The sequence below is a fragment of the Myotis nattereri genome, assembly GCF_964212035.1.
Source record: "Myotis nattereri genome assembly, chromosome: 7".
NCBI classification, from domain to species: domain Eukaryota; kingdom Metazoa; phylum Chordata; class Mammalia; order Chiroptera; family Vespertilionidae; genus Myotis; species Myotis nattereri.
This window is the reverse complement of record NC_138082.1, coordinates 80096607-80240785: the sequence shown is the minus strand read 5'-3', so window position 1 is coordinate 80240785 and position 144179 is coordinate 80096607. Positions and strand designations below refer to the sequence as shown.

The following is a 144179-nucleotide window of genomic DNA, read 5'->3' as shown; positions in this document are numbered from 1 at the left end:
CAATTATATAAAAGAGAGAAAAAAGGGATGCGTGAAGTGTCCTTACTTATGCATAATATATTCCTGTAAAGGGACATGAAAATTAGTCATATCGGAGAGTGCTAAGAAGTGGAGGAGGGAATGAGACCTTTTACTGCATACCCGCTTACATCTTTGTAGTTTTGAATTACATAAGTATATCACTGATACAGACATTAAGTTTTAAAAGAAAGAAAATAAGTTCACCTAGAACTCGATCTGAAAGTAAACAAGCAAACATTTGGGTTTTCCTTGACTTTTTTCTAAACTCCTACCTGCTCCTGAACTTCACGTCATCTCTTCTGGAGCTTGAGAATAACTATCTCATAGAATGAGAAGTACTGACAAGCCCAGTGCAGTCCCACTTCCATAGGGAACGTCCTAAATTAGATTTTGGGGTTGATGTTGGGCTTGTAATAGATTCTCCTCTGGAGGAAGGAGAGAAAGACAGAGAGCAAAGGGTGCACCTAAAAGGAATTCCAGGAGATGTATCCGGGTCGGAAGCAGCAGGACACTTTTTTGAGAAGAGAACCAAAGCACATCAGCCCAAACGTAACAAGAGTTCAGAAAAGCCCAAGTGATTTCGTTGAAAGACGGGGTTCCAGTGCTTTTCCTATGCAGCCCATCAGAGCTGAGGGAGATGAGCCAGGAGACTGTAGGCACTCTTGTATGAGGTGCATCCTTAGAAAAGCCAGCCTGCAAGTTCAGCCAACCTGCTTGTCCAGCAGTCAGCCGATCGATCCAGACAAATTCTTTATCTCTTTCAGATCCCTGCTATCTCCTTTTCCACTGAGCCAAACCAGCTTCTTCCTGCTATCTCCTTTTAACACTTCACCAACTCTCTCAGGCCTGGGAGGAAGCAGAAAAAGAAAAATCAAAATCGTTCATCCCGGACTTTGGATTATCAGGGCTTTTCTTCCTTCCTCTGTCAGTAAAGTGATATTGTCTAGATCACAAGCTCTACCGTTTACCGAATTCTGTGGTCCGTTTCTTCATCAGTCAGGTTGTATTAGGTAATTGACAACCCCAAGATCTTAAAAGCTTGAAAAACAAGGGCTATGTCTCAGTCATGCGAGGTATCCTGCACCGGAGGGAGCTGTCTTTGGTGCTGCACCCGCGTCACTCTCTGCTTTCACCAGCACTGCAGGAGGCAGGGAGAGGTTCCTCAGCACCTCCACCCAGAACTGACCTGCACCGCTTCCACTCACATTTCATGGAAAGAAGGAAGGAAAGAAAGAAGGAAGGGAGGGGGAAGGGAGAGAGAGGGAGGGAGGGAGGGAGGGAGGGAGGGAGGGAGGGAGGGAGGAAGGGAGGGGGAAGGGAGAGAAAGAGAGAGGGAGGGAGGGAGGGAGGGAGGAGAAGGAGGGAGGGAGGGAGAGGGGGAGGGAGGGAAGGGGGGAGGGAGAGGGGGAGAAAAGGGGGAAAATTGCATGGAATGTCCACCTTCAGGGGCTGGGGAAGTACACTTTTACTGTTGCCTAAAGGAAGGAACGCAGCAGGTATTGGTGAACAGTCTTCCTCAGCTGCTCTGCTTCTAAAAATAAGAACCCCTGTTACTGTTTGGTTTTGACTTTGCTTTCTGAAAGCCCAGTGCGTGGCTCAGGGCTCTGTCCCAATGCTGGAGGTAAGAGTGCTTGAATACATTAACTTCTGAAGCACAGGTCTGGCCGCCCTTGTCCTGCCTCATCCTCGGTCATGAATTACTTTTGACAGGTGCACTCCCCACACGGGGGACCTGCAGGCTCTCCGGTGCACATTCCATAGGGTTCCATTTTAATGAGCCATTCTCACTCCTTCTGCGACTCTTCCTGGTAAATAATGTCGAGCATCTGAAAAATCAGTCTTTTGTGATTTTGTAGCCAAGCTTCAGAATGTCTAAATGATAAAGCCATGAGAAAACACTTCCATGTCAACCCCTGCACATTACAAAGGAGAAATGAGACCCAGAAATTAAGCCCCCCATGCTCAAAATCAGAAACCTAAGACATAGGTGTTGTTTTAAATCACTAACTATGTGTAATTTGTTATATGGTGATAGAAAACTAACACAAACGTATTATCTCAAGAGTAGTTGTATTTTAATGAGGCCCTAATTAAGACTTAGAGCACTGAGAGCAGTAAGAAGATCTTGACATCCCACATCACTACCATATGTAATTCAAAATAACATGTTAGTTTTTTAAATTACATATAGCTTACATATATGGTATAATTTTTATATGGTATCTATGATAACAAAAGCGTAATATGCTAATTAGACCGGACGTCCTTCCAGATGAAGCTGGGGCTGTGGGGGAAGCCCAGGTCCCGGGTGCCAGAGGGAAGCTGGTGCTGGCAGTCGGGGGAAGGAAGGCCTACTCTTGCACAAATTTCGTGCATCGGGCCTCTAGTAATTTTATAATTAAGTTTCATAGAGATTTTCTGATTTCAAATTTTGATCTTTCTACCAAAATAATTTATTTTCCTTTCTCTCTTCATACTAGATAATCCACCAATAGTTTTTAAGATGAGAAAACTTAAATTTATAAAGTAAGCATCTAATTGTGGAATTTCAGAAATCAGGATAGGAATGGGGCACTCGGATGTCATGGAGAGGGACCCTCTTGGGGTGCAGGCACATCTCCATCTCCATTATCCGGCCAGGCAGCAGCCTGACTCCCTGGGAGACCTGGTTCTGTGGCAGGTTAAATGGCCCTAGACACTGTTTACAAAAGGGTGTTTGGGGCCCAAGTCAGGGAGAGAAATAGAAGGAGCAGGTGCTCATACCTGGACTAGAGAGCAAATTTCGGGTCACCACAAGATAGAAATTCAGTTCTACACACCCTGGGCATGGGCAGAGCCAGTAGGCTGCCCGCAAAGCAGGTCGGTAGAGGTTAAGAGCGAGGCCTTGGCAGGTGCACTGCTCTGTGTGCTACCTGTGGCCCTGGAGCAAGTTACCTAACTTCTCTAAGCATCTGTTTCCTCATCTGTAAAATGGGGGTAAGAGGAACTCCATCATGTGTGTGTGGTGGTGGTGGAGGGGGGGCGTGGGATGGGCTGGCAGATGTTGAGGATTACACAAGTTAAAACATGAAGTGCTTGGTCTAGTGTGTGTCAGACAGGAAGTACTCAAAACTCTATTATGGAGGGACTCTTTCCAATATTGGTTAAACTTGCTGTCACACAGAGGAAAAGAACAACCATTCCCCCCTTCCTTCTCTCCCCCAGCAAGAGCCTTGGTCTTGGTTAACCATATCCACTTCCCTTGTTTACAGGATGGAGGCAGGCGCTGTAGTTAAAGTTCGCTCTGTGTTTGGAAGAAGCAGCCTTTGGTGTTGCACTAGTCCTGTATTTCAACTTCAACACCGGCCATCACCTCAGCCCCAGGAGCTGCCTCCAGAGCAGCAGGCAACTGATGGGGGCAATTGATTTTTTTTCTTAATATGTGTCCACAGGTAATGGCTTCTTCTAAGCAATAGAACCAAAGCTCTGATAGTTCTCAACAGGGAGGAGGTCTGACTCGGTGTGAAAAGAGGGTGTGTCTCTCTCCCCATCCAAGTTTCCGGTGAATGAATCTGCATGGATGTGTACCTGGTTGGCCAGTCCAGTCCAGGTGTGCAACCCGATGCACATCTGAGAGGAAACGCCAGATCCCGCCCGGCCCAAGGCAATTAGCAAGACCAGGCCACACCCTGAGCCACAACAAAAAGCAATGACTTGAGAAAGAAGCAACAGGGACAGCTGCACTGTGGCTTTAAGTTACGTGGTTGTTATTTGAAGAGGTGGCTAGTAAACTGCTTTGAACCAACATGGAGAGCATAGGAGGGTGGTGGAACCACAGTGCCAACCACCTTCCGAATCCATTTTGCAAAGCTGCATCGTACTGGAAAGAATTACTCGGAAGGACTTTAAACTCATAGTTCAAAAATGACATTCCCCCGGCCAACTCTCTAGCTTGTCCTTTGGAGGAAGTTTCTCTTCTGCTCAGGATAAAATGAAAATAGAAATAAGGATTTCCAGGGAACTATGACCCCCACAGGGCAGGTCCAAATGGCCCTAGCAAACTCCGTAATTTCAGAGTAAATGGTCTGTCGCTCAAAGTCGCAGGTGGAAAACTCACACTCCCTGAACCCCATGGATGAGACAAAGCAGTAGATACAGTCTCTGAGCAATGTTAAGTGGGGGAATTTTTTCCTGTTTCTTTTTCAATGTAGAATCATCATCTAATACAGTGGTTCTCAACCTTGGCTGCACATTGGAATCACCTGGGAATCTTTTTAAAATCCTGGTTTCTGGGCCTCACCCTCCGGAAATTCTGTTTCTTTGTTACTAATGTTGTGGCCCCACCCCATAACAAAGAAACAGAATTTCCGGAGGGTGAGGCCCAGAAATCAGGATTTTAAAAAGATTCCCAGGTGATTCCAATGTGCAGCCAAGGTTGAGAACCACTGATCTAATGATCTTAGGACCTGGAGAATCATTTATTCCAAAATATACTGATTCCATTTGTCCACGAAGTGGATAGTAATGTGTTCCTTCCCAAAGGGGCAACAGCAAGGACGGAAATGTAATTTATTTTTATTGCTGAGTTGGGCTTTTTTGAGTGATTTTTGCAGAAGGAACTTTAATAGATTTTCAGACATATTTTATTTGTTGAACAATTTCCATGTTCTTGCATAATTTCAATTATTCAATGGAAACCACAGTTGGGAATTGTTTCTAGCCACTTATCCGGTCCTTTGAAAGAGCCTGATTCACAGCTTGAATTGATTGCGTTGTCCCTTGGAGATTAGCCAGGATGAGCGGGATGTGGAGGGAGCGTGTTTCGGGTCCCTTTCCTCCCGCGGTCACGCAGGGGCCTCTGTTTCTCTGGGGCAGCCTGGGAGCCGCTCGGAGTCCGCCTTTCAGCTGCTGAGAGCCAGGGGAGAGCGGCAGGCGAGGGAGGGTGTCGCTGAGGATGCCTGCAGCTGCAAGCAGCGGAGGTTTGTTCACTCACAAAACAAGGAATCTAGAGATGGGCAGTCACTGTTCTTGGTTCAGGGCATCAGCGAGCCTCTGGCCAGCATTTCAAAATGTTTTTTGACCAAATCGAGCCATCGCATCCATGAAGAAGAGTGAAAGGGGAAGGACCGCCTCGGCATGCTCTGTCTGTTTTTTACAAGAAATCAAATCCTTTTCCAGAAGCCTCCAGCTGATGTCCACTTATTTTCACAGCCACCCTTGTCCAAGCACCTTCATGTCACCCCACTGCCTTCTAGTTTGCCCCCCACCTTCGTCCCCTGGCCCACATTCTGTCTTTTCTCAATATAGCAACCACAGTGGGCACATTAAAGCTGAAATCCGATCATGCCACTCCCCTACATCGAACTCCAACAGCTTCCCAACACACTCGAGAGAAAAACCCAAACCCCTCAGGGGGCTTAGCGCTGTGTGATCCGGACACCGGTCTGCCCTCACCCCGCTGCACAATCCCTGCCCACTCCACTCCAGCCACCTGCCTCTCGCTATTCTATTAAGGCCCGCTCTCTCCTGCTCAGGGCTTTCGCACTTTCTGTTCCCTCTGCCTCGCATGCTTTTCCCGTCTGTAACTACATGTTGGCTCCCTCGCCTCCTTCAGCCTTTACTCACATTTCAGCTTTGCAGTGAGACCTTCCCTGACCACCCTGCTCCTAATTCAGCTTCCCTTTCCTCATCCCCTTTCATGTTGTATTGGCCGTTTGCACAGCATTATCTAATAGATAGACCTAGTTCTATTCATAAGCTGTCTCCCCCCGTGCCAGAACAGTGCCTGGCACATATTAGATGGTCACATGCTACCTGCTGGATGATGTGTGGGAGCGTGAAAATATGCTGGGACAGACCTGGCCTGCATGGCCTCTCCTAGCAAGTATTTGGTCCTCTGACCTCGAGGGCAAGAGGCTTTGAGGAGAAAGGAGGCTAGAAATGACTGTGTGGTCGACAAATGGTGAATGATATGGACCTGCCCACCCTTCGCCATTAAGACCAATTCCCAGTCCTCAACTACTTGTGAATGATCATAGCAAAAGTGCTCAAATTAATTCTGGGCTTTCTTAAGTGGGGCTCCTGAAGGTTAGAGTAGTAGGTGTAGGGAAAAGAGAGAGAAAATTAAAACAGGTCGTAAGTCTTGATAGACACTTTATGTGTCATTTTATTCTTTAAATCCCCAAGACAGGCCTGGAAGAAAGCAGAGTCCAGGGCATTGAGTAATGTCTCCACAGACCCTCAGCTGGGATGTAATGCTAAGGGTTGTTGTTTTCCAATCCTCCCCTGAGGATATGTTTTTATGGATTTTAGAGAGAGGAAGGGAGAGGGAGAGAGAGAGAAAAACATTAATGTAGAGGAGAAACATCCATCTGGTGCGCCTGAACCGGGATGGAACTGAAACCCCCAACCACAACTCTTCGGTGGATGGGAGGAAGCTCCAACCAACCGAGCCACACTGGCCAGGACGAAATGCGAAGGGGTTTACTCCAGTGACGTTGTTTGTCCCCCCCCTCCCCCCCTCCCCCCCGTGTAGAGACCTGCACCACCCATACAATGGTCATCAGTCACGTGTCACTTGAAGTGTGGCTGGTCTAACTTGAAATGTGCTGAGGACAAAATCCACACCTGATTTTTATAACTTAATATCAAATATGTAAAATATATTTCTAATACTTTTTATCTTGATTACATAATGACATGAGACTCTTTTGGTCACAGGAGGTGAAATAACATACACAGTCAAAAGTAGTAACACCTGTTAATTTTATGTTTTGAACATGGCTATTAGAAAACTTTAAATTCCATCTGTGGCTCACAGCATATTTCTGCTGCACAGCACTGACAGGGACAACTCAGCACATCACATTGTCATTGCTTGTTTTCTCTCTACATATCCCACCAGACTGGGAGCTCAGGGCGGACAGGACGAGCATCTCCCAGTCCAGAGGAAGGCTTTATCTGTGGTGAGTGTTCCACAAAATGCTTGTCAAGTGAATGAAGCTATGACAAAAAAAAAATCCCACAACCATTCAATGATTCTGAAATAACTATTAGATCACTTGGAACTATATGCTATGAATTGCTATTGAATTGTCATTAATCCCTTTGGTGTTGAGACGACTTTCAGTACATATGGTTGGTATGTCCCTACATTCCCACGGGTGGAAATAAAATGAATATTCCGAAACTGCGCTGAACCTTATGCAACTCAAGCTTGCACACTCATCTGGTGGTGAGTCGGGCAGGCTATTAACTTACAAAATGTAGTGAGTGACTGCCCTGCCTCAGTCGGTTGTTCTATATCTGGTCTCGTTCCCTGTGGCTGACCCAAGGACCAGCCGCATAAGCACCACCTGGGAGCTTGTTAGAAGTGCAGCTCGGCCTGTTGCACCTGAAACTTCCAGAATCAGAACAAGATCCCCAGTTAATTGCAAGCCTTAAAATTTGGGAAGCCTGAGCTATGAATTTTTGTCTCTCAGCCCCAAGAATGAAGGCTACCTAGAAACTTGGCTATGATTTCTTTGCATTCTCTACAGATTTTTTGCTAAAAATGGTTGAGCATTCAGTTGTGTAAAAAGCTATCCTAGGCCCTGAGATAGGAGGTGGAACCAGACACATGGCTCAGTCACATGACACATGTGTCTCCCATAGCTGAACCCTCACCCTGTGTGGAGCAGCGGGACACACTGGTTGGTACTGGAGTCGCAGAGAACTCCACAGGAGGGGAGGACAGCAGTGAAGGGTCAGAAACTTCAACTGACCCACGTCTGGAGTGAGTCTATGGCAGCTGTTTCATGAATCGTACATTCTGAGGGTGTCCAGCGGAAAGGAAGCAACCCACACTGCCCTTTTCTCCAAGAAGGAAACTTACCCAGAATCTGCCCGTTTCCATGGAGACCCAAGGAGCTGCAAAGCCTCCAACAGCTTTCTCGTCCCCAGGCTCAGGTTCAATCCAGCATAATTCTCTTGAGGTCCCCAGGCTCAGATTCAAGACAACTTAATTCCCCTTTGTCTGAGTCTCTGGGGAGGAGTTTTCTTACTCAGGGGGATGGGGGGTTTTTGCATCGCCTGCATGTTCCTGGAGAGCAAAATCAACTCAAACGCCATCTCTGCAGCAGGCCTCGGTCTGCGGCTGGCGAATTGCAGGGAAAGCTCAATCTACTCTCACCAAAACTATCCAAAAATTCAGCCACCAGCATTCTTTTTCTCAATTCCTACAAATATAATTGTATTAATTTCGTTAGTCAAATTTCTTGAGTGTCTATGGTGTTTACTATAAAGTTTACCAAATAGCACATCCTAACAAGAGAAACTGGTGTCTAAACAAGTAAGAGCTTTAAACTCTCCCGCGGCTCTTATGACTTCAGACATGGAAATTATCCCACAAATGCTTGTCCTACCAGGCTCCAGGTTCCGTTCCTGACGGCCCCAGCTCATGCCACCCACCTCCTCCCTGTTCTGTCTCCAGCCGCACCGGCTGCTGCCTCCTCAAGGGCCTTTACCTGATACAGACTTTATTCTACCGGCTCTGGGAATCTGAAGTTTTTTGAGCAGGGAAAGATGAGATTAAAGTTTGGGGAAGATGAATTGGCAGCTGTGAGCAGAGTCTATTAAACAAAGGAAGAGATCGCCGGCACAGGAAAGAGACTAGAATGATTATCTTTTAAATGCCAGGCCTCAGGCAGTTTTTAAAATATTATCGTATTTGTGCTTCATCATACATCCATGGGGAAGGCGTTGGTGTCCCCATTTTTTAGCTGAAGAGGCTGAGACGGAGCAGGGTTTAATAACGTGCTCAGGGCCACACAGCTGCTGTGCCAGGCCTGCCTCTCTTATGTAAGAGGCTGCCTCTCGGGCTTCTAGGAGGAAAGCTCCTTTCAGGGAAGATGATGGAAAGGAAAGACGTGACCTGGCAGTCATTATCCGGGGGAATCAACAGAATGTGCTGGTGACTGTGTGTGGGGACTTCTTACCTGGCCACTTCCTTCTGGAAGCATTCCAGACACCGCTCCCTTGGGTTTCCTCCACCGCCGCACTTTTCATAGAGTTGTCCAATCCCTGGCCTATTTGCCTGGCTTCCCCACCGAGGTCGTGGCTGTGGGGTTCACTGCTGGCCTCCACGGTGAAGCAGGCAGCCTACAAGTGCCAGTGAGGATTTGCAACATGAACACAAGTCAATGAATGAACAAAGGACTGGGTGACTAGGAGAGTGAGGATGCCAATGACAGACTCACAGAGAGAAGAGCTCAGGGGAAAATGCCAAGAATCGGTCCGCCAGAGCATGTAGGGCAGCCAGAGCGTGTAGGGCAGCGTGTAGAGAGTATAAGACTTTCACCTGGAGTGTTTGCCTGGCTTAATCCCACTAAAGAACAGACTTTCCCATGCAAGTCAGGTGATTGGATGAGGCGGGCTTCGGCATCCAAGCTTAGAAGAGCCCAGCTTGGTGCATGCGAGGGTAGGTGCAAAGTCAATAGGGCCACAACTGCAAAGCTCAGAGAAGCCCCTTAGCGACTGATTGGATGGTGCTCTCCACTCTTGGACAACACTGGCACTTGAACAACAGCTAAGGCCCAGCTAGACAAACTTGAACAACAGGAGGGGTGGATTTCCCTTGAGGGTTTGCAGTGATGCCTTACGAAGAGAGAAGAGCCATAAGGCATCACTGTTGGCTCTTAAAATGGAATCTGCCTCAAACTTGCCCTGTTTCCCATCCGGGGGAGGGTCAACGAGCCCTGCAAGCCTGTGCTCACCACTCTGTTACCTCTGGAAGTTGCAGAAAGTCCTTCTCTCACTCTCGGGGAGTCTCTACATCTCCTCCGCATCTCTCCGCGCTGGCCCCAGTCCATGTCTCCATCACCTCCTGCACACACCATGGCAGTCGTCTCCTTCTAGTCTGCTTCCAGTATTTCTTCCCCCCTGGCTGTTAGCAGATAAGATTTTCTACACACGGTCAGACTAAGAGTGGAGAGCACAACTCCTCCCACGGGCATCCATGACCCTCCGTGCTTTGGCTGTCACCTCTCCCTCTGGACCGACCCTACACTGCGGCTCTCATCATGTTCACTGGCCAGTCAAGCAGGTCATTCCTGGCTCTTCCTAAAACCTGTCCTCTGTTTCCAACTACCCTGTTATACGCAGCTCATGATGCTTTCTCTCCAAAGGACCTGGTGTACTGGCCTTCCAGAATTTGCTCATGCGCCACTTCCTCTCGGAAATTGACCCAATTATCTCAGTGAGACCTAACACACACCCCCCCCTTTATATATTTACATGGGCCTTCCTTATTCTTGCTCTTAAATTTTTTCAAAAGATTTCAAACGATTTTCAAAAAAATAAGTTTTATAAAAATTTGTGGAAATAGCCCCATTGCATGATTGTATGTCAGTTAAGATCCACTGGTAAATAGCAATTCACCCATATTCGGCATATCAGTGGGTTGTTCTGGCCCCAATTAAAATGCTTAGCATATCAAAAAGTTTGTTTAAAAAACAACAATAATTAGCTTTAAAAATATTCACAAGTTGTTAACTTTGTCAAGCTCAATAAACACTGTTTTTTCCTGCTTATGAGTCATTCAGGAAAAACTTTGAAATCCTGAACCTTCCCCTCTAGTGAGTAAAAATAGTATGAGTAGTGATTATCAAACTTTTCTCCCTTTTCTTCCCTCTCCTCAAGTGAGAAAGAGAGCCTATACAGACTTTAAGGGTAGCCAACTCAAGAATTTATTATCAATTATTTCCTCTTTCTTGGATAATCTCTCAGCTTCCAAAAATATACCTGAAACTTCATATTTATTAACCTTCTCTTAACCTAGTTCCCCCTCCACAAATGGTACCAGCAAAACTTCTCAGAGTGAAGTGTTTCTATACTCCCTATCTCTACTTCCTCACTGGCTATTCTCTCTCTCTCTCTCTCTCTCTCTATCTATCTATCTATCTCTCTCTCTCTTCATTAAACATAAGAGCCAAAAATAGAAAATTCTTTATATAAAATATGGAGCAAAATTTTTATCACCTGAGATTTGACAAAAGATTCTTAGGTATGACACCAAAAGCTTAAGCAATAGCAACAACAAAAAAGATAAATTGGACTTGATCAAAACTAAAATTTTTTTTGTGCTTCAAAGGATATCATCAAGAAAGTGAAAAGACAACCCATAGAATGGGATGAAATATTTTCAAATCACATATCTGATAAGGGACTTATGTCTAGGCTATATAAGGAACTCTTACAATTCAATAATAAAAAGACAGATAACCCAACTTAAAAATGGGCAAAGGATCTGAATAAGCATTTCCCTAAAGAAGATATACAAGTGGCCAGTAAGAACCTGAAAAGGTGCTCAATATCATTAGTCATCAGAGAAATGCAAATCAAAACCACGGTGCAATATCTCTTCACACTCACCAGTATGGCTACAGGCAAAAGTCATACAACAACAAGGGTTGGTGAGGAGGGGGAGAAATTAGAACCTTCATACACAACTGGTGGGGATGTAAAATGGTGCAGTTGAAACTGGAACTGGCGAGGAGGAATTCTTTCAGGGGTCGTGTCTCACGGAATCGAATCCATGGACCAGAGGTGTTCAAACAATGCAGGAGTTTCTTGCAAGCAAACACAGACTCCCCGCTTGGGGAGAGGACCCAACTGGGTTGCTGCCAAAGCATTCTGCTCTTCCCCTTGTATCTGCTGAAGGCCCGCTCTTTGTCTATCTGTGCCGCTCTCTGATTGGTTCCTGGTCTTTTGCAACATTTTATTTTGTCCTTGCAAGGAAAACATCCTTGTCTCAAAACACCTTGTTGTTCTGCTCTCCTGTTTTTCTGCACAACATTGTGTGGCCTCAGCTAGCTCCATGATTCCTCCTTCTTCCACCCCTTACCCTGTCTGCCTAATTCTGCTTTAACTCCTTTCACAGTCACTTTGGAAAACAGTTTGATGATCCTCAATCAAATATAGAGCTACAATATGACTCACTGGTGCCATTCCTAGATATATATCCAAGAGACATTAAAACATACTACCAACACAAAAGCTTGTACATAAATGTTTGTAGCAGCATTGTATGCAAAGGTGGAAACAACCCAGAAGTCCATTAACTGGTGAATGGATAAACAAGTGTGGCACATCCATACTACGGAGTACTATTTAGTCATAAAAAAGAATGAAGTGCTGACACATGCCACATGGACAGAGCATAAAACATTATGCTCAGTGAAAGGACACAGTCACAAAAGACCACATATTTTATGATTCCATTCACATGAACTGTTCAGAGTAGGGAAATCTACAAAGACAAGGAGCGAATCTGTGGCTGTTTATGGTCTGTTTTGCTCACAAGTGCCATCAACCTGAAAGGGCCATATATCGTGCACACAGATGATGACATAATGCTTTAAGCCCAGAATAGACTGGCAGACTGCAATAGACTCCTCCTGTTGGGATCTCCCTTGACCATGTCTTCTGTGTGATCCTTAACCACCAAGAAGCCCCCATCCCGTGCATGTCCCTTTAGCCTTCTTGTCAGTCTTTTCATTCTTTTCCATAGGCTCCTTGCCTCAGCTCCAACTGCCACAACATAAAAACATATACGGGTGGCTCACACAGCATAAATTTAATTCTCACAGTTCTGGAGGCTAGAATCCAAGATCCAGTTCCTGGTGCGAGCTCTTTCTGGCTTGCAGACAGCACCTCTCTATGGCCTTTCCTTGGTGAATGGGGGGTAGAGGGGCAGAGATTTCTCTCTCTCTTCCTCTTCTGATAATGCCACTAACCCCATCATGAGGGCCCCATCCTCATGACCCACTCCGACACTATCTCCCAAAGGCCCCACCTTCAAATACCATCACTTTGGAGGCTAGGGTTTCAACATATGAATTTGGGGAATACAAACAGTCATTTCACAACATTCTCTTCTTCTGATTAAATGTAAATATTTTCTGAGGTCTGTCCTGATGCCCTAAACACCCTCCAACTTTTACACATCAATGGTTTCTACCCCATCTCTTTTAAGTCTAACATATGTTCCAGAGAGACCCAAACTCCAAATCCAGACCTAAATTTCTCCAAGTCTCACAAACTGTTCAAACACACATACCCTAAAGCAGTGGTTCTCAACCTTCCTAATGCCGCAAGTCTTTAATACAGTTCTTCATGTTGTGGTGCCCCCCAATTTTATTGTTACAAATTGAACATAATTAAAGCATAGTGATTCATCACAAAAACAATATGTAATTATATATGTGTTTTCCGATGGTCTTAGGCGACCCCTGTGAAAGGGTCATTGGACCCCCAAAGGGGTCGCGACCCACAGGTTGACAACCGCTGCCCTAAAGTGTTTACCCTTTTCCAGTGCTGCTCCTTCTATGGTGCTCACCACTGTGGGCGGTAGGGTGCGTGGCACAGCCATCACCCAGTCACCTGAGCCGGAAGACTGGGAGGCAGCTCAGGCTCCTCCCTTCATTCCCAGTGGCTTATGAGGATAAGTCAGGGTAATAGAAAGACAAAAAGATGCACCGTAAGATACTGGCCTGCAAAGATTTGAAAGCTCCTGTAATGCTGATGTGGTGATTTTCTAATAGTCGTGAGGAGACGCTGCAGCTCAAACCCATCTTTTCTTAGCAAATAAACTCCAAAATATGCCCGGGGAAGACAAATCCCGCGGCAACAACAGCTCCTCCACCTGGGCCCTGAGCAGAGGCTCTGACTCGTGACCTGCCAGGCAGCCATTGGCCTCTCCTGCCATTTTATGCTTCCTCTTCAATCAAGCCCCTGGGTGCTACCGTTCTTCGCACTTGCAGAGGTTTAAAAGGCACTTTGATTAATGGACTTGATCAGTGTCTGCTCTTGTTTAACCACGCGTTCTCCTCCACGTTTCACATTTCACACCCACGTAGCACCATTTCCCGTTTATGACAGGAGCCGGAGGATGTGATGGCTTGCCAGACAGCAAAGCAATTTATGAAAAATAAATTTTTTAAAAGAGTATTAAAGCTTGGGAAAAACTCAGAGCCTGTTGCTATTTTAAATTTAAATGGGCTATGCAAATAATTAAATGTCAGGTCATATTGACACTATCAAATTAGGAGAGGATAGCTGCTATCCAGCCCCAGGTTCCTGGGAAATATTAAACCAGATTCAGCTGGGCACTGCATCTTATTATCTTGCTTTTGACAAGAAACAACAGTATCAATTGGGTTAAAAATGACCCAATTTCCAAAAACTCTACCTGCTACAAATATTCCCATATATACCACAATTCTTTAAAAGAGATAAAAAGAAATATAGATGAATTTGTAAATGCATTCAAGTACTAAATCCCTCTTTGGCCTTTTATTTTTCTCAGGCCTCTGCTGCTTCACACTAGCCTATCTCAAATATTGACTCCCAGGAAAGGAGGGATGAGAAGAGCCAATATTCAGGGCGAGCGTAATGGATGCTGCTCACCCTACTTTAAGGCAGTTTAATTTGGATATTTACCTGAACTTTGCTCATGGCTTTGTACACTTGAGTCTCAATTAGTCACACCAACGTGCACTGTGTACTGTGCACTGAGTGGTGTGCTATGGTTCAGCTATTTCAGGTTAGCAGGAAAGTCAAAAATCCCTTTAAATGGACATTTTTTTAAAAGGTCAGTAAATAAATATTTTTGTGTAAAGAATTTTGTTTTATTGTAGAAGCGCTGCGGTCAATAAGGCAGTTATACTGTTGAGGAAAGAAGCGAACAGCAGAAAACTTGCCTTTTTCTGTTTAAATTCTTAATTGGTGATTAAGGGGAATTCCTATTTCCAGGGTACCAAATACTGGCCATCAGGAAATGCACCAGAATCAAGCTGAATGTCTAAAGTAAACCAGTTTTGCATCCAGAATTGATTGGGCAATAGCAACCAATCCTGTGATGAGAAAAGCGTGGCACTGACATCAGGACCTGTCCCTCATTGCCCATGGCAGACATCACAAACCAAGCACAGCATCCGGCTGTCAATTCCACAAATAGTTCTGAGTGTTTCCTGCATAGCAGCACTCCAGTAACACAGCGGACACTGCAGTAGACGAGGGAACACAGTCCCTGACCTCATGGAGTTTACATTCTAGTGGAAGAAGGCGATACACAAGATAGGTCGTTTCGGATAATGTGAGGGCCTAGGAAAAGAGAGAGAGTGTGCTCAGAGGCAGGAGGAGGGAAGGCCCTTAGCTAGGGTGGTCAACTCTCCTAAATTTGGTAGATGTCACATTTGGGAAGAAACTGGACCGAGGCCAGCCAGGGAAGACCCATGAGACTGACTCCTCCTCGACACAGCACTCCAGACAGCCACTAGCAGTTACTGCCGACGGCGGTGCGATAGAGGAGCCCTGTGCAAAGCATTCCGTGTAGCTGTGGGAACACATTTAATAACATCAAACAGCACAAGATTCTTACGGAGAGAGTAGAAGTAAGACTTGAAACACTGGGATTCGAGTCTTTCTTTTGCCCTTTTAGAATCTTGATTTCCTCATCCGTAAAACGAGACGGCTGGACCAAATGATCTATAAAATTTCTTTTGGAGCCTCTGGTCAACAATTCTAACTAAAAAGTGAAGTAGGGTTTTAGACAATTGGAGAGATTGCGTAGATGGCGTAGAGAAGGCTTTTTGTAAGTGGGATCATTTGGATGGTTGGGAAAGAGATAAGATGCAGCGAGGGCCTCTCAGAAGCTTCTTGGTGGTTTCAGAAAGAGCCACCGTCGGCCCCAGGTTTCGCAAGCAGCTTCAACCGCCGAAATCCAAAACACTTTCCACCTTGAATTCTGAATGAACACGAATTGGCATCATCTTCTCAACCATACACATGTTCAACATCACCAGCATCTGTATGTGACTGGGTCATCTTGGAACACGAAGGGCTACCCAAGACAAATCATTATGTTGTAGAATAAAGAGCAAAGAGTAATTAGAGATCCACCAAGAAGGGTCCACCTTTCACTGCTGCCTGGCCAGCAGGAGCGACGGGCCTCGCGAAGTGCCATCGGAGAGACTTACGGGCTTGCATGATAACGATGTGTCTGGATCAAGACTCGGGTATTTACTTCAAACATTCCTAATGTTGCTTCACAATAGCATGAAAAACAGTGCCCAGGTGCATGAAAACGCCTCTCTTTTCACAGGCAGCACTTCGTTCGGGTCTTCAGCCATAACACAAATACTTACTAGTTCATGTTACTGTGATAGTGTGAATTCAGATGATAAATGATTGAAATTCACTTTGTAAGTACAAAGTGCTTCATAAATACTTCAGATCCAGAGAGACTTCAGCTTAGAGCTTCTGCCTCCATTTGGATTTCTGTTTATCCAGGTCACACAGGTCCCTGTTCCATTTGTAAATATTTCATGTTCCGCACCCTCCGCTTTACAGCTTCCCCTGCTCTCAAGGATGCTGACTGGGACCTTGACATTGGGGGAGACTGAGAAACCAGGACAAGCCAGGAATGGTTTGGGGTAATTTATGATTTGCAAACAGCCCCACCAATTTACCGTTTCTCTGTTTTTTCATGCTCTGAAGCAAAGATGAAACTACCTCTGTGACTTAGCACAGACCACAGGGATGGAAGTTTCATGGGAGGAGGCTCTCCCCAGAGAAAAGCTCATGCTCTCCACCTAGCACTTTGGGCTCACCAACCATTCATCAGCCAAGATGCAGCCTCTCCTCTCAGCCCCACCCCCAAGACAGGAGCTAAACAGGAAGACAGCCAAAGGCTCGCATTCCCTGGGAACACACAGGCGGGGGCAGGGCAGATGCTGCCCCCTCTATCTCCTCCCCTAAAGCAACACCCTGAAGACACTTGCTCAACACAGCTTGGCCTGCACTGTAGAGCCTGTAGGGCCGGCCGCTGTCTTACTGGCCCGAGAATTAGTGTTTAGTATTGCAGCTCAGCAGCGATACTACTTCCTCCCCCTGGTCCTCACTCTTCTCCTTTGTCTGTCTCTCAAGGTTTTATAAATCATGGTAGCCTGTTTGGTGGGTAGGCCTGAGTTCAAATCCCATCTCTGGCGCTTACTGCTTGTGCTGCCTGGCCTCACTCGACCTGTCTGTGTAATAAAATAAAGACCTGTCTCACAAGGTAACTCTAAGAAACAGGGTAATTAAGCATGCGAGGGCAATTGTTAAACTGCAGTGAGCTGTTTGCCCAAACTCCCCTCCAGGTGCTGCTCTGAGCTCCAAGGCCAGCATCTGTGGACAGGGCGGGAGCACCGCTGTGGCCGGGTTGGGTGTGCTTCCCTTGGGTGGGGACACCTAAGAAGTAAGAAAACAAGCCACCCGCTCCCACAAGCAAACCCGATGGGATTAGGGACAAGGACACAATAAACACTTGCGTTTGGAAATGGACGCGCAGGAGCACACAGCAGGCCCGGACCCACGGTAATTCTAACGTCCCCCCAGGCGGATGTGAGCAGCAACTTCCCCAGGGTGAGGCACACCCTGTGGTCAGCCCCCACTGACTCAACCCCAGAGGAAACTCCCACCCACTGTGCTCCCTGGTCCTTGGCTCTGTGCACGGGGAGCTCCTTCTCTCATCACCTTCCTTAGCTACATCTCAAATGGAATCCGCTCTCCTTTGGGGGCTGAGCAGGGCCCTCAGCCTCCCTCCCACCTATGAAAGGTTGGGGGTGGGTGCAAAGGTCACTTTAAGTACCAAGTGGGCAGTCTTTTTCACTCCAGCCTGGCAGCTTCTTTGCCCATACGACTCTCTTAAAATGTTGGTTGGTTTCTTATATGTTTGATTCTACTCAGCCGCCTGAACCAACCAGGAAAGATAATAATAAAATGATTACTTTTGCTGTAAGCCCCTTAGTTTGGGGTTGGTTTGTTATGTGGCCATAAATTAGCAGAACAAGGCATAGTAAAATCATTGTAATTTTCTGAAATTTAAATTTTAACTGGACAAGCTGTATTTTATTTGGTCACCCCCCAGGGGGCTCTGCTCCACATCCTCACTCTGGACTCAGCTAATGGTGCATTCGCTGTCAGAATATTTTAGAAAGAAAGGAGATGTGGCCATTCGCACATACGTATATAAAACAAACCACTGATAATTTGGAATTCAAATTCCACTGGGGGTCCTGTATTTTTCTTTGTTATTCCTGGTACCCCTACCCTCAAGTGACCCATATGAAGCAGGGAGCATTAGGAAGAAATAAAGCTTTGTTATTTTAAGCCCTAGGCAGTGGTTCTCAACCTTCTGGCCCTTTAAATACAGTTCCTCATGTTGTGACCCAACCATAAAATTATTTTCGTTGCTACTTCATAACTGTAATGTTGCTACTGTTGTGAATCGTAATGTAAATATCTGATATGCAGGATGGTCTTAGGCGACCCCTGTGAAAGGGTCGTTCGACTGCCAAAAGGGTCGCGACCCACAGGTCGAGAACTGCTGCCCTAGAGAATTAAGACTGTTACAGACAAATAACTTAGCCTATACTGACTTAACTATTTCCCATCTTTCATGAGAAATCATTTTTTTAAATATATTTTATTGATATTTTACAGAGAGGAAGGGAGAGAGATAGAGAGTCAGAAACATCAATGAGAGAGAAACATCGATCAGCTGCCTCCTGAACATCTCCCACTGGGAATGTGCCCGAAACCAAGGTACATGCCCTTGACCGGAATCGAACCTGGGACCTTTCAGTCCGCAGGCCGACGCTCTATCCACTGAGCCAAACCGGTTTCGGCAAGAGAAATCATTTTGATGAGGCATAGGATAGCACTATTATTTGAAATGAAGTAGAACGCTTCTCTGCATGGTAAAAGAGATAACAGAACTCTGGGACGTAATTTGAGAAAGAGAAAAGGACTTGATGGGAAAGTAGGCTTGCCTGACGGAGGCATGGCCACGTCAGTAGGATTTAGACTACTGAAGAGCTGGGTGCAAGAATGCCCTGAGGGGAGTGGGCACGGCTCTGCACTGTCATGTCCAGCTCTGTTAGCACGCGTGGGCTCAGGCCTCTGGGCAGGGCTGGAGATGGAGCTGTGGGTGGCCAGCTGGGCTCAAGTTCACAGGACGGCTCTGACGCTGAGAGGTCGATTGCATTCCACTGCACAGATGGCTGTGACTGTTCTGGGTCTCTGGACCCAGAGGTGCAGTTCAGTCACTTTGGTGGAGAGTTGACATTTCAACACACAAATCCAAACATTTTTGCTAATTTTTGATGGAAACATCTGTGTTATAGGAAAGCTCCTTGATAGCAAGGGCCTGCCTGTCTCTATCTTCATGGACTCCAAGCTTAGTGCAAGGTGGGTGAAATGTATAGAGAATGTAATCCATGAGACCAGGCCCTAAGTATATACATTATGAGACCTCCATTAGCCGCTACAGCTACTGCTTTTGACCACCAGGGGGCAGCATGGCATCTTGAACTAAACTGAGTTCAGAATCAGGGTGGAGTCAGTGATTCTCAAAACCAGGATGCCAGTCTCAGCCTGACATTTTTCTAGGCCCTCAGCAAAGGGGCAAAGTAGTCATTTTTCCTCACAAACCTCTATTTATCCGATTTTAAGGAATATCCTTTATTCTGATTGTCTTTCCCTATGACGTTTTGTCACTAACACATCCTTTCTTTTGTGAAATGGCGGTGACTATATGTGGCTAGGGGTTTTGGTTGGTTTGTTTATTGTTAATGCTCTTTTTTAATCAAATAAATCATGGCAACCTTCTGGTGCTGCAGAATGTTTTTAGAAAATTACTTTTTAGGTTTGTGAAATCACACGTCAGATATCCATTAGTGGAGAATGTCAGAATCAGACAGGGCTCACGACAAAATAAAAAAGATGGGGGAGTAGCTACATGAACCTTTGAGGCCCTGGATCTTCTTTCTGCCACCCACTGCTCCTTCCTTCCCGCTCCCCACGCCCGCCCCTGCCCAGCTCCTCCCCTGGCTGAAACCTGCTCTCAGGAACGCATCTGCTATCAGCAGCTCAGACCAAGGTGAACATTTAAATGACTGCTTTCCCTCCCGGGAAAGCCTGCCTTCCACGGCTTATCTCTGATTCCAGAACCCAGGCGTGTGTGGCCAGTTCAAAGGATTTCAGACCTGAGCAGACAGAGGAAGATACGAGAGCGCAAAGCAGCCCCCAGTGGGGGCCCTGGGCGAGCCTCCCCGGTGCAGGCACCGGGTCCTGGGGCAGGGGGCCCAGCTGCCTCCCCTCCTTCACTCCCTGGAAGGTCACCGGTCACCCCATAAATGCTGAGGGTATTCTGGCCCTGACCACAGAGAGCCTTCTGTCCCCCTGGAAAACTCCGAAGGCATCAGGAGCTGGGCCTGGATCAGCAGCTGGGATTTTGACAGGAAACAGGAAAGGCAGGACCTGTGGGCAAGATGCAGCTTGATCTAGGGCCCAGGAGAAAGCTCGGGGCTGTGTTTAGGGTTCGGGGCCCAGTTCAGTGTGTGGCTGCATCAGGAACATCATAGGGAAAAGGCAATGATAGTACAGGCAGGAGGGCTAGGCCAGCGGGCGAGGGGGCTGGTCCCTGCCACACAGACCTCCCGCTGGCCTGACTCACTCCCTGGCCTGGCTCCCTGACCATCAACTGTGGACAATGGTCCTTAGGGTTCAGAGAATCAAAGAAGAGAATGGGTTTGTAATTGGTATTAAATTTCAACCAACAAACACAAACAGTAAAGAAGAAGAAGAAAAAAAAGAACACTTAAAGTGAATGTTTACTTTTTTCTTAGTGTCTGAGTTCGCCCCATTCTCCCTGACGTGGGGAGCACCCTCGCCTGTGTGCAGGACTCCACTCGGCTGCAGACGCCCAGGCTGAGGGCACCCAGCGCAGCGTCCTCTCTCCCGCCTGCTCCCCGGGCGGCCCCCACTGGCTGCTTCTGCATCACCCCTACTCCTGTCTGGGTTAGTTTGCTAGGGCTGCCGAGACAAAGCACCACGAACTGGGAGCCTTAAAGTCTTAGAAACACAACCCCTGGCAGGAACCAAGGTGTCAGCAGGGCCAGGCTCCCTCTGGAGGCTCTAGGGGAGACATCCTTGCCTCTTCCTGGCTCTGGGGGCTGCTGGCAATCCTTGGTGGCCTCGGTGTGTGGCTGCATCACTCCAGCCTCGCCTCCCTCTTCACATGGCCGTCTTCGCTCTGTGCGGGCAGCTCTGTGCGGGCAGCTCTGTGCGGGCAGCTCTGTGCGGGCAGCTCTGTGCGGGCAGCTCTGTGCGGGCAGCTCTGTGCGGGCAGCTCTGTGTCGGAACTGCCTCTGCTTATGAGGGCGCTGACCCATTGGCTCACGCCCCCTCATCCAGTGTGACCTCATCTTAACCTGATTGTGCAAAGACCCTATTTCCATATCGGGCCACACTCTGAGGTCCCAGGTGGACGTGAACTTGGAAGGGACACTGTCACTGGTCCGCTTTCAGAAGCTCCTTCCAGTCCCCGCTTCCCCACTCGTTCTGTGCTCCTGAAGCACCTCTCTCCCTCTGCTCCGGGGCGAGGGAACAGCCCTCTCCTCTCCGAGAGCTCCACACCCTGCCCAGGCTCTCCCAGCTAAGAGGGCTCAGGAGCCTCACCCGAGGTCCCACAGCCCACCCCTCCCCAGGAAGCTGGGCCGGGGGGGTATGAGGGCAGTGGCCTCCTGTGCACAGCCCCACCAGCGTCCTGTCTCTCACTCCCACCACTCCTCTCTCTCCCCAACCTGAGGAGGATGTACTGATCCACCACAGCTCCTGACTTCCCCGAGTCCACTGAGGAGGGCCTCAATTCTGAAATGCAAAAGCCCAAAAGACCCCCTTTTCTCCAGAGCTTTGCCTTTCCTGGCATGTGTCTCACTGGCTAAACGGGACAAGGGCATCTGGTAAGGAAACACCAGCAATAAAGTGATTCGTGATTGGACAGTATCATCCCCCTGCCCCAGCCCCAGGTCACTGGATGCATGTGAGGGTCTAGCAAAGGCCCAGCGGGTACCTTCCAGGCAGCCAGGGGCCAACCATGGAGGTTTGCTTTACTTTCAGTGTTAAAAGTAGCAAAGTCCCAGGCAAAACAGGACCCGATGGTCACCCAGTAAAGGTTAGATCCCTTCCCCAAGGATCTGCACAACCTGGGGAGACTGTGTCTTGGGCCTCAGAACCCAAATGCTAAACAAATGAGGAGGTCTCTCCACAGAGGCCTTCTTTTATTTATATATATATTTTATTAATTTTTTTACAGAGAGGAGGGGAGAGGGATAGAGAGCTAGAAACATCGATGAGAGAGAAACATCGATCAGCTGCCTCCTGCACACTCCCCACCGGGGATGTGCCCACAACCAAGGCACATGACCATGACCGGAATCGAACCCAGTACCTTCAGTCCGCAGGCCGACGCTCTATCCACCGAGCCAAACTGGTTAGGGCCACAAAGGCCTTCTTTACAGAGCAGCCTGCACTCATGTACGAGCTCCCAGCAGCCCTGTGCGGACGCAGAGGCACCTGGCACAGGTAACACACAGGCACCCCGAGGACTGTCAGCCAGGCCCCGGGGCTCACCTCACAGCCCTTCCCTTGCACAGCCTCCTCTGCGACTGTTCCTCACATCTGCCAGCGGCTCCCCCACCACAGAAAGGACAATGCGAGTTCTGTTCCATATTCTTGAAAATAAAAACACTGTAGCCCCCCCTGCCCCAATACTGTCCCCGCCCCAAGATCCGTTCTCATGGTCTTTCTTTTCCTTTCTCCATAGCCAGAGTGGGCATCTCACTCTTAGCTTGTCTGTGGGCCGGAAAACAATCTGGATTTCCACAACCTGAAACCTATTTCTGGTAGGAAGCTACCATCTGGTGGATGTTTGAGAAACTGCCCACGTCCCGTGTTTGGAATGAACATCTGAGGGCAGCTGTCCTAACAGAAGGCCAACAGAAATATTACTGCAAGACGGGATGAGGGCTCCGCATGCCAACATGGGCCCGCCCCCTGCACATCTGGCTCCACACACAGGCAGTTATTCTTCCTCTAATCAGACGCAGCTCGCACCTTCTCTGTTTTCCGACCTCCTCGGTCCAGTTTACAAACAATTAAGACAGCTGTTCATTGTCTAGTCTCTTCTCCCCGAATGTACGTCTTGTTCCTAGACGTCATCTCTGAGGGCTGTCTCTTGTGGAAGCTGTCAAGCCTCATTCAGAAGCCTTCTCCTTGTCGAGTCCAGCCCTCCGTGGACAGGGCCACACACTGGCCTTGTCCTGGGTGGTCCCCTCCCCAACTTGCCATGCCCGCCTCTGAGACTGTGCACCCCTAACAGAGGTGGGGGAGCTGCCACAGGACCCATGTGGGTGGTGGCACAGGCTGAGCAGGCAGGTGCTTGCTCCCCTGGGATCAGGGATTTGGAACCAGTGTCCAGAAAGCAGAACCTGGTGAAGCTAGACCTGGGAGGCTGCAGCTAGACTCCAGGGCCAGGGAGGCTGCAGCCAAGCGCATAGGAGAGCAGCCAAGGCTGGGCTGCCCAGAGCAGACCCCGCCGGGGCTGAGGCGTGAGTGACCCTGAGCCTCACTCCACGTCCCAGGCCACGGGCTTGTCCTTGGACTTCATGAGTCTCATGAAGTGTCTGACAGGGACAGCCCCTCTGAAGCAGGCTGGGGGGGCGGGGCGATGTGCTCACAGTTAGAGTCACACATGCACCTGACAAAGGTCTGAGTCACCTGATAGTCGGGGACTGCTCGCCTGCAGGGACCCGAGGATTTCACGGAAATGAATCGCTTCTAATCAAATTTCGGAGGGACTTGATACTCTGTATAATACATAGCATCTGTGATCAACAGTGAGATACACCAACCTGCCCTAGGCCTGCCTGAAGGTTCCAGCAAGGGAGGTGGCTACCCTCTGCCCCCTGAGGAGCAGGTTTTCTCTGAGCATCTCCCATGATGCAGATGGTTTGGGGAGGAAGTGTGTGGGGATGTGGGAAGGACACACTCACTCCCACCAGAACCACTGGGAGTGTTGGTGGGATGACAGGTGAGGTAGCCAGAGGGAGAGATTCCAGGATTGTGCATGGGTTTGCAGGGAAGCAGTTTAGTGGGCAGGATGTGGGTGGGAAAGAAGCAGGATGGGCAGAGGGGAATGGAGCTGGATGCAGCCCAAGAGCAGCTTGGTGGCCCCCATGGGAGCTCTGAGTGTAATTGGCTGGCGAGGGTTGCCTGGGGTGGTGCCACAAACTTTTGCAGCGAGGATTCAGGATCTGGAAAGGGGGCTGCATATAAACAGATACACTAGACAAGAAATATAAATTTAGAAGGCATGGGGGAACCAGGCAGAGGAGTACTCTCTAGTGGAGTGGCTCCCTGAATGTCCGGACCCATAGCTTTTTATTTACTAGAATACACATTTGCCCTTTAGCAAACCAAACAGACATCAATGGTAAGGTTTGGTAAACAATAAAGGACTATCATGTTATGGGATTGCCTTCAGCCATTCAGCCAGCAACAGGTAATACATGCTGATTCTCAGCCCTTGCTGAATATCAAAGTCCATCAGCCTTCTAACGGACTTCTCACATTTATATGTTAACTACTTGTTGGTCTTAGCATCCAGCAGGGTGGGCCAAGAGGTCCTGACCTTTACACCTGCATGAGTCAGTCATAGGATGCGGGTCACCTGGCAAAGGCCAGGACCTTGGACAAGGAGGCTCTCTACAGCCCTAGGCTGTCTGCGACAGGCCTGTTGGCATGGGGTGACTAGTCCTTCCCTGGAGGAGTCCCTCATCTATTAAAACCAACTCCTAATATGGTGTTTACCTCGTGTTATGGTCTCATTCCCACTAGGAGATGGCATCTCTCATGCTCTCTTCATCCTTACCCTCATTCAATGAGAAATCAACACTGGAATTTACATGAAATAAATCAAAGCATCCCCCAAAGACTGGGACCTATGTAGGAAATATTGGAAATTTCTATATCTGTTCAATATTTTCTCTTTTACCCCTTCCCTTTACTATACTGTTCTTCCCCTTTCTTGGTTTTCTACCCTCTCTCCTTTCTCTCCTTCTACAGTCAGAGTTTTTGTTTCCTAAGAAGATGTGCCTTCCAGCCCCAAATTTGTTTCTCTCATCCTCTTCATGTCATTCAGGATCTACCCCTCATCATGCATTACTACATTACTATGTGATGGCTGTACAGTAGCTCGCTCCTTATCTGTGGGGATATGTCCCAAGGTTTCCAGCGGGTACCTGAAACTCCGATGGTACTGGACCCTAAATATACTGTGCTTTTTCATATACATACATACATACCTATAGCAAAGTTTATTCATAAATTAGGCACTGTGAGAGATTTACAACAGTATGTTATCTATAATAATAAAAGGGTAATATGTTAATTAGACCAGACATCCTTCCAGACGAAGCCGGGGCTATGAGGGAAGCCTGGGTCCCGCATGCCAAAGGGAAGCCGGTGCCAGTAGCCAGGGGAAGGAAGGCCTACTCTTGCACAAATTCCATGCATTGGGCCTCTAGTAATAAAATAGAATAAATGTAACAATATCTTATATAATAAAAGGCTAATATTCAAATTGTCCCCTCAACTGGGAGTTCGACCAGGAGTTCAACAGGGGGTGGGGCTGGCCGGCCAACCACCCACAGCCCCTCCCCCGGCCAGCCCGACCCAATCAGCCCTGATTAGAATGGGCCAGCCAGACCCTACCCGTGCACACATCTGTGCACCGGGCCTCTAGTACTGTAATAAAAGTTCTGTGAATGTGGTCTCTCTCTCAAGATATCTTATTGTACTGTCCTCACCTTTTCACTTAGAGGAAGCACTTCACAGCTTTTCTTTGGCAAATCTGAATTGCCAGCATCACTGCTCTTGTGCCCTGAGCCGTTGTGAAGTGAAATAGGGTGACTTGAACACAAGCACTGTGATACCAACACAGCGAGTCTGATAACCAGCATGGCATAATTTAAAACTTAGGAATTTTTTATTTTTGGAATTTTTCACTTCATATTTTCAGATCTTGGTTGACCACAGGTAACCGAAACCAAGGAAAGTGAAACCAATGGATTAATGACATTTTCAGCTCCCCCTTGCATAAGCCTTTGTTCCTACCTCTTCCCGTCCTAGAATTTTTCCTGAGCCACTCCGTGTGCTGCCTTACTAGACAAAGCACAAAATGTAGGTGTGTGATCTGGAATAACTTACAGACCACACTGACGCCGAGCGCGGAGTACCTGGCCACTTCCCAGCTATTGGCCCTCCTCGCCCCTCCCTAGCTGGAATCACTCCTCAAGCTGAGGGCCCGGAAACGCTCTGGCTTCTTCAATTGCCAGTTTAATTTGCCACCATCTGTCACAGAGAATGCAAGTTCCCAGAGCCCAGAACACATCTTCCAGGGCATAGCACTGATTCCCACCAGCTCCAGGCAGAGGAAGATAACCAGGGGGGAGGGAGGAAGCTGAAGCTGGACCGAGTCCCACGGTGGCAGCCTCGGTTTCTGAACTATCCCCACTCAGCGTTCATGGATAGAATTCAGGATTTCTTAACATTTAGAAAATTAGTGTCCTTGAGTAATCTTCCAGAAAGATAGCCTCCTAGATACAGCGTCTATTCTTTTGTATGTTAGCACCTCCAGTACCCACCACCAAGGGGTTAGGCGATGCTACCAGAAGGAACGGAAAGAAAAAATCTTAAGATCCACAGGTGTGGGAAGTGACTTTTTTTTCTCGAGGCATCAGTGGTAAAATCTGTCATATCTGATAAAGAAACAAAGCAATGTGAATGAGTGGAGCAGCCTTAGACGGGTGTCCTCTGCCTAGAAGGTCAACAAATATATTTACATCAGCCTCAATATTCGTATATCTGGGCCTGTTACAATGGCCACACTGAGAATACTTGCTAGGGGGGTTTAAAAAAACAACATAGCATCCCTTTTAAGAAGTAGCTGGATTTCTAGCAACTTCAACCCTCCAGAACCCACCCAGGAGCCTGGAGGTAAAGTAGAGATATCACTGCCTCCCCCGACCACCAGGGGGCATGCGTTCGGGACACAGCAGTATCTAGCCTGAGCAAGCCGTGTGCTCACAAACATGATATTAATTGTGAAGTCCTTGCAGTCTTCTGGGAGCCTCCTCTGTGCTGCAGGTATAATTCTGTAAATGAAGGCAGCCAGAAGCACTTCTGAATTCCAAGTCTGGCCTACCCCAGGGTTGCCTTGCCAACCTCCTTGGCCAACGCTAATCACAATTGTTAATGCGGGTAATTCCACCTCCGATTAATCCGATCGAAGGACACATGCCCAGAGTCCCTTGTTACCACCCGTGGTCTGGTTCCTAACCCACGGCTTGCAGCCACCAGCCACAGCAGAATACAGTGGACAGTGGTTACGGCTGACTGTCAGGGGTGCGATCTCCACCACCTCGCCTTCTCTGGAACGCCCTTCTCTGCATACGCTGGTTTGAAATTCAACCACCTAAACACCAAAGAGGACATTTTATAAACTCCACATATTCAGAGCAAGTAGGGAAAAAAATGTCTTACGGAGCCATGTCATGTTGAGGACAAGCCCAAGCTACTCTACTCCGACCCAGGACTGCCCCACCCACCCTCTCCTCTACTGCTTCTGAGAAGAGGACCAGCCCATCACTCTTTTCCAGACCTAACCCACCCCCCTCACTCTCCATCCCACCCTCTCTTACCCATTCTGGAACTTGAGTCAGAAAGCACTCTCTCTCACCCAGCCCAGGAGTGCTCAACGCTCCCCAGGGAACAAACCCACGCAACCTGTCCTCCCTCCTTTCCTTCCCCTCTCCTACCACTGAGCTCTCTTTTACTCCTTTAAATACACATACCTTGAAAAGAGCTGTGTACAATGATCAGATCTGTCTCAGCACCTTCTCTTTCCCCTCGCTCCTTGCTACCTGCTTCAGTTCCCATTTCTCTTCTGAAGTTGGTCCCTCAAAAGCCACCAGTAATCTCCCAATTGGGAGATTTAGTAACCTTTTATTCAAGCTTTATCTTGGCCAACTCTCTGCCATTTTGGCATTTCTGCCAGCTATTTCCTTAATGTCCTCGGCTGTCCTGGTCCCCAGGACACTTCTCTCTGTGATTCTCATCCTAATCCATGACCACCTCCTCTTTCTCCCTTGATTCCATCTGCAGAGCATTCTCCAAAGCCCTGCCCTTGGCTTATTCTCTCTTAACTTCCCTTTCTCAGGACGTCAGCATGTTCCTCCCTGTGAGTGGTGAATGCTGCATCTTTACCTTCAGTTCTGAAGATGCTATTTGAGCCAGAGAACTCTATGTGCACCTGCCTAGTAGACATTTCCATTGTTACCTTCAAAATCAACAGGTGCCAAACTGAACTCGTCATTTTCCATCCTAAACGTACTCGATGCCTCTTTTCGCTATTGGCACCAACATGCATTCTCACCCCAGTCATGTTAGTCACCACCCAGGCTCAGCCACGCAGCATCGTCCTGCCTCCACCTCCACCAGGCCTAATGATGAACACCGCCGCTGCCTCTGCACAAGCTCTCCCAACCGCTCCTCCCCTCTCCCCTTGCTCCCCTCTAGGCCAGCCCCCCCGGGGCTCTTCTCTGGGTGATTCTGTGCAGGCTGACTTATTGTGACATTACTTTGTGGGTTTTGTGTTGCCTTTTCCCTCTGTGCCATGAAGTCAGCTAAACATCTTGTGCATCCTTCCTTGCACACTGAATGCCTTTGAGGGCAACAAGAGGAGAGAGGGGATGCTTTAAGGAAAGAGGAAGAGAGACCAGGAAAGACTTAAAAAACAAAACAAGTGGAATCCTATTCAACAACAAGAAAGTAATATTAAGCAACAAAAAGGAACACATATTGACATCCACAGCAATGGGAATGAGTCACACAGGTATAGCTTTGGGAGAAAGAAGGTAAAGTTTTTATGCATATGAAATTCTAGAACAGGGCTAGAACTCAAGAGTGGCTGCCTTGGGGTAGGAGGGTTGACGGGAAGGGGCACAAAGGAACAGCATTCTGTGCAGGATGGGTCCCAGCTGGCACCCTGAGCTGGCAAGATAGGCCACCGTGACCCTAAACTAGGATAAGCCGGCTGGGTAATACCTCACCTTTATTCATCTTTCTTAAATGTATATACAGCTCACATTTATTTCAAATGTTTAATATTATAAGTGTTTTGGGTCTTTATTTAGAAGTTTGGTGATGCTTTTGTGACCAGAAAAATGCCACAGGAATTTAACTCTTGTTTTATACCAATTGGGCTATGGTAAAATTGGTTTCATTATACCTCGTTTCACTTAAAGTCACAGCTTCCAAGAACCTATCGCCAACACTGAGGACTTACCTGCATCTCATCCTCCAGTCGGATGTCTGGACAGTGAAGGTACCTGAGGTGGGGGGTCTGCAGCCGAAGACACAGGGCTGACCACTGTGGGCAGAGCGTGGCACTGTCAGCGAGGCCTACTGATCCCATCAGGCCATATGAATCTGTAGGATTAGGAACCAGTTGGCAGCAACAGCTCTTGGAAGAGAAGTCAGCAAACTTCCCAGCCTCCCAGCCCCGGTAGACAAGGAGCAGGGAAAGGGGGCAAGGGAGGAGGTTCCCCCCCCTACCCCCCACAACCTACCCCCCCCCCCCCCCTGCGCGCACACACCTGTCATCGTGGCCCGAGCAGCCTCGCCACGTTGAGCTGTGCTCAGGACAGGAGCTTTGAAATGACTGGAGACGGCAGCGGTTCACAATGAATTTAACGGGGTTCGCTTCCTCCTGGCTCCTTCACACGCAGTTAGTTGAGGGGAAAATAAAACCGTTCCAGGTGTGTCCGTCCCGAAGTGACTGGTCCTCACGCCAGTTAGTGAGCGCAGAGGCACGTGGGCGCGGAACACAGCTCAGCCCCTGTCACTAAGTGAAGCACTGCAGCCCCTGAGGCACCAAACCCCGGGTAGCAGCCTGCAGACTGCGTGTCTGGCCAGCCTGAGTGAGGAGAGCAGTGAGGAAAGGGCAGCTCGTTGGGAACGTGGGCTTTTATCAGATCACCGCTGGCTACCTGCTTCTTCCTCTACTCCCTACCTCTGCTGGCTGTGAAGACCTGCGCCCCTGAGCTTCAAGCACCGAGAAGTGTTACTGCAGGTGTAAGTGGGTGCATGACACAGATCCCCTCCCGGCCACGCCCCGAGAGCCAGAGACTCCTGCTTCTCCCCTAACCCTCCGCCGGCAGGGCAGGCCCACCTGGGAGGCAATGCGTAAATTGAGACAACTTTTTTAATGCTGCTCTATTCAGATCTATTAATGTCTTCAGTGGTTCCCCTGAGCTATATCTTAATTAATGGTTTATGTGCCTCCATCAAAGTGGTGGGTGAGCAAAAGTAAATACGCAAAGATTTGAAAAACAAATCAAATTCCAGTGAGGAGTTGTGCAGTTACTTCTGCCCATTTTCAACTGCAAATGACAATCTGTATTTCCTCAGAGTGGAATCTGACAGCTTATCGCCTCTTTGAGTTCCTGAGTATCTATTTTCTCTCTAATGATACTGCTAATGGGGGGCCTATTTGCACTCACCACACATTATGACAAACACATTTATCCACTGACATTTAGGGGACTGCGGACAAATGGAGCCATAAAGAGCTTCAATCGCGCACTGCCTCATTGCCTAGGGGCGATTTGTACTGTATTCCGCAGAGGTGGGGTTGTGATGGAGAGGATACCACAATCTGTTACTTGGGTAAAGGCTCAAGGAAACTTCCCAGCCTCGCAGCCGAAGATGCGAAACTTCTTTGATTCCGTGTGCAAAGTATTTATTGGACATCTACTATGTGGTCAAAACATTGTAAAAAGAAAAAAGAACATTGAAAAAAAAAAATCAGGTGGCATTTTAAGCACAGACTCCACCCTCCAGGAAGAGACAATTACTCTGTGAAAGAAAACTACACACAAAGCCATTAAAAATGAAAAAACAGAATACAGGCATATGTGCAATGTAGATATTATGTAAATACATTGCACACATATTTAATGATAAATTGAGAATTGTCAGAATGGAAAAAAATCAATTCCGTTCACTTGGTCTTACATCTGTAACATTAAATAATCAGTTAAAAAGTGACAACATCTAATAAATTATTAATGCAACTGCCTTCTTGGAGTGTTCCTGATACTCAGTTAAAATCAGTCCCTTCATCCTTTTGTCCCTTACACTTGGAATGTACTTCTGTTCTAGCCCAACAGCTTAAGGCTTCCGGAGCAACCAATCATCTGATAAAGGCAAGCGAAGAGTATTGACCAGTACTGTGAAGGGGACTGCATACGGAGGAAGTATAACACTTACAAGATTTGGGGGGGTGGACCCTGACAAGATAGAATCATTATGTAAACCCCGAGAAGGAACTTATCTACTGAGATAGACTCTCCTGGTCAACTGGGGCCCCAAGTTTTACGCATAATAGGAGCCTCATGGCCACTGCTGACAGGAAATCCTCATGTGCTCTGTCCACCAGGAAGAGCCTGAGTGAACTCAACTTCCCACACTGCGCCTGCTGTTCAACCACTGCAGGGAAACCTGATTTGCTCTTTCTACCAACTGAGATCTGCCCTGTCCAATCAGAACCGCACATATTGGATGCCTCATTTACATAAAAACAAACCTAATTGAGAACCAGGGCAGGAACTTTAGCTCTGAATTGGTGGAACACAATTTAGGTGGCTACCTGAATCTGTGTTTCCTGGGCTGCAGCTCCTCCTTTGCTCAAATAAATGCTTTTTTAAATTATTTTTTAGAGTCAACAATTGATTTTGGTTTACAGGGGTAAGGGTGACATTTAAATACATCGGCATTGCAACAGGCTCAGAGCGAAGCAGGGCTGTGCGGAAAGGGCCGGACCTCAGGTTGGGACTGCAAATTGAACCCAGGGTCCCTAGAAGCTACAAAGTTTACATGTGGGTTGTTGTGTCCTCAAACCCCTTTTCTGAGACTCTGCACCGAATTTGGGAATTGAAGCATTTTTCTGTGTCAAAGTAAAATATGTTACAGTGGGATATTCCATTTCATTCTTACTGATATACTTTCAAATAGCAAAATTTCTGAGAGTCTATGATCTCAGAGAGCAGTTTCTCAGAATGTCGCTCAAAGGGAGCTGTTATGACATGTTACAGCTGCGGCACGTCCTTGGGAGAGAAATTGCTTCCTATGAACTCTGCAGCTGGCTTTATCTGTGTCTGATGGAGGGCATGCATATTTACATTTTCTCAGCCTGAGCTAATTTTTACTTTCTCACGTCCATTACAACCAAAACACACACCACCCCGCGTTTGGGTTAGTGTTCAGGGCTCTCTCCCAGCGAGGCTATAAATACAGCATGCTCTGTATTCCCTCCGAGGCCCAGCCCAGGCTCCTACATGGCAGATGCTAAAAAATATTCTTTGGACTGAATTTGATTTCCAAGAAATAACATTTCAAGTTCAGCAAAGATATCGCATCAGGCCCAGGTAAAACGAAGGTTAATTAGGGCTAGTCCAGTGGGAGCTGGGGAGCTCTTCCACCGGAGAGGCGTGCAGCACCGGAAGCAGGACATTCCTCCTTAGCCAGGGGAAACATCATCTGAGCAGGATTGCAAGAGGGATCCGTTAACTTTCAAAGGAAAGAGGCCTGGTTGGCTTTCTGTGTAAATCCTGCTGCGGGACAATATGGTAATTACAAACCTGTGCCCTTCAGATTTTGCTTTTTCTGAATGGTGACAGTAATCAGCCTTTTCTTTGTCTTATCCTACCTTTGGCATATATTAATTGCTTTAAAAGGCAGAGCCTACCACGTTTTTATTGCTCAAGTAATGTATGTTCAATCATCTCAGCTCAAATATGTCATCATGAAACAATTGCACCCGTTATAGAGAACATAATGAAACCACGTGGAGTGGAAACTGTTCTTAACCCAGCAGAACCCCTCAACTAAAGGGCTTTTGTCTGACAGGAACACTTCCCACTTCATCTCATCATGAAATGTTAACACACTGTGAAGAGTCGTTTGTAAATTGTTCTGGTGGGGGTAAACGGAGCACAGGAAGCACAGAGCGCTGCTGTTCACAGACCTAAAGACGTGCCACTAGAATCCCTACCTGTTCTGTAATTCTAGGGTAAACTTACTAGGAGTTGAGGAACACAAGACTTCTGATCTGATAAAGCAGTTCTGCTTTGCACCAAATTGCAAGCTAGAGTCCATCAGTCAATGCTTAGGTTACTAAACAGAAACTAAGTCTAGATGACTAAATGAAAACCGTTCTTAAAGAACATTCCTCACTGAGCATTCTGCCTTGTCCTCTTGATCAGCAACACCTGAGGCTCTGGCCCTCCGCTCAGGGGCAGCAAATTGCTTTTTCCAGTCAATGTGTGGAGCCCCTTCTTGAGAACAAGACGGACAGGATACATGCATTAGTGCAGTGGTGCCAGGTTTCATGTAATTTGAAAGCTCCCTCCCTCCAAGGTATCTCAAGACTACCTAAAATACTACACATATGCAATGGCTCAGCCAGTGTTGCTCAGTGGTTAAGCATCAACCTGTGAACCAGGAGGTTGCAGTTCGATTCCCAGTGAGGGCACAGGCCCGGGTTGCCAGCTCAATCCCCAGTGTGGGGCGTGCAGGAGGCAGCTGATCAATGGTTCTCTCTCAGCATTGATGTTTCGCTCTCTTCCTCTCTGAAATCAATAAAATATATTTTTAAAATAATTATCAGAATACAGAATAGAGGCAGGTATATCCTAAATATATTCTGGGATATAAAATCAAAATCACAATCCTCTCCCATGCTAAATCTCAAGTATGTTAGGGTCAGGACACATGTGGTTAATTCTACGCTAAAGTAGTAAAAGCAACTGGCTAGTTTCATACATCAACGTAAAACACCCACTTATGGAGGTCTAGTGGAAATGTTGCATGTTGCAAAGTGGAAATAATTTCTGAGCTTCTTTTCTGGGTAGAAACCCTTCATTTACCCTATCCTATCTAATAAAAGAGAAACATGGTAATTAGCGTTCAACCGCTACCCTTCCCATTGGCTAATCAGCGAGATATGCAAATTAACTGACAGCCAAGATGGCGGCCGGCAGCCAGACAGCTTAAACTGAACATGAGGCTTGCTTACTTCAGTGACGGAGGAAACCAACGTTCCCCACCTGCCTTACTGGGTAAGGCCTCTGAGCTTGCAGTTTGAAACATTGTAACAAATATAGAAGCTAAACAAAACCCCAGAAACCAGCTTTCAGCTGGCTGGGATCTCAGAGCTGGAGTTGATACAGTGTTTCAAGATTATAGAACCCAAACAAATCAGATACCTGCTTTCAGCAGCAGAGGCCTCAGAGCTGGAGCCAGAGCTAAAGCTGGCCCAGAATAAAAAAAGAAAAAATGAAAAAAAGGAGCAGTTGGGAGCTTCAGTCACCCGCCAGCCTGAAAACAGCCCTCAGTCCCTCACCCAGACTGGCCAGGCACCCCAGTGGAAACCCCCACCCTGAAGGGTGTGTGGCAGCTGCAAACAGTCATCATCCCCTCATCCAGGCTGGCCAGGCACCCCAGTGGGGACCCCCACCCTGATCCAGGACACCCTTCAGGGCAAACCAGCCAGCCCCACCCATGCACCAGGCCTCTATTCTATATAGTAAAAGGGTAATATGCCTCCCAGCACCGGGATCAGCAGAGCCGTGAGACCTCCTGGCACCGGGATCAGCGTGACGGGGGCAGCGCCCAAACCCTCTGATCGCCCTGGGCCTCTATGTGTGACAGGGGGAGGGGCCACAACCTCCCTATCGGCCCTGCTCTGTTCCTGACAGGGGAAGGCGCCCCAAACCCCTGATCGGCCCTGCTCTGTGCCTGATAGGGGGGAGCTCCCCAACCCCCTGATCGCTCTGCAGCTCTGTGTGTGGCAGGGTGTGGCACCCCCACCCCCTGATCGGCCCTGCTCTGTGTGTGACAGGGTGTGGCACCCCAACCCATGGGCCCTGCTCTGTGTGTGACGGGGTAGAGCCATAACCTCCCCATCGGCCGTGCCCTGAGTGTGACAGGGTGCAGCGCCCCAAACCCCTGATCGGTCCTGCTCTGTGGGTGATAGAGGGCGGCACCCCAACCCCCTGATCTGCCCTGCTCTGTGTGTGACAGGGGGCGGTGCCCCAACTCCTCTATCGGCCCTACTCTGTGAGTGACGGGGGGAGCTCCCCAACCCCCTGATGGGCCCTGCTCTGTGCGTGATAGGGGGAAGCTCCCCAACCCCCTGATTGATCCTGCTCTGTGCGTGACAGGGTACGGAGCCCCAACCTCCCTGATGGGCCCTGCTCTGTGCGTGACGGGGTACAGAGCCCCAACCTCCCTGATGGGCCCTGCTCTGTGCGTGACAGGGTACGGAGCCCCAACCTCCCTGATGGGCCCTGCTCTGTGCGTGACAGGGGGCGGTGTCCCAACCCCCTGATTGGCCCTGCTCTGTGCGTGACAGGGTACGGAGCCCCAACCTCCCTGATGGGCCCTGCTCTGTGCGTGACAGGGGGCGGTGTCCCAACCCCCTGATTGGCCCTGCTCTGTGAGTGACAGGGGGCAGCGCCCCAACCCCCTGATTGGCCCTGCTCTGTGCGTGACAGGGGGTGGCGCCCCAACCTCCCCATCGACCCTGCCTTGAGTGTGACAGGGGGCGGTGCCCCAACCCCTCAATCGGCCCTACCCTGAGCGTGACTGAGGGTGGCATCGCAACCTCCCAATCCGCCCTGCTCTGTGCATGACAGGGGGCGGCGCCCCAACTCCCCACTCGGCCCTGCTCTGTGCCCGACCAGGGGCTGCACCTAGGGATTAGGCCTGCCCTCTGCCACCTGGGAGCAGGCCTAAGCCAGCAGGTTGTTATCTCCTGAGGGGTCCCAGACTGGGAGAGGGCACAGGCCAGGCTGAGGGACACCCCTCCCCCTGAGTGCACAAATTTTTGTGCACCAGGCCTCTAGTTCTAATATATAAAAACCCTGGGTCCATCATGACCAGAGGCTCAACCAACTGGAAGTCAGTCCTGAAATCAGTGCTGGGTTGCTGTGGCGACCCAGCACTGACTGCTGAGGGGGCTGCGAATCAGGCCCAGAGAGAGGCCTGAAGAGAAAAGCAGGGTCTGATCAGTAGCATCTGTGGCAGCTGTTAATCAGCACTTGCCTCTCTCTTTCTCTCCAGCAGCCACACCTCCATTTCTCTCCAGGCCTCCACTGGAGCTGCTGATCAGCCTCACCTTTCTGATCAGGCCCCATTGATAGGCCCAGGGACACTGACATAGAAACTGACCAATCAGAACCAAATCTGAGTGAAGTGTGAGGAGCCAATGGCTGCCTAGGAGGCTGAGCCTTTGATGCTGACTGGCATAGAAACTGACCTATCAGAACCAAATCTGGGTCAACTGTGAGGAGCCAATGGCTGCCTAGGAGGTGGAGCTTTTGACACTGACTGGCATAGAAACTGACCAATCAGAACCAAATTGGCCAGCAGGGAAGGGCAGTAGGGGGTGGGATCAGGCTGTCAGGGGAGGGCAGTTGGAGGCAACCAGGCCAGCAGGTTGAGGGTAGTTGGGGGCCATCAGGCTGGCAGGGGAGGGCAGTTGGGGGGTGACCAGGCTGGCAGGGGAGGGCAGTTGTGGGCCATCAGGCCAGCAGGGGAGGGCAGTTGGGGGCAAGATCAGGCCAGCAGGGGAGGGAAGTTGGGGGTGATCGGGCTGGCAGGGGCAGTTAGGTGTTAATAAGTTCAGCAGGGGAGCGGTTAGGGCAGCCGTGGGCAAACTACGGCCTGCGGACCGGATCTGGCCCGTTTGAAATGAATAAAACTAAAAAAAATAAAAAGACTGTACCCTTTTATGTAATGATGTTTACTTTGAATTTATATTAGTTCACACAAACACTCCATCCATGCTTTTGTTCCGGCCCTCTGGTCCAGTTTAAGAACCCATTGTGGCCCTCGAGTCAAAAAGTTTGCCCACCCCTGGGTTAGGGGGTGATCAGACTGGCAGGCAAGCAGTTAGGAGCCAGCAGTCCCGGATTGTGAGAGGGATGTCCTTGTGGGATCGGGCCTAAACCGGCAATCAGACATCCCCCAAGGGGTCCCAGATTGGAGAGGGTGTAGGCTGGGCGAGGGATACCCTCCCCCCACCAGTGCACGAATTTTATGCACTGGGCCTCTAGTATGCTAATAGGAAAATGTAGGACATAATTTGATGGGTGCCTCAACTCTGCTTGATGAATTAAAGGCAATTATCATGTCCACATAACTTGAGGAAATCAGTCTTATATTTCTTTGTTGACTTTGCACCTTTCTATATCACTAAAGAGAACTTGTATAAAGTCTTACCTTAAAGAAGCAGAGAGAATACAAGCAAGTACTGTTAGAAACTAAACTTTAAGGATGAAAAAAAGTTTAGAATATTATCCAATTCCTTGCCTTTTCTGGCTTTCTTTAATTTTAGGATATAAACAATTTTGGTTCTGACATTGAAATTTTAAGGTGCTTTGCTGTGACTTGGTTATTCTTTTAAAGTTCCAGAATGCAAACAAACAAAGACCTCTTTTTTGCTCACTATTATATCCTTAGCACCTTGAAAATGTTTAGCATATAAAACGTTCCAAATTGATACTGCTGTATAAGTAAATCCCACATTGAATTACTGCTGCAGCCTAAGAAACACCTTTTTTTTTTTTTAACTGAAGTCACGGGTTTATTACTGAAAATGACATCCTTTAAATGGGAAAATGAAATGTGTTATTTCTATAACCCAGATCCAATTTGCTTTTGATAGCAGCAAATCTAATTGAAATATATTCATTTACGGATGAGGGGAGAGAAGAGAGACACCTAGTGGATGGATTGGGAGACTAAACTCAAAACCTACCATCTGCCACTCCATCTCCTGCTAAAAGTCTGAAAAAGTCGTTTGTCTGTGAAATAGGTCAAAGCACGTAGTTACTTCAATTTCAAGAATACTAGAATGCTAATGATTTAACAAAAAGTCTTCTACTTGGGGTTTAAAAAGTCATCCCTGTCCCCTGGGTGGTGGTGGGGGGGGGGGGGGGGGAGAGTACTTAAAACCATTTCATTCATGCTTCCAGTGCCCTAAGGACTAATGTTGAGGTGTAACTTTCCGTTTTATAAAAGGTGAAGAGAAATAGGAAACGATCAAATACTATACTTCTTTTTTAGATATATCATTGGCAGGTGAATCCACAGGCACACAATTCAAATGTAACCCAATGTGAGATCATTAGAAGACCCTTGATCTTGAGGTTATTAAAATATATGTATGTACACATAAGGGTTGAACCACTTCAATGGGCTTGAAAGACATGAATTTTTAAGACAGCTATAAATGGATACGTAAACAGAATTTTAATTTGTGCCAAATATGTGACATTTTTAAAGTAGTCATTACTCTGTGTCCTAAATATTCTCTTTTAATTATTGGAGCAAAACAGTGAGTCAGAAATACCATTTCTATATGTATTTTCTGATCCAGATAACTTTATTCAACAAGTATTTGAGCATTTGACACATGTCAAGAATTGTATTTTATAACATTAGCAGAAACCTCACTTTTATTTGTAGTCTAAAAATGCTTTCCCAGTCTTTAAAATCAGTTGTGGTACTTTCTGATTCACAAAAGCCCAGTTATGTCACTGGTAAGTTTCTTTCAGTATCAGTGAGATCTGAAATACGGTACACAAATTTAGCACCAATTTAGAGATTCATGGCCCAAGCGTGCAAGAGCTCAGAACAGTCTCAAGTTCCATCTGTTACTCTGAATACAGAGTCCTTTTTTCCAATTCAGTCTCAAATAGACTTGCTGAGTTTTAGGCTCTGGTTATGAGCTCAGCGCTTCAGCCTGGTAACTCTGGGCCTCATGCATGGTTTGGTAGACATATATTGCAGTTTTTTGATACCTCTCTCCTCAGTAGCATCTAACACAATAATGTTGATATTGGTTCTCCCAACAAAATGGGTCAGAGAGGCTAAGCAACATTGCTAAGTAAACTTTGAAAAAACTTTTAATAGACCATATGCTACTCCATATAAACAAAAATAATTATTACCAACAAGTCCTATTCTGCCACTATTTATGTGGCCTTTGTCAGCCAAATCCCTTCAAATGTTTTCTCATCTGTAAAATGTAGGACTAGGCCAGACTCTGAACATTCCACAATGCAACTTATGTCAAGTGTGTGTGTGATTTCAACCTTAACTGCAACAATTTTTAAGTTTTCCTGTCAATGTTTGAGTGGCAGATACCCTCCCATCTTATCCCCTACTCTTGCTTAGTCACATCATGCTCATCCTTCCCACGAGTGACTAATTGTTATACAGGTGGTTTCTTTGATACCTAAAACATCTTCCCCACCTACACTCCATCTACTAAATTTTCTTCATTTTCCAAGCTATTGGAAAAGAGAAATCAAGTCTATTCTAGTAGAAACTATCCTATATAAAGTAATTTAGTCAATTCATGAATGTACTATTACATGACATATCAACTAAGCATTGTGGCACCAAAAAACAATGTACTCTCAATAAAAGATGTATGGTTCCAACTCCTGTATTGACTCTCTAGTAAACCTCCAATTAAAGATTAACAATCTACTGCACCAGTGACTCACTCATTGAAAATGGAGAAAATTTTACATCATCATCCCTAAATTAATTGGTTTGAAATGGGAGTTAGAGAAAATAAAAATTGTCAAATAAAATCCAGAACTGGAAATTAGTAGTGTTTCTGCTGTTGATGTTCAATGTTCAATGCTATAAAACATTTAAAGGCATTTCAATCAGATTGTACAATGCTGTCTTAGAGTATAACATTCTTTACACTACGGAGATTTCAAAATGATGACCTAATCAAACTATTAAAGAACTACATCAGAAAATTCATGATCACTTTATAATCCCCGTGTGTTTTGTTTGTTTTGTTACTCCTCACGCGAGGATACTTTTTTTCCATTGATTTTTAGAGACTGGAAGGGAGGGAGAGAGACAGAAACATCAATGTGAGAGAGACACATGGATTGGATGCCTCCCAGTACCCCAACCAGGGCTGGGAATCAAGCCTGCAACCAAGGTACATGGTCTTGAATGGAATCAAACTTGAGACCCTTTAATCCTTGGGCTGGCGCTCTAACCACTGAGAAACAGGCTGGGGCAACCCCCGTTTTATGTAGATTATCGATGTTTAAGGCAAAAACTAGAATAGAAAAATGTAATAACCCAGTGTTATTTTCTGGATATTTTCAAAGGGATCAAAGTTGTATGCTCAAGTAATTCAAAGTTTTAATTTCAAAATGAAAACTGATTTTATTCACTCATTCACTAATCTATCAAACACATTCACTGAACCACTACTATGTGCCAGGCAAAATGTAAGGCACTAGAAATACCAAGTGAATAAGACAAGAATTACTTTCTTCAATCATTCAATTGTATACAACATTTATTATTTTAAGAATTTCAGGTGCACAAAAAGTATTTTTAAACCATCATCACTTTAACTTTCATCTTACCTGAGTTATTTTTTTTCTCCTCAAAACTACCAGCACCATTATCTTTATGAAGAGAAATCCTAAGCTTAGTGATCTCTCAAATCTCTGGGCAAAATACTTCTCACTCCTGTGTCTTTACTATTAGACTAGCCACTAAGCTCAGGACAGGATGTTATTCATCTTCATGACTGTGCTTGAACCATAGCACACAATCAAGAAATACCTCTGGGATTAGAGGTCCAAAACTTGATACTACTATATAGGTAATATACTGTACATCAGGGGTCCTCAAACTATGGCCCGCGGGCCACATGCAAATACAAATATTGTATTTGTTCCCGTTTTGTTTTTTTACTTCAAAATAAGATATGTGCAGTGTGCATAGGAATTTGTTCATAGTGTTTTTTAAAACTATAGTCCGGCCCTCCAACGGTCTGAGGGACAGTGAACTGGCCCCCTGTTTAATAAGTTTGAGGACCCCTGCTGTACATGATTGTAGTGTAAAACTATTTTGGCTCAATATCTGAGTTCCAATGAAATGTATAAAAGTGACCACAAGGGTTGGAACACTGGAAAACAGTAAATAATCATTTGCTAAATCAAAATAACAACAGTACTTTTCTTCTATTTTTTCAGTTGTCATTTTTCCTAAATCATTCATAACTATTTTTGGTCCCCCTTTTTCCTGCTCCTGTGATCACTGGAACAATGTTAATGCAATTCTAAATTCAGATAGGTGTTATTTAATTTCAGCTGAGTTCCAAATGCATGCGTTAAACTGGGTTATGGCATGGAGATTACCAAAGACAACCCCAGACTTTAATTTTTTGTTGTTAAGATTCTATCAAGACCAAGCAGGTTGTAACAAAAGATCTGGTATACTGAAAAACAAATTAAACAAGAGGGATGAACATTTACACAGTGCTGAGTTATCAACGAGTAGCAGAAATCCTTTTTCAGAGATCTAAAAATTTCCCAGACCCTCCAGATCTAAACATTCTCGCTTAAGGTCAACTTAGATGTAGTTATGTCATTAATTAGTACTGCCCTGGCCCAGTGGCTCAGTCAGTTGGAGCATCATCCGGTTCCATACACCAAAGGTTGTGGGTCACTGTAGCCTGGCAGCTCCTGCATTGAGCATCTGCCCACTGGTGGTCAGTGAACGTCATAGCGACTGGTCAGATGAAGGGAGGGACACTTAGCATATTAGCCTTTTATATATATAGACTACATGCCCGGTGCACAAAATACATGCATTCGGGGGCGGGAGGGTCCCTCAGCCCGGATTGCAAGAGAGCGCAGGCCAAGCCGAGGGGCCCCACAGCAGCAAGCTAACCTACCGGTTGGAGCATCTGCCCGATGGTGGTCAGTGCACATCATAGTGACTGGTCAACAGGTCAACTGTCTGCCCCCTGGTGGTCAGTGCAAATCATAATGACTGGCCAACTGCTTGACTGTCTGCCCCCTGGTGGTCAGTGCATGTCATAACGAGCGGTTGAGTGGCCTTAGCATATCATTAGCATATTACACTTTGATTGGTTGAATGGCCAACCAGTCAATTAGCATATTAGGCTTTTATTATATAGGATATTTTCTAGGACTTTGCTATAGAAACTAAGGAAAGAATAAAGAACATAACAGCCTATTATCCTTATAATTCATATTATTACTTATAAAATATTTCTAGAAATAACTGCAAGAACAGTTATTTCAATCTGGTAAGGTAGCCTGGAAAACAAACCAAAAAATTGTATGGGAGACCTGAATAGAGCTGCATTACCTCATGAGAAAGGAAGATAGGTCAGAAGAGGGTGATTACTTGCAGTATGTGCTATTTACCAATGTTTAAGAAATAAGTTGTGAAAACTTGGTTACTAAAGAGTAGGCATCAAGTTAGATAACTGCCATCTATTTTATTTCTGTCCAATATTTCCTATTGATCAAAGCCCTATTAAAAATAAAACAGCTAGGTTATTATTTTCAGAAATCACAAAAGTTGCATTGTTAATATAGATATCACCAATACCTAATATATAAATTAAATTAAGGTCCAGAAAGTTATCCAAATTATATAAATGTTTCTTGTGCTTAAAAAAAAAAAAACAAAACAAAAAAACTTGAAGGAGTTGTATCCCAACTTGTAGATTCAGAATAAAATTCCAATGTAAAGGGTGTCCCAAAATTCATGCAAGTAATTTTGATAGAAAACACAGGTTTATAATTGAAAATTGTAAATTTTTTGATTCATACAGTATAGAGTATAGGGTTATGTATGGAATAGCGTATCGGGTAAATGGCCTCCACAGCTTTGCTGGCACATACGCACTCTTTTGTTGAAATTTTCCATGACCGTTTTGCATAACTGTGGCTGAATTTCGATGAGGCTCATTTTCATCTTGATGGCTTGGTTAATCGACAAAATTGTCGCATTTGGGGTTCAGAAAATCTACGAGTGATTGTTGAGAAACAAATGCATCCACAACATGTCACTGTTTGGTGTGGATTTTGGGCTGGAGGCATCATCGGACCATTCTTCTTCAAAAATGCGGCTGCTCAGGCAATAACAAAAGAGTGTGTATGAGCCAGCAAAGCCGTGGAGGCCATTTACCCGATATGCTATTCCATACATAACCCTATACTCTATACTTTATGAATCAATAAAAAAATTTACAATTTTTAATTATAAACCTGTGTTTTCTATCAAAATTACTTCTTGCGTGAATTTTGGGACACCCTTTACCATGCTCATGCAGCCTGACATCAAATTAGTGTGACAGTCCTGAATTCACCTTGGCCAACCTCTACACATATATAACCAAAGGTGCTATAAATTGGAAAAATGACACATGACGACAGGAGAGAAATAAGAGCACTGTTTCTACCATATTGATAGCTCACTCCTATAAGCACTTGCAGGGCAAAAGGCATATTAGAGTCCTCTTGTTTTCCTAAATAAGCATGAACTTAAGAGAAAACATTTGACCTTCACATTCATATCAGTTAAGAACATATTTCAGTATGTATGAGATTGCAATCTGCAGCTTTGTAAATGTGTCTTCTGAGCTTATTCATTTATTATTCAACCATCTCAGGTGCAAATGACATTTATGACAATGCTAATGACACTTTATTGAGCCAGGAGCATGAAATCTGTAATGTTTATCAACTTAGGTCTGTATCAAAAGGTATTTGCAACAGTATATATAGTAAGCTCCTATTTGTGTAAAATAAGGGAGGCTATATTCATTTCAATATGCACAGAAAGTGACAAGGACACACCGACATTTCTAACAATGTAATGATGAGAAAATGAGACAGAACAGTTTGGTGAAGGCCAAGGGATGGGGACGTGGAGGTGGATGGAGATAGGCAAAGGGGGGAGGGAGAGGTAAAGGGGAGGACACCTGCAATAATGTCAACATTAACAATTTTTTAATAAATTAAAAGAAATGACACAGACTAGGATGGGAAAGCAATCTACTTTCACTATTTAGTTTTTTTAATAATGCTTATGAAATATTTTTCAAGTAAAAAAAGATATTTGATACTGACACTACTACTACTATAGGACATATAGTTTGTTCTTTATACCATACTCAAAGAATTAAGATTCATATAAATAATATAATTTTAAATATCCAGATTCATTCTAAATAAAAAATAAAGTTTACTCCCCGATTCTATCTTTATATTAAAAATAAACAACAAAAACACTTTGTTCTTTAACTTTTGGGTAGAGCTATACTAAACATATGTGTTATTTTCATGGGTAATGAACTTCAAGTGTTCACTGGTATTACTGCTTAAATCTTTCATCTTTGTCTTCTATAAATAACCGGATAAAATTTGAAGCTCACAAGAAATTTTCTATCATATACATTATAGAGATTTCAATGAATCCCACTATTCTAACAAACAGATATAACATAAAATACTTAAGCACAAAGTAGAATGACAATGCTTCTAAAAAAAAAAAAAAACATTAGAAAAGGTAATTCAGTTTAATTTATTTTCATCACGTTTTCTTCATGATCCAGAGATTTTTAAATGCAAAGAAAATTAACTTTTCATGATATGTCAGGGACTGGCACTAAAAAAATTTTCAGACTGCAAATGAGTTATACAAATGAAATATCAAATGGAGATCCAGTTATCAAAATGAAAGCACTCAACATATTAAAAGTTCACAATTATTTGTTTAGAGCACATAAAAAAGTCAGCTTGCTAACCAACTGTTTGATTTTAAAGAACTATTGCAGAGATTTGAAGAAAATAGATTAGTTAACACAAAGATTAAAGAGCTTGAAACAAGTATTAAAAAGAAATCTGTGCCTTTATTAGAATGGTGTTAGGCTTTAAATATATGAATTTTGGTAATTCATTTTTTATAAGAAATGACACTACAGAACTGCAATACTGGTCCAACAGTCTTGTCTTTACTTTTCCTTTGAAGCGACAAACAGAATGCGAATAATCAGAAAGCACTAGCAGGCATCAGTTAATCCAAGATACTAGCTTCTTAGTTCCAAAAGCACTTGCAAAGAAAACCATTGGGGCAGCACAGGGGGATGGCAGCAATTCATAACTGGAATCCCACGAGCATGTGTGTACATCAAGTCTCATGAGGCTATTTTTTGAATTTATCCTTTACTTGGTCACTTTTTTGTACTCAAATACTAGTTTTTCTTTGACTTTTTCCTCAAAGTATAAAAAGTATGAAATATAAACAAGCTCTTGCATTGCACACTTAGAAGTGCACAATTCAAGCATTATAGAGCTATCTACATACTGATAAATCCCATCAAATCTTGGATAATTCAATAATATACAAAATATCAGGACACAGAAAGAACTAAAACCCACTTCTTTGTTACACATAAGATTCAAATATTCAACCTAAAGAAAAACACTTAATCATTTTGGCGCTCCTCTATATTCGCATGTTGATATATTTATTAAAATATTCCTGTATAATTATGTTTGGTCTTATTATTTCAAGTCAGGTTTAAAACTTCAAAACCAGCCATCCAGACAAAACAAGTAATCAGAAAGATTATTTCTTTCCCACCTCCCTAACCCCAATAACTATGAAGCCAATTTTACGACATGACTCCAAACACTGGATTGTGGCGACAAATGCTAGGTCCAATTTCTTCATAATCCTTTTTGGTGTGGCATACTTGGTAGAACTCAGGCTGAAAATAAAAACAAGAATTTTCATAAAGATCAAAATTCTATCCAATTTTTAATATGCTTTAAAATAGATTTGTTAAGTCTAAAATGTTTATTAGTAGTCCATCCACAGTACTTCAACAAAGCTTAGAAATTCCAGCTTTAATTTAACCATGACTTAAAATCACCTATACGTCTAACTCAGAATTAAAAAGGAGCATTTAACTTATGTCCATCAACCTCCTCAACACCTATTTGTCTTAGATTTTGAAATTTTGAGGAATGGAAAACTGATTCTCAAATGCCAAGACTACTCTACTGAGACTTTCCTAAACTATATATTGAATCAATAATCTACAGAAGCAGCATTAATCTGAAGTACCGACAAATCACTCTCAGTGATGCTACAAAACTTGTACTCAATCTCTTTCCTCACTCAAGATCTGGTATAGACAGACTATTCAATACTCTCAGTTATCTAGTTTCTCAAAGGGCAAAGCTACAAACTCAACTAGCTATATGGCACAAGTGAAGACAACTAAAATTAAGAAAGAAAATACTTTTATCTCTTATTTTTAAATGGTTTTAAATTCAAGTTTGTATAGTTTTCAATAATTCAGATAAAAGCACCTTAATTTTATTTAATACTCTGTGCACTATGAGATAAAATACCAATATTTTGCCGAAGCCGGTTTGGCTCAGTGGATGGAGCGTCGGCCTGCGGACTGAGGGGTCCCGGGTTCGATTCCGGTCAGGGGCATGTGCCTGGGTTGCGGGCACATCCCCGGCGGGAGATGTGCAGGGGGCAGCTGATCGATGTTTCTCTCTCATCGATGTTTCTAACTTTCTATCTCTCTCCCTTCCTCTCTGTAGAAAATCAATAAAAAAAATATTAAAAAAAAAATACCAATATTTTATAGGCTAAAGATGTTAAAATACCTTTTTAAGAGGCTTTAAGATGTTTTGGTTTAGGAAGAGGACTCTCAGAATTCCCTTTACTTAATTTAGACCAGGGTACATCCTATCCAGTAAAACATTACTCTTAACTCAATATTTTTAAATATTTGCACAGAAAAAACAATGACCTGCTCATATCTGCATTACCACAGGGTTCAAATAAGTTCAAATAATTTTCCCTACAGATACATTTAAAAATTCTAAAGGCTCGCTCTAAAAAAATGTCCAGCAAGCAAAGAAAAATATGGACATTAAATTCAAATGATTTGCACTTTTTAAAAATACTATGTGCATACATATACAATTTTAAAACTTTAAAACATTTTTTAATTTCTCATTTTTCTAAAATTTTTAGGTATTCAAGGATTCTTCTATCTAAAAAATGAAATAAAATAAAATTATAAAAGTAAGCTTCTTCTCATTTACCGTGGAAGCCAGCATCGATCCTCCAAACCAAACGGCATATCGCTGCATGTGGTGTGTAATGACTTGCACATCAATTGGTTTTGGCTAAAAAAAAAAAAAAAAAAAAAAATTAAGATCGATTCAATAGTATATTAAAATAACAGTTTCTTTGGATCATTTGCCTTAAATATAAATGTACACAATCAACTGTAATGTTTCACATACTTGAAAATAAATAAATAAAACTATAAAAGATGTGCGAGGCACACTGGGCAGAACAACAGAGTAGAAAAATATTAAGCTCATTTTTTTAAAAGCATAACCACACTGAAGTTGTGGACAGAACTACTCCAAGTACCCTGTGAACAGGATTATGACTATGCCCTCAGGCTGAAGATAAAACTACACAAACACTGAACTCTAGTTAGCAGGCCTACTTCTCACAGTGATATGAACCAACAATTCTGAAGCTCCTATAAAACATAGCCTGGATAGAGCAAAAACATAAATATATTATAGATAACAGAAGCCAGTTTCCTCTCTGTCCGAGAGGGCATTAAAAATATGGAAAGGTAAAAGGCTAGAGTGAACTTCTGGTATTCTGGAACTGGCAGTATCAGCATGAATTCAGCTTTTAATTTACATAGAGTACTACATATAGATGTTCACACACACACACATACACACACACACACTAACTCCAACTGCCAAGAAGGCTTAGAAACAGTGACACCCAGTAGCAATGAATATACTTAATGTCCAAAACTTGATTTCCTAATAGCATTTTCCACTAAAATGAACAAGGGTGACTTGGGGAGAAAAGGGCTGATTCCTGGATTGGAGAAGAAAATATAAAGGATGAGCCTGGAATATCTTGCTGTGCCAGAAAAGTAAGAAAGTGCTTGAAAAATACTGGGACCATATCAGAAAAGCTACTTCGAATGGCTCCCAATGGCACATCTGAGAAAATCTGAACATCAAAAGTAATGACATTAATAATATTAATATTGATATTAAATCACAATTATATTAATGATATAGCTATGGAATAACATGAGAAATCAGTTTCTACAGATATGAATGAATGAATGAATGAATGAATGAATGAATGAAAAACTCTTCCATAAGTAAAATGAGACTAAAAAACATAAAAGGAATGATGGAATTTGCAAAATACCACTTGGCAATTACCACAGTAATAACTATCTTAGGAAAGAAATAAGGGTGTTAATACTAGTGGTTAAAAGTTTGATGAGTATCAGGATAGTTACAGAGTCTGAAAGTATCTTCCCATATGATTCGCATTACATGTAAAAAATAATAATAATAATCACCTTATAGTAGAAAAACCTGAAAGACACACCTTTAACCAAATGATCTAAATTAACATACGGGACAAATCATATCATCTGTCCAGAGATAAATGCACTGAAAGGACACAACATCACTTCTGTGCATAATCTGAACCTAATCACGAAGAAACATCTGACAACCCCAAAATGAGAACCATTGCAAAACAAATGACCTCTACTCTTTAAAAACATTAATGGTTAAAAAAGACTAAGTAATTATTCCAGACTGAAGTGACATGGTAACTAATTCAAACATGTAATCCTGGACTGTATCCTAGACCAGAAAAAATATGCATTTTTCCTTTTGCTATAAAAAGAACAATAATAATAGAACTGATGAAATTTGAATCAGATCTATAACTACATAACATATTGTATTCAAGATGAATTTCCTGATTTTAAAATTGTGATATCCTGTTTTGGGGAAACACACTTTAAACTATTAGAAGTAATAGGCCACCATATATGCAACTAATTCCAAAACAATTCAGAAAAAAATGATTTTTGTATGTATAGGAATATGTATATATTTGTGTGTGTGTGTGTGTGTGTGTGTATATGTATACATAAAGAAAATATAAAATACTAATATTTGGGGAATCTAGGTGAACAATATATAGGAATTCCTACTAGGTTTTGCAACGTTTCTGGTAAATATGAAATATGAAATTATTTCAAAAAAAATGTTTTCAAACTTACAAGTCATAAAAAGATGCGGCTTATTATTATTTTTCTTTTTTTGGTCTAAAAAAGCTATTTGATTGCCATTAAAAATTACAGATTAAAAAGAAATAATGCCAGGTTTAGATACAGATATATAAAGATTTATGAAGACCTATAAAATGACTATTGACAAAGGGGAAAGAGGGAGAATCCTCTATCAAGTTTTCCCAGTATCACTAGATGTCAGTACAGCACTGATCAGCAAAACCCGGAGGGGTTGGGGGGGAAGGGGAAGATCCCTCCTTTCTAATTAGAAATGTACCAGAAACTTAGAAATATGTTAAACAATTTTACTTTATTGAAATACTGAAAAACAGCATTTATTTTCTCACTTCAGGTAGCTGTAATGAATCCACTGATCTCTTTTCACTTAGATTGTCAAATAAAAAAATGACAACAATCAACACAACAGCCATCAGGTATGAATGAATCAAAACTGTATCAATTTTTTGGTCAGATCATCAAAAAATATATTTTTTGGGGGGGCCTGCAAAATTATAGTAATTAGTTTATGTGTGCCATGAAATGAAAAAGGTTGAAAATCATTGAACTCTTAAACATAATTTTTAACGGAACTTCAAGGGGGTAGGTTTAAAATAATCAAACTTTAGGGGCTAAAAACAGTCAGCTGTCATGTAATTTCTCAAAAGGCAGCAAACTCTACAGTGCTGTATTTTATTGTAAGTAATTTTGACTGATTGTAGTATACCTCACTCTTGGTAATTTTCCAGTTGAATAACATGTGTTTTATTTAGCAACATATCCTCTCTGTTAAGTTTTGTGTCAATGTTCTACATTTAACAAGGATGAAACATAAATCTCTTTCACAGCTACAAGAATATTTTCCAAAAACGTAGACAATATCCTAGAGGAACCAAATGATCAAAAATATAGATATGAATGTTTAATATTAACCATTCTCCATTAGAATATCCAACAGTTCCTCTTATTTTTCTAAATAAAAGCAAAAGTTGGCAGACATTTCCCATCCTCATTATAATAATCAAGGCACCCTCAACCTCCCCAATTATAGAAAAAAACCAACCTTCAATCTACCGCCACTCAATTCCTCACTTAATTTCAGCCTGGCATCCACAGTTCTTTTCAAATCTCTTTGCAAGCGACGTCCGAAGTCCCTGAACATGGTTGACCCTCCAGAGAGGACAATATTCTACATCAGTGGAGAAAAATAATTAAGTAAGCAAGCATGACCTTTATTTTAAAAGAATAAAAAAAAACTAAAGATATAAAAAATGGTAATAAAATCCAATTATATCCTTTGAAGAGAGGTGTTTTAAATGTCATATTCAACAATGGAAAGAAAATAAAGAAGCTTTTAAAAGTATGACCTTGAATAACAATTTAGCTGTAAATACTGACCTTGTAGAGAGGACGTCTAACATCAATAGGACAATTCTGAATTACTTCATCTACAACTTCTGAGATAGGTTGAGTAAAGTCTGGATTAGCAAACTGAAAAGTAAGTAAAGTTGGATATATAACAGAGATTAAATCACTACTGACTTAAATGTCACAATTAAAAATGAAGTTTTAAAAATGTTATTATTTTTAGCCACAATGATTTAAACTATCAAATGACTTTCCATCTCAACTCTACCTTCCTAACCAGTCTGTTTTAAAAAAACAATCTGAAAAGTTATAATACAAATGTACCTACTACCTCATATAACCTCTACAACCTGAGAACCTGTCAACAGCTTAAGATGTTTAATTCTCAAAACCCGGACAGAAAATATTAACAATATGACAGAAAATATGTGCTATTATATTCATTTTAAAAAATGTTATCAATTTGTTAATACAGAACTTGCAAATTCTCTATACTGATCTTTGTTAACCATACTCTTCAGTATTTAACTAAAACAATAATACGCACACATGAGATACTTTCCCTGCCTTTAAGATAGTTTACCTGCTATACCATGAGCAAGTAAAATGCAGGAATAGGGTCATTCATTCCTGTGCTACTGTTAGGTGGAGGGAGCCCCCAGGATCAGATGCATGCAGATGTGTAACGAGATAATGGACCCTCCCTGGAATTCCTAACAGGTCAGCATGCCAAAACAGATGGCCACACAGATACCAGCTCCTCCCTGGAATCCACAATGACCCCCACACAGATACTGACTCTTTCCTCAATACCGTGCAGCACCCCCCCCCCCCGCACCCCCCGCGGTGGGAACTTCCTCAGCTCATGCCCCCGCCCCTCATTAAACACCTGTATAAAAAGAAACCCCCCTTTCCCTGTTGACACAAATCCACTGGCCCTGCCTTTGGGGTTCCTGGGTCGCCCTGGGACGCAGATTAAACCCTTTTCCTCCTTACTGACTCAACTCTCTGTTTCCTACGCTGCTTCCTGAGCCACCTTACAGCTACATCTCTGTGCCCTTCTCACAGTTTTTAATCAAGAATATACAGAAATGAAAAATTTATAGAACATTTAAATCTTCCCATAATCTGGATCCACACACACAAAAAATCTGATTTAGAAAGAAATTAAGTCTGATTTGAATATATCTTTTGAAAAAGCTCAGGGACTTTAGTGCTGTAGAACCCCAGGTGACAAGTAGAATATGAAGTAAAGCAGCAAGCAATGAATATTTAGTAAATAAATGAAGGAAAAAATAATTCACAGTAAACAAATTAACAAATTGTTGAAGGTTATTCAATGCTTTAATACTAGAAGGCTCAACCTAGGGTCCCTATTAAGAATATTTTTAGGCCTTTTCTTTCACTTTCAGCAAAAGGATATCTTGCTTCCAAATGCTCCCTGATAAGGTCTTCATATTACCTCAAGTGGCTATCAGAGGAGGAATATTTTTCCTCTCCTCTGAAAAATTTATAGAGAATACACCCAATGAAACACAACAATCCAAATAGTTTTGTCAAAAATTTATAATTTCCTTAAAAAGAAAAAAAGCAAAGTACTAAACCCATTCCTCCTAAAAATAGTTCTTGTATTTGTGATGAATTTAACAGTTCAAAAATAAATATCCTTACTCTTTCGGACATTTTATCTTCAATTGTTCAAGTTCAGATGCCCATCCCTTCATCTAATCAAAACAAAAAAACAGAGCGAATCCTTCAAATGACAGAGGAACTATGACAGAAATATCTAAAACTACAGAAGAATCTTAAAATTCACTTGGGAAGTGACCCAGTTAATATACATAAAACAGGTCTATTCTCAAAAAAAACAGTGAACACACATCCTATCCTATATAATAAAACCCTAATATGCTAAGTGTCCAGTTGTCCATTCAACCAATCAAAGCATAATCTATAATAATAAAAGGGTAATATGCTAATTAGGCCGGACGTCCTTCCTGACGAAGCCCAGGCCGGAGGGAAGCCAGCCTGGGTCCCAGGTACCTGAGGGCGGCCCAAGAGAAACAGACTGGGTCCCTGGTCCCTGCGGGGAACTGGAGGAGGGAAGCAGCCCGGGTCCTGGGTGCCTGCCAGCAGTCAGAGGAGGGAAGCCTGGGTCCTGGGTGCTGGAGGGAAGCCGGTGCCAGCAGCCAGGGGAAGGAAGGCTAACTCTTGCACAAATTTTCATGCATCGGGCCTCTAGTATGCTAATGATATGCTAAGGCTGCTCAACTGCTTGCTATGATGTGCAGTGACCACCAGGGGGAAGACAGTCGACCGGCCTATCAGTCCCTGTGATGTGCACTAACCACCAGGGGGCAGAGGCTCCGACTGGTAGATTAGCTTGCTGCTGGGGTCTGGCAGATCGGGACTGAACGAGACTGACCAGACACGCCATGGAGCCCTCCCACGGCCCCTCCCTGGCCGGCCAACTTTCCATGTCCCTCCCCAGACCCTGATCGTTCACCGGTGGGGCCCCTCGGCCTGGCCTGTGCCTCCTCACAATCCTGATGCCTCGGGGATGTCGCCTGGTTTCAGCCCAATCCCGCAGGCCCAGGGACCCCACTCGTGCACAACTTCGTGCACTGGGCCTCTAGTATCTAATATTGTTCTCTCTCTCTATTAAAAGCACCACTAAAGATAACTTTTTAAAAGGCATAATCCCAGGAGGTCCACACTGTAAATTCCCAACTTTGACCTGTCACCAAGGCAACAAGCTGCCTCTATCACACCATTCCCCTAAAATTGTTCCCCCAGAACACCAATAATCTGGATGCAAAAACCCATGAGTGCTTCTCAAGTTTCCTCTATTACTATACTGTATCAATGGGCACTACTATTTAACCTCACTTCTTCAAATTCTCACTTCTTTTAATGTTAACACCACAATCCTTTGGCTCAGCTACTCCATTTCAGCATTCTTCAGTATTCTTTGCAGGCTCCTTACTCTGCCTGTCTATAAAGTGCTGGTGTTGACGAGGGGCCCACTCTTCCCCTTATTCCCACTCCACATCCTCTCCCTGACCATTCTCTTCCTTGTTCCGTGTGTGTTGATAACTTCACATTTATCCTCACTTGAAAAACACTACAGTTCAAAATCCTTAGAACCCAAGTGTTCATTTTGGAATCCTTTAAAGACGCATAATAAAGTCATGTCATGTTTCCACCTCACCTATTCTTCCCTTTCACTTTCACTGTTCCTAATTTGAGTGGATGGCACAATATCTAAGTACGATACAAACCTGGGAATCATCACAGATTTTTCATATTCTTACTCCTCTCACATCTAAGCATCAGTAAGTCACGTTGCTTACTCACCTTCTATTCGTTCTCTCTCACCTTCTTTCTCATTCTCATTGACCTACTGACATTTAACTTTCATCTGAAAAACGGCAATAAACTCGCCTGCTTCCAACACAATTCACACCTCTATTCCAATCTATCCAACCCAGTACAACCAGAGTGCCATTTTTAATACTACACATAAATCTGTGTCATTTCTATGCTGAAATTTTCTGCATGACTACAGAATCCAGTAACTCCTTTACATAGCATATTAGTCGCTCATGAACACCAATCTGGATCTATCTCCTACTACTCCCTTCCTTTATACTTTTGTTATCTAGCTCTCTTATATCTCAGGACCTCTACCCAGCTTATTTCCTCTGCCAGAAATATATTCCCCTAGCATACCTGCCTAACAAACATCCCCTCATCCTTTCAGTCTTAGTTCAACAGTTATCTCCTCTAAAAAGTTTCTCTGGTTCTCCCAACCAAACTTAATGCTCTTTGCTTCCATTTCCTCACCTGATGCATGCATCCATTAAAGCAACTATACCTATTTAGGTATTCATCTCTCTTATTCTTCAAGCTCAGTAAGAGCAAGACAAATTAATTTTTGAACATTTAATGCTTCAACTGAGAGCATGACAATTATATCCACTTATTATTTGCTAGAATAAGCAAGAGTAGGCATTTAACTTTAGTAATTCTATTAATAAAGTTGTTTCTTATAAGTTTTAAGAACCTTTCATTATTAAAAGCATGTATTTTTCATTAATTTAATATAGCCTGTATGTCACTAACATTTCAGAGACAGAGACTATTTTTCTAATAATTAAATATTTTGTGTAGTTGTTTTTTTTATAATGGTGATTTTACATGTTTTATTTAAATGATGAAAAAGTTTAAGGACTCCCCTCTTTCTATGACCCCACATAAGCCACACATATTAAAGATTTCATTCTTCTAAATACATGAAAATAGTAATTATTTAGCCTGTTCTGACAAAGGCCTTTTAAAAATATATACATATATATATACATATATATATGTATAACTATAGCATTTTAGTATACAAAAAAAAGTTCTTGAGATTAACTCTCTTGAGTAATCTTATAGTTCATTGATATTTTTTGCTGAGTATTATAAAAAAATTCCATCTAAAAAAATTACCTCTGGATGAAAGAAGATTTCAGGTCCCAAGAATCTCTCATAACCAACATCAATGGAAAATTCTTTCTTTGAGATAGCATTGATTCCAGTATACTGTTTAATCCACTTCGATCCATCTGTGTCATACTTGTTAAATTCTTTTACTAAATCTGGGCAGACATAACTATAGCGCTCCTAGAAAAACAAAGAAACAAGCAATTTATTCCTCTTGTTTTAGGAAAAGTACAAAAAGGGGGGAGGGGCATATTTTCGATAAACCAGAAACAAAAACATCTTTAGAAAATAAAATTAGGAAATTAAGCTGAAGAAAATTTTATGTAGTAGAAATAAAGAGTTCACCTCCTGGCTTCATATATGAATAGACTGATTTATAAATGAAAGAATCAAGTTCTACTATTTCAATGTTATTTCATGAAAATATTCAAAAGTGTCTTCCAACATTTTATACTGTTTTAGTAATTAATGGACTCTATATTCTAGAGAAGAGAAAGCATAAAATATACAGAACAAAAGAATTATTAACAATTGATAAATCCACACAAATTAATGTAGATCCTTAGCAGGAACAAAAGTGATTATAGTCTAAGTAAATAAGCAGAAGAAAAAAGGCTGAAAATATAAACTATTCTTTTTTTTTTTTTTTTTTACTATATTTTTTATTGATTTTTTACAGAGAGGAAGGGAGAGAGATAGAGAGTTAGAAACATCGATGAGAGAGAAACATCGATCAGCCGCCTCCTGCACATCTCCTACTGGGGATGTGCCCACAACCCAGGCACATGCCCTTGACCGGAATCGAACCTAGGATCTCTCAGTCCACAGGCCGACGCTCTATCCACTGAGCCAAACCGGTTTCGGCTAAACTATTCTTTTTCACTATATCACCTGCACAACTGAATTGTTGCATATTTGGTTATATGTCCCAGGAAAAAGCTATCATCTAAAATGCAATTCAAAATGTTATGGGTTATAATATTCTATTTGTAATTTATGGATTTCTGACTTCCAACCTCATTATTTCTTTTTAAAGAAAAATACATATTTCATATATTTTTACATATCAATTATTCTACCCAAGATAGATACAAACATTATTATTGATAATCAAAGGACATAAAGGGAAAGAATATTAGAAAACAAAAGGCAATTTGGTTAAGTTATATTAGGTCTTCTTTCTCCAAACCTTGAAAATAGTAATTACATAGTAATGATCTTTCCCCGGCCAGGGTGGCTCAATGGTTGAGCATTGATTTATGAACCAGGAGGTCACAGTTTATTTAATTCCTGGTCAGGGCACATGCCTGGGTTGTGGGCTCGATCTCCAGTAGGGGGTATGCAGCAATCAACGATTCTCTCTCATCATAATGTTTCTCTCTCTCTCCCCCTCATCCCTTTATCTCTGAAATCAATAAAAATGTATTTTAAAAAAAGAAATTATCTTAAAAAAAAAAGACCTTCAGAATGAGCATCAGTAGTCTCTAGAATAGATTTAATTCAAACTCCAGATTTCCCAAAACTGTTAAAACAGTAGTGTTCATATTGTTTACATATTTAAGAATAATGTCACCAACTGTAGAGAGTGATGTTTGTCAGCCATTTAGTAATTCCTTTACTATCTATAAAGTAGTAAATATTTTCATTCCTAACCTTTAAAGAGAATCATATAAAGATAGGCAAATTAATGAAGTTATTTTTGCCAGGTTAGATTTCCTTTTACATATTCAAAACATATGTGATAGGCCCACTGAAAATTTGTAGGTATGTTGACAAATGATAAATGTAAAAAATGGTGCTCAGTATTTTGATAGTTTGTATGAAACACCGAAATAATGAAGACATATGTAGCATACAATAGAATACTTACACAGCCTTCACATTTTTCTATTTGCCATAAACACCTGAGCTAACTATGCGAAAATCAATCAATTAAATCAAAATAATTTTATAACAGAAAACTTTCCAAATAAGGAATTCAATGAAGAAATTGAGATTTGAGGAATATGAAGTGAACGAATTTATTTTACAAAAGGAAATAATCATGGAAATGTATGTTAGTCCTCTCAAATGTTAAGATGTGAGGAAAAAAGAATTGATAATCCCCCAAAATTTCCTTACAAAAGATAGAGAACACACACACACACACACACACACACACACGTAATTAATAATTTTTAACTGGCTAACACGTGTTTTTTTTAAGTACCGTTCTTAGGAATTTTTCATGTTAGTATTTTAAATTTGATTTTTAATTTCTAACTGAATTACACCTCATCACTCTTTACCTTTACTGCCTTAGCAGTTTCCAAGGATTGCTCTGGAGGGATTCCTACTTCTCGGTCTCTCAGCAATTGCTGAATAAAATACGTTATGTCTCGTCCTGCAATGGGAATGTGCTTAATACAGCTGCCAATCACATAACCTTCAGCCTAGAGGCGGGAAAAAGAGTATCAAATTTATTGTCAATGTTTTCAAAATTCATATAATCTAAATAACTAGCTACTAAAGACCCATAGCTCAGGTTAGTGTAGTCATATCTAAAGTATTCCTTTATCCCAGGATAATTCTTCTAGTCTTTATTTCTCAATTGTATTCCTCATAGTTACTTATCGTAGAATTTTTAATACTATACAGTAACAAGAATGAATGGCCAGCAACTTAATATTCTCTCATTGATAAGAGTTTATAACCAAGACTGAAATAACTCAATAACTTAGAAATAATGATTTTCAGAAGTAGTAATGTTTTAGATAATAGACTTCAGATGAGATGATTTTTAAATCTTCTAAAATTTCAATAAAAAATTTAGATTTCATTGTAGGAAATTTGATCATTAACTCAAAAGCTGGCTATCATTTTTCCCAATGAATTAGGTACCAATTTCACAAGCTTCAGACATACCATGTACCATAATAATGCTAAATAATTAAGTTCTGAAGAATTCATAAATTTATTGATCCAAGTCAAAAGAACAAAAAATAATGTAGCAAAATTAAATTTCATTAACAAATGAAATGTCAGAGATGTCCTCATGTGCCCATGACAATAGAGTAGGGATTGAATTCATCCTTTCATCTTAAAAATAAAACAGGACAAATTATATGAAGTTGGTTTTCAGATATTAGAGAACAGGCAGAGTAGAGCAGTGACCCTAAGAGAAGGGAAAACAAACAAGGTGAGAAACATTCCATCTTGCTGCCCAGGGAGAGTTCTTAGGCAGCAATAATGGGAAGAAGAACCCAGCGTCTGGTGGTCTCATTAAGCTGAGGATACAGAATCTGCAAGTCAGACTACTAGAGTGGGAGAAGCTGCACAGAGAGAGCTCTGGAGATCTGAAGAGAATTATCACCTTAGCTGACTAGTAATCATCGTGTGCATGTGAGAAAAATCAAGGCCAGAGAAAGAACCTCTGGAAAGGAGCAGACAGAAAGAACGATTCCCAACTCATACACAGCTGGGAATAGTTTATGTTCCCACTCACCAGAGTTTAAAGACCTCAAACTCAGAGCACCTAGTAGTCTTCAGAAGAATATTGCCCCAACACTGAGGACAGAGTAGGCCTGGACATGCTTAATAATGTTTTAAAGGAGTCCCTTAAAGGATCAAACTGATTCTTAGTCACTTAACTGTGTCCCAAGAAAATATCTTAAAATATTAAGCAAGAAAGGAACCAGGAAAAGACAACCCCTGATCAGGAAGAAAATAAATCAATAGAGAAAGAAGCAGAAATGTCAAAGATATAGAATTAGTAGACAAGGACATTAAAACAGCTAATATACTCCATCTGATCCTGATCAAAAAGATCAATTTAAACATGAGAAACAGAAGCTATAAAAAGACCCAAACAGAACTTCTAAGAACAAAAACACCTGAACTTAAAAATACAATAAATGTAATTACAGCACATTAGACAATGAATAAAAATCATGATCATGAAGACAGAAATAGAAACTCTCCAAAAGGGTACAGAAAAAAAAAGGTTAGAAAAAAATAGAGTATCAGTTAATTATGAGACAACTTTAAACAGTCTAATATACATGTAATTGGAGTTTCTAAAGATCAGGAGGTAAAGGAGGAAAAGAAAAGATATATGAAGAAATAATGGACAAAAACTTCTCAGATATCATAAAAACTACAAATCCACAGGTCCAAGCAGCTCAATGAGAAGAAATGAAGAAAACCACATTTAGATACATCACAATCAAATAAAATCTAGTGAACCTAGAATATGTAAAAAGATAACTTGACAGCAGCCAGACAAGAAACGTTACATTCAAAGGAACAAACCTGAAATTATAGCAGATACTTTCAAAAACAAAGTAAGTCAGAAAACAGTAGAGCCACATCTTTAAAATACTGAAAGAAAGGAAACTACCAACCTAAAATTCTACATTAAGTAAAACTATCTGCCAAAAATGAAGGCAAAATAAAGACCTTTTAAAGTATGTACATAAGTTGAAATAATTCATAGGCAGAGGATCAGGACCATAAGAATATTAAAAACCAACATTCAGACAGAAAGAAATGATGCTAGATGAAAATCTAGACCTTCACAAAGGAATAAAGAGCACTGAAAATGATGTGTAGATAAATATAAAAGAATTGTATGTGTTTTTCAAAATCTCTTTTAAAGATGACTATTTATTATAGGCTGACTTGTGACCTGTCCCTCCCAAAATTCTGTTAACATGCTAATCCCCAATACTGTCAAAATGTTCCTGCCTTTGGAGGCAGGGTATATAAAGAGGTAAAATAAAGTTAAAATGAAATGATTAGAGTGGGCCCTGACCTGATATGACTACTGTTCTTAAAAGAGGAGGAGACTGGAACACAGACACAGAGAAGACATATGGTCTACAAGAGAGCCCTTGGAAGTCAACACTGCCAACATCTTGACCTCAAACATTTTAGCCTCCATATCTGTGAAAAAATTAATCCTTTAATTGTTTAAGTCACTCAGTTTGTGGTACTTTGTTATGGCTGCCCTAGCAAAACTAATATACAACTTACAATGAAACAAATTAATAATATACTATTGAATAAATAACATGTAGAAGTAAAATGAATGACAATACAGACTAGAAAAGTTATGAAATCTAGAATATTATTTGGAGTTAGATTGTGATAAGTTAAAGTTGCTTACGATAAGCCCTGGAGCAACCACCACAAAGAAACAAGCAAATGACAATACCAAAAAAATATAGTATAGCTAGTAGGTCAATAAAGAAGTAAAATAGAATTATAAAAATAACCCACTAACTCACAGAAAAGAAGAAAATAATGATCAGTATAAATCTGAGCTGTCATTTTGAATCTATGAAGCACAGTAAAAAAACTAATTTGTCATTAAGATTAGAAGCACAAAGGCCTTGGCAAAAAAATGCTATCTCAGACAATAATCCAATCTGATGCATTTTTCTTAATATACTTTACTAAATTTAAACCATGAAGCCCAATCATATCTTGAGCTTTTTATTTAAAAAAAAAAAATAGTTCCCTAAAAGTCATTAATGGTCATTGCTCACAACTAACTGCCATTTTGTTAATGTACACACCAGTCTGAAATGTGTTAAGGATGAGAGAGACTATCAACTGGCTAATACACACAAAGACACATCAAACTGGAGAAAAGAATTCCAAGTTTAAGAAAAGAAAGATATATTTTTTCATTCCATATACTCCAATTCATCATTTCCCAATTATAAATTAGAAACTATTGCTAAAAAATTTCTAATTATTTCCTAATAGTAGTACAAACCTATAGCAAAAGAAATATTTTAGAATTTGTTTATAAAATTTTAACAATAATTTGAGCAAAATACAACTATAGTTGAACAAATGGCCAAATCACAGCTAATTTTTTAAGTATAATACTTAAAGTTTTAAAAAGTGGTATTAATTCATATAATTTAATTTGCCAGATGTGTAATTTGATGTCCTATTCAGTAATTTTAAAATATTCTTACCACAGGAATGACATGTGTGACACCATCTCCACTGTCTATTACCGTACCAGTCAATGTCCGTTCCCCTACTTGTCTTGAGGTCCAGGATGCAGCTAAGGCAAGAACGGCCTTGAATAAAAAGAAATAAGATGGGCAAAAAAGAAACAAAGACAGAGAGTTAAAATTACATATATTTTACTGGAGTATTTTATTCAATTTTAAATGTAGTATGCCTGGAAAGAAAATATACAAAATTAATTTACACTATGCAATCAAATTATTCACATTCTACATTTTATTAAGACAAACTTACAAGTTTATATTTGCTTTCAGGGACATATTTATAAATTTTCCATATTTCAGTGAGAGCCTTTTTTCTCCTAAAGCCAAAAAAATGTGGAAGACTAACATGAAATTGTATAGTATAAGATTATCAAGACTTAAACTGTTTATATGGGATAGCCTGTTACAAACAACAAAGCAAGAGAAGCGCACCACCAACCACTCAATCACCAGAATTATTCAATACAAGTATCACTCTTATAAGATTATCTCCAAATTTTCTAAGTGCAATATGCATCTAGGGATATGTAACAACTTATCACAGAAAAGCCCTTGCACACTTCCAAATACTATGATATAATTACAAAACAAAGTTGATGAGGTAACATTTTTCTGTGAAAAATTGTGGCATAGGCAATAAAGTATAATTCTTTAAAAAAGGAGTTTACAAATTAAGAAATTAACACAGCTAGTTCATTTTTAAAAATCTGTATTTCATACAATCCAAGCCTCAAATAAGATACATGACTAATAATTAAAAACAGAACAAAACTGGCTTTTTAAAATCTACTTGCAATATAAATAGCTGAAAAATGGACCTAGAAAGATGTCTAGGCTGACCGCCAATTATAACACAGGATCACACTACAAACATTGTGTGCCACCAGAAGTATAAAATAGTTTATATACTCATTAAGCATCTGTGATATGCCAGGTTATCACCCTTACTATAGGGTTAAAAAATAAGAGGTAAGTTCTGATCCTGAGGGGTGGGACAGAAGCTGTACCATATAGGTATACATACAAATTAAGTACAATAAAGTATCGCAGGAATTTATGATATATAGGATACAGAGAGGCACAAAGGAGAAGGTGGTCAAATACACATAGCAATAAATCAGTCAAAACAGACTGTAAAAAGAACACAATGAATGTTCTAAGGATAAATGAATACACACACACACACACACACACACACGAGACCCAATGCACAAAAATTCATGCATGAGTATGTCTTCCTTCCCCTGGCTGCTGGCACCCGCTTCCCTCCCGCACCTGGGACCGAGCTGCTTCCCTCCGGCCCCGGCTTCGTTGGGAAGGATGGCTTCATCAGGAAAGACGTCCGGAATGACGTCTGGAAGACGTCCAGTCTAATTAGTATATTACACTATTATTATAGACTAGAGGCCCGGTGCACAAAAATTTGTGCACTCGGGTGGGGGGGGGGGAGGGGGTCCATCAGCCTGACCTGTGCCCTCTCACAGTCTGGGACCCCTCGGGAGATAATGACCTGCTGGCTTAGGCCTGCTCCCGGGTGGCAGAGGGCAGGCCTAATCCCTAGGTGCAGCCCCTGGTCGGGCTCAGAGCAGGGCCGATTGGGGAGTTGGGGCGCCGCCCCCGTCATGCACAGAGCAAGGCGGATTGGGAGGCTGCGATGCCACCCTCAGTCACGCTCAGGGTAGGGCCGATTGGGGGGTTGGGGCTCCGTACCCTGTCACGCACAGAGCAGGGCCCATCAGGAGGGTTGGGGCTCCATACCCCGTCACGCACAGAGCAGGGCCCATCAGGGTGGTTGGGGCTCCGTACCCTGTCACGCACAGAGCAGGATCGATCAGGGGGTTGGGGAGCTTCCCCCTGTCACGCACAGAGCAGGGCCCATCAGGGGGTTGGGGAGCTCCCCCCTGTCACTCTCAGAGTAGGGGCAATAGGGGAGTTGGGGCACCGCCCTCTATCACCCACAAAGCAGGGCCGATCAGGGGGTTGGGGCGCCGCCACTGTCACACTCAGGGCAGGGCCAATGGGGAGGTTATGGCTCTACCCCGTCACACACAGAGCAGGGCCCGTGGGGTGGGGGTTGGGGCGCCGCCACTCTCAAACTCAGGGCAGGGCCGATGGGGAGGTTATGGCTCTACCCTGTCACACACAGAGCAGGGCCCGTGGGGGGGGCGGGGGGAGCGGTTGGGGCGCCGCACCCTGTCAAACACAGAGCCGCAGGGCGATCAGGGGGTTGGGGAGCTCCCCTTATCAGGCACAAAGCAGGGCTGATCAGGGGGTTGGGGCGCCTTCCCGTCATGAACAGAGCAGGGCGGATAGGGAGGTTGTGGCCCCGCCCCCTGTCACACACAGAGCCTCAGGGCGATCAGGGGGTTTGGGCGCTGCCCCCTGTCACGCTGATCCCGGTGCCAGGAGGCCTCTCGGCTCCGCTGATCCCAGTGCTGGGAGGCATATTACCCTTTTACTATATAGGATGGGAGGCATATTACCCTTTTACTATATAGGATAGAGGCCTGGTGCACGGGTGGGGCTGGCTGGTTTGCCCTGAAGGGTGTCCTGGATCAGGGTGGGGGTCCCCACTGGGGTGCCTGGCCAGTCTGGGTGAGGGGATGATGGCTGTTTGCAGCTGGCCACACACCCTTTAGGGTGGGGGTCCCCACTGGGGTGCCTGGCCAGTCTGGGTGAGGGGCTGAGGGCTGTTTTCAGGCTGGCGGGTGATTGAAGCTCCCAACCGCTCCTTTTTTCTTATTTTTTTTTATTCTGGGCCAGCTTTAGCTTTGAGGCTTGGCTCCAGCTCTTAGGCCTCCGCTGCTGAAAGCAGGTTTCTGGCCTTTGTTTACCTTCTGTATTTGAAACAATGTTGCGATCCTGCTGGCTGAAGCCTGGCAGACTAAAGCAGGTTTCTGGGGTTTTGTTTAGCTTCTATATTTGTAACATAGTTTCTTAGAGTTGCAGCTCAGAGGCCGGCAGCGGCATGCGGGGAACGTTGGAGTCCTCCGTCACTGAAGCAAACAAGCCTCATGTTCGCTTTAAGCTGTCTGGCTGCCGGTCGCCATCTTGGCTGACAGTTAATTTGCATATCGCCCTGATTAGCCAATGGGAAGGGTAGCGGATGTACGCTAATTACCATGTTTCTCTTTTATTAGATAGGATATGAAGTTCCTGACATGGCAGAAACACTCAATGAACTTTAGTTCCTTTTCTGTCCTATAAAAGGATCTGAGTTAACCAAAAACCATTAATATACTTTAACACTTCTTTTCTACTGACTAAAACTCAATATCCTATAATATGATTTCTAAATTATCAACTCAAGAGAGAACTAGGATATGCTTTGAGGTTATAATACATAGACAGAGAATTAAACCAGATTAAAACTTAAGAATCCAGAGTCTCTTAACTTATGAACTTGCTTACCTGCACAGCAATGTACAAGCCTGGAACATTGAAAGACTCAAACATTATTTCAGCAGTATATTCCCTGTTTTCTGGAGTATTCAGAGGAGGTTCAGTCTATTAAATTGAATAACATTTTAAATAGACAATATCAGATTATTTTGATAACTTAATAGACAATTTTAAATGAGAAATAATTTATTTCAAACACTGTATTTAAAAGTCATTAAAACTTAGAGGTAAAGAGAGACACAGTCAAAGAAAAATATACAGAATTCAAACAGATCTAAACGTATGCAAAAATATGGTTATTCACATAAAAAACAGGTAACTGAATTCCTGTCACACCACTTGAAGAATTAAACATTGAGAAAGGGAAGGAAGGAAGGAGGAAGAAGGAAGGAGACCCAATCAAATCACCTTCTAAACATGGTAATGAAAAACCTCCAGTGGTATTTGCTACTGGAAGAATCATCTATGCATTATTTATAGCAGAATGTACTTGATCTGTGTACAATTATAGTAAACTAGAGGCCCAGTGCACGAAATTCGTGAATGGGTAGGGTCCCTAGGCCTGGCTAGCGATCAGGGCCAATCCGCAGGGTGACTAGCAGGGTGATTGGGCTGCTCCTGCTTGCACCCGCCTTGGCTGGCCTGGCACCACCTGCTCGCCGGCCCCACCTCTCGCTGCCACCATAGGTTGGGGCCTGCGGGCAGCTCCTGCGTTAAGCATCTGCCTCCAGGTGGTCATGTGCATCATAGCAACTGGTCGCTCCGCCAGTTGTTCTGCCATTTGGTGAATTTGCATATTAGGGTTTTATATAGATAGATAAGTCAAGATTCTACAAATTCATGGCACAGCTTCCTGAAAAAAATGTTATGTAAGTTACATAACTGTTAAGCGACTATAAAATGGAGATATTTACATAGTTCTCTTCAGTTTAAGTTATGTGGCTGCACATATCACTTAGAAACTTGTATCTGGGTTAAGTCTGAGGCAAAGAGGACCTAGGGAACAGCAATGACAATCCCAGATTTCATTTTTTGCTTATGTCTCAAGATCATTTAATTCATTTAAATTATTAAAGTTGGAAACTGGGTAAAACTGATTCTTATGAGTCTGATATGACAATCCAATCCTTTTTGTTATCTCAAATATGTAAAGTTACAAGGCAAAACTTTTAAACTTAACACAAAAGAATTATCTTTTTGACCTTGAGGAAGGCCATGGATTCCTTACATTCACAGAGCAAAAATTACAAAAAAAAATGATAAAACTTGAATTCATTACAAATTAAATGTATTTTTTTCAATTTTAAAAGGCCTTATAAAGAAAGTTTAAAAAAACTAAGCAGGAATAGAGTTTTTCACATGTAAAACTTTTAATAAGCAAACTGCCTGATGTTGAGAGAGTTTGGAACTAGGTTCAACAGTATGAAGATATTTAGCAATACATACAAAAATTAAGCAAACTAAAAAACCAAAGCAGTTAAACTATAAACTCCAAAACAAACAGCAGTTCTACATAAAATATAATCAGAAACTTCATAAGGAAAACAGATAGCTAGTAAGTACATGAAAAAGTGCTCAATGTCATTAGTCATCAGGAAATTTCAAATTAAAACCAAAATGAGAAAGCTTACACACCCACTAAAATGGCTAAAACTAAAAAGACTATCACACCAAATATTGGGCAGATTGTAGAGCAACCAACTTACATCTTATATAAAAGGTTCTGAAAAAGTTCTGAAAGTTTCCTTAAAAACCTATTATGCACCTACCTACAGCAATTCTGTACCAAAGTATTTATACAAGAGAAATGAAAACATATGTCCCCAGAAAGATCTGTATAGGAAAGTTCCCAGTAGCCAAAATACTGTTAATAGTAAAAAACTGGCAACAGCCCAGGTGATCATCAACAGAAAATACATAGTAAGGCATAATCATCTAATGGAATGCAACCCAGAAAAAGCAACAAGTTATTGGTATCCTCAACAACATGGATGAATTTTTAAATGTTAACCTCTGGGGAATAAGAATCAAGGGTTGGGAGACATGAGGAAGAAGAGTGCTGTTTTTTTATTTTCCATCTTATACCATTTAATTTTTTAAAGATAGATATGAACATGCAACTATTTTGGTAAAAAGAAGAAAGTTTAAAAATTAAGTTATATTGTATTTTTGTTGCCAAAAATTACAAATGAAATAATAATCAGACTACAATTAGAAAGGGAAGCGCCGTATTTCCAACTTTTTTCTGAACCTTACTATTTCTATCAAAAAGATTACATATTAATTATCAAAAGAATTTCTTAAGTGCCTAAACTTTGTTGTTTCAATATATTACTACTCTATTTGAACTCCAGAACAATCTTTTTTTAAAAAATATATTTTATTGATTTTTTACAGAGAAGAAGGGAGAGGGATAGAGAGTTAGAAACATCGATCAGCTGCATCCTGCATGCCCCCCACTGGGGATGTGCCCGCAACCAAGGTACATGCCCTTGACCGGAATCGAACCTGGGACCCTTCAGTCCGCAGGCCGACGCTCGATCCACTGAGCCAAACCGGTTCGGCCAGAACAGAATAATCTTAAAGACAAAAGAGCTTTTTAGAGTCTTTTAGACATATGACAATTTAATAAAAAATAAAGCATGCCCTCATGAATACAGATGTAATGAAAATATTCTCATCGAGTGTCTTCAAAACTTTCCTCAGTGAAATTACAATTTGTACTTACCAGAAGAAAATAATGGTCTTCAGGTTCTGCCCTTAAATATTTAAAGATCACTTGTTCCATAAACTTTTCCATCAAATCCCAATCTTCAACTATACCATGGCGAATTGGCCACTATTAAAACAAAATAATAAAATACAAATATTATTACCATCAAAATAAACTACCAAAATTTAAAAACCCAGAGAATACTAGATCATTAGTGAGTATTAGAAAAGGACAGCATTTCTTAGGTGTGATAATCAAACTGTAGATCATTCTTTTTTTATAAAAACGTATTTTATTGACTTTTTTACAGAGAGGAAGGGAAAGGGATAGAAAGTTAGAAACATCAATGAGAGAGAAACATCGATGTGCCCACAACCAAGGTACATGCCCTTGACCAGAATCGAACCTAGGACCCTCCAGTCCGCAGGCTGACGCTCTATCCACTGAGCCAAACCGGTGAGGGCTGTAGATCATTCTTTAGGGATTCATACATAACTATTTAGAAATAAGTAAAATTATCCCTGTAATATATTTTCTGGTGATTCAATTAAAAACATAATGCAAACATGTTAAAATTATAATGTAAAACATAACATAAAAATGTTAAAAATTGTAAATATAGATGGAAAATCATTGTACTAGTCCAGTGATGGCGAACCTATGACACGCGTGTCAGAGGTAACACACGAACTCATTTTTTTTGGTTGATTTTTCTTTGTCAAATGGCATTTAAATATATAAAATAAATAACAAAAATATAAATCTTTGTTTTACTATGGTTGCAAATATCAAAAAATTTCCATATGTGACACGGCAGGAGAGTTAAGTTAGGGTTTTTCAAAATGCTGACACGCCGAGCTCAAAAGGTTCGCCATCACTGTACTAGTCTGTCTGGATTTCTGAAAATTTTGTAATAAGCGAAAAATTTAAAATTAAGCCTATGAAAATTATAGTTTACTACAATTTCCTTAACATTTAATTTATTAGCTCTTTCATAAATAATTGCTATGTGCCTAATATATAAAACACAGTTGGTAAGTATATAGCAATAATAAATCAAGCATGTAAAATTAAAAGAAAAACTATATATATTTGTTAAGAAACATGCTTTCAAAACTGAGCCCCAGGGTACTACAGCAAATTCACAAAGACAACACCAATTACTTTAAATTTTTCAGGAAAATACAGTGACACTCAAAATTAGTCCAACACTAGCAGAGAAATTCAGTTTCAACATTAGGTAATACTACATATATTATTTTCAATAACATCACTTTTTTGAGAAGCTGAGTTGCCAGTAGTTGCTATAATAAAAACTAGTACCTCCCCCAAAAACTAATGTAAAAAAAGAAATGCAGGAGGAGATGTGCAATCTGATTCCAGGTGTGAGAAGTTGTGAAATACCTAACAGGCACATGCATTCTTATAAAATAGTAATTATTTAACAATTAAATATTTTCCTTTCAGATAAGTGTCTTATTTTTTTCCAAAAGGCTATTTAATTCCTTAGACCTAGCTGCTTAATAAGCAAGCTGTTAGATATTTCTTTTGGTCTAGAGGTCACTCTAAACAATCTTACTGAGACACTAAAGACATTGAGAAAATTTGTGAATCTCTGCAATAAAATACAGTTCCACAACACATATAACTAACAAAAGTTAGTACTCCAAATATATATAAAGAAATTCCTTAAACAAGCAAATTAACATTTATGCAAATTTTTAAAATATATATAACAGAAAAAGAAAAAAACAAAACATACAGTTCCATGCAAGTACATACTCAATATCTTACACTGAAAGAACAAGTAAACCTCCTATAGTCATTTACTCAGTCATTAAACCTATTATCAGTTAATCCCCAATATCCACATCTCACCCTAGACTTCTCCATACTTTTTAAGGCATTATATTATGAATTTCCTTGCTTTAAGTAAGGAAAAATATGTACTACATCATTCATTTTATAACATTACTGAAGTTTACATATTTAAATAGTCTAAGTGTTATTTTATTGTGTAGCAACTGTGAACCATGGGCACAAATGCTAAGGACATGAACCACCTGCCCCCCTCAAGCTAATGAAAGAGATAGATACAAATCTATTGTAAATTTTTAAAGAAATAAAGTACCTAGGACTAGATGAGGAGCTAGGCTCCTGAGGAAAAATAGAAATACTCCTATATGACTGATAAGGTCATATCTAAGCTGGGTCTTAAAGGAGCAACCTTATTGATTTTATTTTCTTGGAGGAAGAAGAGGGAAGAACATGTAGATATAGAATAGAAAGAAAAAAATATGTAAAAAGACAAACACTGCATTTAACAATGAGAAATATGTGTGACAAAAGGTTGGGGTTAGGGGTGTAGAGAGACAGATCAGTTCTAGATAAAGGGACCAGATTCTCAAAAACTGTATTTTCCTTGTATTTAGATTTTATTCTCTAAGAAATAGGGCATTGGCAGAAAATTTTAATCAGGGGAGTGACAAGAACAGCTTTGATTTTTAGGAAGATTATTATAGCAGCACTGAGAAAGCTGAAAAGAATTTTAAGACAACTAAGCAAGGGAAAATAAAAGCCCCAACTATGGTATCCTATCTAATAAGGAGGGAATATGCTAATTGACCCTCACCCCATTGCAAAGATGGCAACGCCCACAGCCAATAAGGAGGGAATATGCTAATTGACTGCCCTACCCTCAAAGATGGCAGCGCCCACGGCCAATAAGGAGGGAATATTCTTATTGACTGCCCTGCCCTCAAAGATGGCGGCGCCCACAGCCAATAAGGAGCGAATATGCTAATTGACTGCCATGCCCTCAAAGATGATGGCACCCAGTCCCCTCAGCCCCACTGGGGCGCCTGCCTCCAGAGTCCCCCAGTCCCCTAAGTCACCCAGGGCTGGCCCGAGGCGCAGGCAAGCCTCAGATGGCGGCTGCCCAGCCACCCAGGGCCGCCAGAGGCTCAGGTAACGAGGGCCAGCCGAAGCTTGTGCTGCCGGCAATGGCAGCAGCAGAGGTGCGATGGGGCGTTGGCTTCCCCTGATCTCCAGGTCGCCTGCCGCCCCAGAGGGGGGCAGGCCGGGCTGAGGGACCCCACCTCCAGTGCATGAATTTTCATGCATGAGGCCTCTAGTCAATGATATTAGGCCAGATTTAAGATTTCTATCAATAAGAATTAGAAGAAACACAAAGATATCAATATTTTTAGCTTTGAAGTCAGACTGGAAAGAACTATTAATCCAGACACAAAAGTTGTGTTTTATTTTTTCTTGAACTAAGCAAGGGTAGAGTATCCTATCTAATAATACACAAACATGGTAATTAACCATACCTCTGCTACGCTTCCCATTGGCTAATCAGGGTGATATGCAAATTAACTGATAACCAATATGGCGGCCAGCATCCACGCAGCTGAAGCGAACATGAGGCTTGGTTGCCCTGGCGATGGAGGAAGCCAGGTTCCCCGCCTGCTGCGGCCCAGGTCTGAGCTCCAGATGCAACAATGTTGCAATTATAGAAGCTAAACAAACCCCAGATACCTGCTTTCAGCCAGCCAACCTTGGAGCTGGAACTGCAACAAAGTTTCAATTACAGAAGGTAAATAAGTCCCAGAATAAAAAGAAAAAAGGAGAGACTGGGAGCTTCAGTTGCAGGCTTGGCCTGCCTGAAAACAGCCATCAGCCCCTCACCCAGGCTGGCCAGGCACTCCAGTGGGGACCCCGACCCTGAAGGGGGTGCGGGCAGCCTGAAAACAGCCCTTAGCCCCTCACCCAGGCTGGCCAGGCACCCAAGTGGGACCCCCACCCTGATCCAGGACAACCTTCAGGGCAAACCTGCCGGTCCCCACCCGTTCACCAGGCCTCTATCCTATATAGTAAAAGGATAATATGCAAACTGACCCTAACAGCAGAAAGACTGGGAATGACTGGTCACTATGACACACACTGACCACCAGGGGGAAGACACTCAACGCAGGAACTGCCCTCGGGTGGTCAGTGAGCTCCCACATGGAGGAGCTCTGCTCAGCCACAAGCCAGGCTGATGGCTGCCAGTACAGCGGTGGTGGCGGGAGCCTCTCTTGCCTCCTCAGCAGTGCTGAGGATGTCCGACTGCAGTTTAGGCCTGCTCCCCGCTGGCAAGTGGACATCCCCCGAGGGCTGCCGGGCTGCCAGAGGAATGTCTGATTGCCAGTTTAGGCCCAATCCCCTGGGGATCAGGCCTCAGCCAGCAGATGGTCATCCCCAGAGGGGTCCCAGACTATAAGAGGGCACAGGCCAGGCTGAGGGACTGTCCCCCCCCCCTAGGGGGGGGGCACAAATTTTTGTGCACCGGGCCTCTAGTATATAATAAGTTTTGTTTTGGTAGATTACATTTGAGAGCCAGGCAATAGGTAGTTGGAAATGTGGCCAAGGAATTGGAAGTAGGGATTTTAGGTTGTAGTTACAGACAGAGGAGTGGATGAGATCACCTCCACGAAGTATTTAATAAAGAAATAACAGAGAATCAAGGACAGTACCTGGGAAATAAAAACATTTGAGTAGTGGGCAACAGAGAAAGAACCAGCAACAATAGGGAAAATAAAACAGTAACAAATAAAGAATAGTCTATGTTAGAAACAGAAAAGACAAATCAAGAAGGATGAAGACTGTTACACACAATCAATTTAATAGTTTATCAAATAACTAGAGGCCCAGTGCACAAAAATTTGTGCACTCAGGGGAGAAGGGGAGTCCCTCTCGCAGTCTGGGACCCCTCTCGCAGTGCCCTCTCGCAGTCTGGGACCCCTCGGGAGATAACGACCTGCTGGCTTAGGCCTGCTCCCGGGTGGCAGAGAGCAGGCCTAATCCCTAGGTGCAGCCCCTGGTCGGGCTCAGAGCAGGGCCGATTGGGGAGTTGGGGCGCCGCCCCCTGTCATGCACAGAGCAGGGCGGATTGGAAGGTTGCGATGCCACCCTCAGCCACGCTCAGGGTAGGGCCGATTGGGGGGTTGGGGCACCGCCCCATCACACTCAGGGCAGGGTGGATCAGGGGGTTGGGGCATCGCCCTCTATCACCCACAGAGCAGAGCCGATCAGGTGGTTGGGGCACCGCCACTCTCACACTCAGGGCAGGGCCGATGGGGAGGTTATGGCTCTACCCCGTCACACACAGAGCAGGGCCCGTGGGGGTGGGGGGGAGGCTGGGGCGCCGCACCCTGTCACACACAGAGCAGGGCCCATCAGGGGGTTGAGGCGCTGCACCCTGTCACACACAGCCACAGGGCGATCAGGGGGTTGGGGAGCTCCCCCTATCAGGCACAGAGCAGGGCTGATCAGGGTGCTGGGGCGCCTTCCCCTGCCACAAACAGAGCAGGGCAGATAGGGAGGTTGTGGCCCCGCCCCCTGTCACACACAGAGACGCAGGTCGATAAGGGGGTTTGGGTGTTGCCCCCTGTCACGCTGATCCCGGTGCCGGTAGGCATATTACCCTTTTACTATATAGGATAGAGGCCTGGTGCATGTGTGGGGCTGGCTGGTTTGCCCTGAAGGGTGTCCTGGATCAGGGCGGGGTTCCCCACTGGGGTGCCTGGCCAGCCTGGGTGAAGGGATGATGGCTGTTTGCAGCTGGTCACACACCCTTCAGGGTGGGGGTCCCCACTGGGGTGCCTGGCCAGTCTGGGTGAGGGGCTGAGGGCTGTTTTCAGGCCGACTGAAGCTCCCAACTGCTCCTTTTTTTCTTTTTTAATTCTGGGCCAGCTTTAGCTCTGGCTCCAGCTCTGCTGCTGAAAGCAGGTATCTGGTTTGTTTGGGTTCTATAATCGAAACACTGTATCAACTCCAGCTCTGAGATCCCGGGCTCGCTGAAAGCAGGTTTCTGGGGTTTTGTTTAGCTTCTTACACTGCAAGCTCAGAGGCTGGCAAGGCAGGCAGGGAACGTTGGAGCAAGCAAGCCTCATGTTAGTTCAGGGGTGGGCAAACTTTTTGACTCGAGGGCCACAATGGGTTCTTAAACTGGACCGGACGGCCGGAACAAAAGCATGGATGGAGTGTTTGTGTGAACTAATATAAATTCAAAGTAAACATCATTACATAAAAGGGTACGGTCTTTTTTTTTTTTTTTTTTAGTTTTATTCATTTCAAACGGGCCGGATCTGGCCCACGGGCAGTAGTTTGCCTACGGCTGTATTAGTTTCAAGCTGCCTGGCTGACAGCCGCCATCTTGGCTGGCAGTTAATTTGCACATTGCCCTGATTAGCCAATGGGAAGGGTAGCAGTCATACGCTAATTACCATGTTTCTCTTTTATTAGATTGGATTAGAGACTAAATAAGAAATTTGCTTTCAAAAGGAAAATAATAGCTAAAAGGCTGAGGAAAGAAGGTACAAATAAAGAATGAGAAAGTTTTTGTTATTTAGGTTTGCTTGCAGCATTTGGGAGACATGAAAACGTGTTTAAGGGAAAAGAATCTGAGGAACTATGGTCTCTCAGCTCACTGACTTCAACACCTTCAAAGATTTCTTTTCCCCATTTGGCTAGTTTAAATCTTAGTATCCTCAGCATCTCTAAGTACCAGAAATGCAAGAACGCCCCACTCTGATCATAACTGTTCATCCTCCAACAACTTGCTATACCTCTATTACAATTAGACTAGCAGGCTACTGGCTATTATAATTATTCCCTAGCTATCCTCCTTCCCTCCCCAACCCACAGACATACACAATTAGACTAGCAGGCCACTAGCTATTATAATTATTCCCTAGCTATCACCACTCCGCCCTGCCCCAACACACACACACAGTCTCTCTCTCTTAGATTTTACACCACATCACTTTGATTATTCATATTTCCTTTTGTCATTCCATCTACCAAAGCCCAACTCAGCATGATCCTACCCTAAACTTGCCCATACACAGAATGCTGGCTGTACTGAAGAAACATGTGTAACTGGGTTGATAAAACTAAGCATTCATAATTGCTATTCTCAAATAGACCTAACTTTGCCAGGCAAGCATTTGTTTCTCTACTCTATTCATCTTTACTCTCCACAATGGTGATTTTAAATGTCCCCATTATTCAGATTTCACTTCCCACTATTTCCTGGAAAGCAGAGATGACATCGCCACGTATTTCACAGAAACGGCAGACACCAACAGTCAGGAATCCCTTCATCAAATCTATAAAACTGACTCCATACATTCTTTTCTTTTTCACTTTTTAGTAATATAAGAGAATCTTCCACATATAAATTAGATCATCTGTGCTCTGGACCTCATCCTTCTGACTTAATTATGTTATTTTAATCTCATTTTCTAATGGCACTTTCACAATAGCATTTAAGCATCTCTTCTACCTTAAACTCACATGTCTCTTGATCTCTTGATATCTCTCTCTCTCTCTCTCCACCCCCCCCCCCCCCCCCGCCCCAATCACAGCCAAACCTGAATGAATATTGACTTTTTGTTCTGGCCTACCATTCACAATCCATCCTACTGTAATCCAGCCACTAAAATGGTTTTTATTACTCCTAAAATGGTTTTTATTAAGGTGACAAATGACATCCTTGTAGCTAAAAAAAACAGTAATTAATATATGGGCTCCAGGTGACTTGATATCTTAGAAACATTCCATGCTGTCTATCACTTTCCTATTTCCCCGTCCTCTAACCATGCTTTCTCAGTCTCCTTTGCAACGATTTCCTCTCCTATCCAAACCTAAATAGAGCACTAATCAGGCTGTGTCCTAGGCTCTTCCCTGATACACACTCCCCTAGGTAATTTCAGCCCTTCCAAAGGTAACTGATACCTTCCAAATATTTATGTCTTTTTTCTGAGTTCCAAAAGCCAAGTATTTGTCTAACAATGTATCAGATGTCTCCCAGATACCTAAAACACTACTTGTTAAAAACTGATCTTCTCCTCCCTACATCACAACCCAGCCAAAAGTGTTTCTCCTTAAATGTTCTCAATCTTAAGAAATAAGGAGAAGCAAGGAAACTTTCCAAGAACTGAGAATTATCCGCAATTACTATGTACAAAAATAATGCCACCAATATCTTGTTAACCATTCCCTGTTACTCCTTAAATATCCATTTTTTTATTCTTGGCAAAAAAAACCCACACTATTTTTACAAAAATCTAACCAAACTTCTAGATTTAACTACCATTTTACAACAGCCCCTCCCCCCCCAAAATAAATATAGAAAGCAGAGGATCACATTAAATGACACAAGGATGCAATCATCAAAATCCAGAATATGGGTCATTTAACAAGACAATCAAAAATTTATATAAATAAAGGCCAAAAGAGATAGCCTTGGCCAGTGTGGCTCAGTTGGTTGGAGCATCGTCCCATATACCGAAAGTTTGTGGGTTCAATTCCTGGTCAAAGCACTTGCCTAGCTGTAACTGATTTGGCTCAGTGGATAGAGCGTCGGCCTGCGGAATGAAAGGTCCCGGGTTCGATTCCGGTCAAGGGCATGTACCTTGGTTGCAGGCACATCCCCAGTGGGGGGTGTGCAGGAGGCAGCTGATCGATGTTTCTCTCTCATCAATGTCTCTAACTCTCTATCCCTCTCCCTTCCTCTCTGTAAAAAATCAATAAAATATATTAAAAAAAAAAAAAGCACTTGCCTAGATTTCGGGATCAATACCTGGTGAAGGCAAGTATGGAAGGCAACCAATCGATGTTCTCTCTTGCACTGATCTTTCCCCACCCCTTTCCTCTTTCTATACCTCCTTCCTTCCTCCGCTTTAAAAAATCAACAAGTATATCAAGTGAAGATTGAAATTTTAAAAGGCAAGAAGAAACATACTTAGAGAAGAACCTATAAAAAGACTGAATAGAGTTATCAACCAAATCCAATGAGTACACAATGTCTGAATCTTGATTCAAACAGATTAATAATCGGAGAAATCTGAACACTGACAAGATTTTAGATATTAAGAAACTGCACTGTATTCAGGGGTAATATACTTAAGATATATTTTTAAAGTCTTTATCTTTAAAAGATAAGTATTTATAGGTAAAACAATATTTGGAATTTACTTTGAAATAATCTGGGGGCAAGAGGGAGATTTGATAAAACAAGGGTGGTCCAAGGTTGATAACTTCCATAGCTCTGAAATGGATACCTGGAGATTCATATTCTTTCCTCTATTTTTATATATAAAGTTTCCCATGACAAAGGTTTATTTTTCCCCATTTTCAAATCATTTTTGTTTCAATTACATTTGACATACATTATTATATTAGTTTCATATGTGCACCCCAGCAACTAGATATTCCATAACTTACTAAGATCATCTGGATAAATCTCACACTCATATGATACCACACGTAGTTATTAGAATACCAGAGGCCCGACGCACGAAATTTGTTTAAGAGTAGGCCTTCCTTCCTCAGGCTGCTGGCACCCGTTTTCCTCTGGCACCTGGGACCTGGGCTTCCCTCCGTCCACCAGCAGGCACCTGGGAACAGAGCTTCCCTTGCAGCCCCAGATTCATCTGGAAGGTCATCCGGTGGACGTCTGGTCTAATTAGCATATTACACTTTTATTATTATAGATTACTGACTATATTCCCTATGCTGCACTTTACATCCCCATGACTATTCTGTAACAACCAATTTATACTTCTTAATCCTTTCACCTTTTTCACCCATTCTCCCAACCCCCCTCCCTTCTGGCAACAATCAAAATGTTCTCTGTATCTGTGAGGCTATTTCTGTTCTGCTTGTTTTCTCAATTATTGATAGATATGTACTTATTGCCATTTTATTGTTCATATTTTTATCTTCTTTTTTTTTTTCCTTAGAAAGAAACCCCTTTAACATTTCTTGTATTATTGGTTTGGTGATGATGAATTCCTTTAGCATTTTCTTGTCTAGGAAGCTCTTTATGTCCTTCCATCCTAAATGATAGCGTTGCTGGGTAGAGTAATCTTGGTTTGTAGGTCCTTGCTCTTCACTTTGAATATTTCTTGCCAGCCCCTTCTGGCCTGCAAAGTTGTTGTTGTGAAATCAGCTGACAGTCTTATGGGAGCTCTCCTGTAGGTAACTGCTTTTTTTCTTGCTGCTTTTAAGATTCTCTCTTTGTCTTTAACCTTTGGCATTTTAATGATGTGTTTTGGTGTGGGCCTCTTTGAGGTCACCTTGTTTGAGACTCTCTGTGCTTCCTGGACTTGTATGTCTATTTCTTTCCCCAGGTAAGGTAAGTTTTTTGTCATTATTTTCTCAAATAGGTTTTTAAAATCTTGCTCCTTTTCGTCTCCTTCCGGCATCCCTATGATGTGAATGTTGGTATGCTTGAAGTTGTCCTAGAGGCCCCTTACACTATCTTCATATTTTTTCATTCTTCTTTCTTTTTGCTCTTCTAGTTGGTGTTTTTTTGCTTCCTCATATTCCATATCACTGATTTTATCTTGGCATCCTCTACTCTACTGTTGAATCCCTATAAATTATTCTTCATTTCAGTTAATGTATCCTTCACATCTGAATGATACTTTTTCATGCTGTAAGGTTCTCACTAAGTTCACTGAGCATCCTTATAAGCAGTGTTTGGAACTCTTCATCTAGTACAGCGGTTCTCAACCTGTGGGTCGCGACCCCTTTGGGGGTCGAACGACCCTTTCACAGGAGTCGCCTAAGACCATCGGAAAACATATATAATTACATATTGTTTTTGTGATTAATCATCATGCTTTAATTATGTTCAATTTGTGACAATGAAAATACATCCTGCATATCAGATATTTACATTATGATTCATAACAGTAGCAAAATTACAGTTATGAAGTAGCAATGAAAATAATTTTATGGTTGGGGGTCACCACAACATGAGGAACTGTATTAAAGGGTCAGGGCATTAGGAAGGTTGAGAACCACTGATCTAGTAGATTGCTTATCTATAATACATTTAGTTCTCTTTCTGGAGTTAAGTTCTGTTCTTTCATTTGGGACATGTTTCTTTGTCTCCTCATCTTGGCACCCTTCCTCTATTTGTTTCTACGCATTATGTAGAGCTGCTACATCTACCAGGATAGTAGAGTAGCCTAATATAGTAGGTGTTCCGTAGGGCCTAGTGACATAGCCTCTCTGATAACCCAAAATGGGCAATCGGGGTGTGCCCTCTGTGTGGACTGTGTACTTTGATTGCTATTGGAACATCAATAAGGAATAATTTATCCCCAGGCCCATCAGCTGCAAGGACTGGCTGTGACCACAGACCACTGACCTCTGACCACCATGGAGGATCAGCTGCGCAGGGGCCCACCCCACAGAGGAGGACTTACTTCAGCAGGGCTCTGGTGCCCACTGAATTTGTCCCTTTAGTGTGTCACTTGTGGAGTTGTTTGTGTGGTGATGCTTCAATGTGGTCAGAAGGTGTCCTCTGGGTGCACGGGCTCTCAGGCCTCCAGGGAGGTGCAGGCCAAGAACAGCCATTGCCTGTTACTTCTCAGAGCCATCTGTCATAAGTTACAAAGCAATCTGCAAATGTCTGCTACTTGTGTTGGCCCAGGAGAGGCCAAGCTACAAATCAAGGCTAGCTGCTGCTACTGCCAGGCCTGGGGCCACTTAGTGAAATGGGGTATGCAGAGTCCAGTTACTGCTTGTTTGAGATATTTTTAGGAAAATCTAAAACATGAGCCAAGACAGGTCATTCATACAGAAAAGCTACTGTAAACATCATGGGTACTCCTGAAATTGGGTGAGGTGGGGCCTCAAGGGATCACAAGGTGGGGAGGGTGGACAGTGTTAGCCAAGCTGATGGAGACTCAGACATGCTGGCTCTGTGGAGGTAGAGAGCTCATCAAAGCAGCAATGGCCTCTGCAAGCACTTCTGTCTGGAAGAAAGCTGCCTCCCCAGCTCTTGCCCTGATGCTAGACTTTTCAGTTCCTTCCCGTGTCTCTAATGCCTGTTTCACGCTGTTGCCCAGTGATAGAGCTCAGAGGGAGGGAGTCCGAATAAGTCCGTGTGTGAGCTCTTTAACATGTTAAAACGCCAAGCCTGCTTTGCCTTCCTTTCCGTTTAGCCCGCGATATCCAATTTCACTGACATGCTGGCGGCACCAGTGACTGACCGGTCTGGACAGAAAGTATAGTGTCAGTCAACAGTGACTGACATGGTGCTTAATGTGTTAAAGAAACTGCCTGGGACTCCAGCAGTCTACCATCTCCCTCAGCCTCAATCCCACTGGTTTTTACAGCCAAAAGTTATGGGACTTCTCTTTTTGACATTGGAACCCTGGGCCAGGGGGCCTGATGTGGGGCTGGGACCCCTCACTACTAAAGGGGGAATCTCTGCAGCCAAGATGTCCCTTCTGATTTATATCAGCCACATGTGAGTATGGGACCAGCACATTCAGCATCTCTACCCCTCTTACCAGTCTCAAATGTGGCTTCTTCTTTAACTCCCTACTTGTAAGACTTCCATTCGGCCATATTTCAGGTGATTCTAAATAGTGGTTGTCCTATGGTTTAGCTGTAATTTTGATTGGGTTGTGGAAGGAAGCAAGTACTAGATTTACCTATGTTTGCCATCCTGACTGAAAGTCCCTATGATGAAAGTTAAATGTTTGTGTGCACACACAATTTCTGTTTCTCTCTATGCCTACTGCCTTAAGTGTAGTACAAGTCACTAATATTCCTTGCCTTAGTTATTACAATAGTCTGGTCTTCCTAGAATGATGCTGTGTTTCCAAATAATAAAAACAGCCAATGCCCTAACTGGTTTGGCTCAGTGGATAGAGCGTCAGTCTGCAGAATGAAGGGTCCCAGGTTCGATTCCGGTCAAGGGCATGTACCTTGCTTGCGGGCACATCCCCAGTAGGGGTGTGCAAGGCAGCTAATCAATGTTTCTCTCTCATCCATCGATGTTTCTAATTCTCTATCCCTCTCCCTTCCTCTCTGTAAAAATATCAATAAAATATATATTTAAAATAAATAAAAACAGCCAATATATATGAGTATTCATGATGTACAAAGCACCATAACAATTGTTTTATATGCATCCTCTCATTAAATCTCCCAACAATCCTATACTATCTCCATTTAACAGATAAAGAAACAAAAACTCAGAAAGGTTAAGTTACTGAATATCACAAAGCTAGAAAGTTGCACAGCCAGCTCTAGCTGGTTTGGTTCAGTGGATAGAGCGTCAGCCTGTAGGCTAAAGGATCCCAGGTTTGATTCCAGTCAAGGGCACATGCCCGAGTTGCAGGCTCGATCCCCAGTAGGGGGCATGCAGGAGGCAGCCAATCCATGATTCTCATCACTGATATTTCTATCTCTCTATGCCTCTCCCGTCCTCTCTGAAGAGAAAAAAAAAAAGTAAGTTGCACAGCCAGAATTCCAGCCAAGCCAATATACTTAAATATTTGTGCTTTTAATCACTACTTAAACCATTAATGTTACCCAAAGGACAGAGTTAAATTCTTTAACATGGCCTAGCAACACTTTCAACAATCTTATCCTGGCCTACTTGTTCAGCCTCCTCACTTCTTTCCACCTCCTCTATGCTTTAGGCACACTGGTTGTTCAGTTTCAGGCTTCCTCATACTTTAAAGCCTTCCTGAATATTGGAATCTCTGCCTAGTATATATAACCTTGCCTACACAATTCATCCAATACCTATTTATTATTCAAGCCTCAGCTTAAAGATTTACTCCCTAAAGATTTTTCTGAATCCACAAAATAGGTTAGCTATTCCTGATATACATTCCCAGAGTTATTCTATACTTTCCTTTTTGTAACACCCTTAACACCTGTAATTATTTCTTCAGTGTATTCCTTTCCACCACATTATAACTGCCTTATCAGGAAAGTCATTTTGTTATTCATCACTGTATTCTCAGCACTTAGCCAAATTTTTTACATATGGTAGTGTTCATTAATAAATTATGAGTATAGAAGAAATGAGATACAAAGGAGGAAATCTGCAAATGAGGTAAAGTCAATGTTCAAAAATATGATAATAAATGTCAGAATAGTGTTTACCTTTGGTATAGGTAGGGGTGATGACTATGGGAGTAGACACAAGAAAAGCTTCTAGGTTACTAAATTTACTCTATATCCTGAAGTTTTACGATTGGAGTCATAAAATTTTTTTAACTATATAATTAAGACTTACCTATTTTACTACATACAAATTATACCTCAATAAAAAGGAAGAAGGGGAAGAATGGCAGGATAAGAAAGGGAAAAGAGAGCAGCACTTCCATAAGCTTCAAAAAGGAGAGAAATGGTATAGGTTTGAATACTTATGGGAAATGTCTCTAAATGTGGCAATGAGAAAGGCAATTACATTGATGATTCTAAGATCTAGTAGGTATGGAAAAGTAAATACTGCTCACTTGGGCAGGCTGAAATTTTCCACTTGGAAAAAAAAATAAAGTTAACGTTAAGTTGGGAGGGGCCACAGGGAACGAGAAATTTCTATTGTGAAGAGGTTGAAGCTACTAGGCCTATAACAGAGTGAAATTCTAAATGGCACAATCATAAACTAAATTTTTAAAAAAAAATGTTATAATTTACAAATCATAAAATATACCTTTGTTGCATATGTAGGTTTTTCTATTGCTTCATCACCAATGAAGAAGTCTAAGTCATCAACACCTTTCAACACCCTCCTTTGAGCTTGATCACCCACTTTTGCTGACTCCTTAATAGCAATACCTTTAAAATAAAAGTTATTTATACATGTCAAAAATTTAACTATTTTCAGATGAAACAAATTTATAAAATACTTCTTCCATTATAAAGTGCTATTAAACAAAACATGATCTAGCATATTTAAATTGCCAAACTAAAGCACGTAGGTAAAAGAAAAAAAAAATGACCAAACTCATTTAACACAATGAAATCTCAATCCAAAGACAAGATTTCAAAATGTTAAAAGCCAAAAAAAGAAGTATGGCTCTGGAAATGTTTCAATTATATTTTTTAATACTATGTTAAGATCTACTTTGACTTTATAATCCCACCAAATCAACATATGCCAAATCAACATCAAAAAGAAAAAATTTAAAAACACTAACAAATGACAACACAAAAATTACAAGGGGAATTTTTTTTTAAAGCTTTCTTTACGCCCGGACAACATGGATCAGTGGTTGAGTGTGGACCTATGAACCAGGAGGTCATGGGTCAAGGCACATACCCAGGTTGCGGGCTCGATCCCCAATGGGGGGCATGCAGGAGGCAGCTGATCAAAGATTCTCTCTCATCATTGATGATTCTCTCTCTCTCTCCCCCTTCCTTTCTGAAATCAATAAAAATATATTGTTAAAATAAATAAATAAAAGCATTCATATTTCTATTCTATTTGTACTATAATAGATTAGTAATTTCACTATAACACTGACATAAGGTTCTGTTAAACTAATCGTACAAGAAAAAGTTTTTTTCAAATCATTTTGGTAAAACCTATTATAATCCCCTTAAAAAACTTCAGAAATTCAGGATACAGTTCTATACATAAAACTTATTACATATTTCTTAATTAAGTTATGTTTATAAATCCTCCAAGTTAAGCAGTCCTTCATTTTTATTATAATTACCTATACATAATACCTATATGTAATATCTATAATGTAAATAATAAAAAATGCATACACTTAAGTTAATCTGGCATTCAACTGTTATACTTTCATTTAATAACAGTTATATACTTAATGAAGTGGGCAAAAAATACTGAAGGAAAGAAATTCTAAATCCACATTCTACTCCTAAATGTTAGAAACCTTCTCTAGTAATACATATGTATATATATGTGTGTATATATGTATGTATGTGTATATATATATATATATATATATATATATATATACCTAAACGACGGTTCGACCATTAGACCAGTAGCTATGACGCACACTGACCACTAGGGGACAGACACTCAATGCAAAGGCATGGAAACATGGAACAGACTGATGAATCTCAGAGGGAAGCGGGGGGGGGGGGGGGGGGGGGCGGGATGAGATTAACCAAAGATCTTGTAATGCATACTAGAGGTCCAGAGCATGGATTCGCGCATCAGTGGGGTTCCTCGGCCTGGCCTGCGGGGATCAGGCCAAGTCCGTGCACTGGGCCTCTAACATCCTCCAAGGGGTCCCAAATTACAAGAGGGCAAAGGCCAGGCCAAGGGACCCCACCAGAGCACGAATCTGTGCACCAGGCCTCTAGTTCATTTATAATGTAAATAGACATCTAGATAATTTGCTATAAATTTCCTGGAAAACAAAGATATATAAAAATAACTTTGAACCATATCTACAGCCTTTCCAGATCAAATATTTATGCTCATCAGTAGCATGACTATATCTGCTGATTATAAACTCTGTACCTGCAGTATTAAAATACTAGTTGGGTGAAAAAAACTCCACAATCAAACACCTCCTTTCAGAAGGCAAATAAATTTTTAACATGCTGCACCTTCTCATAATAAGACAATGAAAACTACCAGGTGGGTAACTGGAAATATCGGGGAACACTTTGTAAAGTATATGATTGTCTAACCACTATACTATACAGCTGAAACTAACACAAAATAACACTGAATGTACACTGGAAAAATAAAGACAATGAAAACTAAAATATTTTGACACAGAGATGAAATAGAGAATGGGTACAATGGTGATGAGAACCTAAGGTTCAAAAGATCAAGATTTTAAAGGTCCCCAAAAAACTCTACATATAGCCACTTGAGAACATAAGCAAAACCAAATTCTGTAAAGATGAAAGTGACATATCAGTAATCTCCTTAAATAATTGTTTAATCACAACATAATGCCTTATAAAATATTACAAATTAAGAGATTGCAAAACCAGAAATAGGCTGAATTGTGTCCTGCAAAAAAAGAGATATGTTGAAGCCCTAACCTCAGAATGTGACCTTATCTGGAAGTAGGGTCTTGCTAGTTAAAGTAAGGTTATTAGGGTGGGCCCTACTCCAATGACTAGTGTCCTTATAAAAAGAGGAAATCTGGACACAGAAAAAAGACAGCATGGAGATACAAAGGGAGGAGACAGCCAAGTGATTGTATATACAAGCCAAGGAATGTCCAGGATTATCAGCAAACACCAGTAGTTAGAAGAGGCAAGGTTTCTCCCCTAGAGCTGTCAATAAGATCATGGCCCTGTTGGCAACTTGGTTTTGGACTTCTGGCCTCCAGAACTGAAGTCTCTGTTGTTTTAAGACACCCAGTTTTTGGTACTTTGTTACAGCAGCCTTAGGAAACTAATACAAGCATATACAATGGTCTAACAGCACTAAATTCAAATACAGGATGGGCAAAAATTGGTTTACAGTTGTAATACAAATAAATAATAAAAGAATAAGCTGTGTTCACATACAACTATAAACCTACTTTTGCCAATCCCTGTAAAACTAAAGTCAAGTACTAGTCCACAAAAGTACTTCTATACAAGTCAGCAATAGAGCCAATATTTGTCATCAAAAACAACAATCAATAAATTGGTATATAAATGTGAGGAAAAGGAAAGAAAAGCAAACCTGTCCTTCAGTGTACACAAGGACAACAGAATGGTACTACCAAACTAAGGCCACTATTCTCGCATGAATAAGCTATATCATCAGTGTCACCTAAAATTCTTTCTAGGTATTAAAGAATTAGACTTAGGTAGTAGGCTAATTTCTTACAAAATCAATTCCTAGAAAAGTATACCAATGAGCTATCCATGTCCAATTAGTACCCCACTGAGACTAAAGATGTGCAATCTTTGCCAAGCCTAGTAATTTCTACCTAGTTCTCAACTTCACTAATTCTGAAATGTCAACTGCTTTCATTACTCTCTGCATGTTTATTTTTCCATTTCTTTCTTATTTGCATAATAAGAATACATAAAAATATTCAAAGAGTCACATAAGTACTACTGTGAAAAACTACTGACACTCCCAAAATTAAACTGTCTAGGAGTTAGCACCACCAAGCAAAGGCTCAAAAGGTCTGTCATCTAATAAGTTAGTTTTAATTCAACATTAGGACAAGTAAATCACAGGTGTTACTATAAAGCATGAAAAAGATGAATCATTTGAAAATCAAAAGTACTAAAGTATGCCAAGGACCAGATACATAATCCATGCTAACAAATAAAAGCTCTAACTAAGCCAAGTATGAGAGTATTTTTAAAAAACTACTGAAAGACAAACTACTGAAAGTTGATGTTCAATTAAAGTAAACAAAATAAGACAGAATAACAACACTGGGTGGTTATAAGATATTAGAAAACAGCTGAAGTCAACATCTCTAAAGATGAGATTCAGTCCTTATTTTAAAACATGAGCTTAGGTCAGGGGTGTCAACAAGCACAAGGCCCTGCAAAAAGTAATCATATCCAAAAATCAAAGGACAGTCTTCATAAGTGTGTGATGGGGATACACTTTTTAACAGTTAGTTTACAAGCACAGACTGTTAATAGCAATATCCTTAAAGCAGAAGCTTGTTTAATTCCTTCATCTTGTCTCTAAAGAGATATTTGGAAGATTTGGTAAATGGAGCTAAACAGAGAGCTGAAATGATTAGAAGTGCAGAAATGAGGTCACACTTAAATTTTGCAAACCATAGTACTTAAAGGATTAAATAGTACTGTGTATCAGAAATGATTATTTCTTTTACTTTAATTAAGAAAAAGATCTTTAAATCTGTTAATTTGTGGCTTAAAAGAAACACTTACAGGAAGGGATGATAAACTGTGGTTCTGTATTTCCAGCATATCCTATTTTTGTATACCTGCAAAATAAAAAGAATTTTATAAGGATTTCACTTACATTTTAGCAATTATTAATTTAATTCTTAGATTTCCATTTATTATAAACTGAAGTTCCATGGTGGGTAAATAATACATAAAATTCCATAGCTTCAATTCATTTAAACATCTCTACTTTCAAAATTGTAAATACCCATAGCATTTTACTAGCACTTCCATGTCTAGAAACTCATCCTGTAGATATTAATACATACATGAAGTAACATGTAACAAGGCCATGTTATTGTACATATACATGTTAGATGTATATGTTGCTTTTTTTTTTTGCTACAATCTTTCTTATTACAGCAAAAGACTGGAAATAATTTAAAAAACCATCAAATGAGAAACTAGTAAAATATGCTAAATTTATACTATGGAATATTACATAGCTATTAAAAAGAGACTGAAGAACTCTTATGTACTGATAGAAACAATCTCCAAATTGTATTGCTAATTGAACAAAGCAAGGTACAGAACAATGTTTCTTTCAAGTATTCTACATCTGTATATAAAAGTAAAAGGGCAAGATTAAAAACATATAGCTTATTGTATAGGCACAGAATATCAGTAAAAGAGTACAAAGAAATCAGCAACTGTAGTTATCCCCAGGGAAGGAAACTGGGGTAGGTGATGGTCAGGGGTGAGAAGGAGATTTTAATAGCCTATCATCTCATACCATTTGAATGCATTACAATTTAATAAGTATAGTTTTTTAAATGTTTTACCACAGTGAATTCTGCCTGTATTTTTACAATAACAAATAATAAAAAACAAACGGCACATTGGAGGTAACTACTTAGGAGATAACTGGACACTAAAAACAAAATCCTGTGAAGTCTGAATACAATGGATATACATCACTAAATTATAGTATTTAATGACTATCAGAGATGCCAGTATTTTTTTACCATTTTTTTAAAAAATGTGAAGGGAAATGTGTTGGTTCACTTAACCTTAAAAGTTACTTAGCCTCTAAGAATTAATTTGGTTCCTGGCTAAAAGAAAAATGTGGTATGTATAATATAATCTAAAAAATAGAGAATGTAAGAAAGGTCAAGGGATTAGGGGGAAAAACCCCACAAAACACCTAATAGACAACAGTATGGTAATTACTAGAGGGAAAGAAAGGTGGAGGGAGGTAGAAGAGTGTAAAGGGGGGGATTAATGGTGATGAAATGAAACTTGACTTGGGGTGAACACACAATACAATATATATATGATATATTATAGAACTGTATCCCTGAAAACTATATAATTTGATTAACCAATGTCACCCCAAAAAAATTCAACTAAAAATTATCAAAAAAAAATAAAAAATAGACAAGGTCATATACTAAAATCTGGAACAAATTTGCTGAGGTAGGCTGAGCCCTTGAAACCTCACATTTTTTCTGGTGGAGAGATAGCAAAGAACTAGATGACAAAATAAGAATTTGACTCTTTAAAAACTCTTATATTATTAGGAAACTTTAAAAAATGTTTTGAAAATCAGACTTTGAAAATACTAAAAAAAATCCAAAGTTCAGAAAGAATCAAAGTTCCAGAAAGCATTTAAACCCACACCCGAAACCTATGTTCATGTTGACCAATATCACCCCAATAAATTAAAAAAAAAATCCTCATATAAAACACTTTCACGCTCATATATAAGAAAAGAATAGAAGCATTTAAGTAGGGGAAGTAGAAGAGTTGAGAGGAAAAGATTCTAGGGAGATTTGAAGGAACTGAGTCTAAAAGTATGAGCTGGAATAGGCAATACATTTCTAACCCTTTACATATCAATGCATGTAAAATATAGTAATATTTGAAGTCTACATCCTTTTTTTAATTTTATATTTTCCATTACCATTTATCCCATCTATGCCCTCTTGCACACATACACCTCCCACACCACCACTCTGTTGTGCATGTCCATGAATTCTCTCTTTTTTTTCCTTTTTTGAAGAGCACATTCTAATAAGCTGGAGGGAGCTTGGTACAGCTAGCTATAAGAGGTTTGCTTAAAAACTTCATTTAAATTTTTATATAAAAATATGAAATAATATACTTTAAATTATCAAATAAAAAGCTTTCCAAAAGTAAACTTCCATTAACCTAACTTAACTCTTATCAGTTTTCATACTTGAAATAGCTAATTAATTAAGACATTTTTACAATAAACTCAAAATTTTTGATAGCCACCCAGAAGAAATTGTACAAGTAGATGGCAGAAAAGTTCCTCTCTGACTAAAAGAAACTCCTTTTTCAGGGATGAAAAAGGATACTTCATACAAATGGAAATGGAAAAAAATCTGAAGTAGCAATACTTATATTTCACAAAACAGACTTTAAAACAAACGCTATGTAAGAGACAAAGAAGGACACTACATAATGATAAAGGGAACACCCAGTATAGGAGCACCTAAATATATAAAGGCAATCTTGACGGACATGAGTAGAGAGATTGACAGTAATAGTCATAATTGAGTATGTTAACACCCCATTTATATCAATGGATAGATTTTCCAGACAAAAAATCAACAAGGAAACAGTGGCCTTAGGTGACACACTAGATCAGGGGTCCTCAAACTACGGCCCGCGGGCCACATGCAAATACAAATATTGTATTTGTTCCCGTTTTGATTTTTTACTTCAAAATAAGATATGTGCAGTGTGCATAGGAATTTGTTCATAGTTTTTTTTTTTAAACTATAGTTCGGCCCTCCAACGGTCTGAGGGACAGTGAACTGGCCCCCTGTTTAAAAAGTTTGAGGACCCCTGCACTAGATCATATGGATTTAATTGATATTTTTAAAGCATTTTACCCCAAAGCAGCAGAATATACATTCTTTTCAAGTGTACATGGAACGTTTCCTAGGATCAATCACATGTTAAAATACAAGACAAGTCTCAATAAATTTAAGAAGACTGAAGTCATATCAAGCATATTCTCTGACCAGAATGGTATGAAACTAGAAATCAACCACAAGAAAAAAAAAACCCTGAAAAATACACAAAAACATGGAAGCTAAGAAACATGATACTAAACAATAAATGGGTTCAAAGTGAGATCAAGGAAGAAATCAAAAGATACCTTGAAACAAATAAAAATGAGAACACAATCCCAAATCTCTGAGACACATCAAAAGCAGCCCTAAAAGGGAAATTCATAGCATTACAGGCCTATCTCAAGAAACAAGAAAAAATATCAAATAAACAACCTAACCTTACACTTAAAGGAATTAGAAAAAGAACAACAAACAAAGCCCAAAGTGAGTTTAGAAGGAAGAAAATAACTAAGATCAGGGCTAAAATAAATGAAAGTCTTAAAAAAAAATACAAAAGACTGATGAAACAAAGAGCTGGGTTTTTGAAAAGATAAACAAGATGGGCAAACCTTTAATAAGACTCATCAAGGAGAGAGAGGACTCAAAGTTAAAAAAATCAGAAGTGAAAGAGAAGTAACAATTAACACCACAGAAATACAAAGGACTGTAAGAAAATATCACAAACAACTATATGCCAACAAATTGAAAAATCAGGACATAACAAATTTTTATACAACCTTCCAAAAATGAATCAGGAAGAATCAGAGAATCTGAATAGATTACAACTAATGAAATTGAAGCAATAATCAAACAACTCCCAACAAACAAAAGTCCTGGACCAGATGGCTTCACAGGTGAATTTTACCAAACATTCAAAGAACACCTATCCTTCTCAAACTATTCCAAAAAATATGAGGAGGAACGACTCCTAGGCTCATTCTACAAGGCCAGCATAATCCTAATTTCAAAACCAGCCCAGCTGGTGTGGTTCTGTGGTTGAGCATCAACTTATGAACCAGGAGCTCAGGGTTTGATTTCTGGTAAGGGCACGTGCCCGCCGGGTTGTGGGCTGGACCCCCAGTGTGGGGCATGCAGAAAGCAGCCGATTAATAATTCTCTCTTATCGATGTTTCTATCTCTCCCTTTCTCCCTCTGAAATAAATAAAAATGTATTTTTAAAAAACAAAATAGAAAAGGCTACTACAAAGAAAAAAAAATTATAAGCCAATATCCCTGATGAACACAGATGTTAAAATCCTCAATAAAATATTAGCAAGCCTGTTACAGCAATACATTAAAAAGATCATACACCATAATCAAATGGGATGTATTCTGGAAATACAAGGTTGGTACAAAAGCCACAAATCAATAAATGTGATATACCATATAAACAACATGAATGATAAAAGCAACATAATCATATCAATAAATACAGAAAAAAGCATCTAATAAAATCCAGCACATGTTTAAGATAAAAATTCTCAGCAAAGTGTAAATAGAGGGACATACCTCAACATAATATAAGCCATAGACTCACAGCCAACATCATTTTTAATGGTCAGAAACTTGTAGGGAGCGGCTCTAGAGTTAAGTCTCGGATTGACCTGTGGCAGAGCCACAAACAAGTCCCAGCTTAGAGGGCAGAGCCTTCTTAGCATAATTAAGCTTGACCTTATGGCCACCCCCTAGATCCTTCCTAGGTAGCTAATGGGCTGTGGGAGGTGCAGCAAGTGCTGCCAAAACAAGTAAAACTCACAAGAACATTGTAACTATGTTGACCAATACCTTGCTTTTCTCTGACTATAAAATAAAGCCACAGCTTGCTGTCTGGATCCCTCTCTGTGGCCTCATCCAGGCACAGGAGATCCACCGAGCCCCAGCTTATTCTCTTTGTCTTTTCGTGAATCCTTCGCGGCTCACCTCCACCCCAGGCTCACTGAACCCTTGACTGTGCTGGGCTGGCACAGAAACTAAAAGCATTTCCCTTAGGATATCCACTTTCACCAATTTTTAAAAAATTTATTTAATTTTAAAATTATATTTTTATTGATTTCAAAGAGGAAGGGAGAGGGAGAGAAAGATAGAAACATCAATAAGAGAGAATCATTGATCAGCTGCCTTCTGCACACCCCACACTGAGGATCGAGCCCACAACCCGGTGGGTATGTGCCCTGACCAGGAATGGAACTGTGACCTCCTGGTTCATAGGTTGACACTCAACCACTGAGCTATGCCAGCTGAGCTCACCACTTTTATTCAACACTAAAAGCCCAATGCACAAAATTTGTGCAAGAGTAGGCCTTCCTTCCCCCGGCTGCCGGCACCAGCTTCCCTCTGGCACCTTCGGCCCAGGCTTCTCTCTGGCTGCCGGCAGGCACCTGGGACCCGGACTTCTCTCTCAGCCCCAGCTTCGTTCAGAAGGTTGTCCGGAAGGACATCTGGTCTAATTAGCATATTATGCTTTAATTATTATAGACTAGGGGCCCGGTGCACGAAATTCGTGCACTGTGTGTGTGTGTGTGTGTGTGTGTGTGTGTGTGAGGGTGGTTGGGGGAGAGTGTCCCTCAGCCCAGCCTGCCCCCTCTCACATACTGGGAGCCCTCAGGCGTTGACCCCCATCACCCTCCGATAGCCTGATCGGCCCCTTGCCCAGGCCTGACACCTCCGCCAGAGGTGTCAGGCTTGGACAGGGGACCCCCATCTCCCCCCGATCACTGGCTCTGGCCCAGGAATCATGCCTGGGCAGGGGACCCACATCTCCCTCTGATCGCTTGCTCCACCCCCCGCCCAAGCCTGACACCTCTGACCCAGGCTTCAGGCCTGGGCAAGGGGACCATCATATCCCCCCAATCCCCGGCTCCGCCCCCCACCCAGGCCTGATGCCTCGGCCAGAGGAGTTGACCCTCATCACCCTCTGATCACCAATCACTGGATCGGCCCCTTGACCAGGCCTGAGGCCTCCGGCAGAGGTGTCAGGCCTGGGCAGGGACCCCCAGCTCCCCGCGGTTGCAGGCTCCGCCCCTGCCCAGGCCTAACGCCTCTGGCCTAGGTGTCCGGCCCAAGCAGCGGGGACCTGCAGTGGCAGCGGGGGGCGCCGCGATTGTGGGCTTCGCTTTGGGCCCAGGCAAGGGACCCCTAGCTCCTGGGACTGCCAGCTTCGACCTTGCCCAGCTCCCATCGCTGGCTCCACCCCTACTTCCTGCTATCACTGGCCAGGGTGGCAAAGGCGCCTGATTCTCCGATCATGGCTGGGGGGCAGGGCAAAGGCGGCTCTTAGCTCCCGCCTGGGTTTCAGATCACTGTCAGTGGCAGGGGGCTTCTTCCTGCTTTCCCTTTCGCCTCCTTGCATTGTGCCTACATATGCAAATTAGCCGCCATCTTGTTGGCAGTTAACTGCCAATCTTAGTTGGCAGTTAACTGCCAATCTTGGTTGGCAGTTAATTTGCATATAGCCCTGATTAGCCAATGAAAAAGGTATCGCCGTACGCCAATTACCATTTTTCTCTTTTATTAGTGTAGAAGTCCTAACGCCAGCAATCAGACAAAAAAAAAAAGAAATAAGGCATTCAAATTGGGAAAGTAAAACTGTCAATATCTGCAGATGATATGATATTGTACATAAGAACCCTATAGATTCCACAAAAAAACTACTAGAACTGATAAATTCAGTAGAGTAGCAGAATACAAAGTAAATACCCAGAAATCAGCTGAATTTTTATACACCAATAATGAACTACCAGAAAGGCAAACTAAGAAAACAATCCCATTTACAATTGCATAAAAAAAAAATACCTAGGAATAATTTTAACCAAGGCAGTAATAGACCTGTACTCAGAAAATTATAAGACACTAAAGAAACTGAGGAAGATACAAATAAGTAAAAGCATATACTGTGTTCATGGAAAGGTAGAATTAAGATAATTAAAATGTCCACACTACCCAAAGCAATCTATAGATTCAATGCAATTCCTATCAAGATAGCAATGGCATATTCCACAGGACTAGAACAAATATTCCAAAAATTTATATGGAACCACAAAAGATCCTGAATAGCAACAACAATCTTGAGAAAGAAAAATAAAGTAGGAGGAATCATGCTACCTAATATCAAACTATACTACAAGGCCACAGTAATCAAAATAGCATAAAAACAGACATATAGATCAATGGAAAAGAATAGAGAACCCAGAAATAACCCATGTCTTTATGGTCAATTAATATGTATTTGACAAAGGAGGCAAGAATATATACAATGAGGCAAAGATATTCTACTTGATAAATGGTGCTAGGAAAATTGAACAGATATTGCAAAAAAATGAAATCAGACCACCTTTTTACATCATACACAAGAATAAACTCAAAATGGATTAAAGAATTGAATGCTAGACTCAAAACCATTAAAATCATAAAAGAAAACATAGGCAGTACAATCAGACATTTCTCGTAGCAATATTTTTGGATATATCTCTTCAGGCAAGAGGAACAAAAGAAAAAACAAACAAATGGGCCTACAACAAATAAAAATGTTTTTGCACAGCAAAGGAAACCATCAACAAAATTAAAAGACGTAAGAACATATTTGCCAATGATATATCTGATAAGGGGTTAATATCCAAACTTTATAAAGAACTTACAAAACTCAACACCAGCAAAACAAATAATACAATTAAAAAATGGGCAAAGGAACTGAATAGAAACTTCTCCAAAGAGGACATACAGATGGCCAATAGACATATGAAAAGATGCTCAACGTCAATAATCATCAGAAAAATACAAATTAAAACCACAATGATATCACCTCACAACTGTCAGAATAGCTATCATCAATCAAACAACAAACAACAAGTGTTGGGGATGATGTGGAGAAAAGGGAACTCTTGTGCACTGTTTGATGGGAATGCATATTGGTGCAGCCACTGTGGAAAATAGTATGGAATTTCCTAGAATTAAAAATATAACTGCTTTGCCCGGCCAGCATGGCTCAGTGGTTGAGTGTGGACCAATGAACCCGGAGGGCACGGTTCGATTCCCGGTCAGAGCACATGCCCAGATTGAGGGCTCGATTCCCAGTGGGGGGTGTGTAGGAAGCAGCTGATCAATGTTTCTCTCTCATCATTGATGTTTCTATCTCTGCCCCCTCTCCTTTCCTCTCTGAAATCAGTAAAATACATATACATATACATACACATATACATACTAGAGGCCTGGTGCATGAAATCCGTGCATGGGAGGGGGGTGGTCCCTCAGCATGGCCTGCATCCTCTCCAATCCGGGACCCCCTCAGGGGATGTCCGACTGCTGGTTTAGGCCTGATGCGCGATGGGGCCTAAACCAGCAGTTGGACATCCCTCTCACAATATGGGACCGCTGGCTCCTAACCACTCACATGCTTGCCTGCCTGCCTGCCTAATTGGACCTAACCACTATGCATGCCTGTCTGATCGGCCCAAACCCCCCTCTGCCTGCCTGCCTGCCTGATCACACCTAACCATTCTCCCCTGCCGGCCTGATCCCCCTAACCGCCTCTGCCTCGGCCCCCGCCACCGTGGCTTTGTCCAGAAGGATGTCTGGAAGAAGTCCAGTCTATCTAGTCTAATTAGCATATTACCTTTTATTAGTGTGTGTGTGTGTGTGTGTGTGTGTGTATGACCCAGCAATTCCACTTCTGGGAATATATCCAAAGAAACCCAAAATACGGATTTGAAAAATTATAAGCACCCCTATGTTTATTGCAACATTATTTACATTAACTGAGATAAGGATGCAGAGCAAGTGTCCATCAGTAGATGAGTGAATAAAAAAGTTCTGGTACAATTTACACAATGGAATACTACTCATCAGTAAAAAAGAAGGAACCCTTACCCTTTGCCATAACATGGATGCACCTGGAGAGCATTATGCTAAGTGAAATAAGCCAGTCAGAGAAAGACAATACGATATGATTTCACTTATATGCAGAATCTAATTAACAAAATAAACTAACAAATAAAATATAAACAGATTCATAGATCCAGAGAACAGACTGGCAGCTATCAGAGGAGAGGGAGGTTGAAAGACTGGGTGAAAAAGGTGAAGGAATTAAGAGAAAAAAAAATAAGCCAACTCACAGACAACAGTATGATTGCCAGAAGGAAAGGGGGGTTGGGAGCGGTAGAAGAGGGTAAAGGGGAGATCAATGGAGATGAAAGGAGACGACTTGGAGTGAACACATAAATTATAAAACACTAGAGGCCCGGTGCACAAAAATTTGTGCACTCGGGGGGGGGGGGGGAGGGGGGTCCCTCAGCCCGGCCTGTGCCCTCTTGCAGTCCGGGACCCCTCGGGAGATAACGACCTGCTGGCTTAGGCCTGCTCCCGGGTAGCAGAGGGCAGGCCCAATCCCTAGGTGCAGCCCCTGGTCGGGCTCAGAGAAGGGCCGATTAGGGAGTTGGGGCGCCGCCCCCTGTCATGCACAGAGCAGGGTGGACTGGGAGGTTGCAATGCCACCCTCAGCCATGCTCAGAGTAGGGCCGATTGGGGGGTTGAGGCACCGCCCTGTCACACTCAAGGCAGGGTCGATAGGGAGGCTGTGGCGCTGCCCCCTGTCACGCACAGAACAGGGCCCATTAGGGGGTTGGGGAGCTCCCCCGTCACGCACAGAGCAGGGCCCATCAGGGGGCTGAGGAGCTCCCCCGTCACTCACAGAGTAGGGGTGATAGGGAAGTTGGGGCACCGCCCGCTGTCACACACAGAGCAGAGCAGATCAGGGGGTTAGGGTGCCACCCTCTATCACCCACAGAGCAGGGCCGATCAGGGGGTTGGGGCGCTGCCACTGTCACACTCAGGGCAGGGCCAATGGGGAGGATATGGCTCTACCCCGTCACACACAGAGCAGGGCCCGTGGGGGGAGGGGGGGGGGGGGTTGGGGCGCCGCACCCTGTCACACACAGAGCCGCAGGGCAATCAGGGGGTTGGGGAGCTCCCCCATATCAGGCACAGAGCAGGGCTGATCAGGAGGTTGGGGCGCCTTCCCGTCACGAACAGAGCAGGGCCGATAGGGAGGTTGTGGCCCCACACCCTGTCACACACAGAGCCGCAGGGCAATCAGGGCGTTTGGGCGCTGCCCCCTGTCACGCTGATCCCGGTGCCGGGAGGCCTCGCGGCTCCGCTGATCCCGGTGCTGGGAGGCATATTACCCTTTTACTATATAGGATAGAGGCCTGGTGCACGTATGGGGGCCAGCTGGTTTGCCCTGAAGGGTGTCCTGGATCAGGGTGGGGGGTCCCCACTGGGATGCCTGGCCAGCCTGGGTGAGTGGCTGAGGGCTGTTTGCAGCTGGTCACACACCCTTCAGGGTGGGGGTTCCCACTGGGGTGCCTGGCCAGCCTGGGTGAGGGGATAATGGCTGTTTGCAGCTGGTCACACACCCTTCAGGGTGGGGGTCCCCACTGGGGTGCCTGGCCAGTCTGGGTGAGGGGATGATGGCTGTTTGCAGCTGGTCACACACCCTTCAGGGTGGGGGTCCCCACTGGGGTGCCTGGCCAGTCTGGGTGAGGGGCTGAGGGCTGTTTTCAGGCTGGCGGGTGACGGAAGCTCCCAACCGCTCCTTTTTTCTTTTTTTTTAATTCTGGGCCAGCTTTAGCTCTGAGGCTCCAGCTCTTAGGCCTCAGCTCCTGAAAGCAGGTATCCGGTTTGTTTCGGTTCTATAATCGAAACTCTGTATCAACTCCAGCTCTGAGATCCCGGCTTGCTGAAAGCAGGTTTCTGGGGTTTTGTTTAGCTTCTATATTTGTTACAATGTTTCTTAAACTGCAGGCTCAGAGGCCGGCAAGGCAGGCGGAGAACGTTGGAGTCCTCCGTCACTGAAGCAAGCAAGCCTCATGTTAGTGTCAAGCTGCCTGGCTGCCGGTCGCCATCTTGGCTGACAGTTAATTTGCATATCACCCTGATTAGCCAATGGGAAGGGTAGCGGTCATACGCCAATTACCATGTTTCTCTTTTATTAGATAGGATATAGATGATATATTATAGAATTGTACCCCTGAAACCTATATCATTTATTAACCAGTGTCACCCCAATAAAATCAATTTTAAGAAAAGTCATGAGTAAAATATCTGTTCCAGCATTTACTACGTTGTGATCATACATTTTATCTCTAATGCATATGGAATAAAAACTGAATTCACAAGGCTGTCATGAGGATTAAAGACAACAGTGAATGGCACTCAGTATGTATTCATTAAACATTTCTTTCCCAGTATCATTTTCCTTTATTTCTTTTATTCCTCTATGCATTCCTATAATTACTCCTTCAAAGATTCTTGGCAACGTTTTCCCAAACTCTTTGTTAGTGTACCAGCCTAACTATCCACCACTAAAGAAATACAGCAGTCAATACTTGCCTCATTAAAGAAGCCAGTCACAAACCATTGATAAGAAATGGCCAGAATAGGCAAATCCATCTTAAAGACAGGCAGTAAATTTGTGGTTGCCAAGGGCTGAGGGCAGGAAGCATGGAGAGTTGACGGTTAATGGATATGAGGTTTCTTTTGGGGGTGATAAAAATGTTCTAAAATTGATTGTGGAGATGGTTGCACAACCTTGTGAATGTACAAAAAAATCACTCAATTATAATTTTAAAAGTTAAATTTTATGGTATGTTAATATTCAATAGAACTGTTTAAAACAAAATACTATACTTAGGCTAATAATGTATAAATTTAACTTTTATCAATTTGCTTAATGATTTACACAATCACTGCCCATCAAATCAATTCCAAACCACTGTGCCTCATCTTAAATCCTTCTGAAATAAGGCAGGATAGAAATATATATTATAAACTACTTGCTGTTCCACAGCTCCCTACCTCAAATATTTTCAACTCCTTCCTGACTTCCCTTCATCAATGAAATATTTACCGGGAATTACTAAATACTATATACAAGGCCATAACATGGAGAAAGGGTGAAAAAAAAAAAGACATATTGCCGTCACAGAGCTTTTGATTTAGTTTATATTGACAGTCTTCCTTCCCTTCCATCTATCATATATTTATGCTTTTCCAAGGATGTAGTCAAGTTCAGCTCCTTCATCCTTCAAATACTACAGCTCTTATTAATCTCCCCAAACAATTGAAGACTAATATACCATTATTAATTATTTCATATACATTAGTTTCATCTCTGGAAATAAATTTTAAGCCAAGTACAAGATCATGCTGTATCTTTCTGTATATACCATAGTATTCATCATAGAACTGAGAACATTTTAATAGTGAAGTAAGTAATTACTTTCAATACATTTATATAATAACTAGAGGCCCGGTGCACAAACTCGTGCACTGGTGGGGGGTGGGGGTAGTCGAGGCCAATGGGGGGGGGGGGGGAAGGAGACTGCGGGAGGTTGGCTGTGGAAGCGCACTACCACCAGGGAGAAGCTCCTGTGTTGAGCATCTGCCCCCTGGTGGTCAGTGCATGTCATAGCAACTGGTCGACAGGTCTTTCAGTCGCTTAGGCTTTTATATATATAGATTATAAATATAGCTGCCCTTAATTATTATATGTAAACGGCTGTTCTATCTTTGTTTACATAATATTGGAAAACTGCAGCTCAAAGAAGCCACTTCAAAGAAATAGTAAAGCTATATCTGAACTCAAGTATCTATAATCCTCCAAAAGCAATGCTCTTCTGTGGTCTTCCTTAAGCATGAGTAGTTACAACCAAAATAAAACCAGAGAAAAGAACTAACAGTATAGTTTATCATGCTAGCTAAGTGATCTTTGGCAAGGAATTTTATACTCTCTGTGTCACAGTTTCATCTGTAAAGAGTAATAGTACCTAACCCGTAGGGTTAGGTATCAAATGAATTAATACATATAAAATAATTAGAATAGTGCCTGCCACATAGTATGTACCATGTGCTGTCTACTATTTTTATCTTCATAATTCACCAGAATAGTCATAAAATATACTTTCTACTATCATAAATCTGGTTTATGATAGATTATGATTTAATACTACCCACAATATAAATACCATAGAATTCACGAATTTCCAGAACTCCATAATCCAGTTCCAACATCTTTTTTAATTTAAATCAACTCAAGAAGCAATTACTGAGCATCTTCCATGTATCAGATTCTTTCGCTACTTCCCTGTACAATATCAAACATTTCAATATTTTTGTGTACCATAGGAAATACACTACTTCCTTATATATCACACCTAACATACCTAAATTCAACCTTTCCTTTTCCCACCTCATTTTGTCTCCTTCCACTGTTCTCGCACCTTATACCTGTCTATCAGTCCAGGGCTTCAGTTGTTATCTCTACCAGGAAGACTTTTTACATCTTCCCTGGAAAATATAAATTTTCTTTCACCTATAATTCCAAAAAGTTTCATTAATACCTGCCAGAACACTTATTGAACTTTATATTCTCCATGATGAAAGTATTGCAAAAGTGTTCATTTGCATAGTTGATGTTTACTAGATATTTACTGAAGATGAATTTCTCCAACTATAAACAAATAAATGCATAAGCTATTTCCTCCTGTGTTTGGGGGGGAGAGGGTGTGTGTGTGTGTGTGTGTGTGTGTGTGTGTGTGTGTGTGTCTGGGAGCTTATGGGAGGCAACCAATCCATGTGTCTCTCTCACATTGATACCTCCCTCCTTCTCTCCTTCCCTCCTTCCCTCCTCCCCTCCTTCCCTTCCTCCCTCTGCCCTTGATCCCTTCCACTCTTTCTAAAAATCAATGGAAAACTATCCTGGGGTAAGGATTAACAAAAAAGAAAAAGAATAACTCTTTTTCTATTAAGTTATTCTAGTGAACTATTTCATTTCTGTGTTTTATGCAGTTATTAAAGAGAGAGAAATGACTTTTTTAATGCACAAATTATTCATTTTCAAATTGCAGCTTCAGAAATACCTTCGTTTTAAAATTATATGTAATGAAATATCATTTCCTTAATTGAACTGTCCTGAATTAACCAGCAATTGTCAGTTTTATCATGTTAGATACAACATACGTCCTTATATTGTGTTTCCTCTTATATTCTGAAAAAAATAAATGAGTGCAGCTCAAATTCTTTAAATCATAATTCTGGGTTCAATATTTTTTCTAAAAAACCTTAAATAAATAGCCTCTCATATCACTGCATTTCCAAAATATGCCATAATCACAAAATTACTAGATTTTTATTCCTCTAACGAAAATCCTGTATTACTCAAACCATCAATCATTCTTTAAAAAAACTTCTTTCACATGTTTAGAGTAAACACAAATTCTAAGGATTTTTGCACTTTTGGAAAAGAATGCTGATTCAAACTGCTAGTTAGCAACAGATCAAATAGTTATTAAAATGAAATAAGGAATTTAAGGCAACATAAAGAAAAATGATCAACATATTTTCCCATACTCATCTTTTCCCTATAGTGGACACTAATTTTTTTCTGCCAGAATCAAATCCCCATTCCTATTCTGAGGAACCCACCAATGATTAAGACTTATTAGCAGGAGGCAAAACCCCACATCCCATTATAGAAGGAAGGAACTAATATTGACCTGCTGTCATCACATGATCTATGTCTAGCCAATCTAAGCTTACATCAGAACTTTAAATCTTGACAAGTTGAAGAGATGGTTTAGAACTCATATGGTTAGTATCTAGTTGCAGCATCCTGCAGACCTCCCACAGCACGTCTTTGGGGGCAGACTGTTGTTACCCAGTCTCCCTTTTTCTCTGCTTTACTGAGCCTGGTTCTCCAGCCTTCCCATCAATTTTGTGATCTACACCACTGCCTTTTAAATAATTCCTTTTTTCTTTTTTTCTTTGCTTATTTTAGCTAGTCATTTGGTTGTTTGCATCCAAGATTCCGCACTGATATAGCAACAAGTTACATTTCTCTTCTTCTCACAGTCTTCCTATCAATTTTAATTCCTGTTCACTTAATATATATATATCAAACCCTTATTTTGTTTAAGTAACTTTCCTGACAGCAAGACAATTTGAAATAAGCAAAGCAGGTCCCTTTGAAAGGCATTTTAAAAGCAATAAAATTTTCAACTAATCTTTTAAATGAATAACAAATTAACCAAGAAAAGGCAAGGAAAAAAAAGCCCTAAAGTTCTCTTCTTTGCTCTGTTACCTTTACTTTTATTACTATACAGAAAAAATTTTAAATACTTTCAAACAGGAAACATGCAAGCTTTTACTAAAACTGTGTGCTTTTTATATAAAATGCATCTAAATCTATCATATACTCGGTAAAACAATCTCTTTAGTTCTATTTTAGAAAGAACTACTTTGTGGTTAACCGGTTTCCCTTAATCTATATATTCTTTATTTTCATAGTCAAATACTGAGGTCTTCTGAGTTTAATAAAAAAAATTAACAGTCTGTATTACTGAGTTATTCTTTTTCTTTTTTGTTAATCCTTACCCCAGGATAGTTTTCCATTGATTTTTAGAAAGAGTGGAAGGGATCAAGGGCAGAGGGAGGAAGGGAAGGAAGGGAAGGAGGGAAGGAGGGAAGGAGGGGAGGAGGGAAGGAGAGAAGGAGGGAGGAGGTATCAATGTGAGAGAGACACATGGATTGGATGCCTCCCATAAGCTCCCAGACCAGGGCCAGGGAGTGAATCTCAACCCAGGCATGTGCCCTTGATAGGGAATTGCACCCAAGACCCTTTCGGTGCACAGGCTGGCGCTCTAACCACTAAATAACATGAGCCAGGGCTATTAAGTTATTCTAGTGAACTATTTCATTTCTGTGTTTTATGCAGTTATTAAAGAGAGAGAAATGACTTTTTTAATGCACAAATTATTCATTTTCAAATTGCAGCTTCAGAAATACCTTCGTTTTAAAATTATATGTAATGAAATATCATTTCCTTAATTGAACTGTCCTGAATTAACCAGCAATTGTCAGTTTTATCATGTTAGATACAACATACGTCCTTGGAATATTCACACTGCTAATGAGTAAGCCTTTATCATTTAACATGCATGTATTTTAGGTTAATCAAAGCAATAAATTAGTCACTAAGACTTCCCTATATATTTCATATTTGTACAAAAATTAGTAGTTCTAAATGTAGATTTATTATTTTTATATGTAAGTTCAAATTCAAACATTCTTCAAAAACTGGGTTAACAATTTAACCATCCTTGTTGAATATATCCCAACTGGGGGCAGTATATCAATGGACTCTAGAATCAGACTACCTCAGGGCTCAAATTCTGAATTTATTACTTAACTGTATCCACTGTTTACTTTAGCAAGTTAATTAAGTTCGCTATACCTCAGTTTCCTCATCTTTAAAATGGTAATTACATGATAGCACCTACTTCAAAGGGTTTTTAAAAAGATTATAAACAGTCCTGGCTGGGTGGCTCAGTCTTTTGGAGCATGGTCCCTTACACCGAAAAGGTTTCGGGTTTGATTCCCTATCAGGGCACATACCTAGGTTGGTGGTTGGATCCTAGGTTAAGGAAGGTAAGGGAGGCAACCAACAGATGTTTCCCCTCCTTTCTTTCTCTCTTTCTCTCCCCTTCCATCCTCCCCGCTACCTCTCTCTCAAATCAATAAAAACATATACTCAGGTAAAGGTTAAAAAAGAACAGAAGAAGGTTATAAACAATTATATCAAAAACAAAACTATTACAGGGCCTTGAAATGTCTTATTTGTACATATCCCATGTAAATAACTGCAATCCAAAATCTAAAATAAACATATTTAAGATTTATATGACTCAAACAATGAAAAGCAAAGTTTGTATAAAGAACATTCATTTTATAAAGTTTTTTCTAAATTTGGTTTAAAAAGTTATACTGGGGAACATAAAATTATTTATTTTTTTATTTCTCACATAATGTGTTTGTAGTATAACAAAAACACTAAAGAATTCTGATGCACGTGCTGTACCAGGCCTCAAACAAAATTACCTTAACTATAATTAACACATTATGGCCTATCAATTACTAATAAGAAATTTCAACTACTATAACCCATGAATGTGAACGCCAAAGAAAATTTAAAAGAATTCAACAATGCTATCAATTAATAACTAGGAACAATCCTAAAAGACATTTCTCAACTCTGGACCTCTATTTCATTTGTAAAGTGTGTTTTAAATTATTTCTCAAATTCTTTTTCAGCTCCGCAATTTAATGTGAGTCATAAGGCACTTCCCTTAATTCATGGAAGTGTCACAAATGCACATTAAATGCTATTTCTGTAGCCTTAAGTAACTGAATTTTAAAAATGCTTACATAGCAGAAGAAAAGTGCACTGTATTTAATTAGACTAAGCTCTAAAACTTTAAATAATTGAACATTTGTATTTTATCATAGACCAATATTATGTAGTTTATATTTTTAAATAATTTCAAAAACAAACCCTAAAATGTATTTCCCCCATTTTAAGACTTTTATCCTCCTTGTAGCAATGGCTCATTCACACTAATTACTGTAAATGACAAAATCTCAAAGACACTCTTCACAAAGGGCAAGGATCCTTAAAGGAGAGAATGTTTAAAGATGAAATATTCAGCATCAGAACAGATGGAGAAATGTTTTTTGAGATAGGGGTAGGGAGAAAGAGTAGAAGGGAAAAAGAATATATCTGACCACACAAATCCAAGTCTGTTTCTTTCCTGGTTACAAGGAGTATGTTAAGAACCTGAGTTTAAATCAACAGTTTGGAACGGTTTTGAAAAAATTTTTGAAAGAAAAGTATTAAAATTTTACAAAAATTAGAATATTTGTCTATTTGCTTTGGATTACTCAACCTTTTATATGTTTATGATATAAAGCCCCACATAAAGTTATAAATAAATAGCACACAAAGTACTATTAATCACTATCCTATTCTAAAGAACCAAACTTAAAGCATTAATCCAGTGGTTCTCACCCTTCTGGCCCTTTAAATACAGTTCCTCTTGTTGTGACCCATCCATAAAATTATTTTCGTTCTACTCCATAACTGTAATGTTGCTACTGTTATGAATCGTAATGTAAATATCTGATATGCAGGATGGTCTTAGGCGACCCCTGTGAAAGGGTCGTTCGACCGCCAAAGGGGTCGCGACCCACAGGTTGAGAACCACTGCATTAATCCAATAAGATCACCTTATTTTACACTGTGCCTAAATAATGCATGCATTTATAAGTACTTGGTAAGCTACAAAGCATGTTAGTGTAGTGTTACTACCTAACTGCTCTGTTCTTGCCTCTTTATGCCAGTGGCTATTACAGATCAGTAGTGTCATAAAAGAGGCCACAAGTCCAACAGAATTACAGGTGAGCATTCAAATGTTTTTATAGAGGATTTGTTTCAGAAGATATATTGCTTGGAGCTACATTTTAACCATTCCACATTTCTGCCCCTAGTCCAAGCATTTATCAGTTTCCACATGTTGGAGGAGGGGAAGCATGCTGCACAAGGAGGAATAGTGTGAAGGAAAATTTAGCCTTATTTTGAACATATTCTCCTCCAAAAGAGTAAAAATTAGGATGAGATAAGAGACTAGCTGGAGATAAGAAAACAAGTGTGACACTGTGTTCCTTTCCTTAAAACCTTCAATTCAATAAAAAAAAAAAAAAAAAAAAAGGAGCTAACTGATAATTGAAATAATTACAATGTATTGGGCTCTTACTGTGCCAATCACTGTGATGAACCACTTCTATTCATTATCTCAAAAAAAAAATTAGATATTATGACTGCCAAATAACAGATAGAAAAAATAATAATACCTGCAGCATTTGAAGTGTGCCGCTTCAGGTCATACATACTAAATGGTAGAGCTTGAACTGAAAAACAGCTATGATTGCAAAGATCTTGCTGACCATAAACAAACAATGGCAATATAACTGCCAGAAGAAAGGTACAAACTAAATAAAAGAAACAACCTTTCCCAAATTTCTCTCTTCTACTCCATTCCCACTGCCCATACCTTATTTCAGCCCACTCTGCAAAGCTAGTGTTTAGAGGGCTAATTAAAAATCATCTAGGAAGCCTATTAAAATGAGTATTCCTAGGCGTAACCCTTGAGATCTTGAGTCACTGGATATGGGTGTTTCTGAAGCAGTTTTGTAAACCAAACCCCTAATTCCTGTTCATTCATTCATTCGTTCATTCAAAAAAAAGTTTTAGTTCCTATTTCTGTGCGAGGTGCCACAACTGCATCCCAAATACCTCTTTTACATCTGACCCTACTTCATTCCACCCTGAAAATATTCTGAAATCCCTATTTTCAACATTTCACTATTCTCCTAGATTTTTATTCTTTGTCAAGTAAAATTACTTCAAATCAAAGCTTTGCTGACATATAATGAACACCTGGGTACACAGTAAGTGCTCAGTAAGTGTTAGCACCTTTTCACATTACATAATCTAGTTTGCATTACGTTATTTGGTAGTCAATTCATAATGTGGGAAATATGCAACACATGCTAAGAGGGCTAAAGACAAGAACCAGTTACTCTCTCCATTTTGTAATATATGCTTTTCCTTCTCCTGCATCCTTCCAAATCCTTCAAAGGAGAGCTCATATCCTACTTTCACTAAACATTTCTTGACTCTTCATGACCAGAATAATCCCTTTCTTTCCTTACAACCTACAGAATAGTTGTTGCTGTCAGAAAAGTTAAGTATCTTAATGTTTGATTAGTGCAGTCTTCCATCAGCCTCTAATTTTTTAAATGATTTTTAGCTCTTATCTCATTAAGATTCTTGAACGCGAATTTTATTATGCATTTTCATTATATTTCCAACAGTGCCCGGCCTGCTGCTAAGTATACATTAAGACTCGATTTGACAACACTACTTTCTACCTGTGCAAGTAGTACTTAATTACTAACATTGCTTTCTACCTTAATCAACATCCTATCAAAGGCTCATCTTCTATGTAAGGAGACCACTATACAGGGTGGGGCAAAAAGGGTAGGTTTACAGTTATTCTTATAGAATATACAATAATTAATAAATAATAATACAAGAAATAAACTCTTGTATTTCGCATACCCACAACTGCAAATCTACTTTTGCCCCACCCTGTATGGTGGCTCTATCAGTTATTTGCTACAATACCTTGGACAAGTAGTTTAACTTCCCTCACCCAAAATGTTATTGTCTATAAAATGGAGATAATACTTCTCAATTAATGTGAAAAGTAAATGAGATAATATAAAGCATTTAGCACAGGCCTGACACACAATTCTTGATAAATGTTAGCTGTTATTACCTGATAAAACCTTTTGTCTGTTTTTCTCTCTCTTTTATGAGAGTAAATTTTTTCTAGAGGATAAATTTAAGCAAAGTTATAAGGAAATAAGTCAAAGAATCTACATAACGAGAAAAAAAAAATCTTAAGTCAGAAAGATCTGCACAGTAAGGTTTCACTAATTAATTAAATCAAATGAGTAATACTATGATTTTTTAACGATTACTTTAAACAAGAATAGAGTTGATCTTACTAATAAAAATAAAGCAAAGTGCATAGTTCTGAAAAGAGGCTGAGTCCCTATAGTGTAATAGAAAAACACAGGGCTCAAGTACAGGAAAACTTAAGTCCAAATAGCAATTCTCACTAGCTGCTAATTACATGACATTAAAAAGGTAATTTAAATTTTCTAATCCAATTTTCTTACTTGTAAAATTAGGTTAAAAAAAATAGTTGTCACAAGTTTAAATAAGATAACTAAAAAGCCTGACCAGCAAGTCTTCTAATGGTGGATCTTTCCCTTCTATGCTTAAAAATAAAAATTTTGAACTGTATTTTACAATAAGGCCGGAAAGTTCATTAGATACAACACATACCCAATCCAAAAATCAATGTTTCATCACAAAATAATCAGAAAAGACAAAAAAGGAGAGATTTTACAAAAATCTAAATAAGACTAACTTCTCAACAGGAACATGTCTATTACTTCAAACAGCATGCAAAACATGACCCATGAAGGAATAAAAATTTGCATGAATTTTTTTTGGGTAACAGATATAGTGACTATTTCTGCCCCTGGAGATAGCTGGAGAAATAAATAGCATTATAAAATAATATGTACAGAATTAATGTAAGAAACATGAACTTTCCACTTATGTTTTCCCCCATGCACTTAGCCCTTCCCCTCTGCTCTCAAGGTCATCCCATCTATACTCATTGCTAGAATGTGATTACAGAATGAATAAAATAAGCTCCTTATGAATGGACTCCAACAAAATATTTACGCTTACATTTTAAGACTGCTAAGAAGTTTAAGTCAATTAGGGAAATTCCTTAACTCATCCTAGATCTAAGTATATCTAATAGTTCTACAATAAGGCTATTATTAACCTCTGCTATCATAATCAATGCAAATAATTTACCAATGCAACATCTATGGGGGTGAGGGGGGGCATCTTAAAGGGGGAAAAGAATTTTTACTATGCAAAGCTCTGTAACCAAGCCACAACATAATAAAAGCACATTAAAAGCTCCTTTATTTGGCTTGACTGAAATGTGAGTGAAAGCGTGCAAAAAAATAACAAGGTAATTTTAACTATTCATGTGTTTAAAAGTGCTTTAAAAAAAAATGTTTTCCTCGCTCTAGCTGGTTTGGCTCAGTGGATAGAGCATCGGCCTTCATACTGAAGGGTCCCTGGTTCGAGGGCACATGCCTGGGCTGCAGGCTCAAGCCCCAGTAGGGGGCATGTAGGAGGCAGCCCATCAATGATCCTCTCTCATCATTGATGTTTCTGTCTCTCTCTCCCTTCCTCTCTGAAATCAGTAAAAATATATATATATTTAAAAAAAAAAAGTTTTCCTCACCACTGGTTGTAGCTTTAAGTTCTGTAATTTAGTTCTTAGGCAACCAGCTCTATCAATGAGAATCTTTGTGGCCAAATTTTATTCTGCAGCACTATTCTAATACAAACCAAAAAAAGTGTGTAGATAGGGTATCAATATGAAAGAACTATTTCTTCCTAAATTTTTTCAAAAGGAGTTATTTTTTATGATCTGAGCTTAAATGATTCTTCATCATATGATGAGATAACGGATCTCTGCTGAAGGATTTTTAAATTCTAATTCTAAGCTTCATTTCCTAACTCTTATAGCTTTTCTTACCTAATACCACCAAGTTTCATAGATGGCCCCTTTCTTCAGTCACATTTTGGCTAATGTATATAATTAAATGGAATGAGCAAACTGATTAAGGTTTTCATTTTTCACTTACACTGAGTAACTGCAATTAGACGGAAGACATGAATGCATTCTCTAAAGCACAGAGGAATACAGAAATTATAGGTGCACAATTTGCATCTGGAGACCACACACACTATTCTGAAACATAAAACTCCCTATCAAGTAAGGCCTCACTTAGAGATGCTTGTCCCAGGGTCCAATCTCAATGAGCTATCCTGTGTTTGCTAATAAAGCTGAAGGTGTAATGTTCTAGGACAGCGATGGCGAACCTTTTGACCTCGGCGTGTCAGCATTTTGAAAAACCCTAACTCAACTCTGGTGCCATGTCACATATAGAATTTTTTTGATATTTGCAACCATAGTAAAACAAAGACTTATATTTTTGATATTTATTTTAGATATTTAAATGCCATTTAACAAAGAAAAATCAACCAAAAAAATGAGTTCGCGTGTCACCTCTGACACGCGTGTCGTAGGTTCGCCATCACTGGTCTAGGAGTTGCATTAAAAGGCAACTGAAGGACCAAAAAGCCCTTTGAAGACCAAAATAAATGACTCTCTAAAGATGGATTTCAAATTGTGATAAATGTTTTGTAAAAGAAAGTAACGGGCAATGAGGAATCCTAATCAGTTCCATTGAAATCATGAGTGTCCAGTTAACAACCTCTCCTTGTAAGGTAAAACTAATGTAATAATGTAAAATGTAACAAAGTAGTAATAACTGAAATGTTAAAACAAAAATATCCTAAATATAAACTGAACCCTCCCCACACCTCCTGGTCACTTGGCAGGTGTTTTAAGGTCAAAGTTGCCCTATCAGAAAGGTCACGTAAGGACAGTTAACCTCAATGAAATATCTAGTATACTAATTCAAAAATAACCAAAACTGTATTTCAAAAGGGAAAAAAATGAAGGAAGACAAGGTAACATCCTACTTAAGACGTTATTGACTGGGGTGTTAATTATCTATACTAATTTTATTGACAACCCAATAATTTCTTAAAGTATAAAATATTAACTATGTAGCAATATTTTTCAGTTTAACAAAACACACTGAAAATTCCTTCTCAGTCGGGCCAAATCTGATTTTAAAACTAATCCTGAACATAAAACTATTCACCAATTAGACTAAGAAGGGAGGAAAAGAAAATACTGGAAAGTACGACTGGATTAAGAAAAAGTAGCTTTAATAAGCTGTCCACACACACACACACACACACACACACACACACACACAAATACATGTAACCAAGGCTAAACTAGGCTAATTTTCCCCAAGGGAAAATATTAATAGATGGGTTGTTTCCCTGTGCATGGCTGGGATTTTAGAAACTGCCACACTAGCATAAAGTTAAGAGGAATTTTACAGAGAGCAAACAGAAGAGCATCCTTTAAGAATGGTTTGCCCCATAATAAGAGGTGGGAGATGAAGGCTGGCAATCCACCTCTCCCAACCCTCCCCCCCCCAAAAAAAAAATATCGGAGTATTTTGGAAATTAACAGATGTAATAATAAATCAGCGCAGGGCACGTCCACAAAAAGAAAACACTTCCAATACAGGAACATAAAGCAGTCCTTCTGCGCTCAAATACAGACAGTGTTTTCTACACAGAACTCCCAAGCGTGGCGTAACTCTCTGCACCGCCTAAGAAGGCAAAGGGAAGACCGCTTCCTAAGGCCACCCCCGCGTCGGTCAGTGCCAGCACGGCCCGGACCCCGGCTCCGGGGAGAGCGGGCGCCCCGCCGGCCCCACGCCGCCCGCCCCGCCGGCACCGCCAGGAGGAACGCCCGCCGCTGACAATGCCTTCCCGGCGCTCCCCGTCCTCCATCCCCGGGGAGCGAACATGTATGGACATCGTTTACGCTCACATGATGTGACACCCAGCACCGGGAAGGCACTCGGGTCGCTCTGAAATCGGCTTAATTCTGCAAGTTCTCATCAGAGGTGTTCAGGTTGGAAACGAAAAACTACCTTATAAGGGTATGAAAGCCCGAAAGCAGGAAGCGGCTTTGACAAAACTGAGGAAGTTGCAGCGCGCTGGCTCACGGGGGGACTTTTCGAAGGCAGGAGAAGGAACGCCTGACATCTCCCTCGGACTGAAACGTGCCTCGGGTCGCCGGGGGCCCCGCAGGCCGCGAGGGGAAGGGCCGCGAGGGGACGCGGCGGCGGGCGGCGGCCGAGGAAGCCCCGATGTCGCCTCCCATCTTCCGAGGCCCATTCCGCCCGCTCCCCACCCACACCCCGGGCAGTGTGGTCACCGCGATCTTGCAACACCGACCGGCGCGCTTCTCTTCTCTCGCTCCTCGGCCGAGCCGGTCGCCGCGCCCGGGCCCGCGGGCCCCGACAGCCGGCAGGAAGGGCGCGGAGGGCAGGGAGAGCCGGCGCCGGGCGCGGCGACCCCCGCACCGCGTCCGCGCGCCCCGGGCGGCGACCTCCGCGCACCCCGGGCGGCCGCCCACCGCGGCGGGGGAAGGGCGGGAGCGGTGCGCGGAGAAATCCACGCCGTGGGGGCTCCTCGGCCCCGCGCACCCGCCCAGGTCCCAGAGTGTGAAACCGGGAACGCGGGCGGCCTGTCTCGCCGGGCCCCACCCCTCGCACCCCGACCGGGCCGGGGCTGACACCGCCGGCGGCGGCACCTGGCCGCCCCATTCATCCCCCACCTCCGCCTCCCCGCCATTTTCCCACCCCAGCCTCAGTTTCCCCGCCCCCGCCCGCAAGCCCCCGTACCCGGTGCCACAGTCCACCACACAGGCCGGCAGCCGTCCCGCCATCTTCCTCCTCGCCTGCTGCTGCCGCTGCCGCCGTCTGCTCCGTACTGGTTGTGGCCAGGGATCGGCGGCGGAAGGCAGGAGCTATCTGACCATCCACAGCCGGGCCGCCCTCTCCGTCCGTGGGGGAACCGGGAAGCTGAAGCAGCAGCGAGAAAGCAGTCAGCTCGGTCAGCCGCTACCACTTCCGCAACCCAGGCGGGCAGGCAGTCCCCGCCCTGCCCCACCGCGGCCTCCTCCCCCTCCTCTCCCCTCCTCCTCACTCCGGCCCCCACCCTACAACTTCTTCCCCTCTCGCCGCCTCGCCGGGGAAGCCAAGATGGCCGCCGGTGCCGACGCCCTGGCCAGGCCGGGCCGGCTGCGAGCTCCGCTTCCGGCTCGGAGCGGGCGGGGCGAGGGCGCATGCGCAGTGAGGCGCGCCGCCGGCGGCCGCTCCCGTCCCTCCGTGAATGGAATCCACTGCGGGTTTTCCGGGCGCCGAGGGGCGGGGAGCCGGCCGGGGCCTCCCGTGCTCCTGAAGCTGAACGGGCTTTTAGTCTTCGTGACTTCTGTGCCAGGAAGAATGGTTTGCCCCATAATAAAGGGTGGGAGATGAAGGCTGGCAATCCACCTCTCCCAACCCCCCCCCCAAAAAAAAAATTGGAGTTTTTTGGACCGGGGAGGGGTGGGACGGGGCTCCGCAGCCACCGGCGTCTCCCGCGCCCCGGGAGGACGGTCTGATTGCTAACGCTGTGAGCGGCACACAACCATTCCTGTAACTAGAGTGACTGCTTTTCTGGGTGGAAAAAAGCAGCATCAGATCTGGGGAGGGCAGGCCGGGGACGGGTGAACAAAGCTTTGCTCCCTGGCTCTTCTGCCTGCCTTTGTGCCGAGGTTTTTATTCATTCACACTTGTGCATTTTTATATTTCCCTCTGGGGGAGTTTAAGATTATACCATTCTAAGAGCAGGACTATGCCGAGGATTAAGGACCAAAATTTGTCATGTAAAAAGGAGGTTAAAGACCGGGAAGCCTTGAAGGATGTTTTCAAACTTAAGCGTGTATCAGGATTACCTGGAAGGCTTGTTACCACACGGAGTGCTGGGCCACACCCGAGCTCTCTGATTAGGTCTGGAGTGGGGCCTGGGGATTGGCTTTTCTACTCAGTTCCCAGGTGATGGTCTGGGGAAACGAAAAGTTTAATAGCTGTCCTCTCCACCAGGCTTATCTTCTGATAAAGCTGCTTATATGAGGCTGTAATAAAAAATATTATTCCTAAGAAAGGATGTCTAATTCCTGCCAGAAGATCACGTAGTGTGGTATTGACTGGCCGGGGGATGGAATGTGGTTTTTCATTCATTTGGTTAAATTATTTATAATATATATATATATATATATATATATATATATATATATATATATCACCAACTGTATTATGGATGAGACTGTGCTGACCCAGAATAGGCAATAGGCACAAAATGGTAAGGTCTCTACTCTCATAGAGCTTACAATTTGGTGGGGAAACACCCAAGTTGTGTTAAGAATAATAGCAGAGACATGGTGCTATGAGAAATGGGGATGATGGGTGGGAGAGTGGGAGGGAGGGAAAAGATAGAGAAGTAGGATTGAAAAGCTGAGGGCTGAAGGATAGCAGGTGTTAGGGGAAAGGGAAAAGAGAAAGGGGAGCCCTCCAGGACGAGGGGACAGCAAGCATCAAGGCCCTGTGGTGGGAGAGAGCTTGGCCTCTTCCACAAATTGAAGGAAGGCCCAAGTGGTCAAATTGGAGTGAGCCAGGGAAGATGCAAAGGGAGGTGACGTCTGAGAGAGACGGAAGAAACAAACAAGGCAAGGATTTGTAGACTTTTCTAAGCATCTTAAAGTTTAGCCTCAACGCAACTCGGAAATCATCCAAGAGATTTAAGCAAGGAAATGTTGTGGCTGCTTTGTAGGGAATGGATTCCACAAAGGAGAGGTTGAACTGAACCGTCTCTGCCCTACATTGTGGGCTGTAGTTCAGGGATAGAAATATGTGAGGAGTAGCATCCAGATGGGATCAGCTATGTGCAGAGGAGACTCACTTCGGGGAATCATCATCATCTATCAGTGCCCTGCACATCCACAGCTACTCACAGAAAAATTAGTGAACAAATAGCCCTGGAGGAAGGTTTTCCTCAGAGATTGTCTTCCAAGAAGACAAGGAAATGTTTCCGGATGCATAGGTGTTCCCCGCCTCCTACATTTTAGAAGATGCTAAGCGGGGATTCTTTGCTGCCTTTTCCACCATCGGGTATTTAAGGTCATTTGGGAGAACAGATGCCTGAAGATTGGCTCTGACAGGAGAGGGAGATGTGGCTTGATTGGGGGAGAGGAAATGGTTATTTTCTAGCATGACAGGTGTAAGTCGGGAGCAAAGGAATCTTACCAAAGGAGTCCCCAGGACAGAGGTTAGGGACTTGAACAGGTCACTGAGGAAGCCCACCCTGGTAGATCCTCGAGATGGCAGCGCCCATGCTGGCCTTCGCTGGGTTGTCATGGAAGTAGTTATGTCACAGGTCAGAACCTGGAATGCTCCCAGGGTCCAGGCAGGCATCGTTAGGAGTGGAGAGGGCCATGAGGAGGGTATGGCAATCTGGAGAGCCAGCATCCTGACAGAAGACAATGGAAAACTTGCTCTGCAGGCCCAGTGCTGCCAGAACCTCCTTTTTCCAAGAAAAGTCAGAAATTGTATTTTTATCTCTTGGTAACAAATTCTTTGCAAAGCTAGGCCTGACCTGTGGGCTGCAAGCTTGCAAATTGTGCTTGGAAAGACTGTTGAACGTTTACTCGTGCACTGCATTCAAATGTGGAGCTGGTGGTGGTGCTACATTTTGCAAGCCTGAAGAAACCTTCCACCACCGTCTCTTGCACATAGTCAAGACTACCCTTTGTCTGGAAAGGCTGCGACTGCTAGAAGTGTTTGGAATTTCCCAACACTTGTTAGAAGTGTCATTTGTGCTTGTTCCTCATAATTTGTCTACCCAAACCCTTTACTTGCTCAACACCCCTTCGACTTCCTGCTTGCTACATGCCAAATTGGTCAGCCTCTGTACTGCTGTGGTGGCTCAGCCTTCCTCAGCTGTGCAGAGCCTCAGGGGAACATCCGGCCACAGCATTTCTGACCACCCTATTTGCATATGTCCCCTTCCTGCTCCCCCTTCTCCAAATACAGAGAAGTAGAAGATGCCAGAGCTAAAAGATGTCCTAAAGGTTATCTTGTTAGATACCAAAAAGAAAGCAATAGTGGATGGGTGGGGTTTGTTTGACTGTCTTACATCCATGACTCCCTAATAGTACCCGATTCCTTTAGCTCAGGTCAATCAGATGCTTGGTTCTTGTTGGTTTCCAAGCCTGGTTTTGAACCTTTGAAGCATCTGTGAGTCTTGCAGAATCCTTCCAATAAATTCCCCGTTACTTAAGTTAGTAGTAATCTGTTTCCATGACTTGCATCAAATTTAAGAACCCTGCCGAAACCGGTTTGGCTCAGTGGATAGAGCGTCGGCCTGCGGACTGAAAGGTCCCAGGTTCGATTCCGGTCAAGGGCATGTACCTGGGTTGCGGGCACATCCCCAGTAGGAGATGTGCAGGAGGCAGCTGATCGATGTTTCTCTCTCATCGATGTTTCTAACTCTCTATCTCTCTCCCTTCCTCTCTGTAAAAAATCAATAAAATATATTTAAAAAAAAAAAATTTAAGAACCCTGAGTGATACAGAAGCACGGAGAGTGTAAGAGATTTTCCCCAATATCTTAGAGAAGCTAGGGAACAGAGTCCAGACCAAAACCTGGTCCTGACCCCGTTTCGGGGCCTTTAGTTGTAATGCCACAGCATTGTTTAATTTTGACTGTTATCCTAGTTACCAGTTACCATGAGATTTCCTAGGGTATTCCTATATTCAAGGCAACTTAGCAAATGTCTCTGGATCTTAACATGACCAGGAAATTCACATGTCACTCAATCTCCATTATTTTACAATGCGAAATATTTTTTAAAAAATCAACATAGGTACTTGCTGCAGGGATGACTATTTGCAAATTGGCAGACCAGTCAAATCCACAGGGAGCATTCATTAAGGGCAGATAGCTAAATGGTCAAGATGTTCATGTAGGCTAGTGGTCACGGAGGTGGCTGTGAACTCTGGCTTCTCCCTTTTCAAGTTGTGTGGTCTTAGACAACTAACTTAGTGTGTAAAGAGGACACTGAACTTGGAGTCAAGAAACTTGAGTTATGAGTTCTTTAATCTTTCTTCTGCTATAAAATTGGCAGAAATACCCAACCTACACAGTGTTGTAAAGCTTACATTTTTTTAAAAGCATTTAACAAATTACAGAATGATCTTATGGACAGATCAAGAGAAATAGGGTATCATTATAAATTAATGATTCTTACTTATTACTTAAACATATAGACTTAAACATTCCCCAAACAGGTCCTCCTCTTCGCAGAAGTTATCATAGGTCCCGTGTGCCTACTCTTGTCATGCTGCTAGTGTGCAAAAATAGTTTCAGAAGGTCTCTTCAGGCTTGTCTTTGGAGCTTTAGCACATTCTTTTCAATATCTTTATTGGGGGCAAATCTTGGCCCTTTGTGAGGAGATTTGACTTCTGGGATTGGCCAAAAGTCATTTTTCTCAGAGCCAAGTTCAGTGAATAAAATAGCTGATCAACTAGGGCTATGTTTTTGGATAAAAAGCTTTATGTGACTATAAAGTAATAAAACTGGTTTTCATAGGGTGACTTATCAACTGCTTCTGACCATAGTTCTAAAAAGAAGTTCTGAAAGGATTTTATTCAATGATCACATACATTCCCTGGCATAAAAATATTATACTCATTATATATTTTATTTCAATTGAAAATATATTTCACATAGTGATATTAGCTGTATAGTGTTTAAAGTGAAGTGAGATTCTGTGAGATATCATCCCAGTCCCCCTACCACCTGCAAAAAATGAATAGCTTAGTTTACATATAACTCTGAAAGAAAGACTGCGAAAGGAAAATAAAAGACTCCACATCCCCACATCACATTACCTATAGACACAAATTCCAGGTGAACTACAAATCTCCAATGTAGAATAAAACCTATACCCCTCGTCATGGCCCAATAAGCCCTCGTGTTCTAGTGCCTGCCTCCCTCTCCAACTTGCCTCCCCTCTCCCTGATGCATTAGCTACATCAGCCTTCTTGCTCTTCTTCACACACCAACGCCATTTCTACCTGCATCCTCTCCCTGTACTTCCCCACTAATCATGAGTGGTTCCTGGGTCAGTTTAAATTTTACCTCCTCAAATTTTACTTTAAATTTTACTTCCTGACCACCCAATCTGAAGCAGCCTGCCTCACACTACCATGCCCTATGTTTAATTCTCTGGTGAAATGCCTGGTTTATTTATTGGTTCAATTGTTTATTGTCTAGCTCTCCCAACTAGAAATATCCCCACTAGAATGAGAAGTGGACCAGGCACATAATAAATGTCCAACAAATGTTAGTTGAATGAATGAGTCTAATAATAAAAACAAAACTATATTTTATAGGAAAATTTAGGAAAATATTTGTATAATCTCAGAGTGGGGGAAAATTTCTTAAATAAAAATAGAAAACCATAGCCAGTAATGGAAAGCTTAGGTTACATGCACAACTTTCCATTGGCTAAAGATTTAAATTATAGGTTAAAAGAAAATATTTGCATCACATATGACAAAGGTTAATATATCTAATAGTTTCTAAAATGATAAGAAAAAAGCAAACAATCCAACAAAAACATTGGCAAAGAGTACTACCTAACACCACATTTACAAAGGAAATTTAAACGGAAAATTAACATAGGAAAAGAGGTTTTTTATTGCTGATAGTAAGGGAACTACAAATTAGACAATGACAGATACCATTTTTTCCAACCCATCATTCACAACATTTAAAAGGAGAAAAAAAATACCCAGTGCTGATAAGTGTATAAGAAAATAGACATGCACTGACCCTGTTCCTGAGAACGTGAATTGCTAGAACCTTCTACAAAGTTAACCATCGATATTTATTGATACCCTCTGAGCAGCATAGAAGCATGTAACAGACTGAGGAATCTCAGAGGGAAGGGTAGGAGTTGGGGGAGGGCATGAAGAGATTAACCAAAGAATTTATATGCATAGTCCATGGACACAGACAATAGTGCAGTCAAGACCTGGGTGGAAGGGGTCAATGGGGGAGGAAAAAGGAGGACATCTGTAATACTTTCAACAGTGAAGATGATTTTTAAAAATATTTTTTATTGATTTTTTACAGAGAGGAAAGGAAAGGGATAGATAGCTAGAAACATCGATGAGAAAGAAACATGGATCAGCTGCCTCCTGCACGTCCCCCACTGGGGAAGTGCCTGCAACCCAGTTACATACCCTTGACCAGAATCGAACCTGGGACCCTTCAGTCTGCAGGCTGACGCTCTATCCACTGAGCCAAACTGGTTAGGGCAAGATAAATTTTTTTTAAAGTTAAAATTTGTATATGTTAGTCTTAGAAATCCCATTTGGGTGACCCCTTAAAAAATAAAAGTACTGGATGTTGGAGGGAGAAAAGATTATTATCACAAAGAATTACTTAAAGTTGTGAAGAATTAAAAATGCATCTTTTATTTCAAGTGCCTCTGTGACCAGGTATCTCTCAGGTTTCTTTTAACTTAGGAGGGGAGGCTGGATGTTGAGGGACCCTCACAATCTCTTCCACGTACCTGTTTTAATTTGCAGGGAAATGTAAGAGAGATTGGAACTTATGCTTTCTCCTTAATACTACTAGCACCTGGGTTTTATTCAGATGCATATGTGCCCAATCAAAAGACTGTATTTCTCAATCTCATTTTCAGGCAGGTGTGGCTGTGTGATCAAGTTATGGCCAATGAAATGCAAGTAGAAGTAGTTGGGTGGAACTTCTGGAAAATATCTTTTAAGAAGGTTGACTTGGGAAGAGTGCCATTTTGGTTTTGTGTCTTCCACTTTCCTTCCTTCCCGAAACACAGATAAAGTGGCTTCTCAGCCACTATGGATTATTAACTCGCCTGAGACCAGAGGCTGCGTCCTAAGGAAAGTAGAGCAGCAAACTAGGAACTCAGGTCCCTAATGACCTTGAAGTGCCCTATAAAACCTCTGGAACCCCCTCTTCCAGACTTACTTTACAGGAAAGAAAAATAAACCCTTAACATTTAAGCCCGTGTAATTTGGCTTTTTCAGTTATATGCAGCTGAATCTAATTCTAATGGATAATACCATGATATGATAAGTCCCAAAAGCAAGATGCTAAGTAATATCAGAAGGATATAAACTCAGATGCTTATGGGTGACATACCAGGAATATAGCAAGGTGGATTAGTGAAGGTATAAATAACAGGGAATGGAAACTGGAGGGCCTGTGCAGTATCAAAAATATTATCATCACGCAGGCCTGTGGAGCCAGGTCTTCCAGTTTTTTCATGTCAAATTTCCGTAAAGTTTTGGAAACAAAACATTTCCCCGGATATATATAGACTGCGGGCCATCAGTTTGTGACCTTTGATTTGTAGTGTGATCTAATATTCGGAAAAATACAGAAAAGGGAGGAAGGGTGGGCCCTATATGTATATATTGATATGTGGTATAAACAGAGATGATATGGACAGCTATACATGAAACAATGGGAAACCTAAGAGGAATGAGATTAAAGGGGAAGATTATTCACTTCTTGTTATAACTAAATTTCTGTCTTGTTACATTGATTCTTGTAATTTTAAAAAATCTAGTAGGATAGGAGAGATATTTCTAAGTTACCTGGACTGCACATCCAATGCCAATGCCACAACATAATAATAAAAAAAAAGCTTTTAGGAAAATTCCGTCTAACTTCAACATGTCTTAGGGGAAGGTCATTAATTTAAGTATTAATATCTAAAAGTAGAGAAAAAACAGATGTGAGAGGGGAAACAAACACACTGTAGGTTGCAGTAACATTTTTATGTGTAAATAAACTGGGAGTCATGCACAAACACGTGCTTGCCAGTTGGATAAAAAAAAATGTTACAGGAAATGGTACCTTTGATTACTTTTAAAATAAAAGATAAAAAGAAGTGCATTCTTTTTATAATGTACTAGAGGCCCAGTGCACAAAAATTTGTGCACTCGGGGGAGAGGGGGGTCCCTCAGCCCAGCCTGTGCCCTCTCGCAGTCTGGGACCCCTTGGGAGATAATGACCTGCTGGCTTAGGCCTGCTCCCGGGTGGCAGAGGGTAGGCCCAATCCCTAGGTGCAGCCCCTGGTCGGGCTCAGAGCAGGGCCAATTGGGGAGTTGGGGCGCCGCCCCCTGTCATGCACAGAGCAGGGTGATCGGGAGGTTGCAATGCCACCCTCAGCCACGCTCAGGGTAGGGCCGATTGGGGGGTTGAGGCACCGTCCCCTGTCACACTCAAGGCAGGGTCGATGGGGAGGTTGCGGCACCACCCCCTGTCATGCACAGAGCAGGGCCAATCAGGGGGGTTGGGGCTCTGTACCCTGTCACACACAGAGCAGGGCCAATCAGGGGTTTTGGGCGCTGCCCCCTGTCACACTGATCCCGGTGCTGGGAGGCATATTACCCTTTTACTATATAGGGCAGAGGCCTGGTGCACGGGTGGGTGCCAGCTGGTTTGCCCTGAAGGGTGTCCTGGATCAGGGTGGGGGTCCCCACTGGGGTGCCTGGCCAGCCTGGGTGAGGGGATGATGGCTGTTTGCAGCTGGTCACACACCCTTCAGGGTGGGGGTCCCCACTGGGGTGCCTGGCCAGTCTGGGTGAGGGGCTGAGGGCTGTTTTTAGGCTGGGGGTGACTGAAGCTCCCAACCGCTCCTTTTTTTTCTTTTGTTTTTTTCTTTTTTTATTCTGGGCCAGCTTTAGCTTTGAGGCTTGGCCCCGGCTCTTAGGCCTCTGCTGCTGAAAGTAGGTTTCTGGCCTTTGGTTACAATGTTGCAATCCTGCTGGCTGAAGCCGGGTGGACTAAAGCAGGTTTCTGGGGTTTTGTTTAGCTTCTATATTTGTTACATAGTTGCTTAGAGTTGCAGCTCAGAGGCCTGCAGCGGCAGGCGGGAAACGTTGGAGTCCTCCGTCACTGAAGCAAGCAAGCCTCATGTTAGTTTCAAGCTGCCTCTCTGCCGGCCACCATCTTGGCTGGCAGTTAATTTGCATATCTCGCTGATTAGCCAATGGGAAGGGTAGCGGTCATACGCCAATTACCATGTTTCTCTTTTATTAGATAGGATTGGGGTGACATGGGTTAATAAAATTATATATGTTTCAGGGGTACAATTCTACAATACATCTGTACATTTTGTATTCTGTATTCACCACCCCAAGTCAGGTCTCCTTCCATCTCTATTGATTCCCCATTTCTTGTCTCCTACCTCCCCCGCCCTCTTTCCCTCTGGTAATCATCATACTGTTGTCAGTGTCTATGAGGTGTTTTTTCTTAATCCCTTCACCTTTTTCAACCAGTGCCACAACCTCCCTCCCCTCTGAGAGCTGGCTATGTTCTGTTCTCTATCTATGAGTCTATTTCTATTTTCTTTGTTAGTTTATTTTGTTCATTAGATTCCACATATAAGTGAATTCTTTCTCTGACTGGCTTACTTCACTTAGCATAATGCTCTCCAGGTCCATCCATGTTATTGCAAAGGATAAGATTTCATTCTTTTTTACTGATGGCTAGCATTCCATTGTGTAAATGTACCACAGCTTTTTCATCCACTCATCTACTGATGGGCACTTGGACTACTTCCAAATCTTGGCTATTCCAAATAATGCTGCAATGAACATAGGGGTGCATATACTTTTTTGAATTAATAGCTAGGGTTTCTTCAGATATATTACCAGAAGTGGTACTACTAGGTCATAAGGCAGTTTCATTTTTCATTTTTTGAGGTAACTCCACACTGTTTTCCGCAGTGGCTGCACCAGTCTGCATTCCCATCAAGTGTCTGAGGGTTCCCCTTCCTCCACAACACTTCTTTGTTGTGCATTCTTAATTCTTTGAAATTTTAATGTGGTCCAATGCATACATTGCATTTAGTTTAACATGTCATGTTTTTTTCCTAAAACTGGTTCTAGTTTTAGAGCAGCTCAGATTTTTAAATATTCATTGGGGTTTTTTTTTCTACTGCTATCTCAGGCATTGCCATCCTCCTTAAAACATGTTTGAAAAATGTTCAGGCTTCTCATCTCAATCTGAAACTATGTATTTGGTTCCAGTTTAATGAGAACAAACTCAATTATGAATACATTTTTTTTGACACATCTTTTGTTTTCACCCTTTGGTAAATTTAACAACCTGTGACAGTTCTCACATTTCTGGAACAAGTCTCCCAGTTACAAAAGAAGCTAATGATGATATGATAAATAATATTTTTTTTTTTTACTGTTTTGGATTTATCCAAAACAAAGTTTATCAAATTTTCTCTTCCTGCTCCACCCCCTTCTAGCCCCCACAAGCCTAATGCATAGTATGTGCCATTGCTGCATTTATTCCTGGGGAATTATAATCCTTAAATAGCAGTCAATTGCTCTAACATTATGTTTGGTATTTTTTTAATAGAAAAATAATTTTTCAAAAGGACTCAGTGTAACATCCTAGTTTAGCAAATGAAGAAACTGGGGTACAGAGAGATAAGTAACTTATTTAAGATTTCACAACAAATTACTGGAGTATTTCTACAGAAATATATCTCTAGAGAGCCTTAGAAGATAAAAGCTTTAAGAAAATTCACACAATTCTTGTGGAATATAACAAACTTAATGATGTTATAAAATCTGGTATAATGTCCTACATATTGACCAAGAAACTTTTGGTAGTAAATGAAAGAAAGAAAACTGAAACCAGCTTAAGAATAAAAAGGAACTTTTTCCTTTAAAGTGAGTGGATCTCCAAATGTAAATTCCAAGGGGTAAATTGGGTTCAGGCATAGCTGGATGCAAAGACTAAAAATATCACCAGAATCTGCCTTTCTCTTTTGGCTTTGTTTACCACTGTGCCTGCCTCCCTCCCAGGCAGCTGTACTCACACAGTGGCAAAAATAGCTTATGTTCTAACCCCAGTGCAGAGAACACTCTTTCTCAGTGGTCTCAACAAAGAAACTGGGAGTGACTCCCATTAGCTGGCTTGGATCGGGCGCCCTATTGAGCACTTCACTGTGACTCCAGTTGGCCACACCTGGGTCATGCCCACACCACCTCCACCAGTCTCACCAAAAAGAACCACAGGGACAGAAAGTGCAGGAGGGGTAGTCACAAGAGGAAAAAATAAGGGAAGAGTCTATGTGAATGTGTGAAAGACTGTGAGCTACATTTGACTTTACCTTGCAGTTCCAAAAATCCTGGTCCCCCAATTAGAACCAGGCTGATAGGAAAGAGCCATCTGGAGAACTTATAAACAATACAGATTGTCCTCGCCCCACTTCTGGAAATTTTGGTTCTGGAGGAATCTGTGTTTTGTTTTGTTTTTTAAAAAAAGTTCCTTCAGTGATTCTTGAGCACATCCAAGTCTGAGAATCACTGTGTATAGGCAATGGTACCAACAGAAGGTATTGGAAAAGAGAAGAACATGTTTTGGAAAGATACCTCTTTACCAGTGAAAAGGGGCAATGGAGCAGGTCAAACAAACCAGGAGATGGGGAGACCTGACAGGAGACCACTGTGATAGAGTAAACTGAGAAATGGCAAGCAGAGCAGTGCAGGCACAGAAGAGGGGAATGTTCAGAGTTATTTCTGAGTAATGCAGTCCACAGGACCAGACGATCTATTTGGTGTGGGAAGTGAAGTGTGTGTGTGTGTGTGTGTGTGTGTAGAGGTGGAATTCTAGTTTGCAAAGTGTGCCCTTGTGATCTGGGAGTGAGAGGATAGCAGAAGGTGTGGCTGTGTGTACAGCAGTGTGATGTTAGCTCAAGGTGGTAAACCAGGCTGGAGCTTGCCATGGGCAGCAGGTCAAGGCCTGGGGCCGAGCTATCTAAAATCCAGAGGCTCAGATCGGCCAAACCTGAGGTTGAAAACTTGCTGATGCTTCCTCACCTGGGGACATCTCCCTTCTTTGTGCCACCTGTGGTCCTGCCAGTAGTCATTTCTCAAAGTCCATTGAAGAGCCTCTTAGGCTTTCTCTCTAGCTTATAAACTTCCTGAAGCTATGAATTATGTGAGCCTATATGTTCTCAGAGTCTAGTCTAGTGCCTTCACATAGTTGATGCTCACATTTCTAGGTGAATGAATTTTATTAATTACCTAGGTAATTATAGCTACAGTAGCCTCATTATATCTGTATAGGCTTTGGGCCTCAGTTGTGTGTGTGATTGTATAAACTTGTATTTCTGTAACTCTACATGCTTCCTTTATTACATTCCAAAATGCACATTTTTATAATTAATAACAGTATGCAAAATACACTGATTTTTTCCAAACATTAATTATTGCAAGAAGCTTGTATAATTAGTGAATGAGGCATCTCCTGCAGATATTCACTTAGATTCCATCAAAAGATCTTGATTAATAAAAAAAATAAAATAAAAACTTTAAATCTAGTTAATTAAAGGCTAGGTATAATTTTTTGATTCAGTTATCCAAATAAGTATATATGGATTCAGAGAGATTATTTTTTACACTATAGGCCCAGTTCATGAAATTCCTGCACTCTGGGTGAGGGGGGGATTTCTTCAGCCCGGCCTGCATCCTCTCACAGTCCAGGAGCCCTCAGGGGATGTCCAATTGTCAGCTTAGGCCTGCTCCCTGTGAGCCTAAGCCATCAATTGGACATCCTTAGCGCTGCCGCGGAGGCAGGAGATCTCCCTCCACTGCCGCTGCGCTCGCCAGCCATGAGCCCAGCTCAGGGCTTCTGGATGAGCAGTGCTCCCATGGGGAGTGCACTGATTACCAGGGGGCAGCTCCTGCATTAAGTGTCTGCTAGTAGTCAATGCATGTCATAGCAACCGGTTGTTCCGCCATTCGGTCGATTTGCATATTAGCCTTTTATTGTATAGGATAGAGTGGTAGGATCACTTTAAAGTACCTATCTTTTTCTTATATGATGCTGAAAGGAATAAATAGGAGATTGCCATGAAAGGATAGAAAATATAAGACTAACTTGAAAGTTATTTTACTTTTTAAGTATAAGCTTTTGTTCTGTTCATTGTTTGGATGATTTCTCTTTTTATTTCCCATTATCTTTGCCTTCTTCATTGCAGTTAAATGCCCATTGAATATAACAGGAATATCCTACTTATTGAGCTTGAAATCAACAGAAAACTCCAATACATAACGACTTTCCTTTACAATCTGCTCTCCTGAGAAAGACCAATAACAACTAGGTAAGCTAATATCAGCGATTTTAAAGTACAATTTTCAAGCAGATATGGAAATTAACTCAGATAATAAAAGTATATAAAATGGAAAAGATATTGGCAAAAACTAAGAAAATGATTTTTTAGATTCAGCTCTCTACATTTCAACTAATTTGGAATGAATTCCTAGGTACAGATAACACATTGTACTTCTCTAGCATATTTGACCTTGTTATTTTTCCGTGTGTGTTGATTTTCTATCTCCTGTGTGACCTAATTATTGGAAAAATCTGTAACTTCCTGTTTTTCAATCTCCAGGGAACTGTTTTAATCTTCTCAACTTATAATTTATGATATGTATGTGCTAGTCCCCTATATTGCCTCAACTTCTATTTATGACCCTGTATTTTATAAGCAATATCCATTATACCTCACTGGCCTTGCCCAACCCCTAGTTTGGGCTTCTCTGGCCAGCTTTGACCTTTTACTACCCCAAGTTCAATATAACACATGCTCTAGCCTTAATATATTGGTCATTTGCCTATTTGCTTTCAGATCCATTCATTTCTCGCCCTTCTCTTACTCTGTTTCGAAGGAAACTGATTCCTGCCAACTCCATTTGCTCAACTCACTTGCCTGTTCCCCAAACAAATTAAGACAATGAAAGGTAAAGAGATAAAGTAGGAGCATGGGCAGAAGAAGAGGAGAAACCAACTATTTCACCCCCTCCGTGATTCAGGGAGCTTCTCCCACAGCTTCTCCTCAATGATTCCCATTCTGGGTCCAGCCAGGGACAGTGGCTCCAAGGGTCTGTTACTCCAGCTCCTCTGTTTGTCTCTCCAACCCTAGGGGTGAGAGATAAAGGCTTTTAATACTAGAGTGCTCCTCCTTCCCCACTTTGGCTTTCCTGCCCTTCCTATACCTTTGTAATTAGTTCCTGGTATTAAATTCCCTCAACTGATCTACCTCACTTGGGCTGTCATTTCTGACAAGATGCCATCTCATACACTGAAGTGACAATACCTGGCCAGTTGTTAGGCTGTTAGGCAAAGAAAATTGTCATCATCACAGAAGGATTTGTGTCAGTATTGCAAGGCTCACATCCCAAAATATCCAGCAAAAAAGATATAAGGAATAAATATGTTGTTGAACATATATAATACAATGGAAACAGTCATTTACTTTTTAAAAAGCCACTTCCATTTTGTTCTTATGTTTATTCATTAGTATATTCCCATCAATAGGGAAACCATGGGAAATGGAGCAGAGTGAACAAAGACTCATGCCCACGCTGAGCCCAAAATAGTCCCAAGTAGATTTGCCTGCACAAAGGAGGGAAAGTTGTAATCAGCACCCAGAGTAGGTAACAAAGCACATTTAAGACTGTTAATGTCAAATAAAAATGAAGACCTCTCTGAAGACCCCTGATGCTCTCCCCCTAGAAACTCTCTCTGCATTAATTTGACCTTCGAATGACAAAAAAGCAGTTAAATGACTCTTGCATGAAAGAGTCCAGGGAAGTTGTCAGTGGCCTAAATGGCCTTGGAGTAACCCATCTCTCTCTTTATTCATATAAAGACAGATATTTTATGTCCATATAAATACAGATAGTTTTAAAGCTATTTTTAGAACTCTAACATATTTTGGTTTTTGAACCATGAAAACATTAACTATTTTAAAAAGTAAGCTTTCAAAAAAAATAAGCTTTCTAAAAAGAAGAAGAAAGGAAAAATATTAAACTTTAAGAAGAAGAAAGAGAAGAAAGAGGAAGGAGAAGAGAAGGAAGAAGAAAAAGGAGGAGGAGGAAGAGGAGGAGAACGTAAAGAGGAAAAGAAGAAACATCTTAATAGGCATTTTATATTCTTTATGGTAAGGGGCAGGTATTTTGAGCTCAGATTATTCTATGAGCATTAAACCACAGGGTTTAATTTATGTATCTTTTTATAACTCATGTACTTATTTAGCACTTACTGAACATCAGGGACAGTCTAGGATATTATTCTATGTAATATTTTCCTCATGCCTGTGAAGTAGGTATTAGGTTGAATCACACGAAAATGCTGATATTCAATGATTTTTTTACCACAAAAATGTCAGTTTCATATGTTCAATCTAATGTCAGCATCCACATTTTAATGATGAGGAACTCAAGGTTGACAAAAGCTGAGAAACTGCCCAATGGCGCACAAAACCTGCAAGAGACTCTTGACCTTACCCCAGACCTCCTGCTTCCACTGAGTAGTGGGTATGAATTTCAGGCCAAAAGAGTAAAGATACAAGAAATGTTTAATTCCCCTTTCATATATGTGCCCTTAAGTGCCACCAAATGGTAGAGATTTGATACCAATTAAGTCAAGATTTTCTCCTCTCACCATTTCCCTCTCCTTCCCCAGAACTGTGCCTGGAAGTGCCTTAGGTCTAGCTGCCCAGGTTCTCCCTGCCCCTCCCTACTCTGGTATCTTCCTGCCTTACCTCACACCGAGGGCACCTGTCACCTTTGTTCTCAGACAGAAGGTATACTTCACAGACCACTTGCTCTGAAACTGCTAACTCTACCCACCACCAGCTTCCTCACGAGGGATCCTGGATCCAGACCCTTACTAAGCAAGTCTAGCTCTGACATAGTGCACACGCCCCACCCTTCAAGGCATTGGCTTTGAAGTATCAAAAGCTTAATATTTTGCCTTCAACAGTCTCTTCTTTTAAACTCTCCCCTGCTTATGGTTCAAAGTCTGTTTTGAAATGAAAAAAAAAAAAAAGTCAACAATCAACTCTGTTTTTGTTTTTTTTCTTCATTTCTTTTTCTTAAGACAATAAAGACAAAATAATTAGTAGCCTGAAGGTTGAGGGTAAAAAGTAGAGATAACGGGAAAGAATAGATGGCAAAAAAAAAAAAAAAAAGGGAAAGCATCAATTACTGTTCAAAATACCTACCATCCTGACACATTTGTTGATCTTTTCTCAAGACAGCTTCCCAGAGAATTCTCAAGCTTGGGGATGTTCAAGAATGGCCCAGGGGAAATGCACAGGCCCCACTTTTATTTGAAGAACACTCTGACAGATGGAAAAAGGCTAATCCATAGGATTACATTACTTTTCACTGTGAACACACCCAGAATGAAATAAGAGGTTGCAGTCTTACAGAATAGGGAAAAAATGTTAAGGTGATTAAAACCGAAGTTTATTTTTTAATGAAGAGTTGAATGGCAACCACTGTTTGTAGAGCACCGCCCACTGTGACTGCAGCTCTGTGGGCCTTTCGCTTTGCCCGGGAAGCAGTTCTTGTAGGCACAGTTGGGGTGCTGGGCCATTATCTACGCAAGACTCATATAAGGTAGAAATCCATCAAAATGACATGATAAACCAAAGAAGAGTCAAGGAAACTGCACTGTTAGGCTGCATCTAAAATTGCAAGGGAGAGGATGGATGGGGAAACTGTAATTAGAGGCATTTTAAGCTCTCTCGTGGGAAGAACAGCAAAATATTCTATATTTGAAACTGCAGTGTGAATTTGAAGTTCCAAGGTGGTAGGGAGAGGGACAGGGAACAAGGAGAAAGGAAGAAGAAGTCACAATGTGTACTTGGACTCACACCCCAAGAATCAGAAACAGTTCTAGTAGAAAGGAATAACGTTTCCCTAAAGTACAATGAGCAGCAATGCAAGGCTGGAGAGAAAGTGAATAAGGGATGGTGGGCGAGGGTTTGACAGGGCAGATAGAACTGACATGGAATCCGATTGAATATTTACAAGGGTTAGAATTTAAAAAATGGTTTTTAAGTAAAAATATTTCACTAGTACAAAGTGTCGAGGCGTGCCATTAATGTTTCACTTAGTTTATACAGCTTTATTACACTATTTTTTGTGTGTGTTTTTCTAAAAATACTTTAATAAGTGCTACTCAACCTTCTTGGCCACAGTTCAGAGTCTGATTCTGAGTCTCATATAGACTCACAGTTTCTTTTCCTGAAGGTTAATTTTGTTCTGTACCTGACCCTGCCAAATTGAGGAAACAAACACACCTTGTTTCTGCGACAAGAAACAACTCTCAAAACTGCTCTAGTTCTCAAAGGAGAGGCTAAAATACCCCTGTTTCAAGTTTCTCTTGTAAAAAGTATCTCCTTATATAAAGAATCCCTCTCAGTTGTATAGCACTTTAAGCTTTAAAACCCTTTCAGATGCATTTTCTCATTTGAATTTCGGTGGATTCTATCATAAAGGGCATTTCCTATGTCATGTGTTTTTTGTGTGTGTGTGTTTTTTTAAAATATATTTTATTGATTTCTTACAGAGAGGAAGGGAGAGGGATAGAGAGTTAGAAACATCAATGAGAGAGAAACATCGATCCGCTGCCTCCTGCACACCCCCCACTGAGGATGTGCCCGCAACCCAGGTACATGCCCTTAACCAGAATCGAACCTGGGACCTTTCAGTCTGCAGGCCGACGCTCTATCCACTGAGCCAAACCGGTTTCGGCATATGTCATGTGTTTTTACGTAGTGCTCTTTCTACTCTCAAAACCAATAAAACATTAGTTATGCTAATGAGTTTGTTGCACTCTACTATTCTCAACCTTTCTCTGTTTTCACTTAGTTGTTCCTTTTTCTTTTTTTCTGAGTAGAGAGCATTTTGTGCCACTGGTCAGTCCTCTCAACTTTCCAAATTTCTAGTCTTTCACTTAACAAAGTAACCAAGACCTGTAAGACATAAAACAAATTCTGGGTTGGCATGAATATCTGGGCCTCTATGTCATAGCCAACTGCCAAGTCATTCATTGGTCCTGTGAGAGCCACTGTGGTCTGTTGAGGCCGTTTGAGGGCATCAGGGGCTAAAGTTTTAAAGCCAGATTAGACCTGGCTTTGAACCCTAGCTTTACCACTTAATAGCTACGTGGCATCCACCATAAAGTGGTGATATCTTGCTTAATAACTTTTGTGAAGTTTCTAAGGGCAGCAAAGCTCCTGCCATACAGTAGGCATTGAATGAATGTTCGTTCCTCTCCCTTACCTCCTCTGACTGCCAAAGTCACCCACAGCTTATATGACAAGGGCTGTGGTTTGATCTTCTTGATAAAACTAGAGATGGGAACTCTACCCTCAAACAATCACCCAGGATCATTGTGGGCATTACTCTGACCGGCCCACCAAGCCTGCTGACACCAGAGCATCTGCTGACACTCGAGTGGTGACATAATCCCCATCAGGCAAGGCCAGGAGGCGTCTGCATAGCATAATTCCAGAGAAGACCCTTCTAATTGTCCCTGAATTATGCAACAACAGATGCAGATATTGCCAGCCAAACATCACTCGGGCATTTTACTGTCCTAATATGGGTCGGAAACAGTTTGAGCGTTTTTGCTGTAGAAGCTCTACCCCCTTTCTGCTTTCCCAAATCTCATCCCCGGACGACTCCTAACTCTGTGCCTCTGTCTGGGTCAAGTTCCCTGCTTGTCCATTCAGGCCCATCTTAGGTCTCTGATTGTCTTTTTTTTTTATTTATTTAATGGCACGTAGGAAGAATTATTGTTTTATCCTTTGTGGAAAAGCCATATAGAAGAAAGGAAGCAAAAGCTCCTGTGAACATAACATAACAGGTGTTGATTCTCTGCCTAAGGAAAAGCTGGGAGGACTGCACTGGAAGGTAGGAATAGGTTACTCAGCAGGACAACTGATTTCTCTGTGGCAGGCAGTGGCTCAGCAAGCATGTATAGAGTACATATATGGCCAAATCCTGCAGTGGATGCTGGAGATATGAGGTGAGTAGAACATGGTCCTTATCTAAGGACTTCAAAGCCTAATGGGAAGGACAAATGAAATACAGGGCAACCCATCATGACTGTGACTGACGCTAAAAAGACTCAAAATGAAAAGTACTTTCTGGTCCTAAAGAGGGACTGGTCAGCTTTAATGGGGGAGGGAGTTAAGAGAAGGCATCACACAAGGGGTAATAGTAATGCTAATTAGGATCTTCATATTGGTTCTAGCCAAAGTGAAAATGAAATAAATTATGGAGCTGATTGGTATTTCCTGTCTGTCCTCATTCTTTCATTTTTAAATGATCTTTTCAACTTATTCATAAATTTGTCTTTTTCAAATGTGTATTTATGTGTGTGTGTGTGTGTGTGTGTGTATACATATGTATGTGTATATATTAGAAATATTGTGCTTCCTTTTGTGACTCTATTCCTGCTTCTCTGACATATGTTCAAGTGTTTAAATATGCTTGAAGCTATGCTTCTTCTACATTGTAGATAGAAATGGTGATCTCTTCTAAATAAACTGAAGCTGGTATCGGTATACAATTTACATATCTGTATGCCACTTTTGACATTAATCCACAAGCTCCCTTCCTTCCTTCCTTCCTTCCTTCCTTCCTTCCTTCCTTCCTTCCTTCCTTCCTTCCGTCTCAGGCTCCCATCTCTGTTTTCTGCTCTGTATTTTCCTCACCATGCTTGCCCGTGGCTCACCAGCATTAAAGCCTGTGACTCAGCAGCATGCCCCAGGACCTCTTAGAAGAAACACCTGGGAAGGCCTTACATTGTGGTCTTGGTATGCAGCCCTGCTCTTACTTTCAAAGCTCCGTGCAATCCTGCACCTTCCAAATGGGCCTGCACTTTGGAAAGTGCTGCTGTCTTTACCAGGAAAGATGCTCTATGCCCTGAATGGCTCTCTTGATCAACCTCAAGGGTATTTTCTGTTAATGGGCTGAAGTTCTCAATTTCAACCTGTCGAAAGCTGTCCCTCCTTGAACTGTCTCTGGGTAGGACTGATGCAAGAAGAAGCGATTTTGCTGCTTATGTTTCAACAGGAGGAAAATTTGTAGTGTCACTTGGTAAAGATTATTTAACTGGACCAAAGACCTACCTTTTGTGTCGTTCCGGTAAGCGCCCTCCCTAGCTGCTGCGACCTTCAGCATCCCATGCCCACCTCTGGAGTGTGGGCAGTCTTGGTGGAAGCTCACCTCCCATCCCACTACTATTCAGGCCACAAAAGCACTTTGCAAACTAGAATGCATTATATAAGCAGAGTACTATGCAATGATGTTGGAAACAGCAACCCATTAAAGAGTTACGTATTTCTGCATAGGTCACACCCATTTCTCCTTCCTCTATCATTTACAGGAACTACTTTGGGATGAAGTTGCCTTGGTCCTTGGAGTCAGTAAGAGGTTACCTCTGTGACTACAGAGGGGTCCAAAGGAAACATCAACTTTTCAGGAGTATTCCTTTATTTTACACTAATATGATGAACACTGATTAATTTGGGGCCCCATGTATTTTTATTAGCTATGTTTATTTCTGCATTTATAAATGTCTTCAAGTTCAAAAATTAGCAGAATAGTATGCCTGCTAAGTCACACCTAATTAACATAAAAGAAACAGGGACACAGTTCTGCTGAATCAACTGGCTCCTAATGATACCTTCTGAATCTTCCACATTCACCTCTTTTCTCTTAAAAAAAATGTTCATTTTCTAATTTTCCTTAGCATCCCCTCCCCTATTTATGTTGCGAATATTCACTGTGCCTATAGGAGCATATTTATAATATAGTATTCCCCTTTGTCCATGGTGTCACTTTCCATGGTCTTAGTTACCTGCAGTCAACCACAGTCAGAAAATATGAAGTAGAGGATTCCAGAAATAAGCAATTCATAAGTTTCAAATTTCACATCGTTCTGAGTAGCGGGATGAAAGCTCGAGAGTCCCGCTCAGTCTCGCCTGGGCCTGACTCATGCCTTTGTCCAGCGTCTCCACGCTGTGGACATTCCCTGCCTGCTGGTCACTTGCAGCCGTCTTGGTTAGCAGATCGACTGTCGAGGTGTCACAGTGCTTATGTCCAAGCACTCCTCATTTCACCTAATGATGCCACTTTCACGTAACTTTTATTAGAGTATATTGTCATAATTGTTCTGTTTTATTACTGTTGTTGTTAGTCTCTTACTGTGCCTAATTTATAAATTAATCACAGGGCCAACGTGTAGGGAAAAACAGTATATATAGGGTTTGATGCAATCTGTGATGTCAGGCATCCACTGGGGATCTTGGGACATATCACCCACAGATAAGGGGGCTACTGCAGTAGCCATGGAAACAGTAGGCACCAGGTGCAGCCACCAAGAATGGTAAGTCTAGTGGCTGAAACTGTGTCATGAATGCATATCCAATTTTAAAAGGGGCATAATGAACTGTATATTATACAATGGTTAAAAGTAGGTATAATAAAAAAAATAAATAAAAATAACAGTAAAAAAAAGAAAAGACAAGTAGGTATACATGACAAACACACTCGTGTGTGTGTAGAAGGGGGATACAAATGGGAAAGAATATGAAGAAACAGAAATATTCTGTATGGTAATATAGGAATTATGGGTGGCAAAACATCTCTTGTAAAATTTTAGTTTATTTAGTAATAAAGAAAAATGAATGTCTCTACGTTAATATCTTCATACCATTGAGCTTTTCTTTGCCTCCCATTCTCTTACCTTTGTGCTTGCTTTTGTGCCTCTTGCTTCTGCTTCTCTGGCAGGTGCTCAAGTGTTTAAATGCTGGATGCTATGCTTCTTCTGTTACCCATTCTAGCTGTAAACGGTAATATCTTCTGCATAAGCAGAAAATGGGACAGTGACAGGTCCCTGTCCCTTCTTCCTTAAATCCCATTTCTCTGAAGTGCGATTCATGCTGTTAAGCACCATAAAGACCAGACTTGTTGCTTGTCCCTGATACTCTTTCTACCCACCCGTGAAGGTAGTGAGGGGACTCTGCTAGGGCATGCCCTCTTCAGTTTCAGCCCTTCATTTGCATGGAGGCTCAATCTTAAATCGATCTTGATGCAAAATTAAAAATCACCTTCCTGATTCTCTACTTTGGTGTGCCCCATAATTCCTCTTTGGTGTGCCTCATAATTCCTTTTACCCATTAATGGTATATTTTGTGCCTTGTGAGTCATGTTCCTGGAAATCTTTTGCAGTAAGATTTACCTCAAAATCTTAGAATTTAGGAATATTAGTGCTGCTCAATCCCAGTAGCTTTCATTTTACTTTTGAAAGTGTCATTATTAATATATGATATATATGGGTGCCGAAGTATGTGTCAAAAATCCATACTGGGTTAGAATAATAACCACCAAATTAATATGAGGTTTTGATATAATCATCAATGCTAGGGTGGGAGAGAGAATCAGTAATTAGTATAAGAGCCCTCAACGGATTGGCAATGTTTTTTTTAAAAGGGGGAGCAAATATGTTATAATGTTAAAATTTGATAAAGCTAGGTGGTGAATGCATATGTTCTTTTTTTAAAAAAATATATTTTATTGATTTTTTACAGAGGAACATGGATCAGCTGCCTCCTGCACACCTCCCACTGGGGATGTGCCCACAACCAAGGTACATGCCCTTGACCAGAATTGAACCTGGGACCTTTCAGCCCGCAGGCCGACGCTCTATCCACTGAGCCAAACCAGTTAGGGCACATATGTTCTTATATTAGTCTCTAAATTATCTGTGTGTATGAACTAATTCACATTTCTTTAAAAATGTCATTTTTAAAACTTCTTATTCCATTGTGCTGGTTATTTAGACTTTTTCATTGAAATCTTACAGAAAACAGCAGGAAACAAAAGTACAAATATTTTAAAAGTTATGAAAAGGAACTGAAGTTAGTGCATTACCTAAAATTACAATAGAGGAATTAAAAATAGGCATTCATATTGAGAGTGGGGAGGCGTAAGTGAACTAAGCTCTCATCTATCAGAATGGGAAGGAAGTCGGAAGTCCACAGATTGCCCGTCTGCTTGATAAATGAAGAAGTGGCAATATGACTGTATTATTGAGAGATAGGGAAGTAACCACCCAGAAAAAAATGTTAGAACTGTAGCTATTAAAAGTTTAAACGTGGTTGCTTTTCTAGTGTGGGTCTAGGGTCTGAGTGGAAGACAAAGGGGTATGGTAGGGCTAGAATGTAGGAGCAAAGCATTCCTGCTCTCCAAAGTGTATAATTACATATTCACTTTTTTATCTGTTTTCTCTATAGTTTTGGGTTTGGTGTTACTCTCATTCTTGTTTGATTTTTCCTGTTCATCTTCTTGTTGCTGCCGAAGTTTCACTTGCAGTTTGCTCTTTCTGCTCTGTTTTCTTCACTCACTGTAACACTTTGCTTTGCTGCTTCCCATGAAAGTTCTCCCTGAATTACATACAAAGGCCTTAACCAAATTGTGACTGTTTTCCTGCCTTGAATCATTCCTCAGTCTAATCAAAGCTGGCAGGGACTCTGGAGTAGGGGGGGAAGGAGGGCAGGAGAATTAGAGGAGGAGAAACTTTAAAGATCTATAATAATAAAAGCATAATATGCTAATTAGGCTAGCCGTCCTTCTGGACCACCTTCCAGACGAAGCCAGGGCTGCGAGGAAAGCAGGGGTCCCGGATGCTTGACAACAGCCGGAGGGAAGCCTGGGTCCCAGGTGCCAGAGGGAAGCCAGTGCCGGCAGCCAGGGGAAGGAAGGCCTACTCTTGCACGAATTTCGTGCATCGGGCCTCTAGTGAATAAATAAAGGAGAAACTGATATTTATTGAGTCTCTGCTAGGTGCCTTGCTCTGTACATGCATTTTCTCGGTTCTCCCTTAAGCCTCAGAGGCACTTTTATTACCCTCTTCTTTTCAGTGCACACTCTGTGGCTCAGATAGGCTAAGCAACGTGCTCAAGGTCACACAGCCAGTAAATAGCAGAGGGAAGTATCAGACTCAGTTGTGTTTAACTTCAAAACCAGTACTCTCTCCTCTACTTTTTATTTTTAATTATGTCAATTCTATTGAGACATGTTGCCAAGATGGCTTCCAAAAGGTTATATTAATTTATACTAATAATGAATGTTCATGTTTATTGGCCATTCATGTATTTACCATACACATATATTAATATGTGTATTAGCCAGTTGTATAATTGTTTCTCTAAATTTCCTGCTTATTCCATTTTTCTGTTCCCCTGCTGTGTTATATGTTATTTGTAATGCTTATTGATTTATAGCACTCTATAGTATGCATAATGACTCTTTATTTTCTGTTATAATTATTATTTCCTTTATTGCCATTTACCTCCCAACTTTGTGTATAGTACTTTTAAATGTAAAGCAATTATAATTGTTTACATTTTAATATTTTTTATAGTTATAAAGTTAATGTTACTTTTGAAAGAATTTTATCACCCTAAGGTAATTCACATTTCTGTAAAGTTTATTCCTGGTAGTTTTATAATTTTCTTTTTTATTAAAAAACTAGAGGCCCGATGCATGAAATTCATGCAAGAGTAGGCCTTCCTTACCCAGCTGCTGGCACTGGCTTCCTTCTGGCACCCAGGACCTGGGTTTCCCTCTGGCCGCCGACAGGCATCAGGAACCTGGGCTTCCCTCACAGCCCCAGCTTCGTCTGGAAGGTCATCCGGAAGGACTTCGGGTCTAATTAGCATATTATGCTTTTATTATTATAGATATTATTATAGATGTTTGGGTCCTTGATCTATCAGGATTTAGCTTAGTATATGATGTGAGAGGATATTAACATTTTTTTTCTTAAACAGCCAGTTGTCCCAAACCAATTCATTTTATTTTATATATTGATCTTGTGTGTTACCTTTGTGGTCTAACACACACACACACACACACACACACACACACACACACACAAAGAATCTGTCTCTAAATTTTCTAGTCTGTTCCACTGACTTATTTTCTAGTCCTAAAACAGTGCCATGTTGTTAAATTTGATATTTGGTAGGACAAATCCCATCTTCTTATAATATCTTTTAAATAAATAAATAAATAAACAAAAATCTCACAAACCAAGAATTAAATAGAACTTACACCTTTTTAAATGACTTGCTAAAATTCATGTGTCATTCAGAGATCGAATTCAGAGAAAAATTTCGGTCTTTTGAGTTTGGGTCACCTATTCATTTTAGTTTCCAGGTTTTATTGCTCACCTACTATAAAGTAGAAGCTATTCCAGCTTCTGAGAATCCAGCAGTGAAGAACACTACAACATCTATGCCCTCCTGGAGCTAACACATGTTCAACATTATTATTCATTTCAAATAGATATATTCTCCACATACCTCTGCTAAATTTTCCAATTTTGAGAAATAAATCTTAGTTATTACTTAAGCTTAATTAAAAGAGTTGGAATCTTGCACTTTGTATTTCACAGCTTTTTTTTTCTTGCATATAAATTTTGTAAGCTCTACAGTTTCACTTCTCTTTCTTTAATGCAAAGCGGTCTCTCATACACCCATGTTTGGTTTCTGAAAACCTCTTTGTACAGAATTAATTGTTAAGCTTAAGACTTTGTGAGAAAAATTAGGGAAATCAAGGTTATACTTAAACTAGAAAAAATACTTATTTTCCTTAAATAGTTATTAAAATAAAGTAACACATTTGGCATATTAAGCATCTGAAATTACTAATTAATTTCCATTCAGCATTTTCTTCCTTTGGGGAAACTTTTTAGAACTTACGTTATTAAATTTCATCAAGATTGTTTTATTTTGTAGCACATGATATTCATGATAAGAATCTTTTTCCCCCCTATTTTATTAGTTCTTTCTGATCATCACATTTCAAATTTTATGAGTTGGAGTAGTTGACTCCCACTATCTAGTCCAAAATGATCCCAAAGAAAGAGAGTAACTTAACAGGAGTTAAATATAATTATGTGTTTGAGCTCTAAAGATGTGGATTCAGAACCAGCTTTGCTGCAGAATAGCTGTGTGACCTTGAATAAGTGAGGTAACCTCTCTACTAGTAAGTGAGATTTCTCTGCATATAAATTGGTGAGAACATGAATAGAGCCTCAAAGGTTGTTGAGAAAATTAAATAAGCTTGAGCATGTCAAATTAACAGCCCAGTGCTTGTCACATAATACGTGTTAAATGATTGTTAGCCAATATTATTATTGAGATGTTTGTCAGTATCCTTTCACTACAAAGAGCAATGGTTCATTTGGGTGATGTAAGTAGGGGTATTGTGAGGATACGTGTGGAAATGAGGGCTGTAGGAACCTCCTGGGGACGCAGGGAAAGCTATGGAGCTGGGCCGCAGGGACACTGGCAGTCACTCAGGAACTAGAGGCATGCAGTGAAGAGTCACTGATCTGAGTCACCTCTGTGCCTTGGCAAGGTCAGGGATCCCATAACTGCAATGACTCAGCATCCTTTCATCTGCGCAGCTACCATTCCTATTTCTAGTCACCAACTTCCCAACTCTCCTATGAATACCTTTTGATTTCAGCTTACCTCGACTTCTGCTTGTTCATATCTGCTTCCTCAACCTTTCTAATAGCTCAAAGTTTTTAACTTATTCACAATTTGTCAGTTCTATGTCAGATTTCTAGGAGTTGGTCTCTGCTAACCCAACAATATCCCTATTTGAATAGAGGCTCTATGCCAACCTCCTCATAAGCCATAAACCCATCTAAAAACTGATTGCCTTGGGGTTGCATGCTCATTCCTAGTTTTGGTCAGCTGAGGTGGGAGAACTGGGGATTGAGGGTTTAGGGAAGGTTAGCAGAGGCCATGTGGTGACGACCCTCTTAGTAGGAGCCACAGGCTGTATGGTTTCCCCAAAAGGGGCTGTGTGATGACTGGTTTGTCCATAGCTCCACCTTGGGTACATTACATCTAACCTATTCAACATAGACAAAGAGAAATGTATTACTATTTTTCCTCCTTTCATAGTTATTTTATTATTTTGGTTGGTTTCGAATGGTGCAAAATTGGGCAATTTTTTGCTCAGAGGATTCAGAAAAGGTTTAAAAAGTACATGCCCAAACCCAGTCTTGCTTTCCATCTTTGTTTCTTGTTTTAAAATTATACCCTGTTTCTTTCTTTTCTGATCCCTGTAAATTGCGATTCTAGCCTTTAATGATCTAATGCTATCTCAATGGCCTTTTTCTGGTTTACATAATATTTGACCCTTATGTTTAATGGTTTATTTTTAGCTCCTCTTGGCTTCATTCAAACTCTTTTACTTCCTTCTATTCTTAATTTTTTTACTTCCTTTAATCCCAGGACTCGTTACTTCCCTTTCTGTATTTCAATAATTTAGGCTCTTCATGGTGCTTCTCATTTCCTTTGGGCTTTACCTTCATAGATTTCCCTGGAAGTTCTTTCCTTTCACTTCTTCCTTGCCTCTTTGTCATTGAGCTCATGGAATTTTCTCCCCCATTAACTCAAAACAAGGGTATCTCTGCTGGAGTAAGTAAGCTTGGTACTCTTTCCTCAACAAAAGTTTATTGTGGCAATCACTTTTTCTTATTCATTTATTTTTATCTACATCATTTCATGAAATTTATCTTCTTATTTTTATCAATCTCTTCTAGTGCCCCTTTATTTCCTTCTTGTCTTATAGAATCAATTAATTCCCCTGCATCCAAAGACAAATGATACCAGGTATTGCTTGTCTTAATGTGCTAGGGCTGCTATAACAAAGCACCATAGACAGGGGACTTGAACAACAGAAATTTATTTTCTCAAAACTCGGGAGGTTGGAAGTCCAAGATCAAGGTATCAGCAGGACTGGTTTCCTCTGAGGCCTCTGGCATGTAGACAGTCATATTCTCTCTGTGTCCTCATATGGTATTCTTTCTCTGTCTGTGCCCTAATGACCTCTTCTTATGGGGACACCAGTTGTATCAGATTAGAACCTACTCTAATGACCTCACTTGAACTTAATTACCTCTTTAAAGACCCATCCTATATCAAAATATAATCACATTCTAAGGTATTGGGGGTTAGGACTTCAACATTCAGGGGGAGGGAGGGTGGGCAGGGCACAATTCAGCCCATAATATTACCTATACTTTAACATACAGACCAAACATTTCCTTTTTCTCCATGACATTTTCTTTTTCAAAAGCCCACAGCAATTTGGTCCTTTTTGAATTTGTGTGGAAGTTACTGTCCTGACCATCTACCTGGTAATCAGACATGTGTTCTCTTGTAAACATCTCTTGATTTGCCATATTAAGTTATCATGTATGATTTGTGTTGTTAATTTTGTGTGCTCTATTTTATTTCCCAAATAGGGTAGATGAAGATGAATTATACCTCCGACTCTCTGAATCTCCATAATATCTGACCTAGTACTTTGCATGTCAGTTGCTCTCAGTAAGTTTGACATTTTAGTCTTTAGATTCTCCTAAGTTCAAGTCATCTTAAAGCTTGCCACCAATTAATTGTGTTCAATTAATTCCTAAAATGTGTTCTCTTTTGGAAAGGGCCCTGTTGAGTCAGATTAACAAGAACCCAATCAGGGAGGGCTAGGGAAGTGTTGGAATATGCTTGGAGTTGTTCAGATAGAGGTCAAAATCAACTGGGGTTACTGGTAAGGTTTGGATGGGGTGAGTTCAGGACCAGGTCCTTAAAAGGATGGTGGTCAGAGAGCAGATGTTGGGGTTCATTTGATTGGTAAGGTGAGTTTGGGGCACAGACACACCCAGGTGTCAAGTTAGGCTTTTGTTAGTGCAGCAGGGAGAAGGCATCAGTCAGTGGCTAGTGCCTTGGGTGAGTCTGAGAGAGAGACTCTGCCTCAGCGCTCAGCTGATCAAGAAGCACTTTCTACTGAGTGCTTCACGGCCAAGGCTCACAGTTGGTACAGTGACCCATGTACAAGATTTCATCTTCCCAACAGGAAAAATCTCCCCCTGGCCCAGTGAGTGTGGCCTTGCCGAGATCCTTAGTTTCTACGTCACCAGAGACTTCTTCCACTGGTGCCTCCGTTCCCCTGCCACCGGGCATTGATAGATCTCTCCAGTGTTCCCAAAAGGCCCCCAAAGCGCACGAGGCTGGAGACCTTCTCCCTCCAGCCATTCCTGCATCACTAACCATACTCCCTCACAAAGCAACACCTAACTTCCGCTTTCTTGACAGGGCCCTCACCTCTCATTGACTTATTTTCTCAAATCTGGTCATCCAAAACCATATCTCATGTTTTTAAGTTAGGGTTTATTAAGCATTTACTATCTATTAAGCACTATGATAAATACTTTACAAACATCTTTTTGTTACAACCCATTGAGACAATACATTGGTTTTCTATTGCCAGTAATTCTATAGAAAGTGTCATAAACTTAGTGGATTAGAACAACACAACTTTACTCTCTTACAGTTTCTGTGGTCAGAGGTCTAGGTCCAGGTTACCTGGGTCCTCTGCTCTGGATCTCACAAACTGAAACCAGGGTGCAGTACATCAGAGTTCCTCTTCCAAGTTCACTGCTTGTTGGTGGCGTTCAGTTCCTTTCAGCAAGATGCCCAAGGCCCTGCTTTCTTGCTAGCTCTCAGCTGGGGACTACTTTCAGCGCCAAGAGGTCATTCTCAGGTTCTTGTCCTGTGGCTCTGTCTCATGGTCTGTTTTATTTCTTCCAAGGCCGTGGTAGAGGAGGAGGGTCTCTCTGAGCCTTCCCCTTCTTCCTACGAGGCTTACCTGATTATGTCAGGCTCACACAGGATTATTTCTCTTTGATGGACTCCAAGGCAACTGGTTCATAACCCAATTGCAGGAGTGGTAGCCCATTATGTTCACTGGTGCCATCCAACATTCAAGGGGAGAGGCATGCACAGCATCGGGTAGAAATCTTGAGGCCGTCTTGGAATTCTGCTCACCACCTGGAGGTACCCCTGTGACCCCCATCTTACAGATGTGAAGCCCAGTCACACAGCTTGCAAGTGGCAGGGCATTTTTATTTCAAAATCAGTGTTCTGACTCAATATACTAATCCGCCTTTATTATCTCAACATCTGCCTTCAGCATTACCTTCAACATTGCCCTTATCCCTATTTCTTCATGAAAAATTGTATTTCTACCATCTGTCAGAGTTCAACATAATTTTCATGTCCCCCATGAAGTCCTGATTAACCAAGCTTGATGTTGACCACAACTAACCATTATATCTCTCATGTTTTCCAAACCATTTATCAGTTAAATATTTACAGGACACACTAAGTATCAAGTTCTAATATTTTGTGTTTATGCTAGAAATATATTGGCTGCTTTCCATAACTGGCCAGTGGTTGTCAAGCTTTGCCTAAAAATATTTTTATCTCTGGGAAAACCTTAGTTATAATTTCTATAGTTAGAAATTTAAAAACTGAAAGCTACACTTGCTTCTACCCCTCAAAAGGGGTATATCCAATGATATGCCCTTTGACCAAGAGATAAACTTTGCTGGAAAGAGTCAAGTTTCTTTTGAGAATCAGGCCAGCAGATTGTAGCATCAGTGTGACTAAAAACTCCAGATCAAGCTAAGTGTGTCCAAGAAAGCTGGTCCAGGACGGGTCTTGCTTTCTGATGCAGGAGTCCTCAAACTTGAGTATATCAGAATCATCCGAGGGTTTGTAAAAATACAGAGTGCTGAGCCCTGACCCCAGTGTTTCTATTCAGCAAATCTGTAGGGGGAGTCGGGGTGAGAATTTGCATTTCTAATGAGTTCCCCAGTAATGCTGATACTGCTGATCTGAGGACCACATTAAAAACACTATTCTGGTCCTAGTCAGTTTGGCTTAGTGGATAGAGTGATGGCCTGTGAACTGAAGGGTCCCAGGTTCAATTTAGGTCAAGGTCACGTACCTCGGTTGCAGTCTCCTCCCCGGTTGGGGCCCTGGTTGAGGTTCGTGCAGGAGGTAACCAATCCATGTGTTTCTCTCACATAGATATTTCTCTTTGTCTTTCCCTCTCTCTTCTACTCCCTCTAAAAATCAATGTAAAAATATCCTCGGGTGAGGATTAAGAAAAGAAAAAGACTATTCTGGAGGGAAGAACCAATGGGCAGAAAGTATAAGATAGCTAGTTTTAGTTAAAAATCTGGAGAAATATTTTTTAAAAAAATCATTATTACTCTTTCACAATGGCCAGGCTCTTTCCATGACTAGAAATAAGCAGACATTGGTTGATGGCTCATGGGGGAATTGTAAAAATGATTGCTGTATAAGCAATCACGGGGCTAGGATTGATCTGAGGAGGTTGATTGGTAGGGCACACGGAGGGGAACATAGAGTTTTGCCAGGACATAGCCAGCAGAAAGAGAAGCCTAGGTGCTGAGACAAATAGGCGTGGTATTACCTGGAAGAAAATATTCAACTTCACAAGAATGAGAAATTAAAGCAGTTACTAAGGGGCGAATTTTAGACTGGAGCTGGGAATAACAGACCTGTATCATTCTAGAAAGGAATATGTGGCTTGTAACTGCAGGGTAGGTAGAAATGAAGTCCAATATAAGGAAGAAAGCAAGGCATTTCAGGATGATAATTCACAACTGCTGGGCTGCCATAAAGTGGCCCTATTGGTCACCGGTCAAACATTGCCATATTGGGAGGAAGGCTAGAAGATGGAATGGTGAAGAAAAATCACTAAACAGATCAGCGTTGTGCTGGAATTGCTTCTCAAGTCTAGCAGATCATCGATCACCAGGGGAGATTTTAACGACTGACTCCAGATTTCAGAGCACCAGTGAATTTAGGGTTTGTGGGAGGGAAACAGGAATCTGATTCCGTGGCACTTTCAGGATGGGAATACGTTCATCTTGATTATCTCTATCAATATTAATGTTTGGCCACTGTCCCTAAAGTTGTTTAACAACAGGTGACTTGGGCCTTTGAGATATTAATCCTTAAGCAATTCCATCCAGTCCTCTTGATAGAAACAAATTTATTTTATAGAAAGGCCACTGAATCAACCAAAATGCTTCCACTTTTATCTTTCTTCTGCACTGAGCTATTATGCGATAATTTTCTTTCATTTTTATTAAAAATATTTTAAAAGACTTCTGCTTTTAAAATAAATGATTTGAAAACAATTGGGTAACAGTGAAAGGAGGGTCAGCCTTGGAAGACAAACAGACCGAGATTTGAATTTCAGTGCCACCACTTACCTCACAGCAACCTTGGGTGCTTTGCTTTGTCTTGCTGAGTCTGGCTTTCCTTATCAGTTTATGACGGATATGATGCAAGCCTTGGACGGAGGTGATTATGAATTCTTTGAGGTCATTGTCGTCTTTCTAGTCCTTGGCTCTTAGTAGTTGCTCACAAAACATTTGCTGAATGAATTAATAATGTCTATTATAGTGACTGCTTAGTAAAAGGGAGTTCATATTATAATTGCTGCCATGCTTATTATTATTATTATTATTACTGGAGGTCTGGTGCGTGAATTCCTGCACAGGTGGGGTCCCTCGGGGTGGCCTGTGGGGCTTGGGGCCCCAGCTTGCGCCCCCAGCCTCGCAGCCCCGCAGCCCTGCCTGGCACCCCACCGTGGCCTGGCGCCAACCCCTCACCTGCTCCACCATCCTGCCTGCAGGGTGAATGATCAGGCCGGGCCCCCCACCCAGCTCCCTCAGTGCCTGGGAGCCAGGCAGCAGCCCCGCCCCTCACTGCAGCCACCACTGGTCATCATCTGCGGGGCGATAGGCAGGGCAATTGGTCCCCTCCTCACACCGGCCTTGGCCATGCACCACCTGCTCACCTGCTTCACCATCCCACTGTGGTCCTGCTCTCATCAGGGCCCATCGGGGCTGGCAATGCCTCCACTGCTGCCCGCTGCCAGTGCCATATCGCAGACGCCCACCATGTTTCGTGCTGCCCCCTGGTGATCAGTGCACATCATAGCGAGTGGTCAAACTCCCAGTTGAATGACCGCCCGAGGGGACAATTTGCATATTAGGCTTTTATTATATAGGATTATTTGTATCGTGATCAAATTTTGACAGGAAGTGGCCAGAGGGAACTTTATTTTGACTTGCAACTTTTATAAATTTTGCAAGGAAAATATATTTCTCCAGTTAGGAAAAAATGGGGAAATTTAAAGTAAACTTAAAACCTCCATCACAACACCTCATTAATCCTCTGCCAGGCAGCTTAGGGTTTTTTTGCTTTTACACACACACACACACACACACACACACACACACACACAAAACACTCAACTTTTGATCTAATTAGCATATTTCCCTTTCCATTAAACAAGCTGCCTACTGAAGAAATATGTTCATCTCTTCTTATTCAGCAGCTGCCTCACTCGCTGTCATCTAAACCCCTTATCTTATCATATTCAAAACAATTGTGATTAATTTATTTAAGCTTTTTATCTTATCTCAGGAAGGACTCTGGTTACCACATCTCTTTTTCTCTGTGGTGAGCATGCGGAGTGTGGTGGTGTATGAAGCCTGGGCGTAGAGCAACCTCTTAACCCTTTGCTGCTCCAAAGCTCCCATTTGACAGCCAACCGTCCACAGTTCCTAGCTGGCTGGCAGGACCCACCCGGCTTGGCCTCACTTGACCTGCATTCTCTTCCAGCCCTGCGTACACGCCTCAGCTCTTCGGTGGATGATGAAAT

General features: G+C 41.8%; 1 protein-coding gene across 3 annotated transcripts; it reads right to left on the bottom strand.

The window, feature by feature from the left end:
• Positions 1 to 44426: 44426 nt before the first annotated feature.
• On the bottom strand, positions 44427 to 110867 carry ACTR3 (actin related protein 3). 3 transcript variants are annotated; one of them, XM_081095337.1, is made up of 13 exons: positions 110768 to 110867; positions 110452 to 110631; positions 85679 to 85734; positions 81537 to 81661; positions 67028 to 67138; positions 64309 to 64404; positions 60856 to 60963; positions 57175 to 57318; positions 54893 to 55066; positions 50429 to 50521; positions 50094 to 50219; positions 46995 to 47078; positions 44427 to 45634 (listed from the first exon to the last, which is right to left on the bottom strand). In XM_081095337.1, exons 2-13 carry the CDS (start codon positions 110493 to 110495, stop codon positions 45539 to 45541), a joined length of 1257 nt encoding a protein of 418 aa, XP_080951463.1. In that variant the 5' UTR covers positions 110496 to 110631; positions 110768 to 110867; the 3' UTR covers positions 44427 to 45538. The 3 variants fall into 3 exon arrangements, with proteins under 3 accessions (XP_080951463.1, XP_080951462.1, XP_080951464.1); XM_081095336.1 differs by lacking the exon at positions 110768 to 110867 and having other exon boundaries at positions 110452 to 110729; XM_081095338.1 differs by lacking the exons at positions 81537 to 81661; positions 85679 to 85734; positions 110768 to 110867 and having other exon boundaries at positions 110452 to 110654.
• Between the last annotated feature and the right edge of the window lie 33312 nt (positions 110868 to 144179).

What these genes read in the sequence shown, in the direction of transcription:
- ACTR3 (XM_081095337.1), bottom strand. Translation starts at nt 110,495, where the DNA reads ATGGCGGGACGGCTGCCGGCCTGTGTGGTGGACTGTGGCACCGG. An exon ending in GTGGTGGACTGTGGCACCGG is followed by an intron (nt 85,735 to 110,451) that starts GTACGGGGGCTT and finishes TTTATTTTGCAG; the next exon opens with GTATACAAAAATAGGATATG. An exon ending in TTAGACGTCCTCTCTACAAG is followed by an intron (nt 50,220 to 50,428) that starts GTCAGTATTTAC and finishes CCACTGATGTAG; the next exon opens with AATATTGTCCTCTCTGGAGG.